Genomic DNA, 143768 nt, shown 5'->3' with positions numbered 1-143768 from the left:
GCTGGCCTTGATCACCCCGGCGTGGATAGCAGATTTACAGATACTGGAGTTCTGAGGGAGAGGGGAGAGTCAAGAGGGTCAGCTATGATCATGTAGCAGAGTTTATTAAAGTCCGTTTGTAGCTTATTACGTACAGTACATCACACGCTATCATCAGCAGTGCTCGAGGAATTGGGTACGGTGCCAAGAACATCAGTCCCACCACACCAAGAGGGGCCACTATGTGAGGTTCTACCCCGGTCCGAGCCACTCAGCCTGGCTCTGGAGTGTGTACGAGTCTGGGACCTTATCGCCAGCCTGGAAGGCTCATTCATCTCTCTGGTCTGGCTCGACACAGGACACTCACCCCCCCCCCCCCCCCAGCTCAGCCTCACGAACAGCGCCAGGACTGAGGTTGACCAGGCCAAAGATATCTGCCTGCTGGTCCCCACCCAACTCCCGCAGTCCAGAAACGGCTAATTGCAAATTTAGAGGTCTGGTCTGGACTCCTGTCACATCCTGGTATCCCTGCACCCCTAAATGCTGCGCGAGTGTGTAGGAGCTAGGAATTACGCCCTGACCCAGAACAAATGAAAATCATTAGGATTTTGTTCGAGATCTCTGGGAGAGCGCGGTTAGAGGCCAGCTGGACGACATTAGCCTCAGCTGAGTCAACGAGTTCATCCGAGACAAGGAACTCTTAAAACTTCCACTTCAAGCAGCCGGGTCAGTTCCCAGCGACTGTGAACAGGCCCACGCGGGGGGACCACCCCCCATCGCGTCTCTGATCCGTTTAAGTCTCGCGGCGGCGCTGAAATCGGCTGATCGGTGATCTGACAGCGAATCAGGCGGCCCGGCTGTCGCTCAGACGCCAGAGGGCAGGTGACGTTCCTCCGAGGCACGCCCATCTTGCTAGCCCTCTCGGAGGCTGCCTCCTCCAGCGCCAGGCCTCAGGCATGTCCTCCCTGGGCCAGGTCCCGACCCGGCCAAGGCCGAGCAGATGTGTGCGGTCAGCCCAAGGCACCGAGAGACACGTTAACCAGGGGCCTGGGCTTGCTTGCCGAGGCTCCCGTTCCCAGCGTGTTCGCGCCGCTGTTCTGGGGCCGATCTGCGGTTGTCTCTCAGCACACAGACGGCCCGGTCTCTTAAGGTCTCCATGGGGCTAGACCACACTCATCTGTTTCCCTACATAAATCAGGCCACTGCTCCAGAGAAGACTCTCCAGGAAGCACGCTGACACACTGAGGCCTGTCTGTCTGTCTGTCTGTCTGCCCGCCCGCCCGCCTGCCTGCCTGTCTGTCTGTCTGTCTGTCTGTCTGTCTGCCTGTCTGTCTGTCTGTCTGTCTGTCTGTCTGTCTGTCTGTCTGTCTGTCTGCCTGTCTGTCCGCCCGCCCGCCCGCCCGCCCGCCCGCCCGCCTGCCTGCTTGCCTGCCTGCCTGTCTGTCTGTCTGCCTGTCTCTGTCTGCCTGTCTGTCTGCCTGCCTGTCTGTCTGTCTCTGAGCTCAGCAGGCCCAGAGGGGATGGACCGGTTGACCTCTACCAGGACGATGACCCCTTAGCTCTGGGCGTTAGTGAGCCAGGAGCGCTCCCTTAACGCCCTGTCAGGGACCGCACATTTCTCCCTCCGTTAGCTTTTTTCACTGAGTCTGTTGATCTACAGATAATATTTTACTCGCTACTCACCGAAGTGAAGACGGTTTTTGAACATTGAAAGCCTTTTCTCCACGATGGCTTGATTCCCCCCCGCCCCCTTCCCCACATTTCGTATAAAAAGCACTTTTTTTAAAACTTAAATAACACATCCACAAGCCTGGCTTTGCAATCCTGATCACATGATCTTTCTCCACGATATAGAGAAACAGAATGATGGGGGGTGGAACGTCAAGCCACTTCGGAGAGAAGGCTTTCATCGCTCGAAAACCGTCTTCACTTCAGTGAGTAACGAAAATATATTATCTGCAGATACTGAAGGGCAGACTGAGTGAAAAAACCTAATGGAGAAATTTCCCTGTCAGGGCGTTAAGGGAGAGCTCCCGCCTCACTAACCCCGCGGACCAGAGCTAGATGACCCCTCAGACCATCAGCACGGTCCCTGAACACGGCCATGTTGAGGTCATTGTGACTTACATCTGTGTAGATGTTGTTGCCAATCACAGGCGCCCAGTAGGAAGGTTCATTCTTACAGGTGGCAGGGCAGAAGACTCTGAGGAACATAAAATGAGAACATTAGTTATGGAGAAATCAACTCTGCAAACGCAATGCTGCAATAGCTCATGTTGCAATTAAGGGAGTGCAAGAATATTACATCACCAGTGTCTTCTTATGCGGTAATTGCTGTCACTCCGAATACTCAATAGCTCATGTTGCAATTAAGGGAAGTGTCAGAATATTACAGTATGTCACCAGTGTCCTCTTATGGGACAATTGCTGTCACTTCCAATATGCCATGAACATTTTCAATAAGTGAATGATGTGTATGAAACGTACTCAGGCAGGTTTTCTTCTCAATGAGGAGAATCCTGTGGTTTGGTAATAGATGTTATAAAACAATTGGCTGAGAGCAAGAATCTGACTGTGATTTTAACGAGCTTGTGCTTACAAAGCAAAATCCTAGAATGAAGCAGTAATGTCTGCCTGCTGTGAGTGTGACCATAGTGGGAGGGAGGGAGGGAGATGGGCACCTGGGGCAGTTTGTCTGGGGCTTCTTGAATGGGCAGATCTCAGCCACGGTGGCGTAGCAGTCCACAGACTGTGCTGAGGGCAAAGACAGGAGAGAAAGACCTCATCACCATCTGCACCAGTCATCAGGTATAGGGTTATGAAAGTGTTCATGCTCCATTTATTCTAGGCAAACACGGTTCAACTTACTTTCCACTTTGGCCACCACAAACGCGTTGCCAGATTTATATTTGCTGTCAGGAACGAGATCGAAATCAGACGTTAAGAAATCGTATCTCAGGAAAAGTACGCGTTGCACCAATGTTGCATCACAGTGTGCAATATTTCACCATCAGTAGCAGAGCTGGGGCGTGGGAGTGAAGATGTCTACCTGAAGGATTCAATGCCGTTCTTTGTTGCTTTGATGAAGAATGGAAGCTTGTCTTTCCTGGTGGTGTCGACTAGACCCCCGTTGTTATCGATGATGCCATAGTGCATAGCGGCGCGACAGATGCTGGATTGCTGAAACATACAGTACAGGTACACGCATACATACTTAGAAACACACTGTCCATAGTATGTGTATGTGCAAGATGTGTAGAGAGATATCCTAGCTTGTGAGTTAGACAGACTCACCACATCATAGAAGAGTGTCCCCCACACTTTCCCCTTCTTGTTCAGACAATTAGCAGGACAGTTATATCTGCAGAGAGATGCGGGAGGATTATCGGTCTGTCTCCTGGCACAGAACCAAATATGGTACTGGAATCACGGAGAGCAAACCAAAGACTGACCTGTTGCAGGTTGCTCCTCTGCACTTGTCGCGCATTCTAGTCTCACACTTGATGTTCTGAACTGCAACACACACACATACACACACACACAAAAACCCCAAATCAAATCACCTGTCAAGATCAGGCAGAGATTTGAGTGAGCAGTGTCTTCATGCAGGCACGTCGTTTATCTTACCCAGGAAGGTGCTACCGGCGGGCTTAGGGGTGGAGGGTTTGGGGGAGGAGGGTTTGGGGGAGGAGGGCTTGACGGCAGGCTTGGCAGGAGCAGCAGGCCTGGACCTGGGCTTGAGCTTGGGCTTGGCAGTGGTGGTCCGGGGTGGTATGGGAACCTGGGCCTTCTCCACCTCGTTCATGTCCTCCGTCTCTGAACGCTGAGAGTCTGAGAGGAAAGGGAGGGAAGTCAGTCAAGTACTATCACTTTACTCATCTCTTCAACCGAAAGAAAAAACAAATCACTCAGCTTCTTCCCCAACTGCAATATCCTCACGTTAAACCTAATAGGCTCTTTGCACAAGCTCCACTACTTCCTGAAATTCTACAGGCATCTTTATTTCCTGTCCTATACCATTGGATGGAAGTGATTAATCAAGTGTGCGGCACACCTGATCACACCTGATTAATCACTTCCATCCAATAGTATAGGACAGGAAATAAAGATGCCTGTAGAATTTCAGGAAGTAGTGGAGCTTGTGCAAAGAGCCTATTGTTATGTGCTCTCACCCTTGTAGCAGAGGTTGTTCCTGCAGCCACCGCCGTAACTGGGGGGACACTGGGAGCACGGGCGGCCATGTTGGTAGGGGGCCTCTCCGATCCAGTTGCCCCTGGAGACGAGCACAGTGGTCAGGACTGATTGGATGGAAACTAATCAGCATTCAAGCATCGCTGTGCACAAAGCCTCAAGTATCACCAGGCAGTTAACTGAGAGCCCTTTACACGGCATCACACACACACGCGCACAACACACATACACACACACACATACAAAGTCCAGCTAGCTAATGAAAATACTCCCCACTGTCCCTATGGCAATTAAATCATTAGGGCTGTCTGGAACACAAGAGCCTGCTCAAGTCCTGTTTTTCTTTCCCTGCCTTCATTATTTTCTATTCTACTTGGGGTGGAATTTTTCATGGCCTCAATGTGTCACACATACCTCTAACACAAACACTTTAACAGTAACATTAGACAGACAAATTCATATTCTCCCTGGTGAGGTGACCAGGGTTCGGTGTTAGGTACACATACGCAGGCTGCAGCATGTGGCGGACGGGAAGGGGAGCGTAAACAGGCCGCCAGAGACCAGAGAGGCGGAGGCAGGGAGGGATATTAGAAGGGAGTGTTGCTGGCCTTACTTGGGGGAGTAGTTGCAGACCAGGTAGACGGAGTTCTCCCACACCTCGCCCCAGACGTTCATCCGTCGACACGTGTGCACGGCACAGCCCACGCGGGTAGTGGTGGCCCAGACCAGCTGTTCAGACGGAGAGAGGAAGAACACCGGCGTTAGGTTGGCACAGATCACAAACACAAAGATGGCCTCATTCGGAGCAGCCCCTTCCCCTTATGCCGGCTCACACTACAGGATTTTTGGATTTATTCCTGATTCACCCGTCCCGACAGTCGGAGGAGAAATGTGGTCTGGAAAGTTGGGCAGTACTGATGTTCGATCCAGATTATCTTGTAATGTGAGGGGTTTACAGAACCAATCTTATACCTCCCGATCAGCTCGCAGATCCATCAGGACGGCCCCGATAATATCAAACATGTTTGATATTTAGATTATTACGTCACTTCTTTACAAGCGGGACGGCAAGATCAATGGTTTGTTGCTCTTTCGGGCACGATAATATCTTGTAATGTGTGATGAGACGTTTTCAAATTTTGTAGTGTATGCTTGTTTGAGATTCACGAGAACATCTGTTAAGATTCTCCTTATGTATGTGATGCAACCTGATTTCGAAATCGGTTAGGATTTTTTAAATCCTGTAGTGTGAGCCCGGCATTAGTCAGTAAAACACACCCGTCTCCCCTGAGTGACTTCCGAAGAACCCCACACACATGCAGAGAAGATATCGTCACCTTAAAATAATGACGTAATTTTTTGAGGAAAATTATTATTTTTTGCCTAAGTCATCTCTTCATGATGCTAGCCACCTCTGGTAAAATTGCCTTTAAAAAACTTAAACTTAAAAAATATGACTTAAGCCATTATTTTAGCTCTGCTCAGCTTGGTGAGTTAGTGTTAATGCAGCTCTGAGAGGGCCTCACTGACTGACCTGACCACTATATTACAGCAGACCTGAGAACTCCCACTGTTCTGTCTCTCTTTCCCCTCCTCTCTTTCTCTCCATCCATCCATCTCTCCCTTCATAGATCTGTCAGTCTGACAACAGGAAGGGGCTCCCATGCTGAGGTGCCTAGGGCAGATTGATGGGGCTTCGGGGGCCCCGGAGAAGAGGCTGTTCTTTCATTCAGGGCCAGTCGAAGGAAGGAGAAGACCTGGAGTGTGACCGCAGTTTGTTTCCTGTGACACTCCGGCAATCGTTCCCCCCTGATCCCCTTCAGCAGGATAAAGAAATGTTCCTTGGCGATCGTTTGGCCGGGCGGTAGGGCAGCCTTGTGGTTAGAGCGTCCGACCGGTGACTGAAACTTGGCTGGTTTGAGTCCGGGCCTGGCAACTTGACAAGTGATTTCCCATCAGTCATTGGCTACTGTTGAGCAAGGCACTTAACCCCAACACTAGCTCATAATTGTATGTCTCTTTGGATAAAAGCATCTGCTAAATGTAAGAAATTGGGATTGAACAAAGGATACTGTCAATAGTAAGGCTAGTAAAATATAAAGCTATAGCACCTATGGAGGACTTGTCTGGTAGTCGTCCTACACATGGATACACACTGCTTACTTCCTTTTGCAATACAGTATGTTCAGAGAAACCGTCCCTCCTCTGTAGCTCTCCCTTCTTCCCTCTCTGTCAGGAATGTCTCTTTCCTGGGCCAGGGCCAGAAGCAGCGCTGACTTGGAGACAGTGACTCAGCTACGACCAAAGATGGGCCGAGAGAGAGAGGAGAGCTGGGAGCTAGTGTTTGTGCTCAGCGCCCACCGTGGACACTGACTGAATGACTGTGGTACAGTAGCATACAGAGGAGCTAGCCTAGCGTCGCCTAGCACACAGAGGAGCTAGCCTAGCCTAGCATACAGAGGAGCCAGCCTAGCCTAGCATACATAGGAGATAGCGTAGACTCGCCTAGCATACAGAGGAGCCAGCCTAGCCTAGCATACATAGGAGATAGCCTAGACTCGCCTAGCATACAGAGGAGTTAGCCTAGCCTCTCCTAGCCTCTTGACTAGCAGAGGTACTGTAAGGACCAGCAACCCACCACCACTAGCCTCTAGCATTCCTAGGAAATGAAAGACAGAAACAAGGAGAGGGCGCAGGGCCTTGGCATTGCCCCCTCTACATTCCTGCATCTTCAAAGGAATCCAGGTCAAACGGGGAGGCGCCTGCTGGCGAGCCTGGGAACAGCCTCCAGACACCACTGACCTGCTTTGAGTGTGAACGTAGCGGGAGGGGGTGAGTCTGTTTTCACAAACCCATCCCAGCTACTGAAAAGTAAAGTCTATGGGGAGAGGAGGCCAGACACCCCCCCCCCACACACTCTTTCTCTCTCTCTGGTTACTTCTCTCTTCCTGTTTATACCTCCTTCTCTCTCACACTCACACACACTCTCCCTGTTCCCCCCTAACTGTACCTCTTCTCTCCTTAATTTCCTCTGTTCTTCAACAGTTTAATTCTGCCAAGGTCCTCTCTTTGTCCTCTCTCCCTGTCTCGCTCCTCGTCTCTTCTCGCCCTGTCTCCCAGCCAGACCTCTCTTTCCAGGTCCTCCCAGTGAGATGGCGGCTCACCAGGTGTTATGTCAAACAGTCCCTGGATAGCCGACAGGCCTCACCTGTGGCGGTCACATCTGCTCCGTATCACGTGCCACTGGAGGAAACATGTGGACGGACACTTCGCAGACTTCACACGTCTCCGGATCAACTATAGCGGCTCAAAGGAAACTCGTAAAAGTTTTAAGCTAAAACGGGATCCTTAGAAGCCACGAGGGATAAAATGTTTTGCTTGAGTTCAGGGGACAACTCAGCACGTGAACAAAGGCTTATAAGTCATCTCAAGTATGAGGAGGTTCTTTGATGCAGTGTTTTGGCATCAACCCTTGTCCTACTCCTCCTCCTCCTCCTCCTCCTCCTCCTCCTCCCTTCCCTCCTCCCTCCACCCTGCTGAGTCTCAATACCTGAGTGTAGTGGGTACACATGGGTCCAGAGCAGCGTTCGGGGCACCAGGGGTTGCACTCCTGGGGGTAGGGGTAGGTGTAGTCCTTGACCTCGTCGTACCAGGCCTGGACGTGGTAGGCTGGGGAGCGGTACCTGCAGGGCAGCAGTGCACAAACAATCTCAGCACAGAGAGTTCATACAGCTGGGGGGCTTCCAGGCCCTTTGGCCGGGCTTGAGACGCACTACACCAGCCCCCCTCCACCCATGGCCTTGGCTGATTAGTCCGGCTCTGACGACCTGGTGCACAGACCTGCTGCCTGTTCCCCCTCCAACACTGGAGAACCGGAGCCACGCTGGAGTAAAAATTACACAAAACTAAACACAGCTCCACACAGCCTGACGAATCAATTTATTGTAAACATCTCTTTTTACGGTAGTGAAAAGTGCTGAGCGTGGGCTACAACTGGCCAGCAGAGAGGGAGAGAGGGGAAAAAATGGCCCATGGCCGGGGTTGGCATCAGAAGAGAGAGAGCCTGGGGAGGGGGGGAGTGGGGGGGGGTGTTGGGGAGAGGGGGTGTGAGCAGGGGGCTGTGAGAACGAGCGGATTCCTGGAATGGCACCTGCTGAGGCAGCCGTCGATGACAAAGAGCCCTACTGTCAGGCTGCAGGGCAGTGAGCACGCAAACACACACACACAGACACACACACACAACACAACACAACACACACGACATGAGAATGTACACTCCTGTATAAAGGTTGCCATAGAGACTCACATGCACTCTCACAGCAGGGGTCTCAGCGCACACACTTTCAAACAACTCATCTTCACACTCTCACCGTTAGCGTCAGATTTACAGTGCATACGTGTGCGCGTGGTGCAGGCGTGTGTGTGTGTGTGTGTGTGTGTGTGTGACATCGCCTCACCTGCCCCAGTGAACAGCCAGGTTCTGTCCGATGGACATGAGCAGATCCTCAGGTCCATGTTCCCACTGGCACTGTTCTGCCCAGTGAGTGGAAGAGCGCTCCAACTCCTCATCCCACACCTGGATGCATGCACACATGCAAGCACACACACACACACACACACACACACACACACACACACACGTGCACACACACACAATACATGTTCCTTTTAATACCAGATTTACCACAACGCAGATATCAATGCAGCTTTCAACAAAGCAGTGAAATCTTCCTCAGTGTTAAAACAATTGTCCTGTCTTTTGCTTGCTAGCTACTGTAGTCTTCGTGGGCCTCTGCCCCCCCCCCCCCCCCTCCCTCCTCCGTTTCCCTCCCAAAAAGCTGAAACTGAGATGAATACAAGTAAAACATTAACTTTAGCCCGGGACATATGAGTGGAGCAGCCTGGCCCCGGTCCACTAAAAATCCCCAGCAATCAAAGCAGAATTAGCCACATTTCCTGAGCGGGTTTCTCTCCACCTGTGGGGAGCAGGGATGGGATGGGATGGGGGGGAGGGGGGGGGTGACACCTCCTCTATGCTCCTACTCCTCACCAGGGGACAGGGGGGAGGGAAAGGGAGAGAAGGGGTCTATAGCTACAGTGTGGCTCCTCTCAGTGCAACTGCTCAGTAAATTTCCAGGCCCTTGGTGGTCACCACCACATACACATACTGTACACACAAACAAACACACAAACACACACATACACACACACACACAGAGCCCACCAGCCCATAGGGTGTAACCCTAGTCTGGTCGTCCGGAGACAGCCTGTTCTCTGAGGCCTGGCATGGAACACAGCAGGAAGAGACCTTAGGCCTCTTCCTCCCCTCTCCTACAGTAACCACACAGTCACAGTCAGTGCTACATCTGTACTACATTAACCACAATCCCCCACGTATGTCCATATACAAACTACATTGGAATCAGTGCACCCACTTACCCAATCAGCGCATTCCATAAACACTGTCTCCCTCAATAACATCCAGAGCTCTATGTATGCAATGGCTTTCCATAGCTTACCCTCTCTCTCTCTCTCTCTCTCTCTCTCTCTCTCTTTCTCTCATCCGTCACCCCTTTCCCACTCTGTCCATCTCTCTCTCCATGAAGTAATCCATTTCTCTCCCTCGGTCCCTTTGCCCTCTCATGACCCAGCATGCCGTCATCTCCCTCACTCTGTCTCTTTGTCTCTTTATCTCTCTCTCTCTCTCTCTCTCTCTCTCTCTCAGCAGGTAGTGTGGAGTCAGTGCAATCATCCTCCCTGCAGTATATTCTGTAAGTTGGCCGGCAGCAACTCTCCTCCATGAGTTCATCTTTTCCAGGAGAGAGAGAGAGAGAGGGAGAGAGTGGGGGAGGTAGGGAGACCATTTTAGTGGTCAAACCAACACCCTGTCATTATGGTGAGGCATCAACCAGGGGCCCATTAACACTCCTCCGCACCTCGATGTTGGGCAGCAATTTGCTGACGCATTCAAGCAAACAATAGACCCAAATATACAGCAAAGACTGAAGTCTGTCTCTCCTTCCCTTAGACGAATCAGACGTCAAACTTTGGGGATTCAGGCAAAACGCTGATTGCTAACGCGCCGGACAAAGTTTGAAGCTTGTGAAACTGTCTGCTACCCTTCATGAAGAGACAAGTGATGTACAGTAACTGTGTCCAGGATGTGTGTGGAGCTGTGAGTTGTGTGTGGATCAAATCACAATCACAAATCACAACTACATATCGAAGGCACACATCCTCTGTATGATGTGTACCTTCGATACGTGATTGTGATTTGATGTGTACAGAATTATGTGATGCTTACTGCATAATTATATTATGTGATGCATATATTGCTTCTGTGTTTTTAGGTAACATCTTATTGGGGACAACAGATGGAAATTAGCCTCTGGTTACACTCTGGCTTGTTTACGTTCCTTTGTTTTAGGTTGTTAACCTGCACTGTCCCTCCCAAATAATCCTGAAATGAAATGATAGTTGAGTCAGCCTGCTGGTGCTGATGGCGAAACACGGCTACGCCCGTAGATTGCGCCAGTCGGGCGGGTGTGTGTCTCACCATGTACTCCATGTTGGAGGCGGTGGGGTGGACTTCGCCCCTCAGCTTGTTGTGCAGCTGGAGGATCTCCTCGCGGTCCGACCACTGGATGGCCCGCCGGGTCCTAGTGCCCCCTCCTGCGGCGGCGGTGCCGTTTCGGTCCCCCTCATCCTGGTACCGGCTCAGCAGCTTCCTCAGGTCCTCGGAGTCGGGCAGGACGAGGGCAGCGGCGTCCCGGGCGGAGAGCAGCAGGAGCGCCAGGGAGAGGCAGAGGGACAGGAGGGCGCGCAGCCAGGCAGCCATAGCAGCGGTGGTCATCTCTGGTCTCTGGCTCTCTGGACTGTCTGTCTACAGGGCTCTGGGTCTGGGTAGACTACAGTGGGCGGCCTTGTGTGAGCTCCACTCCTTAGTGCCTGCAGACTCCGGCCTGTGGGGGGGGGGGGGGAAACACACTCTGTTACCCCACCTCCTCCTGCGTCAGGCTGGCTGCCTCTCTGACAGCTCATGAGGTGGGGCGAGGAGATGAGCACATAGCCTGGTGGAGAAGCGAGCCAACACAGCAGCTACAAACACACACACACACACACACGCACGCAGAGAGCCCTGGCACCAAACACTGGATAGAAAACCTCTCCGTCAATTGCTGCTGTCTCGCTCTCTCAATTGTGATTCTAAGAGGAGCGAATGGAGGGCACAGTGAACTCAGAACTCACGCATGCTGTGAGAGATGACGACACCACTTCCCCTCACCCTTTGACAGGAGAAGTCCCCTAAATTGGTGTTAGCATTCACAGGCATGGTCATCCAACCAGATAGTATTACTCCATACCACTGGATTCTGTCCCAGACGATTTCAACCATCACGCTGTAGCTCATCAGTTTAATCACAACATTGTTAGCAGATCATCACCCAGCCTGTAGCCAAATCCTCTCCAAGCCCCATTCATCTCTACTTTAATACAGCAATTACACTCCTATCCATTATGATCCATGCGGTGCCTAATCATAGTCTTTAGTACTGTAGGTCGCTGAGCTCATTGGTTAATGCATCAGAATTGACTCACATAAGGAAATCCCCCCGTGTTCATTTGGTTTCTTTTATCTTGGACATCTGACAAAGAAGTCATAAATCAAACCACAAGTAAGTAAAGGTGCACACTGCCCCAATCAAAGGCAACCAACACCGACGTTGGATTGGTGTGCCATGTTTGTTGGTGACTGTTGGTGTCAGTTGGATGGATTTTGCAACTTCCAACATTCTAACAACTGCCAACTTTACAATGCTGGGTGTTGGGAGTTGGTTGGCGTTGGTTGGGGCCGTGTGCAGACACCTTAAGGTGGGGCAGGCAAGAAGAACGCCACTGTAGCATTCACTGTCTGGCATGGCCATTCAACCTGACAATATCACTCCCTCCTCTGTCGGATAACTTCTGTCCTGGAGGATTTATTTAGTCTGGACTTTTGACCCCGATCTGTAAACACAGATACAATATTTCATCAAAGACATTCGTTTTCCCTGACGGCACAGGATACTAGAGTGAGTTTTAATTTGACTGGAAAGGGAGCAATCAGTCTTAGGGTCACGCCCCTCCTGGGCCCAAAGCCCAGAATTTACTGGGGCAGAGAGGCTCATCCGTATTCGAACCTCCTCGCCCATCTTCATCGCCCCCGCCTCTCTCTAAATAGAAAACAATCACCATCCTAAAACCCCAGAGTCCGAGAGGGGAGGACGGTCGAATCACACGAGGAAGAGAATCTGAGGCAGTCTGTCGATCCTCCTGTGCCACAAGCTAGGCTCCCGGCCACAGCCAGCCACAGGCTAAGACAGCACAAATGGCAGCTACTAAATCAGCCTGCTGGAGAGAGAGAGAGAGAGAGAGAGAGGGGGGAGCAAAGGGAGAGAGAGAGAGAGAAAGAAAGAGAGAGTGAGGGGGTTAGGAGGGGGGGGCAAAGGGAGAGAGAGAGAGAAAGAAAGAGAGAAAGTGAGGGCGTTAGGAGGTGGGAGAAAAGGGAGCGAGAGAGAAAGAAAGAAAGAGAGAGAGAGTGAGGGGGTTAGGAGGGGGCAGCAAAGGGAGAGAGAAAGAAAGAGAGAGAGAGTGAGGGGGTTAGGAGGGGGGAGCAAAGGGAGAGAGAGAGAGAGAGAAAGAAAGAAAGAAAGAGAGAGATTGAGGGGGTTAGGAGGGGGAGAAAAGGGAGAGAGAGAGAGAAAGAGAGAGAGAGTGAGGGGGTTAGGAGGGGGGAGCAAAGGGAGAGAGAGAGAGAGAGAGAGAGAGAGAGAGAGAGAGAGAGAATGGTCCTACAGTCCACCCTGCCTGCATACTTCAACCCCTCTGCCTCTCCCTCTGGAAAGGCGGCCTGAGGTCTGACACCCCGGTCTGTGTCAACACAGTGTCCCAGCCAGCGCCAGCCCCGTGCCCCGGCTCTCAGAGCCAGCCGGCAGCCTGGCCGCCATGCCCCTCTCTCTCCCCCCACCGCCCTTCTCACGCCAAGCCTCCATCGGCCCTTTATTTCTGGGAGCTTCTCATCGCTCTCATGAATTTTATACCTGTGTGGCAGAGGAGCAGGCACACACGCGCGCACACACTGGTTGCCCCAGCCCACAGAAACAAGAGTCTTCCGCACTGGCACTGCTACAGTAGCCTACTGATGGAACCTCACCTGGTGTCTCTGAAAGAACTGTTCTCCACTGTCCCCCAGGCCAAGCGAGGGAGCATCATTCACAAACACAACAGTACTACATACAACACCTCCTCACAGACGAAACAGAGCTACTTCATTCAGACAGCCTAATTTGTTGATAAACTCACTGCACTATGTACACGTCTAGTGTACAGTGCATTTCCCCATTGACCTGAGACATGCCAGACTGGGGCATGCCAGCAGTGCCAGCAGATGTTAGAAGTGGGATGGTGTGAATGAATGCCAGCGGCACTAAGCTGTTATACTGTTGCATTACATGAGTGAACACATGGGGATTTACTGGTCTGTGAATAGGTCTCGCTACCATTCAGTTTCTGCAAATGATCCCCTTTTCTCTCTCTCCCCCTGCTCCCCTTGGCACTCGCGAGGCACCAGTGCCACCCAAAGAAACCCTACCCCAATACAGCCCAGTCCAACCATCCTCTCTGACCCACGGATGACACTGAACCCATGCATTCCGATTAAACACAGATTCAAGTGAGGGAACTCATTCAGAAAAAAACTGTTCAAATTTGTTTTGACGTTTTAATGTACTTACCACTGAAATGTTGATAACCATGAAACAATGCTTTTTTTATAAATAAAAAACAATGACTTTAGAATTTAACAAAAAAAAAATTGCAATGGGTTTTTACCTTGAATCGTTGGTTTATCCGACAACTATCCAAATGAGTTCTGTGATAATAAATTGAATTTCAAGCGATTTCTTCTGTGCGCAAATTGGATATTTTTTCCTTGCGAGAGGCTGCTCCGACCGACGGCTGTGCTCGTTGGCAGTGATCCTGCAGGAGAGAGGAACTTGGTGACTTCTGACTGACTTCACAGCGGCTCCTCGTGCCTTTTATAGCGAAGGAGACCCCGCGGTCAAGGAGTGAAGAGGAAAAAAAAAAATCTTAACTCATCCTTCTCACTCCCCCACCAGCCAACCCCCTCAAGAAGGCTATGTTCTTGGCAGGCATCAAGAGCTCTGACGATGTTGAAAAGGAAAACGCAAGGTATGGAAATCACTGACCCGAGGGTTAAATCAGTAGTTTTATCTATCTAGGTCTACGACTATGTAGATTAACTATTTTAATAGTTTAATAGACATTTTAATAACCCACAACTTTCTTAATGATGCAATATGGTAAATAAGTATTCTTGATAATGATGTAACGTCTATAACTGTACAATATCATCATGGTATTAATGAGACCTTCACAGTGTGCACTGTTTTGTACTGTCATGTCTTTGCACTTTCCTGTCCTGCACCGTCCTATGTTGTCTGCAGCAGCGCGCGCTTAACCGTAGTCAAATTCCTAGTATGTGTGATACATGGCTACACGCCCTTGAATCTACAAGGATAATAGATGTTTCATAGATTTTCTGATGCCACAAAATTGTTCATTTGTGATGCCACAAACGGGGTCTCTCTCTCAGGCAGGGTGGAGGGGCAGTACGTTCTGACCAGTTTTAAGGAACCACAGAGCACTTGTAAAACAAACACGGAGAAAGAATGGAGCGCTTTTCACGGCTCTTTTTTTCTCCTGGCCGTTCCTAGGCTGTCCATGCTGCATGTGCAAACAGTTCAGCTATCTGCAGAAGAGGCAATTTGTCACTCTTTCTTTCATTCTTTCTCGCTCTCAATCCCTAGCTCTCTTTCTACAGTATCTCTGCTCAAAGTCCGGCACAGCTCGACGTTGGCTCTGAAGATCACACAACCTGTGGTGAACTCATATCCCTGTTTACACCCCCAGGTATGGAGACTCGCATCAAACTGGAATCCAATGAGATACTGAACTGATACTGACACACACACACACACACACACACACACACACACACAGAAATGCACATAAATCAATCAACAGACCAATCAATCAATCAATCAACAAACAAACAAATGAAAGTGTCTTATAGGGCACACGGCAGTGTAGTCGCCAGTCAAATGTGTCCTCTGCACTTGATCCATCCCAGTCAGGAGCAGTGGGCAGCCTCCCAATGGCGCACGGGGAGCGATTTGGGATTCAGTGTCTTGCTCAGGGACACTACAAATCGGTCCTTCCAGTTTCCAGCTGGCTGCTCTACCTCCTGAGCTACTGCCGCTACAGCCTTCCAACATTCATACATTACAGCAGCACCTCTGGCACAGGCCTGCCAACCACTCTCAGCACTGACACCCTGCCAGACACTGACCGCACTGCTGCTCTGAGTGACTGATCTACAGGGGGGGGTACAGTAGCTACATGCATACTACATGCTAATAAAGCTTCCACATATTACCAGTACTTGACTTGGGCAGTGGACGGCTGGAACCTCAAATCGCCTACTGCTTGAGATTCCCACACCTTTGTAAATGTAAACAGCGCCGACACCTACTGTGTTTCAGACCCCCCCCACTCCCCCCCCCCCACTCCCCCCTCTCTCAACACTGACCAGTAATGTCACTGCGTTGTTATGTTTGGCCTTATCAGAGCTCTGCGCCACATTTTTGGTGATTGAGAAGTAATGTAAATATGTTTGCTGGGTTCTTAGCGAGAGGGTGGTAGAGGATGTGATATGACCAGTCCACACACCACCCCAGGTCCCACCCCCCACGACCAGACTCTGGAGGCTGTGTGTGTGTGCGGAGGCCTCCCTTCGAGGGGAAGGGCAGCGAGCCCGGCGCTCACACTAAGGAGGAATAGGAGTTCCCGGGGGCGGCAAGGATCCGACGTCTTTGAGAGGTCATCAGGAGGCCGTATCAAGCTGTGGATGAACTAGGCTGCTACACAGCTCACACCCAGCAGCAGTGTCCCGTGCACGCGCAACGGTATACGCACGGGCCGTCCGCGGTGTTCACACAGACCTCAGGATGAGGTCAAAGACACGGTGCCTGGTCACCGGCAGACGGGCGTAAACACTCCAGGCCACGAGGGACCACCGGGCCGCGGGTTTGTTTGTGAAAGACGGAGACGATGACGACGAGCCCCGGGTCGGCTGGGCTTCATTTGGGCCCCACTGCATCACATGAAAGGGTTGAGCGCGTTTAAAACACGCTCAAGCCGTGAGGAATTATGATAGTTGGCGCAGGGAGGACGAGAGAGGTCCGGCGTGCCAGGCGCGGATTTGAGTTGGAGCGGTAACAAAGCCAAACGGAGTTTCGTGTGTCGAAAAGGCGGTTCATCATGCTGTCACATTCATGTCCTCTCTTTTTATTTAGAGTAGAACCCACAGTGCTGCACAGTGTACATTTCTACCCATCATTCCCTTATACAATGTTTCTCAGGGAACACTGCTGAGAATGTAGCCTTATTACAAACAGGGTTGTTGGAACTATTCACCCGCCTGTACGGTATCTATTCTTGCACAGCCAGACCTATCTCCACACTTTGTTTATGCAGTGTCAGCGCTGGAGACTGGACTCATTACCATTCGTGCGTAGGGAGGAAAACACTGTATTTTTTTTTTTAAACCAATCACAATCGTCTTCAGCGGGGCGGTTGCTAGGTTGTCGTTGCTTCACGTAGTCAGGATTGGCCGACTGCATGAATGGCCTCCACTGATTGGGCAGTAATAAACGGATGACAATGTTTATCCACCAAACTTACATCCATTGAGTCAGACTATACAGTACCTAACGAAGGCTAGAACTAGGCCAGCCCCTCGCCCACAACAGTCACCTCAGATCACAATCGGAGACCACACAGAAAAGGAACCGATTTTAACAGGCCAATTACCGTCTGCAAATAGTCTTAGTTATTGATATGGGTTTAAAAGGCTTACTACAGAAACCCAATGCTGTTTTATTGCGGGCAGGTACCAGTAGGTACACTCGGGACGGTGAGACATCACAAGGCCCTTGCAGTTGCTTTTAAGTGCATCAGGGCTTGTCTATCTTTACACAGACATGAACAGGGGCGTCTTAGTACCAGTATCATTAACATGTCTCCTCCCCCAATCGTTACCCTGAAATGTGCAGTAGTTCTGGGACGCCGGCCTAGAATAAGTCTCATGGAGTTCAGGTGTTGCTGAGGAGCCTGATGTGTACAGAGTAATGTACTGCCTGGAGACAGACCTGCTTTCAGTCCTCCTGAAGACTTCTCAAAGAAGTCGGATCACTGCTGACCCTGGGGAACTTCTAGGCCTCCCTAGTGTGAGGGACCATCACCCTCCGCTTGGAGGGGGGCCCACACACACACAGCCTCTCCAGTCTGGTCGGGGCCCGGGGGGGTGTGGGGTGCTACTAAACGGGACATATCACATCCTCTACCACCCTCTCGCTAAGAACCCAGCAAACATATTTACATTACTTCTCAATTACCAAAAATGTGGTGCAGAGCTCTGATAACGTCAAACATAACAACATTATGTTAACCACAGTGACATTACTGGTCAATGTTGAGAGAGAGAGGGGGAGGGAGGGAGGGGGCTTCCATTCAGTGATTTAGCTTCTCCTCCACCGTAAAACCCCTCTGTTGCCCTTTCAAGCCGGGTATGGCAGTTTAAAAAGGCCACGGTGTATGTAGCTGGCTAAAGGCCGACACTTTTTTCTTCCAATCACCCGAGAAACCCAGAATGAAACTCAGCAGTTTAAACACTCCAGCCCTGTGCCCAGGTACCCAAGTAATGCAGCTCGTATGTCAACAAGACGAAGGATGAGAAAATCTTTCTCCTTTTTCCTCAACCTCTCTCCGTAAGGCATCGGTCCAGCTTTTCGGTAATGTACTACAATGCAATGGAGTATACTGTTGATTTTTGTTTCCACTGCCATGATGGAGAGATCGCCGATCCTTGCAGTGTCGTTTTTGATGACTGTCATGTGTCCACAAGGGGGCGCTGTTACCTGCAGCTAGGGCACAGAATTTAAGTAATGAGATACTTTTTCAGAATTTATGTAATTTGGTCACAATTCTACTGTGTCCACTGGAGGGTTTTATACAATCACAAGGGGGTTTGTAGAAGACGAGGATCATTTTATTTATTATTCTGTTTTTAATGCAAGGCTGAGGGTATATTGGAAGTAACAAATAAAGGAATCTTGAAGGTTATATAATACAAACATCCTCTTTTTTAGGCATAATGGTTGCAACGTGTCATTATGTAATCTTCCATTGCATGGGAGGGTCCTCAGGTAGAGCAAACACGAACCATGACCTTGACTGAGTTGGGCCCAAGTCCAGATGCCAAGCTCCACTTAAGGGGGGGGGATCATACTCACATCAACAGTATTTCGGAACACCCTCCCCTTTTCCGAGGTAGCTCCCGCCCTGCGACCCTGGGCTGGGGTTTATTTGAAGAGGGGCTGGGGAGACCCTCCAAGCCCCGGCCGGTCACCACGGTGTGTTTGTTACCCTTAACGACTGAGGGGCACTGTGGAGGAACCCCATTTAACAGGAAGTAGAGCGAGGCTGGCGGGGCTGGGGGCCAGTGGAGGAGGGTATGGAGAGACAGGGGGAGAGAAAGAGGGTAGAGACCGTATGAGGACGAACAGCGCGCGGACAGTGAACCAAAAGGGAGTGTAGGGGGTGGCGGCCCTGAAAGGGTAAAGGGTTCAGAGTGAAAGCATTACAAAGCTCAGATGCTGCCTTATAAGGGGAAAGAATACAAGCATAAAACCAGACACTGAAGAGAAGAGATGGGAGGATAGGTGGTTGAAGGCACAGTGGGGGAGGGGGGTGGCACAGGGACCATCGTCACTAGTTGACGGGAATGAGGAGTGATCGTGTGCATGCCTGGAAACCAGGCTCAAGGCCGGCCATTTGTTTGACTGGCTGGGACGGAGCCAACAGCAGAGGGAGCTGGAGGCACCTTAAAGGCCAATTCACTCTGCCCCAGCAATGGCCAACAAACACCAACAGTTGTAGGGTGCCGTTGGGTTGGTGTGCTATGCTCATTGATGTTTGTTGGAATCTGACCCCCCCCCCCCCCCGATTCAACTTGCTCAATTAGCGTTTGTTGGGGTTGTTGTTATGTTTGACCAGTGTGTGCTATGATTTCCCAAAAAACTATGGTGTAACATCCCTTGTTTCCATAACTAATTGGAAAAGGGTGTTATTTTCCCAAACATTCTAAATCCAACAGAGAACAAGAGAATGTTTGGAATGTTGCCGTTTGTTGGTCATTGTTGGGCCAGTGTGTAACGGCCTAAACAGCTCTCTGCTATTCAAACTACAAATTTGAACATCCAAATTACTGAATTGTGTAGTCTAAACCACAGCAATGTTATTGTAAGGGAGCTTTTCTGAAAGTATGTACATTCCCCCTCTGTTTGAATGACCTTGCTGCCTACTACAGACAGGAAACGGTCTCACGTTGCAGTTTTCTGGAGCCAAGAACAATGCTTGTAAAAACAAGAAAACAGGTGGTTAGGGGACAAATCTGGACCGGCTGGTGTTGAGAAGGCAGTCTGTGTAAAACCCATACATTTGCCTGAACATAGAATATCAGGTTTCCCTACTCCGCAACATCCATCTCTCCATCTGTCTGGTGAACAGAGGTGAGACAGATCCCAGTCAGACGAGGAGGGCGCTGGACGTCATGTTCTCTGGACTCTCTGGGTGATTCAGCCCATCCTGATCATCAGAGCTCTGAGATTATCTTCACAAATGGGCAGCAGGCAGCTGAGCCTTGGAAGACTTAAGTAAACATCACAAGTGTAAAACAGAAATGTGGAGTGGCAATGTGTGACTGACGCATTAAAAATGCCTTGTTCACCCCCCACCACAGCATAGCTAGTGACTGGAGAGCATCCATGCCAGGGTCCACACTACAACATGGTCATTAGACATTACTGGCTTGTTTTGAAATATATTCTGGCTATAAACATCCACTCAAGCCTTAAGAAGGGAGAAGGGAAAACAAGCAGGCTAACTAGAGTATCTATGGCTCCCCCAGAGCGGCTGAAAGAGACACTTCTGAGTACAGGTGGTCCATCAGGAGCTGGCCACAGCTGTAATTTTCCCTCTACGCCACAGGCCTATAAAGAGGTGATCTTTAGCTACGCTGTGACATTAACAAGGAAAATACCACGCTTAATTACACGTTAAAAGTCTGAGAGCGTACACCGCACCCAGCATCTAAGCACAAGGCCAAATTATAGCTCAAAAGAAACCGCGGGGCGAGGAAAAGCCTTCCCTGGCACATTCTAGAACGATGGGCCGGCCTGGGTAAACTCATGTGGAGTCGGGGCAGGGAGACGGCCAGCGCGACCACAGCCAGCCAGATGCATGCTAGGGATGCTAGACATACTGGAAGTGCTGTAACACTGTAGGACAAGTAAAGGGCTGTAAGGCGAGACATTACAGGGTTGTTCCTAGAAAGGGAACAATTCGCACATGCATAGACTGGAAGGTCACAACGCATGGACACACAGGAAGGATGGGTTTTCTGCTGCTTGGCAGGTTTTTGTTTTGGTTTATTGTGCATTGTTCTGTAGGGCTGTCCAAGGTGTTGAGACTGCAGATGTTGGAGCATCATAAGAAAGCTAAGCAGTGTTCTGACTACACTTCATTAGCAAACTGTTTTGTTTTTTTCCACAATCTTTTATTTGAACAATAAACAAAAGTAGTAGAATGCTGGAGGCTTAAGAAGCATATAGTTTGTTTTCAGGTCAATATCCCAACACAAGCTCTCCGCATACAATGCTGTTAGGGAGCACAAACTGAACAGAACGACATCATTGAAGCAATTCGCCAGCACATTTCCTGACCGCAGTCATTAAAAAAAAGACTAAGAATAAATCTTGGACAACAGAAAGCTTATCTGTCAATTTCAAATTTCCATCTTCGAAACATTCAGAGGGGAAGAAAAACAATAAATCAAAACAACATTGTCACAATGAGCAGACATGACCACATCCCCATCAGCACAACTGAACTAACACTTAGATAATGAGGAGTATCATAATATCTGACCAGATGGGCTTGATGGCCTGTCTGGAATGAGTCATGCCAACTTGTCATGAGAAACCAAGGACTCAAGGTGGTGAAACCAGTTAGGAGACTTTGAGCAATTCTGGAAGGCAACAGGGGTCAATATGACTGTATCCTTTGGTTTCCGCAGGGGAAAGTTTTTCACTTTATATACCCATAGTAAACGCAAATGTCTGTGGAGGGAACCAAATCTGCACAATTAAGACTGTAAAAGGCAGTCACTCAATAAACACAATATACATTATAAGTCAAAATATTACACAATGCCAATTTCATGGAAGGGAATCGTTGAGTCGTTTCACTGTGACACCTCAAATTTAGCGTAGTATGTAGTGCAGAAAGAGCATGTGCAAGGTGCAGATGAGCTGATTACGGAGATTTACCCGATTCTCTTCAAAATAAAAAGGTGGCAAGTCTCTCCTACCATTGTTGAGCAAACCACAAAGTGAGGAGGGCCGGGCTAAAACAAGCTCTTCCCGTTGTTTCTAAACTGCATGCTCTGCTATTCCAATGTGGGAAAAAATGATTTCACACTGCACCAACGGTTCCAGGGGTCAGAAACAGGGCTGTGAGAGGCGCCTTGAAAAGAACCTGTTCCCAGCTTTGAACCTCAGTTTATTCTTTTTTTGATTTTTGATTTCAATTTTATTTGGAAGGGACCATGTGCAATTAAAACAAATGTAAGAACATTTGATGCATCGCACCAGACTTAGCCTTAGGCTAATTTGCATCTGCAGTCCCTGTACTCGTTGCCCAAGTACAGTATGCGTGCAAGTATGTTTGTGAGAGACTGTGTGTGTGTGGGTGTGTGCACATGCATTACGTTTTATGCACGTATGAAACAGATGATCTGTTTTGGGGACATACAGAGCAAGAGTGAACCACAATGCACCCAACCTTCAGCACAGTAATGAACTGCTAAGGTCCTCTAAGTAAAGGGTTCAATATCGACACGTTCGGATACTGACTGAGTTCGATCACCTGGAGAATGGATCCAACTTAGCACAGGAAAAATGAAGAAAATGAAGAGAAATATGATCAAACAAATAACTTGTACAATTTTATTCATTGTTGTGCTTAACCTTGGGTAATTTCTCTCAAATACCAATTCAGAATGCAAGTTTAATTCTGGGGAAAGGGGTATGGTAATATTCAACAAATGAAAGGTAACAAAAAAAACAAAAAAACATGACATCTTTTTTTCCAACTGAAACTCAATTGAACACAATCAATGAATAATAAATGATGCAAAAGCAAGATCTTGAAAACAAAAGCAAACATGATTCCTTTTGTGTGTTTACTGTGGGGTGATTTTATAACTAGATCCAAGAACAGGTGTGATCCCACTTCCCCTCACCACGGCCAGTGTCTCTCTCTCATCTCTGGAGAGGAACTGCTTGCTACCATAAAACAGGAAAAGCACGCAGGGTCAGGTACATTCCCTTAACACCTGACAGACTTCTAACAGCTGTCCCCGACTGGGTTTGGACTCGTACACTGAGTGGAGCTTTGGATTAGAAGCCCTCACATACCGAACCTAAGGCAGCCCCCTCTTTCTGGTGAGTTGAGGGGGGTGGGGGGGTCAGGGGTGATGTGGCTGCCATACCACTCTAGACAGGCTGCCTAGAAACACAGGTAGAACCTTTAAGTTCAGTACAGGGAAAAGGACAAATGAAGGATGGAGGTGGGGGGACAGGAAAGGTACAAAGTAAACACGGGGCAGGTGATTGCGATGGAATCTGTCTTCATTAGCCATGTCTCCAGCGCCTGTACTCAGGGAAGCCTTTTAGAACGAGCACAAACCCTCAGGGAGCCAAACCAGGTGACCCTCATTCGGATTTTTTTTTTAATACATTTCAAATCCTTAAATATCTGCAAAAATGTGCATTTGCACGCCCACGTCTTGTATTGATCAGTTATATTTTACGTGCACAGAAGCATATTTTTTATTTATTTATTTTCATTTAAATCCTAAAGCGAAATTAAAATTGTTTTAGATAGTCATTCTAATTCTACACCCAGAAACCACGCAAGGTTCTCTCAAACAAGGAAGCCGTTCGGTTCCAGCACACTGTAGCACCTCTTCTCACTGTTTTTTTTTTTTTTTTCTATTTTTTGATGGCTCAAGTGTTACCTAGATTTAAAAGCATTAGGAAAAGTGAGGAAGGTGGTGGAGGAGGAGGAGGAGGAAGAGGAGGTGGTGGCCGTGAAGAGCATCTCGCCTCGGGAGTGCGTAGATTCATACGTAAACGGTGTGTCGTCTGCTGGTGCTGGGCCTTTTTCAAATGCACTGGACAAATTTCAACAGGCTTTTAAACTGCTGCAAATTCATTCAGCCAACAACTCACCTTACTAAAAGGCAAAACACTGATTTTTCTATGCCATTTTCTTAAAAAAAGAAAAGAAAAAAGTAGTAGTAGATAAACAAAACAAAATAATAACTTCTCTCCAGCAGTCCTACAGCCCCCTGCAGCCTGGCATGGGTAGATAGATATTCAAAGTTCTTCCAGTGGGTGAAGCCGTGCCCCCCATCTGAACCAGGCTGGAGGGCTCAGAGGTGAGTCTCAGGTCCCAACCCTGCACCCCGCCCGTCCCCCCCCCCCCCCACCCCAAAGTCCATTCAACAGTCTCTCCTCTTAGCATTAAAAAACAAAACAAAAACAAAACAAAAAACAGCAATGCCGCACAACGAAGAGGAAGCTGTCACAGAGAAGAGGAAGCTGTCACAGGGAACTCTTTTTTTTTTTTTTTAGAACGTGTCCTTTTCTGTTCTTCCGAGAAAGATAAAAGGAAAAAAGGCGTTGTTGGAAAAGCTGGGGACCGGGAGGAGGAAGAGGAGAATCTTGCAAGAGAAGAAGTTGGGCAGTGTTCCTGTTCATTAGTTTGTGTATGTATGTGTGCGCATGTGTGTGTACGATAGAAAGAGAGAGAGAGAGACAGAGAGAGGGAGAAAAAGAAGAAAGTGTATGTGTGCTAATCCGTATGTATTATATGCCAGTGTATGAGTGTGTGTGTTAAATGAGTGCATTTTAGTGTGTGTGTGTGTGTGTGTGTGTGTGTGTGTGTTTGTGTGTGCGCCTGCACATGTGCGTGGCGTCTACATCAGGTCGACGCGGCGGTAGTACAGCAGATAAGCAGTGCGCTCCGCAGCCTGCTTCACCACCTGGTACTGGTTGATGACCTTCACCGCCTGGTCGTCGATACGCAGCCAGCCGTTCAGACCGATGTGGAAGACATCCGTGGTGTAATGGCCGCCGGTGGCGCTGTTCCCGTGGTGATAGACAACTGTGGGAGACGACAACAACAGACAGTTAGATTCTCAGAAATAATTGTCAGTTTTCATGCAGGGCTAGAGTGAGCGTATACAGCGCGCGCGCACGCACGCACACACACGCGCACACAACTTTTTCTGAAACATGTTTAGGCTTAATGGTCGGCCTGACAGCTGGCTCACGTCACTAACCTTGTTGATATGGACATTGAATACCATTGTGGTCAGTTAATATTTATTTTTCTTTACCATTTTCTAGATAACTGATGATGTGTCAAGACAGATTCCTTTCAATGCATTACATAACGATAGAATGGAAAATCACGAGTGAAAGCTTTAAGGGAATATTGCCTGGGTAATTATCAACACTCGCCAAGAGCACATGTGTTCTAGATTGTCATAATCAGGGTATCTGCAGATTTCAGCAAAGTACAAATTAAGACTTTTTAAGACCTTTTTAATGCCACTTGGCATCCAATTTAAGAAAACAAATATGGTATGTGAAACGTCCCACAGCTGCTAATAGTTTTTTAAGCGTAGAATCTGCAGATTACGGTACTTTATTATTTTAAACCGATTAAATTATTACATATTCCATTGAACAAAATTATATAATCTCAAAAACAGTTTTGACCGACCAAAAGAGTCTGCGCATTTCTATCTATGTAATAATAATATTCATGCCACATCTAGCAACTCATGCAGAGGACAGCAAATAAAGTCCTTTTCCCCCCCAGATACGACAGGTTCTGCAGTAGGGCTGGGTATCAATTCGAATTTCAAGAATCGATTCGATTCCGATTCACAAGGTTCAGAATCGATTATCACGATTCGATTCGATTCAATATCGATTCGGTTAGTGTTATTAAAACCTGTTTGTTTTTTTTAGCTGTAACCTTAATTACATGACTGCCAAGTTATGCAACACATCAATACTAGGGCTGGGTATCGATATTGATTTCCAAAAATGAATGAATGAATGAACTATTCATTCCTTAATTTATTCATTCATTCATTAAATAAAAGATCAATTCTGGGATTCATGAATCGACTCAATCATTTGATTCAGAATCGATTAATCAATTTTTTAAACCCAGACCTATTCTGCAGTATGCTAGTACATTAAAACAATTTATTAATTCATTCATTAAATAAAAGATCGATTCTGGGATTCATGAATCAATTCTGAATCATTTGATTCAGAATCGATTAATCGTTTTTTTAAACCCAGCCCTTTTCTGCAGTATGCTAGTACATTAAAATAATGGATAAAAGATGGCACTAGAGCAGATAATAGAAATTGGTGCATATTTTGTTCCACCTTTAATGTAAAAAAAACTTTTAGCTAGGTAGTCTACTCTACTGCACCTGCCATTTCCATATGAATATTAGTTCTGTTACGGGTTATGTTGTGTGGTGTTGCGATCCAGGTGCAGCAGATTTCTTGATTGACCAACTGCGAGCATGTGTGTTGCACCCGTCTGAAGTGGTGGGGCTGGGCTATAGAGGTGGCAGTGTCTCACCTTGTTGAGTCGACCATATTCTTTTTGTCTACGTTGTCTTGTTACCTTTTTTGTTAAGTACTTTGTTAATACACTGTTTGCATCCAGCTCTGTGTCGTGTCCCTCATTGGGCGGCAGTGTGGCTCAGCCCCAGTGACTCACCATGGTTTTTGAGTTGACCACATATTCCTTTTGTCTGCTGTCCGGTCACCCTTTTTGTTGCACTATGTTTAATATATGATTTTATCTGCATCTCTACTCTGTGCCGTGTCCCTCAGTGTGTTGCGGCCTTTGAGCCACGTGGGCTCGTCCAAAGCTCGGTTTTGTGTAGTTGTGTAAGTTTTCCGCTCCCTAGACTTTGGCTTTTCTGTGTTTGGTGGTGTTTATTTTTTGGTTCTGAGGTTTCAGTTGGTGTGCCACAAGGTAGTTTTTTGTTGAGCGAGCCTGGTCGTTAGCCTGCCAGGGTTGGAGGGACCAAAACCCACTTTGTGATATTTTTGAGCGGTAACCTGCCGTGGCCCCTGGCGAATGCCAACGAAGTCTAGGTGAGGAATAGTTAGCTTCTCAGCGTTGAGGGTGCTGCGAGGTATGTTTTTTAAGTTCCAGTTAGGTTATTTAGTTCTGTTGACTTTTTTATTTATTTCGGTGTTAGCATGTGGTGGCACTCGCTGGCCTCTGCTGTTGGTGCAGGGTTTTGTGTAGACTTTTGTTTTCCTGCGCTCCACGTTGTGTGGGGTTATGGGGTGGTGTGATGGCCTGTTCTGTGTGACCGCACTCAGCGTTCTGTGTGGCTACCTTTCTCTCAGTGGGGAGGTCAAGTAGTGGTTGGTCCTTGTGTGTTGCACCTTTGTTTTGTAAGAGAATGCCAGAGCTATTCTCCACTGTGTGGCCTGAGATAGCTGTTGATATGGACATTGAATATCAGTGGTCAGTTAATATTTATTTTTCTTTACTATTTTCTAGATAACTGATGTGTCAAGACAGATTCCTTTCAATGCATTACATAACGATAGAATGGAAAGTCACGAGTGAAAGCTTTAAGGGAATATTGCCTGTGTAATTATCAACACTCGCCAAGGGCACATGTGTTCTAGATTGTCATAATCAGGGTATCTGCAGATTTCAGCAAAGTACAAATTAAGACTTTTAAGACCTTTTTAATGCCACTTAGAATCCAATTTAAGAAAACAAATACGGTACATGAAACCTAACGTCCCACAGCTGCTAATAGTTTTTTAATTGTAGAATCTGCAGATTACGATACTTTATTTTAAACTGATTTAATTACATATTTCATTGAACAAAATGATATAATCTCAAAAACAGTTTTGAACGACCAATAGAGCATTTCTATCTATATAATAATAATCATGTCACATCTAGCAACTCATGCAGAGGACAGCAAATAAAGTCCTTTTTCGCCCAGATACGACAGGTTCTGCAGTATGCTAGTACATTAAAATAATGGATAAAAGATGGCACTAGAGCAGATAATATAAATTGGTGCATATTTTATTCCACCTTTAATGTAAAAGCAATCTTTTTTGCAACTTTTAGCTAGGTAGTCTACTCTACTGCACCTGCCATTTCCTCACAATCATGTGGTGTTAGCTTGCTGGTAGCTTGTTACCTGCGCTTTGCTTGTGACCTTGTATAGGGCTGGAGTAGGCTTCCCACTTCAGGGGTATTTCATAAAGCTGGCTAACTTGAGTAAGCCTGACTTAATTTGCAATGAGTAAAACCTGGAAACTTCAAATCTGGAACATGGACAGAAGTTTAAAAAAAGAAGCTTTCTGGGTTTTATTTTGTGCACAAGTCAGGCTTACTCAGTTAGCCAGCTTTGTGGAATACGCCCCAGGTGTCATGACTTCCTAATGATGCAGTAGTGTTGTGTGCTGGAACCAGGGTAGTGATAGTGTTACCATCACGAGATGCTACTGATTCAGTTGTGACTGAATGCAAAAGATGATGTCACTGCCGTGTGCTGTGGCCCAACCACATAATGTAATTATGTTATGTATATGCTATAGCTATAATAAATCATCCTGGGGGGGGAGGGGTATAATATTGCGTTGTAGTGGTACTATACATTAGATAGTCATTCAGGAGCCGGATGGCTTGCGGAAAGAAGCTCTTCCTGAGCTTTGTGTGTTTGTGGGTGTGTCTCATGTCAAGCCACTGTGGGTGTGCTACTTTGTTTTCACCACCTTCGTTTTCACCTGCACCTTGACCTTATCCCAGCGTCCCGGAGAATGTGTTTTTAGGGTGACACGATTAATGCGAAGTTTTCAAAGAAGCTAATTTCATATTAACATGACTGTCCAGTTATGTTCTCATATCCCAGGTTGTGTAGCACGGAGACCTGCCTTTTTCCTTGCTCCTTCCTGAGCCCAAAGGGGCCAAGGAGGGGCTACGTCTGCAGGCTACCTCCTAGCAGGACCTGACAGTAAAAATACACCGCAGCACTGCTATAGCAACGGTGGCCTGGGGTTGCCGTCCTAACAACATTTTGACAAGCAAGGAGCGGCTTTTTCCCTCTGAAAGGAAAATAAACAGCTGAAGATAATTTACCCCCCCCCCCCTCGCTTGTCCAGAGGAGTTCGTGTCTGTTGAGGTCAGTGATGCGTGAAGAGGAGAGGGGGCGGGGTTGGGGGCGTGGCTACACGCTGAATGAGGTAGTGGGGGCGCGGCTACAAGCTGAATGAGGAGGTGGGGGCATGGCTACAAGCTGAATGAGGTGGTGGGGGCGTGGCTACAAGCAGAATGAGGTGGTGGGGGGGTTACTACACGCAGAATGAGGTGGTGGGGGGGTTACTACACGCAGAATGAGGTGGTGGGGGGGTTACTACACGCTTAATGAGGTGGTGGGGGGGGGTTACTACACGCAGAATGAGGTGGTGGGGGGGTTACTACACGCTTAATGAGGTGGTGGGGGGGTTACTACATGCAGAATAAGGTTCTGGCTTTCAAGGGAGCTTTCAGACCTAGGACCACGCCATTGAGAACACCCCCAGTACCTATGGTCTCCAAGACCCCGTTTAGATTTGGTTTTAAAATGCCTTTTGAACAATCAAATCACTAGTGGACAGCTAGACACATCGTTTACACCTGTGTCTATCATGCGTCTCCAAATGTGTCCAGCTGACCACTTGTGTTCGTATGTAGTAACCATAGTAACTCACTCACTCCTGCCTGCATGTCGCACAGCTGTTCCATGTAAACAAATCAATAATCAGTCGGTTAGACTTCGAGCAGATTGAAAAGTGTGTGAAAGCAACCGAAGATGTTTGAAGAACTAATGAACGCAACTTTAAAAAGAGCGCAGGATAGGGCGAAAAAGGAGAAAAATTATCCTACATTAATGACGTGTTTTCCTGTTACGTCTATGTCGGGGACGCATCAGGACGCATTAGTTTTTAGACTAGCTACTAAAGATATGTGGTCAAATGCGTCCCAGACCACCTCGGCAAGTGGTTTGAGGAAACGTTTCACAAAATGTTTTAGTGGCCATTTACACTTGTATTTAGCACTGTACACTTTTAATCTGATCGTTCAAAACTCATTCTAAAACCAAGTCTAAACAGGGTCTAACAAAGACATTAAACTACCCACCTACTACACTACCTGCTCTGAGAAGGAACGACTGGTAGACGAACTCTGATGGGCTCTATGAACCAGCTCTGAAGTGTTTTTGCCTTTTCAAAGTAGCTCAATCCGTACTAACTTGTGTCCCCTAGATACCCCCTTCTCACTCTCACAGCTCTGCAACGAGCCAGACTCCTTTCAGTCCAATAGATATTTTGAAGGCCGTCCACAACTAGTCCTTGGCAGCTTCATTATTTGGGTGGGTGTAATCACAAGAACAGAGTTTCAATCGTATCTGCCTCCGAGATACGGCGTGTTGTAAACAAGGAAGGCGTGTTGTGGCAGAGGAGACAGAAGACTGTATCGTTACGACGACGGCCTCAAGTTTTGTCCAACTGTGAATGTCAATATACAATGAAAATACCTGCAAAGAGCCTGTAGGTTCTTTGGCCTTTGAAGATTTTGCTTCTTACCCCAGCGGACAGGAGATCTGGAAAAAAAAATAAAAAAAAGTTACTGACTGAAAATAAATGAGGTGTAAAATCGCACTAGAGCTCCATCGGTTACTATGACTTGGCCAGCGTGCCGACAAATGTCAGCCCATCTCAATAGGAGGGGGCTGTAAAAAAAATACATCATGGTGGCTTTTGTTAAATCCTACCCAGATTAAAAGTCCAAGGACGCTCCGGTCCTGGCTGGGTGCATCTGCTGCACAACCAGACTACTTAAGGCTTCTCTCCGTAGTTCAGATAACCCTACTTATTTCACTAAACACAGTTCACCAGGAGGCCATTGAGAATCTCCTTCCATAGGGATCAGGAGCTGGCGTACAGCCCCAGCTATAGGATCCCCACATGGGTGTGTGTGTGGAGGGGGTGGGTTATAGAGGCTACCTCTGATATTACAGGCATGACCCACTTGGCAGAGGAAATCAAAATGCCATGTTTTTATGGAGAGAAGTGGGAGTGAGGGATGACAAGCCCTCTATAAATACATTGGGCCCTGCGAGTGCTGCTGGATGTGGGCTTGTATGGTATGCTGGGCGGAGGGGCAAACAGAGGGGCTGGCTGGGGCCGGGGACTGATGAGGTGCGAGGCCACCTCCCCGGGGCCGGACGGGACCAGAGGGGCCTTCAGCCAGCAGCCGGAGCGCGGCCTCAGAGACGACAGGGGGGCACAAATCACCCCTCCCTGCTGCCGAGCACCCGGTCTGTCCAACAACACCCTCTTTTAGAAACACGAGGGCTAGACAAGTGAGCTACAGCGTGTGTGTGTGTGTGTGGAATGATCTCTTTCTAAAGTGTAGAAAGAGACGCCCGCGCAGAGAAGATGCTGCTCTTCCACTGTATATTAACCATGCAGGTCACAACGTTTGGACCTTGGTAGGTCTTCTTCAGGTGCGGACATCTTTTTCTACTCAGCCCTTTTTTTTTTTTTGCTCCAGCACCAGCGCCGACATGGACAACACGGCCTCTGTCTAAATTGTGACGCGGGACCTCGAGGACGACTCCGTGTCTAAACTACGCCAAGCAAGGTGTATAGGTGGCCGCCCGGGGTGGAGACACACATACCTTTGCTGATTTCCAGGTCCACAGGGTAATCAATGTTCTTGATCAGTTTCTGGCAGCCTCCGGTCTTCTCAAACACAAACCTCTTGAGATGGAGCACCAGCACTGGGGGAAGCTCCTCCAGGGTGACCCGCCGGCTGATCTCAATCTGTTAACACAAGAGACAACATTTAGACAAAGATATAAAAACAACAGCTCAATAACACACTGAAACGGGTAACTTAGAACAGAACAGAATCTCCCAGTGGGGACAGGCAAGAACAGCACATTCTGTCACAGAGGGGTATTGGGATTGGGCCTAAGAGCCTGTGGCAAGCTTTGATCTAATGGCTTGTGAATCATCGGGATTAAATAACTTGTCTGTCGACAAGACAAACAAGAAAGCACCAGCAAGCAATTAGCTGCTGCTTCTAAAACTATATGAGGTAACCACTCTGACAAGACATGGATGCGTCGCAGAAAGGGGCCTGTAGCCCATCTGTCTAACAGATGTCCCTTCTCCACCACGCCTCAACCCAAACAGTGGAACCAAGCTGTCCTCCAACACGGACATTGGGGGACGGAGAAGATAAAACGAGGCCTACAGTGTGTTCCCTCTACAAGCAGCAGGGCGACTGGCTGAGGTGATCTACTGCAGCTGGCGGAGAGAAGGGGAGAGAGGCTGCCTGTCACCGAGCGAGGTAACGAGACGCAGAATGACGTCACCCACGAGGTAACCGCGTGACAGTAGACAACAATGGCTCGGAACAAAGATGGACGTTGGCTAGCTTTGTTTGCCAAACCAGTAGGTGACAACGCACTACGCTGTATTTTGTGCATACAAAAGAGGTCGCAAACATGCTGTGTGTGGGGAATACTGTGACTGATTTAATGAGACAAATGACACAGAAATCGTAATAAAACATTATTACTTAAGTTTCACTTAGTTACACAGGTGGCTGTCATCTTGTTCACAACTTGCAGAGCTATCAGGGAGTAGGAAAAGGGGTTCGAGTTCACGAGCCGAGAAAACAAGTCGTGAGGGGCGTTCCAGTTAAAACCGCGAGTAGTATCTCGTGAATCACGACTTCACAAGCCAAAAAGGAACACAGCATCCCAAACGCTCCGGGGCGGATACGAGACGTCACGATAACAGTAAAACATTTTGTTATTTGTTATAACAGTAAAACATTTTGTTCGCCTAAATGCACCCTAAATCCCCAAACCCCTCATTCTTTTCAGTTAAGTGAAGATAACAAAAAAACGTTTGGGGATTTTTCCCAAAAACATGCGCCCAACTGACTGTGAAATCAACAATGTAGAATAATGGCATTTGGGGGGAGAAAAGCAAACTTGGCTGAGCGCGGAATCACAGAGCCTGATGAAGAACAGCCCACAAGACAATCCCTGGTGTACGAACAGTTGTGCAACCATCCTGTGTATAAGATACAGTACGGTCTGTCCCCAATCCACTCACAAGCTCTTATCCTTGCACACTTCAGATTTCATTTCAAACCTTTATTTTAACTCGTACAGCACTGAGGTTTCCCTCACTTGCAGTGACGTTGACGAGTCATTGGAGTGATTTGGACAGGTCTAAGGTGCTCACGGGTGTTGGAGGTGTCATCACCACATTGTGTACAGTATACCCCCTTCCATCTCCACAAGAGCTTAGGTGCTTGCTGTGGGACAGGGGGCATTCGTGTTGCGTTGTGTGTGTGTGTGTGTGTGTGTGTGTGAGTGCCGCCTACCTCCTGCTTGGTTTTAGTGGTGTAGCCCTGGACCGACTCCCTGGCCACCAGGGTCTCCAAGGCGTCCTGGACCGTGCGGATCTTCTCAGACTGGATGTCCAGCTGCAGGGTGAAGAAGGGCTGTAGGGTGGCCGACTCCTTTGAGTTCTGTTGGTACACCACTGACCTGGAGGACGCACGCAGACACACGGAGGCATGAGGCTGGAGAACATTCTGTGGCTTAGCTTAAGAGATCACTAAGAACCTATTGTGTTTATATTTTGCCATTCTTGCACTTTTCTTAGTCACTTGTTTTAGAAAGGAGGTGCACTTGTGAGTTCTAGCGAGTAGTAGCATACTGAATCACCTACATTAAATGCAATTATTGGAAGTCACTTTGGATAAGAGTGGCTGCTAAAATGACTTATGTAATGTAATCACAACCAAATGGAGTGGGCTGTGCAGAACATTATAGTGCATGCATGGTATCATATGTCCCGTCTTCTGCTCCTGCGTCATGTGGAAATAGACACACGACTCTGGCTGAGTCAGAACACGCAGAGGCTGTACCACGCCTAGGAAGGGAGGCTGTCACTGACAACACAGCTCCCATGGAAACGTGGACATCCATAACACCACCCCCCCCCCCTAACACACACTTCATTTCATGTCAAACCTTTCTACACACAGTAGACAAACACAAAAACAATATAATATAGAATCACAAGATCTTAACCAACAATAACCAAGCTGAACGCACAAAGTCAAATCTCAAAGTAGCTCATTAAAAGGTGCTAAATGTACGCCTCTATGACTCGATAGCGTTGAGGTTCCGCCTCCCCAGCTTGTTCTCTTCGTGGCAGATAAGGATCCAAAACGTCTGAACAGCAAAAACAGCTCCCAACACTCACAGAAGCCCGGCCAGCCAGCCCTGAGAGTGAAAAGGTCGCCCTAATCTCCTTCAATTGGGAGAAATCACTTCAAAATTGCACCAATGTTTCCCCCTTGGCCAAAATCAATTACTCTCGACTCCAGCGGCTGAAGATGTGGGCAGAATGTAGCTGAGCTCAGTGTGTGTGTGTGTGTGATATCTAGCTACAACCACTTCTCTGGCGTTGGATGTGAAATGGAAACACACAGGCCCGTCTTTCGGCAAGTGCAGAACGGACTGACCGGTCGAAGGTTTCCAGAGAAAATAATGCAGATTTCTGAGAAAATAAATCGTGCTGGGAGTCGGGTCGGTGTGCAAGCAAACCCAGCCAGCCGGAAGCGTACACGACCAGAACCTCAAACAGCAGTCATTAAGCCCCACCACACCCTCCACCTCCCTCGCTGGTTCTTCCCTTACTAACATGTTTTGTGCCTCCTTGTGTACATGTGTAAGAGCGCGCGTCACCGGCGCGTACGCCCCAACGTCTGGACGTGGGGACGGGAGACCGCAGGCCTGCCCGCGATGGCCGTTACGCTGAAGAGCAGCGCTCCCCGCCGAGACGGACACAGAGGAAGGTCAGAGACAGCTGGTGGCTGGAGGGCCTGTTTGTGATGGCGCCCTGCGCTGAGGTCAGAGCCGGCGGCCAGCGTAGCCGCTTGCCAGGGCAGCCGGCCCGGGGTGGGGGCACCCCCCAAATAAAGATGGCACTATGCTCATACCAGGCACAGGGGAGCCGCCGCCAATGAAAAGAAAGACGAGGACGCCACTGGTGCCAAGAGTTCTGCTGCACAGCGTGAAGGAAAATAAAGCTCTGTGCAAAAGGAGGGGGAAAAAAATTTAAGAAACACTCGGACGGCCGCCTGGCCGACCGTCACTCCGGTTTCACCAGAGCAGTAGAGTCAGGTGTCTCCGTGCCCCCAGGTTCTCCTCACAGTAACGCCCTCGGGGGTGGGACGCGCGCACGCGGTTCACACCAGCAACGCCCTCGCGCATCTTTACGGCGCCGGCGTTCTGTCTCCCGTCTGCCCACCTGATGTGCCCTCCGAAGATGTCAGTGATGGGCGTGCGGACGAAGTCAGCCTGGCGGGTGATGGAGGTCTTGTTCCGGGGCCCCACTTGCTCCCACTCGTCCTCGCTGCCCTCTTCGCCATCCTCCTTGTCGTTGGTGGCGTCCTCCGTGCCCGCCTGGGACTCTGGGCCGTTGGGCGTGGGGGCTTCTGTTTGGAGACCACACGGGAGGAGAATGGTATCAAAGGGTATGAACAAAGCAGTCCCCCCCCCACACACACACACCCTCCCACTGTTCAACTTCTGCTAGGTAGGAGTGGTGCTTCTGCTAGGTAGGAGTGGTGCTTCTGCTAGGTAGGAGTGTGCTTATGCTAGGTAAGAGTGGTGCTTCTGCTAGGTAAGAGTGGTGCTTCTGCTAGGTAGGAGTGTGCTTCTGCTAGGTAGGAGTGTGCTTCTGCTAGGTAGGAGTGTGCTTCTGCTAGGTAGGAGTGTGCTTCTGCTAGGTAGGAGTGGTGCTTCTGCTAGGTAGGAGTGTGCTTCTGCTAGGTAGGAGTGCGCTCACTCTCTTCCTGTGGCGAGATGAGCTTTTTCAAAGCCAGCATCTCCTCGTGAAGTCCGTTGAGGGTGAAGCCCAGGTACTCCTCCGCATCCTCCTGTCGGCCCTGGGGGAAAAACAGTCATCAGTGCTAATTAGACAATGCTGCCTACACACACGCACACACTAACACAAACGAGAAACAGGACATCCGAGTGTGCAAATACGCAAGAGTTACACAGCCCAGGTGAGATAAGGGAGGTTGAGAATCACGTATGGAATGCCAGCACTTTTTTTTAATGAACTGTTATGAAATCATCCGGTTATGAATCACCGGATGAGGGCGTGTACACAATGCAGGTACAGACTGAATGTCAGGTATGTCATTTGATAAAAAGGTGTGTGTGTGTGTGTGTGTGTGGGGGGGGGGGGGGGACTTGCTGTTCATTACTCCATGTTCTAGGACACCTGAGGGAATGCGCGGTGCACGCTCAGTGTTCTGCCGAAAGACCCGTTTCCTAATCTAGAAATCTGCACGCCTCATGTCTTCATGACTCAGTTGGTTAGAGCTACCCTGGACCATACCTTCTCTGAGAGACTGGACTTGATGAGGGTGAGGAGTCTGTAGATGTAGGTGGGTTCGAAAGGAACTCCCGGTCGAATGTCTTTCATGATCTTGTCTCCAGCAGCTGTGGAGACGGCAACAGAGGTCAGGACATGGAAATCTACAGTATTTAGTCAGGAGTCTGGGGAGGATGAATAGAGACAACCTTACCTTGCTGTTTGGCTTTAGATGGCACAGGCATGTTGCTGAATTCATTCACAAGCCTTACACTGCAGGGGACAGACAGACAGACAGGGTGATGCCATTAACAAATACACTAACCCTAACCACAACCTAACCCAAACCATAACCTAATCCAACACAGTGATCGCCAAGCACACATCTACCTTAAATACATTAATGTTCAACAGCCTTGGTGAGCCTTGGAAAGAATGAGCCAGCGTTTATCCACACACCACAGACCATGACTTTGTTTTGACTGAAAGCATCCAGTGATGACTTACAAGTTGTCCATCATGGGTGTGGAGGTGCAGGATCTCTGGGTCTCGTTGAACAGAGGAATGGACTTCATCAGGTGATACATGGGGGGACACGCAATAAGGGCCTGCAGGGTCTGGCGGCTCCGGGTCAAGGGTCAAACGGACTTCAATAGAGAAATTAGGACACACGAGACATGCTGGAGCTAGCTACACCTCTATGAGTTGGGGAAGACGAGTATGGACACAAGTTAACGTTGGAAGGCGATGGAAATCTGTGAGAAGGATACGGCGTTGATATAGCACCAGTTTCCCTTGTTGATCAGTCCTCTCGGTTGCAAAGACACTGGTTTGTGTATCAACTTCACATTCTCAATTAGTTCTGGGGATTCAAATAAGTACACAGTGTTTTGAACACTTGTCATTCTTTGGATACAGTGCTGGGTATTGGCAACCTCACTGTGGACCTCACTTCAAGATACATGGGTCATGATAGGATGGTATCACAATATACATTGACATACGATACATATACTCATAGCCTAAATAATTTATTGCAAATGTAAAAATAGAGCTGAAAATAACACTCCATCCTGAGTTGATCCTGGGGGCAGCGGGAATGTAAGGACATTTTAAATCTGTACTGTACTAATACTTATATCTATCTCTTTAATCTGTCCTGTTCTGTATCATTTCCTTGTGCAAAATGTATAGCCGTTATTTTATATCACAGCCCTAGTGGATTCCTGATAAATGCAATGGCTTCAATAGAACTAACAAGAGAACCAGCAAGAACTGTAGAACACATCTGAATTCGACACTAACTGCATGGAGTGGGCTGTGCAGAACGTTCTAGTGCATGCATGGTATCATATGTCCCGTCTTCTGCTCCTGCGTCATGTGAAAAGAGACACACGACTCTGGCTGAGTCAGAACACGCAGAGGCTGTACCACGCCTAGGAAGGGAGGCTGTCACTGACAACACAGCTCCCATGGAAACGTGGACATCCATAACACCCCCCCCCCCACACACACACACACGCACGTACACACGCACAAACGCACACACATACGCACACACATACGCACACACACAGCAGAAAACCAACACAATAACAATATAATATATAATCACAGCAATCCCACAGAATCACATTAAGGCAAAATAATAGGTTCAGCGCTCCTAGGCCATTTTTGACAGTTCCGCCCACTTAGCTATGTGAATACCCCCAAATTACAACCACGTGACTAGCGTCTACATTACATGTTTTCTAAAAGAGTCGCCCACTCAATCCTAGAAGATGTTCTATCAGGGTAGAGGAAGATGGTAAACGTGTATGTATCAGCCAAGATAAGATTGTATCCGGGGTGGTATCCAACATGCTATGTGAGGAGCAGACACACCAGTCAGGGCCATATGATAAAATAGCTTCATGTCCCTCCCCAGGGCGTCTTCTCTGACAGGGGTGCCCAGTCAGCAGGAGGCACTAACATGGGTACAAACCGAAGCCGTTGTAACCGACTGTAAAGCCGTCATCACGCGGAAGGTGTCCTCGCTGAAATATTAACAACAGTAGCAGCACGCAGTAAAACCATCAGGTTTATCTGGTCCGATGCTGGAAACCCTTTGTCTCTCATCAATACTGCACAGGGAGCTGGAGAGAATGATCATAAATGCTAAAAAAAAAAAAAAAGGTTCCTAAATCCAACAGGCTCTGGTGAAGTGACAGGAAACTCCTGTCTTGTTACTCCCTCTACCCTTACACACAGCTGCTTATCTCGGTGGCCGTCCAAGGTCGGGGTGTTGACAGAGGAGCATGTCGGTGCAACACCAATCAAAATGAAATTCACCCTCTTTCGGGACTTTGCACATCCTCCCTCCCTGTCACATTCTGGCTACGAGCAGGTTCGCTCAAAAAACACCTGCGAGGTTTTCCAAGTAAAACACTTTGGAGGCCTGGTAGGTTAGTAGGACAAATCAAGGTTTGACATTTCTAAACATTCATAACCATTCCTCTTAATTAAGCAGCTTACTACCAGATCCAACTTACTGTGAAATATTAAGTGTCTCTTTGGCTACCCTGCGAAGAAGGACCGGGGGTGAAGATTAGATACACTGCTTTAGCCTTTCTGCCACACCTGAAAATCCACATGGCGGTTGCCACAGTAACAGCCTTAATTAGCGCTTGTGTGTCATTGGTGGCCCCCTTTCAAGTAGCCGCCTCCCCATAATCTCCTGATTGGTCACTGTGGATGAGCCTGGTCTCCAAGCCCTAATAGTATTAGTGCTCTGTACAATGGCCGCCTTTGACGGCAGTGCGAGCACATGGGAACATCCCAGTACTCACAAGGCTGGTCCCCACTCAGGCATTCCCCTGATCCATTACTCGTGGCAGTAATAGGCCGGTGAAGTGAAGCATGTCATAGAGATGTCATAAAACTGGGTTTTACACAGCGCAGTGTGTTTGTTTGCTAGCGCCACCTGGTGTTAATCTTAGGCCCTATATCCTCTTTGAATCAACACACTCCACTGTAAAAATCAAGCAGGGTAAATTTGCATGGGTTCACAGTCTAAAATCTGGGTAAATAAGAAATACATAACCATCATCAATTGCCTAACAGGTCATTCCGTTAAAGATGCATCAGTTCCCAGAAGCTGTACTTCCCCAATCTTATACAGGTAGCACAGGGAGAGAGAGAAGACGCTTGCATGCCTCAATGTTGCCACCAAGTGGATGAAAGGCGTAACTTAAACCTGACTTCGATTAATAAACCTTCCCCCGAGTATCGCTGTACATGAAATTCACCTGATAGGACCATCAAAAATATCACATCAGATATTGTGGGCGGTCTCTAAACACAGAGGTAACAGTGGGGCTCTCCTGGGACACATGGCGGGCGTCTGTTGGTACACTACCTGCGAGTTTCGGGGCCATGGGATCCTCTGAAACGTGCACGGGGCTCTCCTTGACCTCCCCAGCCTTCTCAGGCTGCTCCGGGGCGGTCGGGGAGGGAGCCGCCACCTCCACCACGTTCTTCACCTCCACAAAGCCCTGGGGTCCTCCGGGCAGGGGCTTGGAGTTGTGGAAGAGGCTGGCCCAGGACTTGGGAGGGTTGGCGGCGGCGGCTGGCGTGGCGGGGGCGGCCGCGGGGGGGGCCGGCGACTGAGCCTGCTCCGCCCCCGCCGACTGGGCCTCAGAGTCTGGGGAGGAGGTGGAGGAGCAGGGGGAGGAGGAGGGAGGCTCGGCCGAGGCAGAGGGGGCCTGCCGCTGGGCGCCCTCTTCTGCCTTAGAGTCCTCCTTGTGTCCGTCTGCACTGGCGGCAGCCTGGGGCTCCGTCAGCCCGTTAGCCACCGCACTGTCCTCGGCGGCGGCCTCCCCCTCTTCCTCCTCCTCCTCTTCCTCCTCATGTTCAGTAGTAGCAGTAGCAGTGGTGGCGGGGGGGCTGGCCACAGCAGCCGAGGGGGGAGGAGTAGGAGGAGGGGGGGAGGCGGGGCAGGGGCTGTGCGCTCCGCTGCCCGGCAGCTGGGGGCTCTCCGGAGCAAGGCGGTCCGGCTGCTGCTCTGCAGTCCTGCCGCCCTCCGCCACCCCACTGCCCCGGGAGGAGGAGGAGGAGGAGGAGGAGGACGAGGAGGAGGAGGCCGCGTTGTTATTACCGTCTGACAGGGAGGCGGCTCCGCTTGTGAAGTCCAAAGAGGATTCGTCAGGGCTATCACAAGTCCTCTGATCGACGGCGCCCTCGGCCGCCGCGCCAGCCGCCAATGCAGTTGCTGCGGCGCCGGGGCCGGGAAGTTCAGCCCCCGGCGGCGACGACGACAGCGCCGCCGCCTTACGGACCGTGTCCTCGGAGCCGTGGGGCGGGGCACCAAGTGCGTGTCCGTTCACAAGACCCGCCGCCGGCGTGCCGTCCGGAGGCCCGCCGCCAACGTTCTGGCCAGCAGCACCCTCCAGGTAGTTGTAGTATCCCGGCGGGCGCTTTTTCTTTTTCTTCCTCTCGCGCTGCCCCAAGCTGCCCGGCAGTCCGTCCAGGTCCTGGCAGGCCTGGTTGCTGTCCAGGGCAGAGGCCTCCGAGTCGGCACCGTCCAGGGAGTTGAAGTGGGCTCCGTCGAGGACGTCGGCGTCCGGGGGGGCCGTCGTCTGCTGCAGGGACTTCTGGGACGTCTGGCAGCCCAGGATGAACTCCGGAGCCTGGGGGTTGAGGGTGCTGGAGACCTTGAAGAGGGGGTCTTTGGCTCCGCCCACCGCGGGCTCCGCATCCATCACCTCATCCACGCCAAACTCAATGTGCTGGTAGTCTTCGCCTGGGGAGGACAACAGCTCGGTCAGACACCCTCACCGCAGAAGCATAAAACCGTCCACATCATGACGTCAGTCTGTTTTCATCACATTCTCATTAGGCTTAAACAAGACATATTGCAGTGTTGAGCTACAAGTTCCAAACCAGTATATACTCTGACCACTAAAATTACTTTTGATTTCAATAATTATACAACATATTTCTTCAGCCACTTACTATCATGAAGTCGAGTGAATAGACCTATAAATCAAAGGCGGAAGATTTACACTTACCAAATTAGCTCATGACAAGCCATAAACAGCACATGCCTCAATTATCTTTGTTATAAATGTCACTCATTAATATCAGAATTGATTAGATAACACGTTGCCAACAAAGTTGTTTAAACTGGCAGCTTTTAGGCAGTGAGAAACAGCTGAAGGTGAACATGAGGAAATCGTTAGTAAAGAACAGATCAGATCATCCAAACACTCCTGAACATGAGACAACTGCAGCTGGGCTATCAAGATAGGACTGGTCACCCCGAAACCCCGAACCTTTGGCCGGCGAGCCAGCCAGCCAGCCAACCCTAGGACCTCTGAGAGGGATGCAAGTTGTGGTTAGATGGACACAGCTGTGCTGTGATCTGATTCTCTCCTCTCAAACAGATTACCGTGTCCTCGGTTAGTGTTTTATCAAAGAAATTCATTCAAGACAGAGAGTAAAAAAATGCATCCAGACAGATCAAACCCAACCAAAACAAGAGGGAGACTTAGAATGTGTGTACAGTAAGTGTTAGCTGTCTTAGAAAACAATCACTATGCCCTGGTCAGTAAAGACGGGTTCCTCAGCCCACCCAGTTAACTTGAGGGAGGGTTTGATGGTATATAAAAACTAAAATCACAGTAAACTCAGAAGCACTGCTGCGGTGCAAAATGCGCTTTATGCAGAAGAGAGATACTTAACGGTATCTAAGCATGCAAAGCCTTACAGATCGTACGGACAGGCGGGAATGAGAGAACAGGGGCAAGGTTTAGAAAGCCACCAGTTTTTAAGACCTGGGTTTGAATTCGTCAGCAAAAAAACAAAAGTAGTAAGGCAAGGAGTGCCGGACCCCAAACTCACCGCAAACCTGCCGTCTCATAGACTCCGTTATGTACGGCACAGCAGGAGTGCTGTAACTTCCTGAATAATCAATACAAATCAGGGTAAAAATCCTGAATAATCAATACAAATCAGGGTTAAAAAAAAAATCAAGTGTTAGGTTTCCCAAGGCCCCATCTCAGTGAAAGGCGGCTTTACGCTGTTTGGTGGCTCCAAAACAGCCCAGCTCTTCTGAAGGTGAAAGTCATGTCAGGCTAAAATTTACAAATCAAACCAATCAATTTCTATTCAGCCTTTCAAAAGCTAAATTAATGTGGGCAGAATCTCTCTCTCTCTCTCTCTCTCTGCCAGGCAGGTCAGGTGGCCTGGCATTGTCCCAGTTGTAGAGCGTAGCGGTGGTGGTGGTGGTGGGGTGGGGGATCTGTTCACAGCACAGATATCACACTTACCTGAAGACTGACTGACACAGGAGACTTTGTCATTGAATGGGGGAAGCTGGGAAGAGAAGACCACACGCATGACATCAGACATCAAACAGAACTTACGAGGAAAAGTCAACATTCACATATTGTTTACACCATGACCGTTATCAGTCTGTCTCTGCCTGCTTATCTACGAAGCCCATCTTGTGCAATGTGTACTTTGGAGCAGAGGGGCAGATTGGGATACTGCTCATTGTAGTGTGTTACGCCCGCCTGTGCTGTGGTCAGTCAGTGAGCACAACGGTTCATCAAGCCATGGTGCCCTGTGCTTCATGACAGAGTAGGTGAGAGCATTGTTCTAAATCCATTACCTCGGCACTTTGTACCCTAATGAGTTTAAGATTAAGATTAGGAGTCGCTACCACACCAACACTACGGTGTATGAGCTGTCCATCCAGTTGAACTACATTAAGTCATCCACACATTTGTTCAACAGTCAAACATTCCTATTCATATTTGAAATGACAGACCCAACAGGATACTCATCACAATAACAGTCAAACATTCCTATTTTAATTTGAAATGACAGACCCAAAAGGTTACCCAATAGCCAAGTCATTTCTGAGAAAGCAATGTTAACCAAGCAATGTTAACCGTTAAGTTTCCAGGTGACGTTATGTCATGTAGCTGAAGTGAATGTGTTCAGACGTTTGTGGAGCGAGTCAAGCTCTGCGGTGGTCTACCTCAACATAACAGCGCGGCGTGACGAAGAACTGGTTGATCTCATCAGGGCTGAACTCCCCGAAGATGTACTGTAGAGAGAAACCATACAGAACACCATTAGACACACATGGAATAACTGGATCACAGAAACAAAAGCCACAAAAGTAAGTACATCAGTCCAGCATAATACAATTGTTTGTCACATTTACAAATTGGCACAGCCAATGAGGCGGTGTTTTAATGAGAAGAACGGCGAGCACCTCTAAACCCTCTGAAAAACCTGCTTTGAAAAGACGGCCACTGGAGTCGCCATGATTGGTTAGGTAGGCCGCAAAGAGAATTTTATAGACAAGGCATAAAAGCTCTTCCATCTCTTATTGATGAACTGACACAGTTGAAGGGCAACACCACGAGAGAAGAGAAACTAGGGCTCCTGGGACAGCGTGCAGGCCCTGATTGTAAAGGACAAAACTGGAAAAGTGATGAGTCATGTAGCATTAGCATTAGTATAGCAAAATGGCTCCCAGTGGCCCACCTACTGTAGAGGACTGGGCTGAATTGAGGGACCTGACTGACTGGCTCTGGTTAGTTAGTATAACGCATTCTGTGTTGCAAAGGAGAGAGAGAACAACAAACAAGTGAGGTTAGTCGGGCCACATTAGTCATATAGCCAGAGCCATCTCCACACTTCGTTTACGCTGTGCCAGCGCTTGAGAAAGGTCTGGCTGGACTCATTACCATTCAGGGACAGGAGGGAAAACTGTAACTTTAAACCAATCACAATCGTCGCGTAGCGGTTGCTTGTTTGTCATCGTTTCATGTAGTCTGGATTGGCCGACCACATGAATCGGCGCCACTGATTGGGGCAGTAATAAACAAATGACAGGGCTTATCCCCAAAACCTACATCCGTTGAGGGCAATTACACAAATCCGTAAAGTGTGGCTTCCACACAACAAGTGGCCTGAGTTGGTGTGAGTGAGTTCACGGGCATCTCGCAGCTGTATTATGCAAAACCCAATACCCTCCCCAGCCAGTCATTTAACCAGCACAACGATCAATGGCCCAGGAATCCAACCTTGCTTTGACAAAGTCTGCATCAGTGTATCACTCAAGCTCAGCATATTTCACATGCTGTTCTAGGGCAGGAGGACTGCAGCTGCGATGATTGAGCCTTGTATGAACTGAAGACCGTGGAACAGCAGTCTCTGGGACTTGTGATGCTCAAATCCCACGGGTTCAAACAGGGATTACCAGATGCACAAGGCTCTTCTCAGGTGCACAAGGATCTGGGCTGCTTGTGCTGCAGGAGTTCTGCTCGACAAACACTAACAAGCCAACAGGAGACACTGAATTGAGCTAACCACCACTTGTCACTGATGCACCACACAAAGCTAAATATTTCCCCACAGTAAAATTTCAACCTGAGTTGGAGAGGATATAGAGAATATATTCACAAACCTCCCATGGGAATTAACAGGAATTAACTGAAAAACAGAAATTAATTAATTCCCATTGGAAATTTTGGAAGTTTGTGAATATTCCCATGATTTTGCAACCCTAGTGGTGATACCGCTGCCGTTTTGAGGATTGGCACTGCGATGTGATTTGATCATTTGGTGACTTATTGGTTGCGCACATCACAAGTCTACAACGTTCTAAAATCTCTGAAACTCCAGGATACGCCACATCACACCAACACAAACCATTGTGCCACTATCAATCATTCTGTCAGCACTACAGACCCTGACTAGTATGTGTTCATATAAATCAGAAGGTGTGAAATGACAACACACAAACCTAGACCAGAGCAAGGTATACTATTCAGAGACCATGATGGAATGGCTACACACAACCACACACACCCCCACCCCCCCACCCCCCCCCCCCCACACACACACACACACACACACACACACACACACACACACACACACACACCCCCTGCCTTGTAAAGATAACCTGCTTTCCCCATGCTGGCTATAATTAACTTAATCCCAGTCAGTCTGTATAATTGAAGGACTCTTACACTTGCAGCACAATGACAGCCCAACACAGTGGGGCCAATTGGGAGCTTCAATGCGATTGTGACATCACTAGGTTCGGCTCATTATCGAACAGAGCGGATCACTACAAAAATAATGATACTCCAATCTCTTGCCTAATTAAAAGAATCCGATAACACCGTCTAGTTTGCAAATACTGAAGTTTACCATTTACATGAACTAACAAATACAAAGACTGAAAAAGCATGTGCTGAGGTGTGCCTACAGCTATGGAGTAGTGAAGAAAAGGTGCAACAAGCTTGCTAACCAGGCAGATAATCCACCCAGCGCATTAAACAGTGGGACATGAAAAGGGAGCCACAAAGAAAAGAAAGTGCAGCTCAAGCATATGTAACTCTTTGCAAACGAGGGCCCAACATTGCTGAAATGGCACTACAAGCGACAAACAGCCAGCTATAATCCAACGGCCTCAGGATGGCTAATACAATCACAACAGAAAGAATGTCCCTGTGCCTCTTTCTACAGGCGTGCCACGCGTACCACACTAAGCTTCCCTCGTTGTTCGTTTGGACTGAGGATTACCACAAATTAGCCATCTGTATTATTTCAACATGCTCCAATGACACCCCCCACCAACACACACTGAATGAAATTATAAATCAGGGAGCAGGGGTGGGGCTTATAAGATAAGGTAAGTCGTACAAAAAAAAAAAAAAAAAGTTCACTATGAAATTGTTACTGCTACGGAGCTAAATCTGAAAAAGAAACGTAACATGATTGCAAATTCAGTTAATTCATTCCATTAACAAAATCAACGGCATTTTAATAAAATGGAGGTGGATGGCTAAGACTAGAAGTGTGGGGGCATAATATGACAATATCTACAATAATACAACTTTTTTTTGAAAGGGCTCCAAGCTCTACCTGCTCTCTGGCCCCAAACCCTGCCAGCCCGGAGTGCTCCAACTGACTGGAATGCAAAGAATCACTATTGGCGAAACTTAGCAGAGTATGAAAATGCACCGCTCTAAATAAGGACAACCGTGTTTTTAATAACGCTACAAATAAGGACAACCGTGTTTTGTATAAACCTCAGGAGTATGTCTGTGGCTGCCTTACTGTTACATTCTCTGTGATGACAAACGCGGTATGACGAGCTAACACAGTGACGGCCCGCACCTTAAATAAAACTTAGCTAGGCTAATCTAAACACTGACCAGGACTAGGCTGGGGATGGCGGGCGGGTGGGGGGGGGGGTGGCCAACAGCCTGTCATGTATTCAGCCAGAACACATACTGTAACACAGGGTCGATTGCCATTCCTCTCCTTTCCAACATAACCAACAGCTGAGGGCTTTTCCCAGAGGTCACCCTGCTGCAGCACCCTTCAAGGGTACAACGGACAGGAGAACACCAAACACTGCTCCACCCTGCTGTTCTGGAAAATACCTAGCCAAACCCTTGTGCCATCATGCGCCATTTCCAGACTGCAGAATTAGGAGCTTGCAATTTAGAAACAGCCACCGCCATTACCCCCACCAGGCTGGATCATATCATTCTTGGAAACTAACCATCAGCCTCACCCTGGTCCATTTTTGGAAAATATAGGTGGTGGTGGGGGGGGTTGAGGCTGGGGGAGGTAGAAATCAAACTTCATCTGGCTCAGTTTCACTGCCTGTGTAAGGAGGTTGCCACCTTCCTTTTTTCCGTTAGACTGGTCTTATTCAAGATTAGTTTCCCCATAAACTCCTTGAACCAGCCCCACCTCCCTCTATCTCACTTCACATTGAAACACAACCCAGCATTGCCACATCCATGCTGTGGTTCACCAACTGTCAAACCGACTCAGTCTAACACAAGTCCCCACAATTCACCTGGTCTGAAAAATATGACAGGATAAATCTACTCAGCTGGAGATCCTTAGCATGTACTAACCACTAACCAGTACCTGTTAAAACTGCTTGGGGTTCAACGCTTTAGTCTGTTTCAGTTATCCAGTGTCAAACATGAAATCGCGCACCTTTCCAAGGAAGTTTGCCATCATGTGGGCACTGGACAGACCTTCCATAATGATTTGTTTACGGGTATGTCTTCTAACACGCAGGGCTGGCCACAAAGATAGACGCAGAAGACAATTGCTCTGCTTTGTGACTGGGGACAGAACGGGAAATGCATAGTTATTGGCAGTAGCCAAACCTATGTGGCATTATGCATGACGGTCAGATGCCAACGTTAAAAACCTATACGTTCATTATTCCGGCTTCCATTTCAAGTTCCCAAGCAGAGAAGTGTCAGTAGCTACATCAGAGCCTGTTCTCCCTGCCATCGCACTACTGATCTCTTTTCTACCTGAAGGCACAACTGAAATCTTCTGCAACATGTGTCTTCAAGTTGCAAAAACCTTCCAAGCCACTTCTCATCAAATTTATGGTATTTATGTATGGGCTGTGACACAGTTGAAAGAGAGAGATGACTAGAAACTAACACACAAGAGGTTTACCAGGACAGAAATGTACAGACACAGTGGAAATCAAACTGGCTATTCAATTCGCACATTCATTTTCCAAAATCAATTTCTATGTCATTCATGCCACAATGGCAGGCCGGGGAACACATGACCAAAGGGTACTAAAAGGGCCCGCTCTGAATGACTCAGAAAAACTAGCCAGCTAACTACCTCACCAAGATCATTGTGTGGTTTAATGTTTAGCCTCTTAGAAAGATAATAGGTTTCACACAGGGACCCTACTAACGTCGGCAAGCCCTGCGAGAGGAAACCGAGTGTGGCCATGAGGTCTGTCACTCGCTCAATTTAGGACAATTAGCTAACTATCCTGAGGCATTGTTACATTAGGGTTTTTACAAATAGCTAGCAGTGAACTAACGTTAGCTAGCTTTATAACTCGCATAGCAAGCTCCAACTTTGCTAGCTAACCTTCTTATAGTTCAGGGCTAAACATTAAAATGTATTCGCTCGAGTCACGGGTACACTATTACAAGTTTGACATCAAACGGCATGATTCCCTATGCCTCCAATTCGTCGATCTCTAATGTTTTGAACGATCTAAGGCAAAGCAGCTTCCAAGACATCAGGCCGTATCAAGACATAAGCTAGTAAGCTAGCTGACGTTAGCTGTAAACCGAGCTCTACGGAGGGTCTTCTGCTTAGCGTGTGTGAAAGCCAGCCACGGTTATACAAGCAACTGCCTAGAGAAGGGTCACCCTTAGGGTGTTTAAAAGTGCACGGGGTACACCGGTCTCAAAACCCGTACTGATTTGGGTCCCCACCGAGCCCGGACCGCCCATGCTCGGCCACAGCCAAAGGCCTGTCATTAACACCACCTGCGTCCACCAGAACAGTTAGTAGTAGGCTAGCTAGCGCTATGCTAAACAGCAAGTAGCCCCATCTATGCGCCTCCACTACAAACTGCAATGACAGCAAGCCAAATAATGTAGCTGTCAAAGCTAGTGAGTTAGCTAGCAAAAGCTAGCATGAATGAATTAAAGTTCATACCGCTGTTTTAACATATGAAATAAATTTGACGTTTTACATTTGACGTATGCAAACAACTCGTCTGCACTCCACGACAGCCCCAATTCCCGTTTCCCAAGCCAACTAAACCCGTTATGAAAATCTGCACTTGGATAAGCAGGCCTGTCGCAGCACAGAGCAGAGCAGGTGGGCCGAGCACATACACGCAGCAGTTTTCAACAACACCCCAAAACGTCAAAGTAAAGCAATTGACACCTGTTGGGATCTCGTGAATGTGTTTTAGTCTGTACTTAGCAACGCCCGCGCATATTATTTTGTTTACTGTACCATTTACAACTGAGCTGTAACGGGTAACTGTTGTTGGCTACTTTGAATGGAGGCTCTTTGGGCCTGTACCATGCTGGTGTTTCAATGGGGAAATAACGTTAGGCGTTTAGTGCTTATGGAAGCATTAGCAAGCAAATTCAGCACACTTTTCAATGACACTAAAGCATTTTACATATCAAGCATGATCATCAAGGCTTACAAATACGTACAGTTTAAGATGACTTTCCGACCAATGTATCATCAAATTGTATAACAGTAAAAGGACAGCCACACGTATCAGCAACGTGAAGAGTTCTCTCTAGCTAGCTAACCAGCTAGCTAACAAGCTAACGTTACCTGATTGCCGTGCGAAGCCATGCTCCCGGTGAGATCTTCTTTTCCCAATTAGAAAATGTGCTCCCCGGGGGAGGTGTTATCGTTTTTTGTAATAACAATTACAAAAGACGTCCTACTTTGACATCATTTTCATTATCTCGACGGTAGACTGACAAGTGGTATTTTTAGATTCTTGTGCTGCTCCAGCGGCTCATGCTGCTTCCTCTGCCGTCGCCATTTCTGTCCTCCTGGTTCAGCTCGCGCGCGGGTGGATAGTGTGGTGCTCGTGCTGCTGCGAGTGAGCGCGTGCGTCTACGTCCGGGGTTGGGAGCGACAGGCGCACACATACAGTAGCCTACGCACACACACACACACGCACACACGCGCAATTTTGATTTCACTATTAGCCTTTCTGTGCGAGTTTCTTAGCCAGGGATGCTTCATTGCAAACAAAGCAGGGTACGCTGAAACAGTAAAATATATATTGAGTCATGAGAAAATCTTGTCAGTTTTCTGAGCCTGTTTTTCGTATTATATTTTAATATTAATTAGTAGCCTACAGTAGGCTCGATGCTTTTTATTTTTCATTAGCATAGGCTCACGCAACGAATCCCTACACTTCTTCAAAATACACTTGTCATTGGGTCATCTGCCTTTTCATTATAGTTTGAACATAAACCAACAAAGAAAGTCTTTAGTTTATTCATTTATGACCGACCGAGTGGAGGTTATAATTAGGCGGAAGTGGGTCGTCTTCTAGGGGTGGAGTTAGCAGGTGCACAGGTGAAGCGGGGAAATAAATATGCGGAAGTAGAAAATCTGTGTCAAAATAAACGAAGAAAATAAGTACTAGGCTTCTGAATTGAACACTGTCCAGTATCAAGAGAGTAGGTATTGTAGACCTGTTGTAATTACTAAACATATTCGATGTCATCAGTAATCAGTAATTAATTTGTAAACGGTTCAGTTTTGACGTTGATGAGTGCATTCGCTATGAGTCAGGTGCAGACTGTAGGCTAATTTAATTATTTTTTTCTGTCAAATGAAAGCCCGCCCAAAGTGTCTTTGTGTTCAGTGTGTGTAGTCAGTTCAGTTCCACTATTGTGTCTGACAAGGATGCCTGCTCTAGAGCTCGACCCCCAAGATCATCTGTCTATCGTCACATTATTGACTCCACTGTCAGTTTTACCACCTGTTGAAATCTTCACTTACCTTCACTTTCCTGTATCTAGCAATTTTGTCACAGGTGGTGTTATATATTCTCAATGACGAAGTGTGTGTGTGTGTGCGTGCGTGCGTGCGGTGGTGGTGTGTGTGTGTGTGTGTGGTGGTGGTGTGTGTGTGTGTGTGTGTGTGTGTGTGGGGGGTAATAGCTTGTAATTAGCATCTCTCAATATTGGCATAGTTTCTAACTTTTTTCGCCATTTATATAAAACGGTTGTCTAAAGTCGTCATAGGTAATGTAGCCTATTCGTGTTATTCTTAATTGTAAATAAGTATGTATCATTTAACTTTCAAGGGTTTTGCTGAGAACCAGACAACGCCTGAAAGGAGCCAAAACATGAAGAGAGATGAACCCAAGAGGCACAACCGAGAGAGGGAGACCTCACACGACAGAGGTCGCTCCTCGTATGAGGACAGAGGCTGGGACATGGAGAGAGACGGAGATAAGCGTAACAGAGACTGGGAGGAGGAGAGGGGCTCTGGTAATGATAGGAGGGGCCGGGAGGAGGACTACACCGGCAGACAGAGGGACATGACACCCCACTCTCACAAGGACCCACCTGATCACAGACGCAGTCAACTGCAAGGGCACTCGCCTAGACAGTAAGGGCCAGTCCCAAATAAACAATACAACTGAAATGTTTGACATTGACAACCCTTAAACCTTTGTAAATGTTGGACCCCCCCCCCTGCAGGTTCAGAGATGCCTCCAACTCCCCCTCTGAGGAGGAGCGTTATGAGCCAGAACGCAGACAAGCCATCTACAACCTCAGATACATCTTAACATCCAGAGGCCAGTCCTGCACACAACACATCGCACATATGTGTATATGAATGAGAGCATGAATGAGTGAGAAGGGGGGAGGACATTCGCCTGCTCTTCTCCTGGAATGTGGTCAGACAGGTTACTTTTGACCTACTCATGAACAGGCCTCATATCTCAAATCAACGCTCACTTTTATAGGCACAGTTCGATTTGCACCATCCTCCCTTTACTATATAGCTTAAGCACAATTTTAATTGCTGTGTGGGAGTGTAATTCTGTGTGCCTCTCTTTCTGTCCCTCCAGGTCTCTGCCAGATAATGGAGGTGTTTGTCAACCTCCTGATAGTCATCTGCGCTGGGGTTCCCTACAGCAACTCAGGGGGCTACCGTGACCTGGCCAGCCTCGGGGGGATCTACCACTACTACTTTGGGGGGGCCAACGCCTTCACTGGGGCCGATGCAGACAGGGTGAAGGAGCTGGACCAGCTCTTCCACCGGCTCAAGCTGCCTCCATACATCTTCAGCATGGCATGTGGCGGCTCCCTGATGGGCTACGCCTGCGTCATGCTGGCCCTGGGCGTCCTGCGGGTCCCCTACCGCTGGCCCCCGGTGCTTCTGGGGGAGGCCCTGCTCAACCTCCTCATCGGCCTAGGCTACATCCCTGCCCTGGCCTTCCTCTTCATCAAGCTCCAGGAGACATACGACAGCCCCATCTGTAAGGAGAGGGAACAGCTCTACAAGAGCAAAGGCCACCAGGGCTTCGAGTGCCAGATCCACGGGGCAGACATCGCTGTAGGCCTCTTTGGGGTGCTGGGAGTCCTGCTTTTCCCGTTTGGTGCAGTGCTGGCCATCCGTGCCTTCAGGGAAGTGCGTGAGATAAAGAAACGGAGAGCAGCGGAGGACAGTCACTTGTAGGAAGGGGGGGGGGGGCTACCCTCCACACTGTGATAAATAGAATTACTAAAGGTCAAGTCTAGGATTGTATTGAAGCTGCTCCCCTCAGCACTGAAAATGTAAGACTAAGTAGATTTAGTTTAGCAGTTGTACAGCATACATACCAGGCTTTGTATGAAATGTTTCTCTTTTCTTGTGACCCTACTTGTTTTATTGCACAACTTAAAACTATTTTTTATAGTCTTTTTTTTACATACTGTCATATTTTTACTAAACACCAGTATAGCCCAATTCTGTACATTTGTTTTTAATACTTTTGTATCCAACATAAAAATCTCTATATTAACTCTGGCCTTTATATGGTATTTTCTATATTGTTCAGAAGTTGGCAGTTCATTCATCTTTCCACATCTCATATCCACATTCACATATTACATCACTATGGAATCATATCAAAGTAGACATTCCGTTTCTATCATCTTGCATTACTTTCAGCAGAAAAATGCTTGTGTCCATATAGGTCTGCTCCCATTCTTATTCATGATCTGGGATTCCTAATATTTGATCATAGGGCTGTTGGGCAACTTACGTATCACAATCACCTTACCTCACCTAACCTGATTCTTCTCTTTGAACTGCTACTGAGAAAGTGAAATGTATTATAACTTTTGGACCTGAAAACCTGAGGGCTGAAATGTTGGTTTTTTGAACAACCAAACCTTGAGTAGGATCATGGAGGTTCATTTGAACAATTACGGTATCCCCCTTGAGCAGAATCATGGGGGGAATGGAAAAACAAAGGTGGACAAAAAACAAGTTTTTCACAGTATAAATTTTTATTGCTACTTGGCTGAAAGTTAATTAAAAATACAGCTTTTCTGCTCAAAACTAGTCATAGCAGCATCATCAAATGAAAAATGAACCATCTCCCACTTTCACAATTCAAAGGAGTACAATTCTGGCTGACAAACAGCAAAAGTGCCCATGGTTAGTCCTTTTCCTAAATGATAAAACAAGGAATTACATCAAATATCCAACAGAACTGAAATATTTTTAGCAGTTTTCTGCATGCTAAAATATAAACATAAAAATATTAGATATGCTCGAGATATTTAACAATGCCTTAAAAACATAGAATGTTAACAGTTTTTCTTCTTTTTTTTTTTACAAAGTAATCACATTTTATATGTGCTGTATATATTGTATATTTATTTATATAGGGCATGCTTCAGACATTAAATACAGTAATAATTAGTATCTTAAATAAAAGTATCATAAGGGATGACTGAGTACTACAGAATCCCTAGAACGTTAGATTCTGGAGTGGAGGACCTATAAATTTGCATGAAACAATGAAATACAAAAATAAACATTAGCTTCTTGGCATTGAGAGAAAATATTCAAGCATCTCTAGAATAATGTACAGAAAGGAAAGAAAGGTGAGATCAAACAATGTTTACTTTGGTCACATGTCAAACAACTGGAACGTCCTCCTAACCGTTTCTTTTCAGTGTTTTCCGCAATCACCAACACCAACATTTTCTTACACTCACAGACACACACACCTCATGATCAAAATAACAGAGGCAGCTTTTTCCCCTTTTGAAAGAAAAGGTTTACAGTGAGTGGATGAAAATCAAAATAAATCAATTTAAACTTGCCCTGACACCATAACCTATTATATACTGTATGTATAATCCTCATATCATACAAACACAAAACTCAAGTTATATTATATTTACATAGGATTACGGTGCACTCACACACCAGATCAAGCACAGTAGCTGACCTCTACCACCAGAGAATTAAAGGGAATCATTTGCCATCCTGTGTGATGGTCTCACTTGATCTGTACCCTGTGCTCCCTCTTCCAGTATCCATACATACATACATACTGTATGCATATGTACAGGCACATATACTGTATTCCTCTCTTAATATAATAACTAGGCTAGTATATATTATCTCGTAGTTGAAATGCATTATATATCTGGATTAATGTGAGTCAACTTTTTGTTTCTGTACAAAAAGGTGAACGATTGACTGTAAACACAAAAGCAAATCATACTTGGCTAAGGATTTGCAGGTGTAAAGTTATGATAAATTTTTGGCAGCTATAACACATAGCAATGGTACATTTGGGAAGTCCAGAGCTTAGCAGTGCTGTGCTGGTCCTAACTTGGCAAACTAGGGCCCAGCCATGGGGCGCCTCAATTAACCACGACGCCGCACACAGCGTTGCAGCGAATTGTCAAGAGACACACGACTACGGGACACACAGAGCACATCACAGCGTGCACACACATTTTCTCACATATAAGAATGCTCAGGTATAATGAGTTAAGAAAATGATCATCCTTTTCACAAGGTCATACAACCTTTTTTTATACATAGGGACAGGTGACACTTTGCATATTCATATACATTAAGGAAACGTGTCTCAATAATCATCCACACTCTAGTGTTTTTGAGGAGTAACCACTTGTGTACGAAGGAGCATCATGAAACCAAGATACCATAATCAGGTTCATTTCTGTTAAGTCACAACAAGAATTCCTTTGTCTACATATCGATGTGTTCCCTAATCAAATGCAGTGTGAAAGTGATGGGTGCAATTGAAGCTCTTTTGCCCAAAAACACAAGATCAAAATCAGCTGTCCCTGACTGCCTGCTCCAGAACAGTACATAAAGGATAATCCCAAAACCTGTGCTGCTAAACCAGGTACCTGTGTTCCTGTGCCTGAGGCACTGCAGGTGGCTTACGTTAGCAAACAGTATATAATAATCAAACAGCCTGCTTGCTGCTTCTTATCATGACTGGAGAGAGCCAGCGCCTTCCACCTCGTCACCAGCTGCTCCCCCTCTCACGGAAGTATGACTCCACACAAACGAGAGCACTGCCATGCTGACTAAGGGAAAAATAAAGCCTAGTTTTGTGCTTAAAGACACACTTGTTGCACCGGGAAAACAACTGTAATTGTGTCCTAGCATTAGTTACTTCATATTAAAATAATTATTCGCATAATCATTTTTTATTGGCTACGTTCTCTTAGAGAAGACATGATGTTTGGCCGAGAGAAGCCGCAACAATCACAACTCAAGTCCTATGAGTTAATGTGCATTTTGATACATATCTCCTACATAATACTCAAATATAACACTCTTCAAATATACTCATTTTGCTATGTACAAAGTGCGTTAAACAGTGTTTGATCCTTTCAAGAGCAGATCTTGTCAAAAGGTATAGGACAAGGATAAGTTACTTAGACTTAACAGTATGTTATAGTTCTCCAATATTACAGACAAACCGGCTTTAGGACTGGCAAATTCACCTCTCATCCCAGTCTAGGATGTGAAGAACCATCTGGGAGTCAATGCCCATACTAATAAACCTGTAGATAATCCTTCTAAAACTGGTTAAAAATGTACATTACCTTCCTGTCTCTCTCTGCAAATAGTATATTGTGCCACTGTGAGGAAGAATAGTAGGAGTTCTAACAAGAACAGAGGAAAGAACGACCTCTGCTTCCCCTCCCAATCAAATCAAGACACAAATCTAGAGAGATGCTGGAATGAAAACAGAGAGCTCCCCATCAATGACAGCACTTCCTGTAGCAGCGCAGCTTTAAGGCTAGGAAAGAGAGTTCAGAGACAAGGCTGTAGCTATGCACCAATGCTGTGCTACAGCACAGCCACGCCACCAGCACTTCACAGAGGGCATCACTGTGCTTATCCTATATTAATATCAGTGATCCTCCAGTCAGGGCACCCTCTCTGTCTAAAGACTATTGGCCTCTCCGTAACCAGGCTGTATCTCCTCCTTTGGCACAAGGTGGGAGGGGAGCAGATTTGGGTCTGCGACTTTACAGGCCTAGTGTCGCTAGCGGTCCAATGAGCGCTTACTTTTACCATCTACAGAAGATGAACTCAATTTCATTAATGAGGAAGAGTCTCTAAATTCTGCACACACGTACAGTATGGGTAACATGTTATATCATCTCTTCCAGATATGAATGTGTTTGCTATGGCACAAAAGGAGGGACATTGTTACTCATCATATCGGTGGTAAAAATAAAATAATAAAAAAAATAAAAGAACTAAGAACTGAGGATACAGTCTATAGACAACTAAATATCTCAGCAGCACTGTACACCTGCAGCAACGATTTAGCAATGTGAGCTTCCATCCGAGGATCCACACAGACCCACAAAGATTCTTTATGCTCTGGGTATGAAAAAAAGGATCACCCCCTGCATATGTACTGTCTGAATGAGATACCTTTCTCAGAGCGTAATCTTATATCCTAGATGTCATTGTTCACTCACAATATCACAGCCACCAAATAGTTGTTTTGTTTTGTTGCACATCATGTTACTTTCTAAACACCACACCTCGTATTCAGACAACCTTATTGTTAACAATACAACAGTTACATAAGGAACATGTCCTGGATCTCGTGGGTTCTTGTAAGGTTGTACACAAAAGATTTGACTGGGAACACCCAGAGAAAGAAAACAACATAGGCAGTGGTAATTCACAGCTATCACCACCAGAGGTCCCACAAAGTACAGGTGAAATGCAGTACCTCATTTCAATTAATGGCAGATCAGTATGACGAGTATTATAAGTTGTCTTTCCATGGTCACTGTGACTGAAAACGAGGAGTGTCAAACAGCTAATGCTGGCCTCAAAGGAAATATGCAAACTGCATGGATAGATACACTTTATCATCATCATCATGGTAGCATACAGCACACATATTTCACGACGTACACACAAACGTTTGCCAGAAAATATACCTAGTTACATCCTCATTGTGTGCACAGCACTACTTGTGTTTTGTTCAGATGATGGGATGAGATTCCCAAGCTAGAGAGTAAAACGGTCTACACACAGACGGAAATGCCGCCCCATCTTATCTGGCTCCTGTGCTCCATCAGGTCCTTGAGTATGGCGCTCTCAGGACAGGAAGCTCTCTACCGCCGAGTCTGTTACGCACCACTAGAATGTGTTCACGGACCCACAGAGGAATTTAGTGTCGTCGGGCGTTTCACATGTGGAGTTCTCAACCATTTTCTGTGCGCTGTGATGTCTTCGAGATATAAACGCAATTAAGGATTGCTTTGCTTTCATCCCATTTAAACATACTGAATGTAAGAATACACCCTTGTCCCGTTACAATTCGCGAACTGACCATGCACTGTTGCAGAGACAGAGTTACAGTTATGTTTCGAAGCACTACAGTACATTGGGTTGAGCGAAGCACTCTGTGGTTTAGTTTTCTGTGAGATCTTAATGCCATGTTCTAAGACTGAGAACACATGAGCAAATGGAGCAGGTGTCCTTACGGTGGGATGAAGCAGGTCCTGGGATGACGCAGGTCCTGGGACACCCGTTATGGTTCTGACCTCTACTGTTCAGTGTGGGTGGTTGGAGAGATGTGTCCCATATAGACAGCAGCACTGTAGATAGCAAGGGCTATTCAACAATCCCAATTTAATGAAGAGCTATTCTAGAAAATGCTATGTTTTGTTTTGGAGAAGCTCATGGGCTCCGTCTTGACAGTTTGAAAACTAGCATCTCCGCTGTCTGGTTCCATCAGGCCTCTCAGAGCCACATCAGAGTGTAATGATGCCAGCCAAGCCGACTGGCTAGCCCACACTGCACGGAGAGGTGGGGGAAGAGAGAGAGAGAAGTGGGGAGAAGGTGGCTATACTGGTGGTGGCCACTTGGGGGTGCTGTCATACAGGGATGCCTAGACCACGCGTAAATACTAGACACATACACACACACACACACTCCCTGTCACCTCACGCATACTCACACACACACAGCCGAGCTGGCAGGGAGCTCTAAGTCTGAGTCATCTGCAGTAGGCACTTTTTCCACTCCTTTTCAGGGACCAGGATGTCTCTCTGGGACCCGGGAGCCTGTGGCGCCCCCTACAGAGAAGGAGGCTTCAGAGAAGATGACGAGTGAACACACAGGAGTCTTCAGCCTTATACACACATACACACACACACACACACACACACACACACACACACACACACACACACACACACACACACACACACACACACACACACACACACACGTTGACCTTCCAAGTAAAGGGCAATGTTGCTAAAGAGTTCTGCAGTGTTAAACACATGAGGTATTTCAGTTCAGGCCTGGGGAACGTTCGCCTTTGATGGCCCCATTCTTCTCCTCCTTCTCGTCCTTCTTCTTCTCCTGCTTCTCCTCCTCACAACCTCCTTGTCAGTTTGATATCGGCGCACCGCTCAGGTCAGATGCTCAGACAGTAAGACCAGACTCACCAGACAGACAGCTCAGCACCTCTCGTGATGACCGGACACCATCTTGTGTGAGAGCAGTCAAGCGCCCCCACATGTCCATTTCATGTCTTCACCAAGAAGCTGAATGGAAACTTTGAACTGAAATATCCCACAGGCAGGCGCCAGAAAGACCGCCAACCCCCCCCCCCTCCCCACCACCACCTCTCTGCCCCCCCTGGTATGGCACGGTCACAGGACTGACAGCAGCGTTGCACTGCACCCCAGCCTCCACTAGAGGGCAGTATCGTAGACCTCCTGCTGCAGGGCGGGGGCGGCTGCGGGAATGGGGGCCAGGTCCCGCTGGGGTGGCAGGGGCAGGGGGGTGTGGATGGGAGGAGGCTGCGGGTGGTCCCACACGGGGTCCCTGTAGGCGGGGGGGGTGGAAGGGGGCGCCGGGGGTGGGGGCGGGGGCCCCGGCACCACGGGGCACCCCTGGCCCCGTAGCTGCTCCCTGACGTCCTGCTCCAGGCTGGGGGGCACCACCAGCTGGTCCTCGGGGTCCTGCTGGGCAGGGGCGGTGAAGTAGCCCGACTTCTTCTTGGGGGCCTCCAGGGCCACCTCGATGAGGTTGTGGCTGTCCTCGGGGGCCACCACCGAGCCGTTGGACAGCTTCTTGCCGAACAGGCTGGAGGTGGACGGCGACTTCTTCAGGTCGACGATCTCCCGGCCGCAGACGGCCAGCAGGCAGCCGTTGGTGGCCGACACCACTACGCTGGCCTGCCGACGGGTCCTCCCGTTGGGGTAGCAGTAGTCGCCGGGGCCCCGCTTGTCAGCTGCCGCCTCCGCGCTGCCGTCCCTGGCGCTCTTGTCGGGCGGCCTGGCGCCAGAGGAGGAGGAGCGGAGCTGGAAGGCGCAGCAGTGGATGTCCACCTCCACCTCCAGCCTACTGCCGTTGGAGATGACCCCCTCCAGGGGGGCCTCGTCGTCGCTGTCCAGCCCGTTGTCTGACTGGTTGCTGGAGAAGGCGGCGCAGGAGGGCTGGCGCTGGAACAGGACTGCCGGGTGGGGGTGGGGCCCCGGCCCAGGCCCCGCCCCCGGCGCCACGGGCCCCCCGCACGGCGCAGCGGAGATGGCGGCGACGGCGGCGGCGGGGTGCAGACTGCAGCGCCTCTCGGGCCGGGATGCGGGGTGTTCGTCAGAGGCGGTGGAGCCCGCCTCGCTGCCCACCTCCGACACCGACGTCTCGCCGCCGAACTCGGAGGCGCCGCCGCCGCCTCCGCTGGAGGAGGAGGAGGGCGTGGCGGCCAGGTTGCCGGGGGCGACCAAGGCGGTGGTGGCGGCGAGAGGGGTCGGAGCGGCGGCGGGCGGCGGCGCCGGCTGGGTGGCGAGCGGCGGTTCGCAGGTGCAGCCATCCTCGCCGATGTGCAGTGACACGACCACGGCGCCCACGTTGTCCCGGCAGCCGTAGCTCTGGGCCAGGGTGCAGAGCTTCTTGGCGGCGGCGCGAGGGCTGCCCACGGCCTGCACGGTGCGCACTGCCTCCCGATGGGACACCCGCTCGAACAGGGCCCTGTTCCCCAGGATCAGGAACTCGTCCTGGGGGCAGAGGGGCTCGGTGCGCACCCACGGCTTGGGCAGCACCCAGGGGGACAGGTAGGAGCAGCCCAGCAGGCGCGAGCAGCACGTCACTCCGCTCACTTTGTTGTCCTGCGGACACAGAAAGCGCAGAACAGAGGGAGGGGGGGGGGGCTCAGCTACGGAGGTGCCCAAACGTCACTCACGTGGCGTGTAGGTTACTCCGCTGAGGTTGTGCGTGAAGCACCATGCTAACGTTTAAACTCAAAAGTTGATTTCCAAAGATTAGAGCGCTCGCACACACGCACGCACACATACACACACACACACGTACACACACACATCCCAACAATCCAGCCAGCCCAGTACCTCAGCGATGATGGCTTCGCTGAGCTTGACCCTCTGCACACGCACACGGACACGGTCGCACACACACACACACACACACACACACACACACACACACACACACACACACACACACATCTCCACAGTCCAGCACAGTACCTCAGTGATGATGGCTTTGCTGAGCTTGACCCTCTGCATTTCCTCAGAGCTCTGCTCCAGACTGAAGACCTTGGAGAGGGCCTGGGGCTGCCCGTCCCGGCACAGTACTGCCTGGCAGCTGCCCACGTTGGCCACCGTCAGGCTGAAGTAGCCGCCCGGCTCCGAGGGCTCGTGGTGGACGTAGCAGAGCAGGGCGGACGCGCCCAGCTTCTGGCCAGCCATGCCCAGCTTCCTAATGCACAGAGAACACACCACAGGGACAGTTTACCCAACTGTTTGTGCTTGATTGTGTGGTGTGTTTACATGAATTCCCTATCGCTAATAAGTAGGTGTATGAAGATTACTTGCCATTCCAATGCTTCACAAGCGCATTGTGACTGTCAATTTAAGCAGGTTTTTTTTTTCACGTGAGTGTAAACACCTATTTATTCTTAAGCTTCTGGTTTATTTCACAAGCGCATTGTAGTTATACCATGACGAAGATACTGTAACTATAGGCTGCTATTCCCCCAGCAGTCCACCATACTGTAGCACTCCAGTGCTTGTAGCCTATTTATTATTAAACTTCTGGTTTATTTCTCAAGAACATTGTGGCAGAGTGACTGTTCATTTAAGCAGAGTGGGGCTCCACTCACCATGGCAACAGGCGATTTCTTTGCGAGTAACAGCTATAGAGGACACGCCCTCGTGAGGCAGTGCCCTAAGGAGGATTGCGCCCTAACGCTCTGTAACGGTTTACACGTATCCTATTCTTACTGTCCAATTTAATCTGTTATCTCAGCACATCCCATTCCATTCATGTATATATTTAGTCTTTTGTATTACATATTGTACAATATTGTAAATTATTTAACATTAAAACATTTCACTGCTCGTTGTACTGGTATCATTGTTTTTCATTTCATTTCATTGGTTTCATTGGACAAATAAAACTTTGAACTTGAACTTGAGCAGTATATGTATGTGTTAATTACCAGATTATTACTGTGATAATAGGTCAATCAAATGTAAATGTACAAGGAGTAGTAAAACGGTGGGCTTGTCAGTTTAGCTCAAAGCCTTTAGAAACAATTATAAAACACTCTAATTTGCAAAGGTAATGATGATTTAATGAGTTGGATTCTCATTAAATCTGCCTAAACAAGTCTGTGTGGCTGTGAGTGTGTGTGTGTGTGTGTGTGTGTGTGTATGTGTGTGTGTGTGTGTGTGCTTGTGTGTGTGTGTGCTTGTGTGTGTGTGTGTGTGTGTGTGTGTGTATGTGTGTGTGTGTGTGTATGGGGATAATCACACCACACACCTGTGCGAGGTGAGGAAAGTGTTGCTCATGTACACAGTATCCACGCTAGAATGCTGTAGTTCCTCCGACAGCACATCTCCCATGGTGCACTGCAGCAGCCGAGGAACTTCCTCGTTGCGGTCTCCGTCGAAGATTCCATAGGCCGCCTCCACGCTGTCCCCGAACCGGTCCACTGCCAATACTGACACACACAGCCTGTCCCAGAGAACAGAGACAGACAGACAAACAATGGCTTTTACACACAAGAGGCCTGACCTAAGGAGGTGGTCATCCATAGTTGAACCCATGAAGCCAGACCCCCAGCAGGCAGCCATGCCTGTGGAGTCAGCAGGGGGTGGGAGAGACACCAGACACTCCTCTCTTGTGTGCTGCCAGCGTGGAGGCCGTGACCCCATCAAAGCAGAGAGACACACCGGGACCTCATCAATGATGCAGCCGAATGCAGCCTTTGAGCCATAACATCCACAGGAAGTGTTCGGCTTCACTGCTCCCCCCAGCATTAAGCAAGATCCACAGCCCAGGGACCCGGCTGGCCCATTGCACTCCCACACAGCTGAGGCTCAGGGCTCTGCGGCCGGATCGCTGGTCTAGATACATCTACCATAGAAGGACATGCAGCCCTGAGGCTGGCTGGGGTTGGCATCTGAGCCAAGCAGGAAGAGACAGGCGCTGATAATGTGGACAGAAAAGCCTGTCAGAGGATTAAATGCACTACAACTCCCAGGGGTCCCTGGAGATAAAGGAGGAAGGAGATTGGGGATATTTCTTAGCACTGGTGATTCACACGCTCCCACAAAGAGAATCTGACCCCCCCCCCCCCTCCGCCACAACTCCTAGCTTGCTCACTTGTTCCTCTGCCCACTCATCTCGGAGTAGCCGTGGCCCCAGGGCGGGGAGGGGCCCGCGGAGTCTCCGGCCGCCGTGGCCGGCTTCTGGTCCAGCTTCAGGGTCGTGATGTGGCTGAGGGCACACAAACAGAGAGGAGAGAGTTGGTGGTTGGGGGGGCGTCAGCTCACTACAAACACAGCATAGACCTCCCTCCGGCTCCTGCTACCCTGTCTGCTACGTTTAACGGGCCCCGATCCAGCCGTTTAAGCTGCTGTTTCTAGCTGTGGGTTCAGGCGCCACAGCGCTTATCTCGCAACGAGTATGGGTGAGGACGTGAGAAGAGGTGAGGAGCTGTGACGGTATCCCCCCCCCCTTTCCGGATGTCTGGTATCTCAAGAGGTACAGTAGCCCCTCCCCGCGTCTCACCTGAAGAGGTTGAGTGTTTTGTGCTCCAGCATCAGGCTGCTGTTGCCCGTCAGGTCCAGCTCATGCAGGGTGGGCGGCAGAGAGTCGGGCAGCAGGATCTCTGTCAGCTCGTTACAGCTCAGGTCCACCAGCTGGCGCGTGCACACACACACACACACACACACACACACACACACACACAATCCCAAGGACGGAGAGATGAGGGATGTATATATATATCATAACATGACATGAATGCGTCCAAGAGTTCAACAGACGTACGGTAAAGTAATACACACACCGGTCACGCTGAGCGTACGACCGACCTTGATCTCTGGGAGGTTGAGGATCTCGGGAAAGACGCTGATGTGGTTGGAGTGTGCTACGAGGGTGTGGAGCCTCCTACAGCTGGACACCGTGGACGGGATGCTCTTCAGCTTGTTACCGCTCAGGTTCAGCTCCTCCAGCAGCTCCAGTTTACTCAGCTTACTGCAGACGCAGCAACAACAATAACAACAACAACAATAAGTGCTCGGTCAATCAAATCAAGACGCGTAGGTGGGATACTGAAGTTGATCTTTATGCTTCATAAGCATATTTTATACTCTATAAGACGGATCACGGCTCATGTCTCACAAAGTATAAATTAAGCCTTAAGGGTGCCTGCATACTTCCCCAACCAACACCAACCAACTTCCAACACCCAACATTCTGAAGTTGGCAGTTGTTGTTAGAATGTCGGAAGTTTAAAATTCAACTGAAAATCCATCCAACCGACGCCAACAGTCGCCAACAAACATGGCACCACCAATCCAACGTTGGTGTGGGTTGGTGTTGGTTGGCGTTGGCTGGGGCAGTGTGCAGGCACCTAGTTCTGCATTGAGGTGTGGGGACTGTGGCAGCCTACCTGGCAGGGAAGGAGAGCAGCTGGTTGTAGGCCATGTGCAGGACTCTGAGGCTCTGGTGACCCACCAGGAGGGCGGCGCAATTCTCATTCAGGTTGTTCCCGGTCAGGTACAGCTCCTGGAGCGTGCTCAGGCTCTCTTCCGATTGGCTGCTGGGGGGAATAGTCTCAAGGGCATTGGCTGACACATTCAGGTGCTTCAAGCTGGAGGGAGGATGACAGGACAACAGTCATGTACCCAGGGCACGTTAACAGTTGAACTTATGTGAAAAGCTATCATGAGAAAAGCTATCATGAGGAGAGTGACTAGCACTTTAACCATGGAGTATCACTCAACAAAAAATCAATATGGTGAACACTAACGGGCCAATCAAGCAGATTAAAGCAGATCCTCTTGCTTACGTCTCAGCACCAGAGGCTTTGCAGAGAGCATTAGTACAGCACTGTAAATCTAATGGACACTCAGAGATTTACTGTAGCATACAGGAAGTAGGAGACAGTCAGGATGATAGGGCTCAAGTTACAGTCTTGACCGGTCCACGGACAGAGACACACCCTGGGCCGGGCTTACACATACACAACCCATGACCCCACCTTGAACTGAACTCTGTGTGCGTGTGTGCATGTGTATGTGTGTGACCTACTGTACACTCATGCAGAGGAAGATAACGTTGGCTAAACATAGCTGCAGTTCTCCATTATTAGTCAGCCATCACATAAAAGATTGTGACTGTATTCACACAGTATGGAGCATGCGAGATATCTCCTATCCTGTTGGATCTCTGGTGCGTTGTTATAGAGACGGGGTGTGGGAGCTGTGCTGCTACAGGGTTAAAGCAACAGCATCGCACGCCCCGAGGGAGGACTCAGCTGCAGACCGAAGAGCAACTGTCAGGGGAGGAGACAGAGAGAGAGAGACAGAGAGAGAGAGAGAGAGAGGTGGGGAGAGAGACTGTGAGAGATGGAGGCTGGGGGAGTGACCCACTTTAAGGCCTTGTAGAAGAGGCTGTCGGGGAGCTCGCCTAGCTTGTTGTGCTGGAGGTCGAGTGCTTCCAGGGGGACGTGGTCCAGTAGGTCGGGGAGTCTCTGCAAACGATTGTTCCCAGCCAAGAGCTTCCTCAGACTCAGGCTGCTGAGTAGTCTACGGGAAAGACAGAGAGACAGAGAGAGAGAGAGAGAGAGAAAACGATGGAAAGAGAGAGAGGCGAGAGGGAAAGAGAGATAGGAAAAGCGGGGAAGTGAAAGAGGAGAGAGGGACAGAGAGACAGGCTGAGAAACGGACGCCATCATTATCATCATCTCCAGCTGTGCATTCGATCGCTTGTGAAACTGGAGGGAATCTTGAGGCATGGCAGCTCTGCAGCCAGCACATCCATCAATGTCCTTCTCAACTTGGCTTCCTAAATATACTGACGCAGCACTAAGTCCTCCAGAAATAACAATAGCCAGAAGTCCCATCTGCAGCATCAAGCGCAGCATGATTCAGTTTCCAGAGGTTTTGTTCTATTCACATGCAGATTAGTGTTTTGTAAGCGAAACAGCAAATGATGGCTGCTCCAAACCAGAGTCTCCAGCGTGGACACGCTGCGACAGGCAGGTCTTCAGACACATGACACGTTTCTGGCTTCAAGAACAAAAAAAAAACGCTCGCACACTGCTGGGCTCCAGTATCAAAAAATAATTTATTGCACCGAGTGATGTTTCGAGCTACGTGCTCTTCATCAGACATAAAACAAATTATTTTTTGATACTGGAGCCCACCAGTGTACGAGCGTTTTTTTTCTTGGTCATAGTTTGGTTCACTTTTGGCTCAGCAGCTGCCCTATTTGGCAAGGGGATGTGCGTGTTTATCTTTCTGTTTACCTGTTCTGGCTTCAGACACACACACACACACACACACACACACACACACACACAAACACACACACACACACACAGCCTCTCATCCATCTACCCATCAACGCATCTGCTTAACATTTTTCTGGCCACCCTCCCCAAAGCTAGTCAGCCCTGCAACAACACCAGATAGAAAGTACCAGACACCAGGCCACAGTACAGGACTGCGTCCAGCTCGCCGGACCACCACAGTGAGTCTGGGATTGAGGGAGGGGAGGTACTGTAGGACACCTTTAAAGGAAGACGCCCCAGGGACACACTAACCTGGCGGGCAGCTCTGATAGGAGGTTGTGTGCGACGTCCAGGACCTCGATTTTCCTGCTGTCACAGACCCAGTCTGGCAGGTACTCCAGCAGGTTCCTGTCGCAGAGCACACGGCCATCAGAGACAACGCGGGAGGCTTCACAGACGCAAAGCCCTGCCTTAAACAGTAGCGCAACATGGTAAAATCCCGGGGGACATTCTGGTGGCTTTAGAGCGGTCTGGGGCTAAGAACGCTCGCCATGTCGGCCCCAGCGCTCACCGTGATAGGTCCATGTGCGTCAGCTGGTTAGGGACTGGGTAGATGTTGACGGTGGTGAGGCCTGTGGGTGGAGAGAGAGCAGGGATTAGCGACCAGGCCTGCCATGCTCTACGCTGTTACACAACAGTAGGAGAGAGAGAGTCTGGAGACACAGGGGAGGGGAGAGAGAAGGAGAGTGAGAGAGACAGAGAGAGCCCGGAGACACAGGGGAGGGGAGAGAGAAGGAGAGAGAGAGAGACAGAGAGAGCCTGGAGACACAGGGGAGGGGACAGAGAAGGAGAGAGAGAGAGAGAGAGAGAGAGAGAGAGAGAGAGACAGACAGACAGAGAAAACCTGGAGACACAGGGGAGGGGAGAGAGAAGGAGAGAGACAGACAGAGAGAGAGAGACATACAGAGAGACTGACTGACAGACAGACAGACAGACAGACAGACAGACAGACAGACAGACAGACAGACAGACAGACAGACAGAGAGAGAGAGACAATGACAGAGACCAGAGAGACCTGAAGACATGGGGGCAGAGAAAAAGAAAGAGAAAGAGAGAAAGCGAGAGAGACAGACAGAGAGATAGAGACAGAGAGTGAGAGACAGAAACACAGACAGACAGACAGAGCTGCCCGGCTCCGCTCACGGTTACTGCTGGCGTGGAGCGTGCGCAGGGTGAAGCCGCTGAGCGTGAGCGCCCCCAGCTGGTTGCGTTGGCAGTGCAGCGTCTCCAGGCTGCAGGCGGCGCTCAGGTCCAGGCAGGTCAGGCAGTTGTCCCTCAGGTCCAGCTGGGTCACCTGCTTCACCGCCTCCAGGGTTTCGCTCCTCACACAGCGCAGGCCGTTCAGCCTGCCAACACAGAACCGTCAGCACACGCAGAACGCACTGCACTATCGCAAACATAGGCTTCATCAGCATCATCGCATCACCATTATCACAGCATTATCACATGGGCGGTATCACCATTATCACAGCATTATCACATGGGCAGCATCACCATTATCACAGCATTATCACATGGGCGGTATCACCATTATCACAGCATTATCACAGCATTATCACATGGGCGGTATCACCATTATTACTGCATTATCGCGGCATTATTACAGCATTATCACATGGGTTTTATCAGGATTATCACAGCATTATCACAGCGTTATCACATGGGCTTTATCAGCATTATCACAGAGGTGTGCGATACAGAGGTGTGACTGAAAATGAAAGAATTTGTAAACAATGTGAGTTGAATGAAAAGGGAACATTTAACCTATACTGTCCTTTATATCACGACGATTTACGACAAATGTTGCTTAAAAAAGTTACTGTTCTTGATAATGTTTCTGCACAACTGGGACAGGAGAAGAAAAAAACCATATGATAGCCACATTTTCTCTTGTGCCGTGTTTGTATTTTCGTTGTTTGTTTTTTCTAATATATTGTGGGATATCTCCTCGAGCGTTATGTGTGGGAGGTCTATGTTTATGTTTAAATGATGTCTAAGTATTGTGCTGTAGGCTGAGGGCTAACATGCTGGACTCTTGTTTGTTAGTTAAGGTGTGTGAATAATCCCATGAGGGATGGGTCATGTGTATGACCAGACACGTCAATAACATATTCATTCATTTAAAATATTCATTCATCCATCCATCCATCCATCCATCCATCCATCCATCCATCCATCCATTCATTCATTCATTCATTCATTCATTCATTCATTCATTCATTCATTCATTCACAGCATTACCACATAAGCTTTATAGTGCATTATCCACGATGCAGAGGTGGAGCCCCTCTCCCAATAGGAGGTGAGGTCAGGTCAGAAGATGGAGGACTATACTATGATGAGATCCAGACTGATCTATTCCTGACTTCTCATTCTCCTTTCATGGGGCTGGCCGGCCCCCTGATCCAACGCAGGTGCACCCTCCCGGCCCCCCATAAATCCAGCCCCAGCCCGAAACCCGACAGACAATAACTTCGTCTCAAGGCGAGGCAGGGAGGGGGTGGTGGAGAGACAAGATGAGGAACGGCTCAACTTTTAAAAACCCACTGACTTTAAAGGGAGGAGGAATACTGCATCGCACTGTCACCCAACGCTGAACTGAGAGATGGAAACAGAGGGATTATAAAACAATGGAGACCCCCTCCCCCCGCCCCCCCTCCGCCTGTCCACCCATCGTTCAACATGCTGTAGGATTCACTGACAAGGGGGCTTATTCCATTACCATCACATATTGATCCCATATTATGCATGCGCTGACTGACGGGTGTACTGTACTAACAGAGAGATAGACACAGAGAGATGAACAGAGAGAGAGAGGGAGAGAGGGACAGGGGATAGATGAACAGAGAGAGAGAGGGATGAGGGAGAGATGAACAGAGAGAGAGAGAGAGAGAGGGGGATGGGGGATAGATGAACAGAGAGAGAGTGAGAGAGAGGGACAGGGGATAGATGAACAGAGAGAGAGAGAGAGGGGGATGGGGGATAGATGAACAGAGAGAGAGGGGGATGAGGGAGAGATGAACAGAGAGAGAGAGAGAGAGAGAGAGAGAGAGAGAGAGGGGGATGGGGGATAGATGAACAGAGAGAGAGTGAGAGAGAGGGACAGGGGATAGATGAACAGAGAGAGAGGGATGAGGGAGAGATGAACAGAGAGAGAGAAAGAGAGAGAGAGAGAGAGAGAGGGGGGTGAGGGAGAGATGACCAGAGAGAGGGTCTGTGAGGGGGGCTGAGGCTGGCGTCTGGCGGGGGGGGGGCTCCTCACCGCAGGTCGATGTTCCTCAGGTGGCTCATCCTGGCCAGGGTCTCCAGCTCCAGGCTCTCCACCCTGTTCCCGGCCATGGCCAGCTTGTCCATGGCGCTCAGCCTCTCCAGCACCCCTGGGACGCGGGGGAAGTCGTTGAAGGAAAGTCCCAGGCTGCTGAGCTGAGACAGGCCGCCCAGCCCTTCAGGCAGGGAGCTCAAGTGATTCCCATCCAGGGAGAGGGTCTGTAAGCTGGGATGGAGAGAGAGAGGGAGGGAGAGAGAGAAAGAGAGAGAGAAAGAGAGAGAGAGAGAGAGAGAGAGAGAGAGGGAGGGAGAGAGAGAAAGAGAGAGAGAGAGAGAGAAAGAGAGAGAGAAAGAGAGAGAGAGACGGACGTAGCATAGAGAGTGAGGGAGGGAGGGAGAGAGGGAGTGAGTGAGAGTGGGGGGGAGAGAGAGAGAGAGAGAGAGAGAGAGAGAGAGAGAGTGAGTGAGTGTTTGGTGGTATCAATCACTTTCTCTCTTTGGCAGATAGTCCGCAATCACAAACACATTCCATTAGGGGTGGAAAGGCCTGCCCGTGGACGTCTGAGGCCTTGTTCATCCATTCTATATTAAGCGACACGGGCGAGAGCATGAAAAATGGCCTGATTTCAAAGCTTGATTTAATCTGGTTGCATAACCAAAACAGCTGAACTTGATGCATTTCACTGATTCAATTAACACACACACACGCACACACACACACGCACGCACAGAACGCTCGCCAAATGATTCATTGCGGCCACAGAGCAGCAGGTCAGGTGTGTGACAGAACAGAACAGCTCATAATTTCCAGTGTGTTTGTGTGTGTGTGTGTGTGTGTGTGTGTGTGTGTGTGTGTGCGCGCGTGATTTTTTTTAACAGAGTATTTTTCAAGATATTTGATAAATGTATGAATTTTGTAATTTGGTTAAAGTGGATTTTGACAGTAATTTGCATGATAATTGATTAATTATTGAATTGTCAAGTTCGTAATATTTCTATTATTCTGTATGGTGAGTCTGGTTGGGATAGGTGGAAACTAGGACACACCTAGCCAACATTTTACCAGATTTCCAGAAACATTTTACCAGAAATCGGAACACATAGAGATGTGTACTGTGTTAAAAAGTTCCTTTTTAGTTGACCGGGAAGATCGCCACAATAGTTTTCTGGACATTGCCCATTCAATCAGTGCGTGACCTGAGGGAACGACATGTTCGGGGAAGGCCAGGACAGATTTACAGTATAATGGGTTGGGAACCAGCTGTACTGTAGGACTGCGTAACCTGGGAACATGCAGACTCTCATTGACAGGACAAAGTGAAAGAGTGAAAATTAATTAAATGAACTAATTGACTAGAAGGAGTCTGATTGGGATAGGTGGAAACTAGGACACACCCTATCAATGGTTTTACCAAGATTTAGAAAAATCTGGACACTTGCAAACCTGTATTGTGTTAAAAAGTGCACGCCCGGGAAGATCACCTCAATAGTTTCTTAGACATTGCCCATTCAATCAGTGCGTGACTCGAGGGAACGACGTGAAAATTAATTAAGTTAACAAATTGATTAGAAGGAGTTATTATAATTAAAATTAAATGTTTGATCAGAAGAAAGTTAATACATCTAAAATTAACTAAGTGGTCAGAAGTTAGTAGGACCAAGGAAGGAAGGAAAATACAAAAATAAAAAAGGCAATTTAGTTGTGTTGTACTGTACATACGCGGGGTTGTACGGGATTGTTGTATTGTGTCTATAGCTTTATTGTACTCAAATGTTTACTGTTGCTGTGTTGGAGAATTGTATTTGAAATAAGTAACAAGTTGCAAAATTGTATTTTTTAATCAACATGGAAAATTCTGACACTATTACCGGTAACCTAGGAAGGACAATCTGTCTACCAAATATGTTATTTATGCAGAAGAATTATGGTGAGGAGTCTACCACAATTAAATAATTGGATAGATTAGGATTCCCAAGTGATGGGAGTCTTAGCATAAGGCACTTAGAATAACAAAGAAAATCGCAAGAAGGGAAAGACAAACACAGGCAGGGAAAGCTAGGACTCAACCCTGGTCTCAGTGTGTTCAGGTGGATTTCGACCTCAACGGTGCCCCTCCACCACCAACATGTGCCATCACGAAATGACCAGGGTGACGAGGACAGAGCTGTGGGCGGCCAGGAAGATGCCTACAGGGCCGCAACCGAGGGGCTCTGTGAACGCATGAGAACGGCCTTTCCACTCGGACTAGACATGGCAAAGGTCAGCGACAGCAGACAAACCCTCTTGTACAAAAATAATGACCATCTCCATCGTTTGACCCAGGTCCGCAATGACTGTGAGGGTCTGGATCAACCTGACACTCTGTCAGAGGGAGTGGTCATCTAAGAAGCAGCTTCCTCAACGTTCTCTCGCCTGAGATCGCAGATCAGACCAAAAAGAGTTGTGTTGGGTGGGAAACTGCCAAATTGAACTTGGTTGAGGCACATGCTGTCGAAGAAAAAGAAGGGGAACGGAGTTCTGACCTTCACAAAGCGAAATTGACTCTGTACCAGGGAAAATTAAACCCATGGACTGCATCCCCTGCTGACTGAGATGAAGAGGGGGCACCGGAGGGGGACGGGCCGACACCTGACAACCTGAGGACAGCCAAATGGGTGATCGCACCACACTCACAACACAGACACTTGAGATGATGACACAATAGGGAGATTAGAATCTGAGCAGCGATTCAGAGTGGGCACATATACTGTTTTAACTATGTCTAATTATGGCCTCTGTGTCCCTTCGCTGTCTCATCTGTAGTCTATTGCTAGAATCAACACAAACTCACACTTGTTGATGATCCAGAAACTGATTACATGACTGAGGGAGAGCTGTATAGCCTTTCACAGTCCACGTTCATTGAGGGAGAGATGAGGCTTTTGAAAAAATTGATTCAGAAAAATTGAGAATTGAGGCATTGAAATGAGCATAGATGTGCCGTGTCAGTTTCATTTCCTCCCTCACCACAACTCTCTCTGTCATGCAGATGTTTAGTTTACATTTGATGTCCCCAATTCGGTTCCACATGTGTCACTAGTGCAACATTGCTCTGATGCATGCAAAATTTGGGCCCATGGGATAAAACTAAGTGAACAGGGGCGGGGTGGTCATCGGGAGCACCAGGAGTTGTCCCGGTGGACTGGCGTGCTAACTGGCCTGGCCTGCAGGCTTCAAAACAATAAAAATTAACTGTCAGTTAATCTTCACTGTCAGTGAAGATTCAGGTTTGTGGGAAGCCACTATTGAACCGTCGAATTTAACCCATCGTTGAAAGTAAGAACTCTTGTTGTGAAGCTTTGTTTCTGTTGAACCAGTACCAGTTCAAAGGGAGAGGGATGGCTCTGAGAGAGGCCCTTATCACCAGACAATGTAGTGCTGTGTTACTGTGCAACACTGTCCACTGCTTTATCTCAGATTCATAGACAGGTTAAGAGGCACTGACAACTCCTGCTGATCGCAATCTCCACAAATTTGCGGTTGGGTCGTCATCAAGGACTTCCAATGACGCAGCTGGAGCCAGAGAGGGTGGTTTGGACTGATACCAGGTGTTGCTGACCACTCACACACGGTGAAGGTGGCAGGGCGAGTGACCTTGGTGCATGTAAACCACTGCAAAGCGGCACCAGAACCTTCTGAGACACAATGACCAGATCAACACCAGCAATAGGAGAGGGCCAAAGTGCCACCTGTTGACTGCTACGGCGATTTCACATTGCACATACACGCATCCTGAGACTTACACCTAGATAAACAAAGGCTCCACGATGGACCAGCAAAGACATCTGTAACGAACTGTAGAAGTATGATGATATTCATGATTCATGATTCACATTCATTAATTTATATTCATTTTGTTTATCCACAGGTTTTGTGTCCTGACAAGAACAAAAAACTGCTTTATTTTGCTTAAACTTTCTTATTTTTGTGTTATGAATAAATGATAAAAAGGGAGGAAATGTAATGGAAATTCTTTGTTATTAGATATTATTTGAATTCATTTGACGTACTAGACCCGAGTTGGAACTCTTTAAGTGTCTACTGTTTAGGCCACAGGACTGGCCTCTCATACCTTGGCTAGAGAGAGAATGCAGTGTGACTCACCTCTGGAGGTTGCCTATCTGTTCAGGGATGGTGTGGAGGCCGTTGCAGGAGAGGTTGAGCTCGGCCAGGGTGAGGATCTCGCAGACCGACTCGGGGAACACGCCCAGGCGGTTATGGGACAGGTTGAGGCTCTTCAGCTGGGAGAACCTGCAGAGAGACGCGTGAATATGCCCTGTTTGCATCGTACCTGACAGGCCGCTCCTACCAGGTGACATGGAGAGGGTCGATGTCGGAACCGCGTAGTCTGACTACGGGGGTTCCACAAGGGTCTGTCCTGGGTCCTCTCCTTTTTTCCCTCTACACTACATCTCTGGGCTCTGTCATTCGCTCACATGGCTTCTACTATCACTGCTATGCCGATGACACCCAACTGGTCCTGTCATTTCCCCCTTCTGATACACAAGTGGAGACACGCATAGCTGGGTGCTTGACTGACATCTCGGAGTGGATGACAACACATCACCTCAAACTCAATCTGGACAAGACTGAGCTGCTGTTCCTCCCGGGGAAGGGCTGCCCGCACCGGGACCTGGCCATCACCATTGAAGATACAGTGGTGACACCAACTCGGACTGCAAGGAATCTCGGTGTGACCCTTGATGACCAACTGTCATTCTACGCACATATCACATCCGTCACACGCTCCTGCAGATTCATTCTCTACAACATCAGGAGGATCCTCCCTTTCCTCACTGATGAAACGGCGCAGGTGCTCATCCAGGCCCTGGTCATCTCCCGCCTGGGAGCCATTAAACCCCTGGAACTCATCAGCCATTAAACCCCTGGAACTCGTCCAGAAAGCTGCTGCTCGCCTGGTGTTCAACCACCCAAGGTTCTCCCACACAACTTCCCTTCTCCCTTCCCTACACTGGCTCCTGGTAGCGGCTCGCATTCAGTTTAAAACTCTGGTACTAGCCTAAAGGGCAATGAAAGGAACAGCCCCCTCCTACCTCCAGCCCATGGTGAAACCCTATACCCCCTCCTGACCGCTACACTCTGCAACCTCGGGGTGACTGGTTGCCCCGTCACTCCATGGAAAGGCTTTTTCTACGTTAAATGCAATTATTGTTAGTCGCTTTGGACAAAAGCATCTGCTAAATGACTGTAATGTAATGTAATATCATATCCTTATCTGACCCAAGCCCATCACAGTACACACACCCATTCAAGCCAGGGCCAGGGGCCAGGGCCACACACACACACACACACACACAGACACACCCAAACCCAGACTTCACACAAAAAGGGGAAATCTGAGTTCAGAGAAAAGGCGTCAATCAAAACTGACCACCACTTCACTACGATTCAGTGAAGGGAACTACATTCCCCTCCCATACAGTACATGCTTTTGGTAGCGTAACCTCCACTGAATGAAAGTCTCCCGTTCACTCAAGATCACAAAGGAGTCCAGGCTCGTCCAACTCCACTATCGCCCCCTGCCCCCTCCCCCGACTGATGGCCCCAGAGGTGGCGGCCATGAGTCACAGCGTACTGTATGTTAGCAACAGTAAAGACAGAATCCGAGAAGCACCGCCCCCTCCCTCCTCCTCCTATCCGCACTGATACTAAATATACAGACAAGATGGAGAGAGAGAGAGAGAGAAAATTATGCAGTAATGTGTAAATGTCCTTCCTCTCCAGCTTCACAGAGCGCTCTCTCTCCCCCCCTCTCTCTCTCCCTCTTTCTCTCCCTCCCTCTCTCCATAGCCCTCTCCTTCTCTCCCAATCTCCCTCCCTCTCTCTCTCTCCATCTCCCTCCCTCCCTTTCTCTCTCTCTCCATGTCTCTCTCTCCATCTCCCTCCCTCCCCCTCCCTCTCTCCTCCCCTCCCTGTCTCTCTCCCTCTTCCTCCCTCTCTCTCTAATACACACACTCACACACCACTTGCTACTCAGTCAGCCTGTAATGCACGACACAAGGAAGGGAATACTACAGGCAATGGTAGATGATTAACATTTAATAGCATTATCTCTTCTCAGAATGCCAGCTTGTTCAAATACGCTCCACTTGTACTGGAGGAGCTAAGTGCCTTTCCACCACAGAAGACAACAGTGCCTGTCCACCGCAGAAGACAACAGTGCCTGTCCACCGCAGAAGACAACAGTGCCTGTCCACCGCAGAAGACAACAGTGCCTGTCCACCGCAGAAGACAACAGTGCCTGTCCACCACAGAACACAACAGTGCCTGTCCACCACAGAAGACAACAGTGCCTGTCCACCACAGAAGACAACAGTGCCTGTCCACCACAGAAGACAACAGTGCCTGTCCACCACAGAAGACAACACACACTGGCTCAACCACGTGATCGATGCCCGTGTGTCGGCTCCCACAGCGCCAGTTTTCTGGCTGGCAGCTCCTGGTGTCCCTGGCAGTGGCCTGCCAGCCTCATTCACCTGGCTGCTATTTTCTCACTCACCCTTGATGACCCACCATACAGATGCTAGTTTAGTGAGACAATCCCCCAAAAATGTAGTGGGCGAGTTTTCCCTCAACCACTCTCTACCTGGATAGGGTGAGCAGAGCAGGTTGTGGATGTGTTCAGGGTTGGGGTTAGGTACTGTAGCTCTTTACCTCGGCAGGTTGAGAAGGCCTCCAGGCCCCTGCAGGCTCATGAAGTTGTGCCTCAGGTTGAGGTGTGTGATGTCTTGGCTGTAGAACAGATACTCGGGTACCGCCTCCAGACTGTAGCACGACAGGTCCACTAGGCTGACGGTCTGAGACACCACCTACACACGCGCACGCACACAGGCAGGCACACACACACATACACACATAACATCGGTCATATATTTCAGGCGATACTGTAAGTGTGTGTGTGCGGGAGTACAGTACATACTGAATCTGGTTCCAAGATCTAGGCTTTTTTGCATGGTTCAGCACTTTCTGTGCTACCCTGGCTTGTCATTAGCTATTAATCATCATTAATTATCAAGGCTCACTAGCCCTGAGCTTATTCTGAGTACCCAGAATCTCTCACTGTGGCAAGAACCTCTGGGAACAAACTTTGATACACGTGGACACAGAGAATACGATCAGATTTTGAATTGGATGCTGATTGGCCCGCGCAGATAGTGGGCTGTGCTGATAGGTTGATTTGGCCTCTGATTTCTACTTTTCAAGTATCGCTAACGAGTCTCTAGTGAGCTGGCGGTAGCATATCTGGCACACAAGGTGCAATTTATGTGGACTTTGTTCCAGGTTAACTCATTTCACTGACGCTTTTATTACACAAACGGCAAAGTGTATTACCTACTGTAAATCAGTTTTTCATTTAGTCATGACTATACGCTCCAGATGAAATAAATGTTCAAATGCAGCTGGATTTGTAAGGTTTTGTTTTGTGGAACTTGACTCCAGACTACCTTAACCCTAACATGTAGACTCCCCCAGTCACAGCTCACTAACCCTAACCCCCCGTAGACTCCTCCAGTCTCAGCTCACTAACCCTAACCCCCCGTAGACTCCTCCAGGTCTGACTGGTCTAGCAGGGTAGGCCTCTGGTCTCGCCTTACCACAGCTCTGACTGGTCTACAGGCCTCTGGTCTCGCCTTAACACAGCTGACTGGTCCACAGGCCTCTGGTCTCGCCTTAACACAGCTCTGACTGGTCTACAGGCCTCTGGTCTCGCCTTAACACAGCTGACTGGTCCACAGGCCTCTGGTCTCGCCTTAACACAGCTCTGACTGGTCTACAGGCCTCTGGTCTCGCCTTAACACAGCTGACTGGTCCACAGGCCTCTGGTCTCGCCTTAACACAGCTCTGACTGGTCTACAGGCCTCTGGTCTCGCCTTAACACAGCTCTGACTGGTCTACAGGCCTCTGGTCTCGCCTTAACACAGCTGACTGGTCCACAGGCCTCTGGTCTCGCCTTAACACAGCTCTGACTGGTCTACAGGCCTCTGGCCTTAACACCGCTCTCAAGCCTGGTGATTTTCTCCCTTCCAGACACCAGCCAATGACGCACTGTGAAACACCCTTGAAAATGGGATAGCTGCTCAGCAGAGCGTGTCTTCACATCACTGCTTTTAGAGACGAACAAAGACTAAAAAACCTCAGCGCACTCGTCAGCCCCCTCAGCCAACTAAGGCTAGCGAGAGAGAGAAAGAGAGAGCGAGAGAGGCTCTCTATCTCTCTCTAACCCCCCCACTCACACGCGCACACACACAGTAAGTGAGACAAGCACAATGGTCCTGATAGTGTCCATCACGGCAGAGGAACTATCTCAAATTAATCATGGGATCCACCCCTTCATCCCCCTTTCATCTACACCCCTCTGTCTTCCTCTCCAGCTCATAATTTCTCAGGAGCCTGTGATGTCAACATCTCCTGAACACTGGGAGCTAACAAGCTACTTCCCGCCCACTGATCCGCTCCAACATCAGAGACAATTGGATTGGATTTTTGTTGCACCCCCCCCCCACCGCCCCAACCCCCCCGGTCCCCTGGCTCGTTGGGTGCCTGCTCTGCCTTGGTGGAGGGAATTCACTGAGCTCGTTAGGGACCAGGGACTTGGAAGGGGCGGGGACACAATACCCATTAATTAGGAAATTAGACCCAAGATGAGCAGGAGAGAGCAGGAACTCCAAGGGAAGGCAAAACAAGTGATCTGAGATCTGAGAGGACAAGTAAAAAACAGACTCAAACACATGAAACAGTACCCAGTACTATATACTACACACACGCTCGCAGGCACACACGCACACGCTTAAACACACACACACTGTGATTCATGCACCCTCTAAGCCCCAGCTGTTCAATCACAAACCAGGTCTCTGTGGAGCCAATCAGAACCAATCAGAGAGTAGGCCTGGGGTCAACAGGGCTCCCATAGGCTACCGGGCCAGGCAGGCCAACCAGTCAGTAACTGCTCTCTCAGCAGCCAATCTGCCTGCCTACCCAGAGGGACCAACTAGGATGAAACACTGGAAACAAAACACTCTGTACTCCCCACTGAACACCTAGCAGGAGGGGAAAAACACACACACACACATAATGCTTTGGCACGCACACACACACACACACACACACACACACACACACACACACACACACACTAAATGACTGGTAAACACAAGACTGATAACGTGTGACTGGTAAAAACATACTAGTATGGATAAAATATAGAATATATACATACATATATACATATTTATACAGACTGTATGTATATATTCTATATTTCATACATACTGTATAATATATTTATTGTACACTATTATGTATAATCTCTACTATGTATATTCTTTATTCTAACCTGTATTATTAAAGTTAATCTTATCTTATACTACTAAACACGTACTACTAGTACACACTTACTTTTGAAGCCTGCCGATGCCAGCGCTGGTAGTCTGCCAGTGTATCAAAGTTAACAAAGTAGGTCTGTGCCTGGGGCCCGGCCGAGCTGAACATCAGACAGTGCTGCCTCCTCCTCACCTCCTCCACCTGGACACACCGAGAGAGACACGCCTCAGCAGGGAGAGACGCGCAGGGAGAGACACACCGAGAGAGACACGCCTCAGCAGGGAGAGACACAGGGAGAGACACACCGAGAGAGACACGCCTCAGCAGGGAGAGACACACAGGGAGAGACACACCGAGAGAGACACGCCTCAGCAGGGAGAGACACAGGGAGATACACACCGAGAGAGACACGCCTCAGCAGGGAGAGACACACAGGGAGAGACACTCCTCAGCAGGAAGAGACATGCAGGGAGAGACACACATGGAGAGACACACCGAGAGAGACACACAGGGGTTGGCAGGGAGACTAGGGCAGTTTCCGTCCTAAATATATGTGACAGCCGCTGGTGTTTTGGTCCCCGAGTAGGGCAATGCAATTTGAAAATATTTGAAGAAGATATGCTTCCGAGAAAAAGGGCTTTAAAGATGCAGAGTTGTTCACATTTCTCACAGGACATGGACTTTGATTACAAAATATAACTATTTAGTGATCCTAAAACTGTTTGTTATGGGGTTAGGGTTAGTTGGTTCTTCACAACTTCAACTTTCGTAAAATGAAAACAAAAAAAAAGCCTAAAACCCTAACCCTAAAACAAAACAAAAAAAACTTTTTGCTCATAGAGCAATTCGAGGTCTGTCTTGATGGGGACCAAGATAACAGCGGCTGCCACGTATTTCTACCTATTACTAACCCACATTTCAGCTCACAGAGACATGTCTGAAGCACTGTTCTTGAGCCTAGAGAGTGTGGTTGTGAATATGTGTGTGTGTGTGTGTGTGTGTGTGTGTGTGTGTGTGTGTGTGTGTGTGTGTGTGTGTGTGTGTGTGTGTGTGAGAGTGTGTGTGTGTGTGAGAGTGTGTGTGCGCGCATGCGTGTGTGCATCTGTACACGGTGTTCTACTCGTACTCACTGGACTGTCCACTATGTCCAGTCGCCAGTCAGTCCCAGCTGTGTTGTTGCATTTTTGTACTTGGCTGGGAGTCAGTGACCCCCCCCTGGGGAGTGTGGGGGCTTGGATAACAACCCCCTCGCCCCTTCCCCCAAACCCCTCCGCCCCAAGCAACACTTCACCCCCTCCCCTCCGACCCCTCACCTTTCCCCCCACCAGCGGCAGGATGTGCATCTTTCCCGTCAGGCTGTCTTTGACGGAGGCCACGATCAAACAGGTGCCGCAAAGGATGACCTGACGCTCCGCCCACTTGTGCAGCTGGGTCTTCCCCTTCCGGACGCTGAACACTCCCTTCAGCAGGGTCCTCTCCTGCTGGTCCGCGTTCACCGGACGCTCTGGAGGACAGGGAGGGGGGGGGGCAGTCAGACACATCAGAGATCAGTGGTCACGTACAAGGTCACGTGCACACACACACACACACCCACACACTGTAAGCAAACTGACACACACTTTGCACACAAACACACACTATGAAAACATGCGCGCGCACACACACACATACACACACACTGTAAGCAAACTGACACATACTTTGCACACAAACACACATACACGCACTATGAAAATACACGCACACACACACACTGTACGCGCAAACACACAACCCACCCAGCACATGATAGATTACCTCATGCAATTGCATACACATAAACAATATATGACACTAATTAGTAACATATGTTCTGAACAAGGTCATGCTATTGAAAGACAGAGAGAAGGAGAGGGAGAGAACCTGCCAGAAAACCAGTCATTTTGATATGAAGTCACGGATATGAAGTCATTCTGAAATGAAGTCACTTTGATATGAAGTCACTGATAACGGCAGGTCACTATGATGTCAACTTCGCTTTTGTCCGGTTAAAAGGCAGCATTTCCTAGAACTGGCCTCACATCAGCAGATAATGGAAACACCCTGTCCTTGTCTCATGGACTTGCCTGTGGGTCTCAGAGACCATCTAACAACCGACATGAGACGCAAGCGTGTCATTAAACACCCGTTTATTCAATGCAACAGTGGAATCTGAAGATTGTTGAAGTCTTTGTCATCTTTTGTGTTATGCTTCCATTCATCAGTAGAGATGACAGGTGTGGAAGAGCCAGTCCTCGGAGGTGCTCAGAGATCAGTAAGCTGAGAAGTTGCTCACCCATCTGAACAGCAGGAGAGACAGGGAGGACAAACTCACTGGCCCAAGACTCAAGCTGCCCTCCAGCGTTTGATCGGTCTACTGTAGTCTACAGTACGTCTGTTCAGTCAAAGAATAAAACAAAACAAGTGTGCTCTCACACACAAACATACACGCGCGCACACACACACGCCTCACTCAGTCTCCAATAGCACTGAGATTTTTGTTCCCTGTTCAGAGCCTTTCTAACCCAGTTGCATCAGTCAGGTTGATGAATGAGTCAGGCTTTTGTCACATTAAACTCCCCCCGTTCAATCTAATTATGTATCCAGCAGGCTGGTGCTGCCGGCAGGCCGAGCCGGGCCCTGCTGAAGGACACAGCAGACAGATAGCGGGCCGCCTCGCTTCACCGGGCCTCAAGTACACTCAGGTTAATAGCTGGTCAAACAAGCACGGAGGACCCACCGGACTCTTTTTTTTCCAGTTTCACTGGAAATAATAAGGTCTATGTTTACCCTAATTGTGTCAAACTATCAAGCCTTGTGAAGCATAACGGCTCCGCCGTTATCTCTCTGTTTAGAGACGAGAGCTGTGTTCCAAGCGCTTTCTAGCGCTATAGCGCCATGAGCTCCAGTGTAACACTACAGTAGGTGTAAAACATCGGTAGCCTAGCCAGCTCTAAACTCTAGCTAGCTCTAGTGCGCTCTAGGCAGCTACATACAGCTCGCCGATGGACACACATCCTTATTTCTGAGGCGTGGCAGCGGCGGTTGCCGGAGGATTGAAACTTAAATGTCAGGCTACTTGACTTTGCCCCGGCTGCCAAACCGATAATGAGTATGCCGAGCGCCTCAGAGAGTGAACAAGGCTGATCGATAGCGGCGTCTGGTCCCCGCCCCCCTCGCCGAGAGGAGCAACGGAGAGATCTGATCGAGCTAGAGAGGGAGAGGGATAACAAAAGAAGGCAAAGCCGATATGCCATATCACTGCTCAGTCCTATCCCGTGCGTGTGTGTGTGTGTGTGTGTGTGTGTGTGTGTGTGTTAGGGTAAGTGAGTCGGCTGACCTGTCAGAGACAGAGACCTGAAGCCCTCCAGGGGGTTCATAGCCAGGAATAGACGCAGTCAGACAGACAGACAGACAGACAGACAGACAGGCGGGCAGGCAGGACAGAGGCTCTCACTGTACATAGTAAAAGAACTGTACATTCCAAACTTATCCATCCTCATCAATTCAATTCAATAAGCTTTATTGGCAGGAAATACTGAGTAGCCTATGTAAATAGTACTAATTAAAAAACAAACAAACAAACAAAAAGAGAAGATAACATATATATGAATAAGAAATGCTGTAATAAATGGTAAAAATAATAATCACAATGTGTATATGTATGATTCTGTGCGCACAAGCGTGTGTGTGTGTGTGTGTGTGTGTACGTATTGGGCAGCCATAAATGCCCTGTCTCCTAGGAGTATTTTTCGTTTTGAGAGGTCATTTAGTTGTTTGAAGTCTCGAATTACAGAGTTAAACTTGTTAAAGTAGATGTTCCTTATTTCGCTGAATGCTTTACAGTATAGGAGGAAGTGCATCTGTGTTTCAACCAGTGATCACATACTGTATTCTGATCACATACTGTATTCTGATCACATACTGTATTTTGATCACATACTGTATTCTGTTTTCTTTTAGCTGCCATGATTTTTTGTCGTCCTTTTTTGATTGCCAATTTGTGGTCACTGAGTCTGTACTTGGTTAGGATCTGTCTCTGCTTTCTATCTCTGACAGAAGAGCGATATTCTCCCAATGTATAATCTATTTTTAGGGCCAGACAACATTCTAATCTACTTTGGCTTTTAGTTACATCTTTCCAGTGTTCCAAAAAGGTTTCTTTGCAATGTGTTATAATGTGGTTTACTCTGATTGGTGTTTGGAAAGCAGTGTTGGTGTGAGACTGGTCAGAGTGTGTGTAACAGTCAAGAAATGTGGTATGTCCCTTTACGATTTTGTGTTTGTGTTGTGTACGTGTGCGTGAGAAGCAACGTCACTGCCCCGTGCTTGGCCTAAAAGTTAGTTGGTTGAGAGATGCCTACAAGAAGGACTGAAATAATCTTCCACTTTTTTGCTTTTCTTTTATTACTCGAACAGTGATGCTTTGGTGTGGACACTATTTCATTTAATGTATGAGTAAAATAGAAGCCGTGAGACCAGGCTCATATGGTCGAGGTGAAGAGTTAGTCTATAATAAATTTGTGAAAACCCAGTATTGGCTCTCCCACTCTGCTTGAGCTCCGCCATTACGGTAGCACACAGAAAGAAGTGTTACATGTGTCTGAGAGGGGGCTGTTAGTCTCAGCACCAGCTGACATAATGGACTCTTTTCTGGGCTCAGCTCTTTGGTTTGAATGGCTTTGGAATGGAGAGTGTCTAGAGGGCTGGATTTAAGGTGGTTAAAAAATGTGAGTGCTTTCTTTTTAATGTTAAGTATTAGTGGGTATCTGCCTAATTCTAGTCTACATACATTTGTTGGTGTTTTTCTATATATCTTTATCTTTTATCTTTATATCTGCAGAATTCTGCATGTAAAAACTTGCGCTCAAATCATTTAAGCCAGATTTGAATTGGAATTTGGTAATTATAGACTTTTCTCTTAATTGCATTTAAAGCTCTTGGAGCTTTTTCTTTTAGTGCATTCACTGCCATGTTGAAGCTCCCAGATGCTGTCATGGTTATGACAAGATAGGTATAACTCATACTCTGTTCAATGATATTATTATTTATGGTAAACTGCTATTTGTTTTCTTGACATCTGGGGCATTTTTGGAAAATCATGAACAGCAGCCTCATCACTCTCTGACCCCGACACACCGCAACGCTTCACTGTACTGACTCAAGCTCACACAAATCTCTTCTTCCCATAACTCCTGAGAATACCTGGCCAAAAAAAAACAACCCAATAATCACCTCACTGCCCTGAGTGACAGGGTCCAGTGGTACTGTAGCACACAGTTGCAGAAGGCACTCTTCATCATTAGAGCTTTGCATCATGGGAGAGGGTCTGGTGGGTATTGTGTAGACATTGTGATGACCCAAAGCTGGAACACACAATGACTCCACAAAGGAAAGGCACAGAACCACGGTGACAATACCACGTCTAGCGGTCAATCTTCAACGAATGTCCGCGAGTCGGAAACAGTCACAAATATTTTGATGTTTGGCAATTTTATCTGAAAGGCAGCAGTAGAATGTAGCTCAATACAGTAATCATATTTATACACAGTCAGGCCCCAAAAAGCCCTTTCAAATCAAATTTACACTGAGGTCCATTTGATGTCCTTCACGTAGGATGTCAACAAGCGTTCTAAAGTGGACATCCCTCCTGAACGTACCACTCCTGATCTGTGGAGGCCCTGTGTATGCTGGGTAAATGGTCCTAGCAGAGACACAGCAGGGTACTGCCTTGTCTGACCCTGGCCAGGCTCGGGCCAGGCTGAATTCCTACAGCGACATCACTGACAAATCACCAGCAGCAGCAATAATATCCAGTATCAGTACATTACATTAAAGTCATTTAGCAGACACTTTTATACAAAGCAACACAATAATTGCATTTAACATATAAAGTCAGTGTACTACTTACTCGCCAGAACTCACAAGTGCATATCCTTTCTAAACTAGTGACTAAGTGCATAATCTAGTGCTAAAGCCAAAGTGCAAGAGTAGAAAAATATCTCAGAGTGGGCTTGCTAGTCTAAGGGACTTTAGTAATATCCAGCATTGTTTGACACCTTGGCTGGTGGATCATTCATAAACGGATGTGTCCTGATTAATTAAATATCCTTATCCACTGATATGAATGCATACTGTAGTTCTACATCAATATCAGAAAATAATAAACTAGGCCAATGCTGGTTGGATGTTTCACTGCAAGCTGATGTTGAGCAGGCCTAAGAGACACACAAAAAACATATGGACATGATTTCTTTCCATAATGAAAGACATGCTCTCTTTCGTGAATGCACACATATCCACTCATGCCCAGACACACACAGGCGCGCACACACACACACAGACGCAGACACACACACTAGGGGTGCAGAAGTGCTCAATCAGTGAGAACATCGAAAGCTTCCCCTTCCTCTTGTCAAGCACAACAAACACTTTCTGACAATCACTGGCTCGTTCGGTGACTAAGAAAACATGTCTCTGTCTCTGTCCTTCACCCAAAACAAACACAGGCTTTCCCACAAGGTCAGAGATTGGTTGCCCGGGCAACATCTGACCTACCCTGCCTGCCACCTCTGCACCATCTCCGCCTCCCATTGGCTCCTGAGCAGAGAAGAGAGCCAATCAGACACCATTGATGATTTATGATGTGGACCAATCTCACTAGCCATAAAGCGAGTAGAGGCACGGCAGCAGATGTTGTGTAACTGTTTTCTCTCTGAGGTTTCCCTTTCTCTCTCGTTCCCTCATGCTCTCTCTCCAGCAGCTATTGGAGTCCTGACGCTTGAGAGGAGAGGGGAGGAGAAGCAGAGGGAGTGCAGTAAGTAGAATAATCATCGGCCCAAGTCCTCCTACGTCTTCCTCTGAGAGGCTTCCAAACCACATGGTGACAAGTGACAGATCCGAGTCTCCTCACTCGTCCCCGCCCACCCCTCCACAGTCCCTTCAATTCAGCGTCCGTGTTGATGACAGCCTTAGTGACAGTCATATTTAACCACACTTGCCAGCTGGGCAGGGGGCGCTGAGCTTCCCTGTTTCCTGTGGCATGAGAGGGTGTGGATGGCATGGGAGGGTGGGGGTGGCATGAGAGAGTGGGCGGCAATCAGCCACAAAGCCTCCATAAAGATAATGATGAAGTCGATACTTATACGCCCCACCTGTGTGGTACTGTACATGTCAAACACTTGGGCAGGCCCTTAGACCAGGTGGGTTTACGCTGTCCAATCTGACCCCCCCTCCACGGAGCGGACGTACCCTGCCGTGGTCAGACTCCAGCGGAGGGGGCCGGAACACAGTGCTGCTAGTATCCCAGCGCTTGTTTGGGCTGTTTAAGATGGCATAGATTAGGCTGGCCTGCAGTGTGTGTGCAGTGTGTGTGTGTGTGTGTGTGTGTGTGTGTGTGTGTGGGCTGGGGGTTCAGTGGAGGCGGAAACACAGGCTTACAGCCATCCGGGCTCCGAGCTCTGAACACAGCAGGCCGTTTCTGGCAAAAACATCAAATCACTGCAGAGAGGGAGGGAGGGAGAGAGAGAGAGAGAGAGAGAGAGAGAGAGACAGAGAGAGGGAGAGATAGAGAGAGAGAGAGGCCCCCTCAGTGACCTATTCTTACTGTGAGGAATTCTATTCAGAAAGCCCTCCCCTAATCTTGCCTCAATGCAACTACAGACCAAATAAAAAATTCAGTGGAGACCGACTCCTGGCTCCTGGCGATGGCGGCCGGACGCAGACACAGACAGGCAGGCCTGCAGGTGGGGAACATTTCTGCACACCGAGGGTACGCCTCTGCGCCTGCACCTGTATGTTCCCCTGGGTGGGTGTGGGGGAGCGGAGAACGTCCCGGCAGTTATCGGAATAGCCTTATGTTAAAAACGTATAATCGCCCCCCCGCCCCCCCCGTTCCTCATTGAACCAACCTCATTTCAGGCCTCCGATGCAGCGACGGCGCAATCCAGGCGCGAGGCCACGGTCTGACGCTGGAGAAACTCTGGAAGGGGATTACTGAGTCCCGTCAGGGGATCCGCCTATCGTATCGTGTCAAGATGAGCAGGCGGGGAGAGGGGGTAGGGGCTGCTCTGTGGGGGGGCGGTCTCTCAGGGGGGAGCTGCTCGGTAGGGGGTCCTGTCGCTCAGGGGGGGGCTGCCTCTCTCCAGGTTTCCTCATCTCACTCTTATCCCCCCTCCTACGCTCCTCTTCTGTTCTCCCCAGGTAGCTATTCCTGTCTTCTTTCACTCCCCCCCCCCGGCAGACTCAAGTGTGGGCTTGGCAAGGCTGGTCCGGTGCTTCTGGTCATGTCAGCGAGTGCAGCTTAGAGCCCCCACCCTGTTTATTTAGTTTTCATTTTCTGTTCCGATAAGTTGGCTCCCAGCAGATCAATAACTCATTAGGTGACTAAAGCCTGCTCTCAGATGATTTATTTCCCCTGGCGCTCAGAGGCCCTGATGCTCTGCGACTGTGGCGGAGACCGCAGCTTCAGCACGGCGCACACGGCTTCAGAGGCTTGGTCTGAGGGTGAGGCCGGAGGCTGTGGCCAAGGCCGCCTCAGTGTCAGAGGCCTGGACTACAGGTTTGAGACTCTGTGTTTGAGGCTGGGACTATAGGTTTGAGACTGTGTTTAAGGCTGGGACTATAGGTTTGAGACTCTGTGTTTAAGGCTGGGACTACAGGTTTGAGACTATCTGAGTCTGAGGCCGGGACAACAGGGTTGAGACTCTGTGTTTGAGGCTGGGACTATAGGTTTGAGACTCTGTGTTTAAGGCTGGGACTATAGGTTTGAGACTGTGTTTAAGGCTGGGACTATAGGTTTGAGACTCTGTGTTTGAGGCTGGGACTATAGGTTTGAGACTGTGTTTAAGGCTGGGACTACAGGTTTGAGACTGTGTTTGAGGCTGGGACTACAGGTTTGAGACTCTGTGTTTGAGGCTGGGACTACAGGTTTGAAGCTCTGTTTTTAAGGCTGGGACTATAGGAGCCTATATAGAGACTCTGTTTCTGAATGAAGAGTGAAAGTTTAATGGGCAGACAGATGCGTTTCGGCCTTAATCCATCATCAGCATTGTCCGTTTGCCCATTAAACTTTAAAGACTATACTGTCTATCTAGTGAGTGCCGGTTCTTTTCTTTATTCACTGTATCACCCTACTGGGCACCAGTGACTGTTCATTGAAACCAGGAGTTGTGCGCACTCTCACGCTTCACTCAGACACAGAGTCTCAAACCTGTAGTACCAGCCTCAGACAGAGTCTCAAACCTGTAGTTGCAGCCTCAGACTCAAGACACTCAAACTTGTGTAGTCCTAGCCTATACTGTCCATCTTATAAGTGCCGGTTCTTTCTCTTTATTCACTCTGTGTCTGAGGCTGGGACTACAGGTTTGAGACTATCGTGTCTGAGGCTGGGACTACAGGTTTGAGACTATCGTGTCTGAGGCTGGGACTATACATAAATGCATTTTTTCAGATTTTTCCCATTTTCTTTCAATTTGGTAGCCAATTACACCCAGAATATTGTTCAATTGACCCATACTTACTGTTGAAGATTCACCAGTCGGTGATACGAAGGATCAAGACAACTACTAGACTCTCTCTCTCGTGCTTGTGACCCTGAATCTGACGTCAGACGAGGTGTCGCTGTAGCGCGCCGAATCTTCCGAGCCAAGATCAATTAACCACCCTCAGGGCACGGCTGCCCAACATGCTGTTCCTTCTGGGATCCGTCCGTACTCGGGACCGGGCTGTATCCAGGTCCATGAGTGAGTGTGTGAGCCACACAGAGCATCAAACCCCACCCGGGGCCCAAGGTAGAGCCAGTACCAGAACTCCCAGGGCCCCCCCCCCCCCTAGGAGCTGCAGCTGCCCGGGCTGATCCCACCCACACCCCACAAGCCCCCTGCTGTTGTGTTTGTAGAGTGTATTTTATTAAATCAGCATATTAATGTTTACTCACACAGGCAGTGCGTATTCACAGTCCACTTCGGTAGGAGCACTAACAGGCCCCCGGTAACGGCTGCCCCGTTCACAGCTGGGATTTCGATCCCCTCATCAGCTACGTCATGTCAGCCCTGACAACTGTCGCCAGGCACCTGAAAGATGGGGAGTCCCTAGGAATTTTACTGCCCCGTGAAATTGATTCCAGGGGTCCGCGGTGGCGTAGCGGTCTAAGCATCGTGTTTCGGCGCAGCTGCCCACCGAGTGCCAGGGTCACGCCCCCTGGTCTCGTCACATCCTAGTATGTCCGGATCCCCCAGAGGGAGGGGCATGTTGGGCCGCCACTCCATCTCTCCATCTCCACTCCCCGCCACTCCATCTCGGCTCGAGGGTCTGGTGTCGGAGTCACTCTGTCTCTTTCGGATCGCCCGACTGCGCAGTTGCGCGACAAATCCTCCACAGTAACAATTGCACATTTAGACAATAGGTGGTGTGGGATTGGCTACCAAATTGAGTGAAAATGGGACAAAATCAGCAAAAATCTGGAAAAAAAATAAAGAAAAGAAAAAGATGGGGGCCCTTTACAATATATAGTGGTGGCTGGTTTTCAGGGCCCCATCGAAGCTGGGCTTCCCTGAATAGTTCCCCCGTTTCCCCCCTTAACGACACCCCTGGTAGTCGGTTCTATGGGCGAACACCGCCGAAGACGATTAGTTTAAAGAAATAGCATGGAAACTACCTTTTTTTCCCCTATCCCTGAATGGTAACAAGTCCAGCCAAACCTTTCTCCAGCGCTGGCACAGCATAAACAAAGTGTGGAGATAAGTCTGGCTACGCGAGACTACTGGCACACTGAACAGTGTGAACACATGTGGGCGGAGAAGCCTCTAGTAGCTCATTATCCAGCCAGAGCTCCACTGAAGGAGAGTCGTTAGTTGTTCCTCCACAGCTGGGCCACAGTAGCACACGCGGGGGTAGATTATTCCCCCCTCACACATCGACACGAAGAAAGGCTCTTGTAGCCCGGGTTAGCGTGACAAGTGAACAAGCGGCGGAGTTAACTGACAGGGACGCGTCTAAACTTAGCAGTAAGAGTGAGCCCAATCCGGCTGGCGGAGCTGCTTTGGCTGGCCACCTGAGGATGCCGAACCTGCCAGTATTCCAGTGGGTCCTTGGCCCATGTGTTTTCCCACGACTTCTTAAAAAAGAGGAGGGAAAAGTCTCCCAGGGCTTGGAGAGGGGCCGGGCCTCCGGGCGCGGTCCTGCCTGCCTGGCCACGGACAGAAGCCCAGCCCACCCCAGACCAGGCCGGGGAAGGCCAGCCCTCGCTGGGCAGGGAACACTGCTGCTTCCACTAGACGCACTGGGACTGAGAATGAGGGCGTCTACGAGCTGGGGGGGGGGGGGGGGGGGCGGGGCTGACAGATAAACAAACAGAGCCCTGTGAGCTCCAGCAGTGAGAATACCAGCCACACACACACACACACACACACACACAATGAGGAGCATGCTTTAACCTTTACGGAGAAACACACAGCCGATGTGTTTATGAAGCATCACAGGTTATGGTGTCATTTTTATTCCTGTAGTGTGACGTGATCACATGACCTACACATCCTGACGGGGGGGGGGGGGGGGGGGGGGGGGGGGGCTATAGCTAGGCTGTGTGCTGAGCATGTGAAGTGAGTGAGAGGCAGGGAGGATAACCAATATTAGATGAGCGAGGTTAACCATGCCTGAGGTTAACTACATGTCTTTCCTCTCTCTCTTCCGCTCAGTCTCTCACTACACCCTATGGGCGTGACCGCAGCACCAGTCCCAGTCCCAGTCCCAGCCTCTGTCTCTGTCCCAGTCCCTGCCTCTGTCCCAGTCCCAGTCCCAGTCCCAGTCCCTGCCTCTGCCTCTGCCTCTGCCTCTGCCTCTGCCTCTGCCTCTGCCTCAGTCCCAGTCCCAGTCCCAGTCCCAGTCCCAGTCCCAGTCCCAGTCCCAGCCCCAGCCCCAGCCCCAGCCCCAGCCTCACCCCCAATCCCAGTCCCAGTCCCAGCCTCAGCCCAAGTCCCAGTCCCAGCCTCACCCCCAGCCTCACCCCCAGTCCCAGTCCCAATCCCAGCCTCACCCTCAGTCCCAGTCCCAGTCCCAGCCCCAACCCCAGCTCTAGCCCCAGCGTCAGTCAGCTCCAGACACTGAGAGTGACACTGACTCAGCAGAGCAGAGCTGCTTTCTGCTCCGGGCTGGCTGGATGGTTATTAATAGGAGATGCAGAACAGAACATCAGGTCTCCTTCCACCCGCTCGGCAAGCCTATCAAGCCTTCTAAGAGGATCATTAGACCTGCTTCCACACAGGATCAGGAAGACAGATAGATGCCGGATAGGCGTGACTGTGTGTGTGTGTTTGTGTGCGTGAGAGTGTGTGTTCAGAAACATTACCCCATTGTAAATACATCTCTCCTTGCCCACGGGGGGAGTCAGTGTGTAAAAATGAACCACGAGGCCCACGTCCATCCTATATCTGGTGCAATACATCACCATGATGCAGGGACAGTTAGTCAATTGTGGGTGCGTGACAGCACCGTGACAACATCGTGACAGCACTATGACAGCAGCGGGCGGATCCCAGCCTGCCTGGGGGGAGGGAGGGGTGAGGAGTGTCACAGAGAGATGAGGAATGTCCAGTCAACTGCTGAGCGGGCCCTGATGTATGGGCGTCTGTGCTGCATCCTGGGTAATGAAGGTTACCCCGCCTGGAGCCAGCGTCCGACAGCCATTACTCACAGCCCCGAATCAGCAGCTGTCACCATGCCAATCACGGGCCCACATGCTTTTTTACCCCCTCCCCTTGCAATCTTAGACTCAAGAGACACAACAGACGTCAACACTGTCAAACTAGAGACGTTGAGGTTCTCCACAACTTCACCTGGCTCTGCTCAACCAGTTCACTGGCACAGAGTAGCTCATTGATGGTTTAGGGTCAAAGCCGCGTTACCGCACAACCCTGTTATTCCTGCGACTGTCTGTTCCCACGCTATGCTATTGACATATGAATGATTTTACAGAAAACTGAAATGAGGCTTGTTTGCTATGTTTTAAATCAATGAATCAAACAATTTACAAAATTAAAAGGCCAGTTATTAAAATATTGAAACTTTTTATTAGAACAAAATAGCTTGTGTCGTGGTGGCCGCACAGTCAAATGATTTTCTAATTAAATTTTTCCCTGTAAATACGTAATGTATAACAACAGATGTCTATGTCCATGCATTAGGCTATTTCCAGTGTCTGCTGTGGTGGAAAATATCAGCATATAGCCGAGTGACTCGCAGCAATAGCCTACCATAAAATGCAGAAAATCTGGGGCTTTCACGGATATACAAATATCTAATTTTATCTAATAATAGGCCATTTTAACAAATGAACAATTGGCAAGCATACATGTTTGCATCACACTATAAACAATTAATAATAGTTAATATAAGTAAAATGGAATAATAATTTGTGATTGATTATTTTTGCTTCTGGCAAAGAAAGTCTGTTTCCAGCATCTGTTTATGAGAACAAAATAGTCTGGTTTGACTCAGAACCCCCAAAACTGTTCTAAAGTAGAAAGATAATTATTTTTTTTAAAGATGGGACAGGGAAATAGGCCTAAAGGAAAGAATTGTGATTACGGTTTCGTGAGCGCAAACTTATTGCGACTCAGCAGCAAACTGTCAAAATGTTGGACAGACAAAAATAGTGTAATAGTTGTGGGTGTGAATTGTATTTAAAAAGTATTTAGCTTGGTCCGAGGCACCACCAGAAGCCCCTGGTCGGACGACCTCAGGAACCAGATGGATGAGTATAGGTGGATGAGGTTGCAGATATAGGCGGGGGCTTGACCATGGAGGGCTCTGTAGGTGAACACCAGGACCTCGAACTGGATCCTGAGGTGCGCTGGGAGCCAATGTACAGGTAGGGAGGCAAGGATGGGGATGATATGGCATGACTTCTCTGACCTGGTGAGCAGCCTGGCAGCAGCATTTTGGACCAGTTGCAATGAAAATGAGATGGATCATCTCAAGGGGCCTATCCTTCTAATAAATCTACATTTGTAAAGACAGGTGAACAGTGAGTTACAGTAGTCAGGCCTGGAGGATATAAATGCATGGACAGACAGTTAATAAGCAATTTACAGAACTATCCAATGTTCATTTGATATGAACTCAACGTTGGAATGGCCGGATTAATGCATCCTTATAAACGATTAAAGGTATTAACGCTCCCTATAAACTATTAAAGGCATTCGGCTATTTCATGGCATTAACACATAAATTAGCTCCCTATAAACTATGAAAGGCATTCAGCTATCTCAATGGCATGAACACATATTTAAAGTAGTATTTATAGGACAATATGACCGATTATAAACTATCTCATTTATCCAACGTGCCAAGTAATCTAATTGAATTGCGACCATAGCCTGGCACAGCTCGGGAATGGTGTAGCTTTGGGGGGAGACCAGGGGGAGACCTTCAGGGAGAGAGAGGAAGCTGCACACTGACTACTTCAGTGATAAAACTCAACTCTTCATCTGGTTGACCGAGTCAGACCAGCTGTGTTTTTGTAGACCTCAGTGCCCTGTATTATGTATTACTGTATACAGAGACTCAGGCAAGGAAAGCATAATCTTTAATGTGTGTGTGTGTTGTGTGTGTGGGGGGGGTCATAATAGAACTGGGATCCTTAGCAAAGAGACAATGTATTCAGAAGCTCAGGGATTCAGTATAAAGAGATACGCACAGCCTACTACCTATCATATCACCAGATCAATCGTTTGGATCAACTGAATGGAAACCTGAACATTCATATTAATAAGAAGGATAACTCCAAAGCTATGGAGCTTTTGAAGCTACTGGACAGCTTTGAACTTACCCAACATGAAACCACTCATCAGCATGGTAACACTCTGGACCTAGTAATAACAACAGGGCTTAACATTGATAATATATCAGTGCTCGAAATACCTATTTCTGACCATCACTGTGTGTTTTTTGTTACCAACCTAATCTTAACAAAGACCAAAAGAGAGACCTGGATTCAAAAGAGATTCCTAGACTGTAAGGCTGAAGCACAGTTTACCAATACTATGAGATCATTTGAGTCAAGCAGCTATGAATGCTCTTTAGTGTGATGGTCCAAAACTGCCACAGTACCTTGTCAACTGCATTAGATACCATTGATCCACTAAAGATAAAAAAGAGGTCAGCTGACAGAATCTCCCCATGGTTGAATAATAGCAGCGTTAATGAAATTAAGAGGCAATGTCTGGCAGCTGAAAGAAAATTGAGGAAAACTAGGCTTACAGTTCACTGTAATATATACAAAGAAACCATGATTTCCATCATTAGGATTACTTTTCCAAGATTATTACAGAGAATTCTGGAAACTCTAGACTATTATTCTCCACTATAGACCAGTTAATCAACACTGCCCCCCCTCCTCTGCAGTTATCAGCACCAAAATGTGAAGAACTTGTACTGTTCTAGATAACAAAATAACATCAATTAGAGCCAGTAATAACCCTGACATAAACTAAACTCTGAACTTAGACGACCTCAGCAAACCCTGTAAGAAAGATGTAACCGTGGGGAAATTCACATGTATCAAATTACCAGAGCTTTGTAAGATTGTCACTGAGTGTAACTCCTCTAGCTCATGTCTTGACCATGTATCAACAGAATTCTTTAAGCGTGTATTCGACAGTGTTTCAAGTCATGTCCTGAAGATCATTAACATGTCTCTTCAAACAGGCATTTTCCCAGATGCCTTCAAAACAGCTGTTGTAAAACCGCTACTAAAGAAACCCCACCTTGATGTTAATGCACTGAACTACAGGCCGATATCCAAACTCCCATTCATTAGTAAGATACTGTACTTGAACTAGGTTAAACTAGGTTCACTTCAACCAACCATTAACCATGACATCCTACAGTAATCAAATCGCCTTGAAAGGCTGGTTGGTCTCTCTGACTGTGTGTTAAACTGGTTCAGAACATACATCAAAGAGAGAAAGTTCTACGTCAGGCTTGGAGATCATGTGTCTGAGAAACATGACACCTGCTTTGGGGTTGCACAAGGGAGCTGCCTTGGTCCATTACTATTCTCACTATACTGTACATGCTGCCACTCGGGGATATCATTAGAGAGCACAATGTACAGTATGTTTTCATAGTTATGCGGATGACACACAACTGTACATCTCTGCTGTACCAAATGATGCTGCAACTATAAACTCCATTACTACCTGTCTTCTAGCAATAAATAAATGGATGAGCATTAACTTCTTAAGCTAAATGATAACAAAATTGAAATCCCATTGATTAGCCCTAAAACAAAAAGAGAAATGCTGTTTAAAAATCTGGGGGAACTGACATCCTGAATTAAACCTGAGGTTACAAGTCTTGGTGTTATCCTAGATTCAGATCTAAGAAGATCCACCTTAGAAACATAGCGAAAGTACGGCCATTTATAAATCAAAGGTATCTCTTCACTTAAGCTTAACTAGCTCCCTTTGCACTTGCGGGCTACTGCACTTTAAATTAACTAATTGATTAGAAAGAGTTCTAATTTTAAGCGATTGATCAGAAGAAATTAGTACATTTAAAATTAACTTATTGATCAGTTAGTACATTCAAGGAAAAGAAATGCCAATTTAATTGTGTTGTATATTGTATTTTATTAGATTTCTTATCTTTATCTTTTATTGTGTTTTAGCTTATCTTATTTTTGTTTATTTTATGTCTATTTTTATGTGAAGCACTCCGTGCATGCACTCTCTGTTGTAAAGCACTTTGAGCTGCATTTATTTGTATGAAAGGTGCTACATGTATACAAATACAGTTTATTATATTATTATTAGCAAAGGCACCATGGAAGAGCGCCGTCATGCCCTGACATTTGAAAGAGTGTGCACCACACAAAACCAAAACCAAAAAAAAATCATGAGCCTCAAACCTGCTTAAACCACAGAAGTATAAACAGCCCTCCACCAATGAATGCAGAGACGACACACACACACGGGCACACACACGCACACACACACACACATACACACACACACACTTGACACTCACACAAGCCTAATAGAGCACAGGAACTAGAACGCCATCCCAGAACCCGGAGTGCCCATATTAACAACGTGACGAAAACCTCCTTTTTCCACCTTAGAAACATAGCTAAAGTACGGCCATTTATAAATCAACACACACACACACACACACACACACACACACTTGACACTCACACAAGCCTAATAGAGCACAGGTACTAGAACGCCATCCCAGAACCCGGCGTGCTTGACAGCCAGGCCCAGTTGACAGGGCTTCAGGGCCCCCGGCCCAGCTCCAGCAGAACTGGCCTGAGCAGTGCCAGAACCCTGTGAGGGAGAGCGCATCACGGCATGCAGATGGCTGCGAACGACGGGCCCCCTCTAGGGTCGTAAACTCACCACTGTAGAAGCGGATCATGCAGCTGAGGTCGGAGTTGGCCGCCTCCCTCTGCACGCGGAGAGGGTCCTCGTAGCCCATGGCGGTCAGATAGTCGTACACGATCTGAAGAGGCCGCTCAGTGGGGTCCAGCCTCCTGCCCAGCACAAAAAAACAGACACTGGCATATAATACCACATTCATCCAAACACACACAGAGGACACACGTGCACACATCAACACACATGCTAACTGTACACGCACGCACACACACAAACATACAAAGGTGTGAGAGGGAATTCCTAAAGTATCTACCATTCTCTGTGTACTGATGGGGCAGATCTAGAGGACAAATCTCAGGAGAGTGGGACTGCTATGGTGGGTGGGTGTTTCACTGTCAGACCAGGAGGTTAGCGATGCATGTTTTATCCCAATTAGAATCAGTAGTTTGCAGAAAGTTTGCAACATACTGTAATACTAGGGAGTCAAGCCAAGCAGAGAGGGTAATGCTACTGTATCTCCACACAGATACCAAGTCCAAAGCTCAAAGTCAAAAATGGAGCAATATAATTATTCATAAATCAAGCGCCGCGCCTATCTGTCTCATTCTCTCTCGTAATCCTTCCTTCCTCTGTGTGAGATCTCTCTACTTTTCAGCCTGATGTGACCATAGACTCATTCCTCCGGTCATTCCGTTAGGGCCTCCTCATGTCATCGTCACACAGGACATCTGTGGATCCCGGCGGTAGGCCACAAGCACGCCACACACCACCATCGAGGCCGTCTTTGATCCACAGGCACGCCGCCCTGGAGACGTTCACTCACAGCTAGTCAGACTGACAGGAACGCTGTATGGCAGCAAACTCCATTCGTACCCTGAGTGAAGTCTGCTAGGCCCTGCGGCAAGGGTGCTTTCGCAATAATCTACTGTGTAATGATTTTAGAACTTTTATAAGCTTCACCCTTAACAGCTCTCTGCTAGGGTAGTATTGCCCATCCAGAGGACGTCATCAGTGGCTCCCGTCTCCTCCAACAAGCTCCAAAAACCTGGAAAGATCCCCACCTTGTTCTGGTCAAACCACCAGGCCAGCTCCAGAGTGAGAGAGTGCATGAGTGTGAGTGTGTGTGTGAGTGTGTGTGTGTGTGTGTGTGTGTCAGGGCCATGATGCCATCAGGGACTGGCTCCCACCTCTGGGCATAGAGGATCAGTGATGACACAGTGTCTGGGAGCTGGTTGGCTGCTCTGCCCTTCTCCAGTCTGCCAGTACACACACACACACACACACACACACACACACCCCTGTACCAGACCCGGGTCCAAACCAAGTATTGTTGGCTTGAGTCTGCCAGCAGTGTCAGGTGGGTGGGATTAGACTGCACATTGGTTACACCGTGCCAGGCAATCAATCAATCACAGACAAGTAATTGACATTATTTTAAATTGCATTTTGAGTTAGGTCTGTTTTGCCAATGGTTGCAGTGGCTTTGCCCGCCTGGCATAATTGGCAGGATTATGTCAGCTGGTTGCACACAGCCGTGCCCTCGGCACCTCGACACCGGATTTAGGCAGCTCCCTGCCAGGCGGAGGGAGGAGGATGACTGTCTGTGCCCGTGGATCCGTTCACTCTGCTGCGTAAAGAGCGAGACGGGGCCCTATTTATTCACAAATCCTCTCCCCTCGTGGCCACGGGAGCCGCTAAATCTATACTCGCTTAATCTCTGTCAGGGGACACCGAAAAGCCCCTTCTGTTCTCCAGGACTCCGGCTGGATACCTCCGGCAGCACATGAGGGAGACTGCCTCTCGGGTGTCTCTTCATAAACATGGCCCCCGCGATAAACAATAAGAAACACAGCGCTGATTTTAAAAAAGAGTCAACGGGCCCAGGAAATGACTCGACGTTGACAGCTTCTCTGGCACAGACAGACAGGGCGCCGCTCCGGGAGCAGAATGGATGGCACTACTGAATGGCGGAGTGGTTTTGACATCTTATCACCGGCGTGAGGAGCGAGGGACTTTGATCAGAGCTATTTTAAAAGCAGAGTTTTCAGATCGAGACATACTGTAACAGGGTTTCTGGAACTTATCACAGAGACTGAGCCAGAGGAGGATTTCAGGATCAAAACAGAGAGAGAGAGGGAGATGAGGAGCCTGTTCACCGTTCAGAAAGAGACAGCACCTCTTGTGCACACCACAACAAACCCCTTTGTGAAAAATGCATTGGAGTATTAAGCTGTAATTCACCATGGTGGGAGATACCAGTTAGATAGATCAATACCACTGGGTAGCTAATATAAAGAGCATCCTGGAACAAGCAAACTGATTTCCTATAAATCTGAATCCTGTTACAGTAGATGTTGGTAATCTTGTTTTCTCCCGGCTTGGTGGGACTTGACCCATTTAGTGCCTCGTACTGTGCAGAACGTTTAAACTCGAAATAGCCTTGGAGGGAGTAAAAAGCACTCCCCAGCCTGATCAAACAGAGCCAAGTGCAGTGAGGGAGGGGTGTAGTTAGATTAGAGCATGCTGTGTCACAGGCATCACCGTGAGTAGTTATTCTGGAAAAGCGCTGTCACACACACAGACTGTGTGTGTCAGGACGCCGCGGACAAGCGGACTGGACCGCCGCCCGTGGCCTGCTCACTGCCGGCCCCGAGAGTGAGCAGGAGCTCTCAAGAAAAACGCTGTGTGCCACAGACCTGACGCTGAGGCGCGAAGACCGGAAGGTGATCAGCAGGTAGCTCTGAGGCAAGGCGCTGCGTCACGAATGGAATAGTTTGGAGCATGGCGCGCCGGTCTGCCACACGTTGGTAACGGACAGAACAGGTAACGGATAGAACAGGTAACGGACAGAACAGGTAACGGACAGAACAGGTAACAGACAGAACAGGTAACGGACAGAACAGGTAACGGACAGAACGGGTAACAGCGTGCGGTCGTCTTCGCCGCCTGCCTATCTAACCCAATCTGTTTCGGCATGCCCAAGGTGGGATCAGAACCCCAGTCTCCCACTTGGGAGGCGGACGCGCTGACAGTCACGCCAATAGGAAAGTCCCTTTTGAAGGGACTGTCAGCGCTGCTTTGAGGAGTGAGTTTCACCCAGCTACTCCACATTTCACGCGGTTTCGCCTACACGACACAACAAGCGGCGGGGTGGCGTTTACCTGAGCAGGTCTCCATGCAGCTGCAGGTGGAGTCCCTCGCCGTCCCCCTGGGCACACAGCTCTTCCACGGTGGTGCTGGTGGAGCACAGAACCAGCCGCAGGTCGGCCTGCGGGGCTGCGGCGGCCTGGGGGCCGGCGGCGGGGGGCTGGGGCTCCGCCGCGCCGCCGTACAGACACACGCAGCCCCGCCGTGCATCCCCCTTCAGCCAGTCCCGCTCCCGCGACCCGAACCGGGTCTTCCTGGCGACGCCGCCGTTCTTCTTCACGTTCCTCTGCGAACAGACAGAAACAGGGAGAGACGCGCTGGCATGAAAGGGGGCTGGAGACGCGGGGGTGGTGCCTCGCGGTGGACGACATGTTCCACACACGACCCTCTAGTCTCTCCCTCCCTCTGAACATGTAATCCCTCACAGTGATCCACAGGTTGGCATCTTACCATCCAATTCTGAGCTGTTTAATTATATTATATTACTGGCGGTTTTGAGGTCTATAGGCTCTTTGCACAAGCTCCACTACTTCCTGAAATTATACAGGCATCTTTATTTCCTGTCCTATACTGTTGGATGGAAGTGATTAATCAGGTGTGATCAGGTGTACCGCACACCTGATTAATCACTTCCATCCAATAGTATAGCACAGGAAATAAAGATGCCTGTAGAATTTCAGGAAGTAGTGGAGCTTGTGCAAATAGCCTATATACTATGCCTTAAAATGGGCCCATGCTAAATGTGGGAGCCACACCCAGAACAACAGGCTGTGTCAGAATCAGTGGGCTTGTTCTCCCAACGCAGGGAGGCTAGACCAAGTATTCACGCGGACTACAGTGGTGTGCGCGCCAACTGGACCCTGTTCCAGAGACAGTCGGCCCGGCGTCAGGTCGTTAGTCCGGCTGATGAAATCATCCGGTCAACGGTGCCGTGCTTCCCTTCGACCGGTGCAGGCAGGCAGCAGCTGCAGGCGTCCCCGCTGCACGCACACAAGGACAGCAGCACGGACAGCAGGCAGTCTCGGTTTGCTTTCTGCACATCTCTCTCTCGCACGTGCCGCACGCACGCACACACACACACACACACTCACACACTCAGCAAAAGCACACAGACAAATCTCTCAGATTTTCTCTCTCAGACAAATATTTTTCACTGACACTGACACACACGCGCATACAACGGTGTGTCGTGGTTCACCTGAGCAGCGGCAGGCCGGTAACCCTAGCAGTCATTGGCCCGTTTCCCCTCCCTGACCCTTGCTGCTAGTACTACACCCGGGAGGGGAGGGGCCGAGGGGGATACAACCGCCACATGTAACGAAGCTCCCAACGCAGCGCTACTCATCAGAATCATAACGCCCTAAACCCTATAGATATATACCCATGAGTGAGCCTATACTATAGTTGCCTAATGCATGTCAGTTATGATTTCAGTGGCAAGTTTAGTCCATTTATTTCTGTCCATCCGGATATGCCTGCACCACAGTAGGCTAAAATCTCCTCAAGCTACAGAGAAGGATATTCTGGGGGGACACTTTTGGAGAAAGGCTGAATTTAGCATTTGAACTGATTAACTCTATGTATGGATTATTGCCCTAACTTATTATTTTTCTATTACCGTATGTTAATTCATGAGCTAATTTGTGAGATAACTGCAGAGGTAGGGGTATGGGTGAGGACGCTTAATCATCATGGTAAAGATCTATCAAATACGCACAGGTAATTAGTCACAATAGACGAGACCACTGGTAGGCCCAATACCAATCAATATTATACACATTAAGTCTAAACAGGTCTAGGTCGAAAATTAGGGCCAATAAAAAAAACAACCTTCAATGTATATTATGATCATATTATACGCATCTCAATGATCATACTGGAAAGGGTGTAGCCCGTAAGAATTATGACAAATAACAAATTATTAAGATACAAAATGACTGCAATCAATAGCCTACATCTGTAAATGTGTCATTCATCACCAAGTGAGTTACGATCAGCCCGATTGAGAAACGAGGAAACATTACAGTAGCATGCTCCATTAAGCCTTCACAAGACAGACACTAGAGGTTCGCAACATCAACATCTCGAACATCAGCCCATGTTAGAATGTAGAAAGAGCTTCAATGTCAGCAAAATCAGCTGTTTTCTCTGCTGGCGTTGAGGTCTGAAACATTGTAGGCTAAGACAGCCTAAGTACACCAATGATCTGGATGCGTGATACATGGTATATAAGGATGGTGCAAATTGATTTAGAAACGCACTTCGGCCTTGTTTGAAACGGAGGATAGTAAGATGGCAGTGTTTTGATAAATCTTCAAATATAACCTGCCTTCAGAACGCGTATCCCGGTTCCGACGCGATTTCCTGGACCGTTGCGGTCGCCACGACCTGCTGCTCGATTAGACCCCGCTTGGTGGACCACCGTACAAGCTCTGTCATCTTCGACACCACCTCCTTTTTTAGGGTCCATGTCGGTGCTATTGACCGTGACCGCTATTGTATTGTCCTCTTCCTTCATTTTGCATGCATATATTCTACTACAATCACCCCGAAAGAACGTCGTGGTCAACGACTGGTAAATTCCAACACATGCAGCAGCTAAAAAATCCCATTCTGCTTCGGTGCGACGCCATAGCAAGTCTGGATCTCACGGCTGTCAGATAGAGCCAATCAATAAACATTAGAGGCAGGGTTACTTATTATTCATAGGGCACTGCCCATTTCATAGAGAGGGGCGTGCTGAATTATTCAGCAGAATTCTCCTGTAGGCTGCCATGTGCTTTGCTCACATATGTATACTCTTACCATAGATATCCGTGGGGTGAATTATCCCATGTCATAAAAATCCTCACGTACGCAGGCATGTTGAAGAAGGATTGCGTTGAAACTGAAGAATGAAATGAGATTCAAAGATTGCGATCTGTAAGGTTTTTTTGGGGGGCGAGGGGGGCGGATACTTTTGCATCACTGTTGAATGTTGATTGTCTTCTTAGAGTTGGCTTCTTCCACGGATGTGGTTTAATATTTTACTGACTGAGTGGAAATCAATGCTCAACTACCACTTACAGGGACAAGCCCTACTGGTGTACCTCATAGGAAAATGATGATCTGCAGAGGTTATATGGCAGGCTGCCATAATGAATATGTTAACTTGACATTGTGACAGACAGACTTTGGACAGAATTATGCCCTTTTTGCATCCTCGTGAGAAGAGTATAGAGCTTGTGTGGAATTCAGAAGCTTACACTGTACCATGTCAACCTACCCAACTATACTACAAGGTAATTACAAACAAAATCAAATACTGATCATATTAAAACAATTGGAGCATAATGAAGCTATATGACATACTACTACAAACGAAGCATTTTATTTGACTTTTTATTATTCTCTTAATCATTTTCTCCAACCCAAAAACAATAATACACAGCATAAGTCTAAAATATCCCATGTAATAGTTTACAGCCTCTCATCTTTAATCATCGTCATCATCATCATTATTCATATTTTCAGTCCGACATTCACCCACCTTGAAGACATGGGACTCTGATTCAGTTCAACATGTCAAACTTGTCTGGAAAAAGTGTACTTCATAAAACATTTTTTTGCTCCCTCACATCAGATAGCATGTTGTTGTTGTAGTATATTCAGGAAATATTTGGGGGTTACATACAGATTCTTTTTCAAAAGAACAATGAATTCCTTTTTGATTTAAGGGGTAAGGGAAAATGTTGGTGAAAGTCAGATGCTCCTCTAAGCCCTTTGCAGACAGGGAATTCACCTGACCACATATAGAAGTAAAAAACCTTTACATCCAAACGAGTGATGTGCACTTAACCCCGTCCCCCATCCAAAAACAAACAAAACAAAAACACAATTTTCGTGCCCTAAATTAACAATTTCCAACTGTACACTGAAGCTCCAGCCAATCAAGGTGGTGTGGTGGATTTGTTGAATAATCTGAATTTTTCCTGCATTTCAAAAAGAGGATTACATAAAGAGTAGAAATGACACTATTTACAACATGGTTCTTACATGCAGCTCCAGAAGCTGAGAGTTGAAATCATCACAGCCAACATCATGTCCTACCAGGTGAGTGGAGTAAGACATGCCCACACACAGTCCATCACACTCAAAACAACATACACACACAGATAATGTGTCTCACACACACACAAACACACACACACGCACACGCACACACACAGAGGCTGATTAATCAAACAAAACAAAAGCTTCAGAAGCAGTTCATATCTGTGGGGAATAAATCTGTCTATTTCTTACTTTTTTTTTTTCTTCTTTCTTCTTTTTTTTTTTTAAGTTGCAGTGACCAAAACCACTCCTGTTAGGTAACCACCTTCATATGCATTAACATTTAAAACTGTATGGGGCACTGTATCCTTAAAAGCATAACTGATCGAAATATGATTGACAGGGGTACATACTAGAAGAGAACAGATAAAACGATAAACATTCAAGACAAGGGAGGCTACTGATACCAGACATCTTTCCATCGCCAGGCTTCCGTTTTGAACAGCGCCCCCATGTGGAGATTAGCTTGAAGCACAAGTAACATGCAGCTTCAGTTCAGTGTGATGTTTTCATCATACAACACAAGGACATGTAAAGCAGCACTGCATTACTCAGATCATCGTACGTCTTCAAAAACAGACATACAAACTATGGTCAACACACAGCATAGACAGATAAGCTTCACACTTGCATCTTGATTTTTGAATTGTCTGCCACACGGCTTTCTTTAAAAAGAAATAAACAATGTGATCTTACAGAGATGGCCACTTCTGCGGTGGTCTGGTAAAGGTACACCAAATGCCCTTTCTGGCCTCTCTGTGGTCGTTACAACTGAATCCAGTCACACAGACTAGTTCCATCTTCCACAGGGAAGCCTGTCTTAACTCAGCAGGCCTGCAGGTAGGTTCCTGACGCGGACGTGAGCTAGTGCAATGAACAGCATCCGCAACGGAGGTGAGTGTCTAATGAAAGGCACTGAAGAGCGCCTTGTACCCGTCAACCCCAGGAGAGGACGTCCTCTGCCATCTTCATTAATCATATCGAAGTACCACGCAAGCAGACCGACCACACGCCGCTCGTTGTCTCAAACGATGCGGCGGATGTTCCATCCTCGTCTAGGATGCCTGCTGCTCTCCGATGTGACAGAATCACAAGGGTGAAATCTCTCTCACAAAACCTGACAGGGGAACTCTGCCCATGCTCCCGTTTCTGACAGCAAATACAATTAAGTGGGGAAGATGAATGAATAGGGAAAGACGATCTGCAAGACTTGAGGAAAAACACCCTGGTGAATGACCCGCAGACACGAGACGCAAAGAGGGTCCAATGAAAACCCCCGGCACCAAGGAGGACCATTCGCAGAGTAGTTAGGTCATCGATCCGTTCATTAGGCTAGTCTGTAATGTCTGACAGCTTTAATTATATCCAATTACCTTTGCTGGAGAGAGCAAAACGATAAAGCGCATTAAGGGCCCGGAGGTTGGCCCTGCTCCCCTCTCTTCCACGAGACCAGGCCCCGGCCGAGGACTGGGGGGACAGCCGGGCACCGCCTCGGCCGCTGCACAGCACCGCGCTGCGGTCAGGCTTCTCAGTAGTACACAACGTCAGTCAGACAACACCAGCTCAGACCAACCAACACCACCCCCCCCCCCCCCCCCTAGTCAAGCCTAGCAGAACCGTAGCAGCCAACCGACTCCACCACTAAATCAGCAACAGAGGAAAAACTAAAGATAAACCAATCTTGAAGGATGAGAATGGTAAATAAAATGCAACACGTTTGCATCTTTTCACGATTTTTTTTTTTTTTACATATATGTATACAATTATAGTCCCTAGCTAATATGTATAAGTCTTCAAATGTTTTTTTCATTTCATTTGATCATGTTTTGTCTGTTTTGTTTTACAATTATATACAATGTACAGGCAGCAGATAATACATCTTTTGTAATGAATGAAGACACAGGAAGTCATGTCATTCCGATTACGACTACCATCTAATCAGACAACATACAATGTAAGTAATTGGAAGTCTTAGAAAATGGTTGGTATCTAAAAAAAAGGATGAAAGATGGGAAGATTGACAAATCTTAAAAGCCCTCAAAATTTACAGAAAAAGCCAATATTTAGTTAAGTCCAAAAGAGAAAAAGGTAACTAATAGAATTAAATCATTTTCTCCACATACATATACCATTGCTCAAAAAATATTTCCAAAGCTAAATAGCATCTCTGATTTGGTCACAAACGTTAGATAGATAGTGTAGCATAAGTACAGTCTGATAGAGCATTGTGGCTGCTAAGCTTGTTAATAATGAGATGGGAGTGACCATGTGTCCTTCTCTCAAATGCCCCCTTGATTGCAGATCATATTAATCACAGCTGTCAATCTGCTGTGCGGTTGAGGGTAAACGGGAAGAGAAAACATTGCGAGGTACTCAGGTTAATGTTTCTGACAGCTCTGACTCGAAGTATGACAGCCAAGGAGTCACACCATCGGTCACCACACAACAATCTACACTCACAGCGCTACTGAATAAACTCCACTGTAAATGATCAAAACTCAGAGGGTTAAATGTCAAGAAAAAGGTCACGTTCTTACATTTTCCACTTCCTGACCGTCCATCTCACCAGCCTTTTCCTTCTCCAGATACGAACTGACCAATGACAATATAGTCTGACACAAACCAATCCAGCTCACACAGATGAAAAGCTTTAGGGGCTTCCTATCTAGTTATGTCAAAAAGGCACATCGCTTTGATATCAGGCATTACCGCTTTAAGTCAAATCACTGCAGGAAAAAACACACAAAAAACATACTAACACGAAAATAGTGCCAACAAGATGGCTGCCTCTTTCAAAGAAGAGATGAGCCAGAAAAAGAAGACTGAAAAATACAAAAACAAAGGATTCAGTGCATATAACTACATTCAAAATAGACTTCATTTATATGTACGTGCATGGTGCCTAGGCTGGCCAGCCTGGTTAAATATATTTAACTACAGGAGGGGAAGATATTGACAAAGCTGTGAATCTTAAATAAATCTGTGGCTGCGGTGTGCTGCATGTATAGATAACTTATGTTAGCTCAAACGCGTAAGACTTTGAATCACTAAGACTCCATTAAAGGCCTACCTCTAAAACAAATATGCATGTCAAACCTTCGCTGATATATAACTCAACGTGTCAATACCCTCAGTCCTTTCTAAGACATTAACCGTTAAATCTGTAGAGTCAATATAACAAGAGGGACGTTGCGTAAAGGGTCTTGTATAGGGGGTGAAGTTTAGTGCAGTCAAAGCACACGTGCCAAGCAGAGCATATTCCGCTGACCTTTGCTAGTAAAGGCCAGACTAGCTCTAGGTACAGAGCAGGCACCCAAGCTGTGGTGGAGAGCACACCAAACTAACAGAGATGCATTTGTTTGCTAGCCAGGCCAAGCAAAACATCCACTCTCCCTGGGAAAGATAAATACACGAGAACCTTTACCCCTGCCAAGACGCCCAAGGACCAGGTACTGTATGTATATTTCTAGCTTAAGTCGCAGATGTGTATCACTTCAACTCCAAAACAGACCTGAGCTGAGAAATATTGCGCATCTGGCTACAAGGGTGAGGGTCACAACGGGTACTTCTCAAAGGTTCATGAGGGCTCTGGATGTCAGAAAACCTTCCTGCTGCCAAGATAGGATGGATGTTGAGTGTATTACAACTGAGACTGTACAATAACTGAAAAAATTAGATCCTAAAGCCTTAATTACAGAGCGCCAATCAATCAAGGTATTCTCTCTCGAGGTGTGAATGTACAAGTTTGTCTCCTAAGGTTTAGGTGCATGTCATTCACATGGGGGGGGGGGGGGGGGGGGAACAGATGAAACAAGCGCTTTTACTGACAGCTCTGTTTGAGGGTGCTTAGAGAGGGGTGGGGCGTACCACAGCGAGTGCATGGTGAGTCTACGTGCATCGAGGGCGAGGTGCGCGTGGGGGGGTGGGGCGGGGGGGGCTTGGATAATGCCAACTGCGAAGCAGACAAGTCGAAGTGAAACCGATCAACAAAAAGAGAGGATTAGTACATGGATATGTTTAGATTTTTTTTCTTTTTCTGGTGACGTCAATATAGTCACTGCTGTCAATGTCACCGACATCGTGGTCTTCATACCATCTTGTTTTTTTTCTCTGTGTGTGTTAAGAGGTTCTGCTGCTTCCTGTGCGACCCTGGTGGGCGGGCGGCGTGATGTCACAGGGAGGTCAGTCGGGGAGGAGGGTCAGGGGGAGAATCTTTCCCATAGTTCCCTTGGCTGGGGGTCTTTAAGAGCAAGAGGGGCAGCTGATCACTGCCAGGACTGTGGGGGGAAGTTGTTGACCTCGGCCAGGTCTTGGACAGGAGAGCCTTTGTGGGTGTACGTCAGCTTGACCCTCATGCGCAGTTGTTGCTGAAAGATCACCAGGGACAGGGTGTTAATAAAAAGAAAAAAAACAAAAACAAAACCTGAATGACACTGAACCAATATTCTAATGGGCTGAGTTCTGTGACAACTCGCCCCACCCAAGAGACGGTCAGACACAGCGACCGTGTATCACAAACGAGGCGCTGGGCGACAGATGGACACGTTCTTACCTTCTGTGGGTTTAGAACTCTGATGACCTGCGTGACACTTCCCTGGTTGAGTGCGGGGACGACGTTACTGCTAGGAGACAGGAGCTGCAGCTGGAATGTCTGACATGGGGAGGCGGGGGGGGGTCTCATTAGTAACTAGAACAGACTTAAAAGATCGGCTTTTGCAATCGGCCAATTTGGCGACCACCAATCGAGTCATTTGGAGTGAAAATCGGCCGATTTAAATCGGTGTCTGATCGATCGGAGCATCCCTACTTGTTATGTAGCCTACCTATCACAGTCTCTCCACCACCGCTAAGCTAAGCAGCTTTGATTCACAAACATCTCATCACAACATTTCATCCAACCACTATTCCACTTGTTTGTTTTTTGTTCGTGGTCAGTCGCGGTTGTTCGAAAGCAGCGCCCCTTCGTCAGAAATCCTCACCTTTGGTACTGCGGCCTGGAAAACAAATTCTGTCATGTCCGCCTCAGTGGTGTTGGAGGCGTGGATGGTGATGACTGCTATGTTGGGGTTGGGGTTGGACCGCTCGAAGGTGAACTCTATCTTCAGACCATTCTTGTTGTATGCCGTCATGGGGGGGATACCTACACACAGACACACACACACACAATCAGTGCAATTCAGTGCAAATCAGTGCAATTCAGAGGTGGTGACCATTAACCAACATGCACAGTGATACTAAATGAGTGCTCTAACCCAGACTGACAACACCCCAGTCTACAGCGGTGTGAGTGAGTGGGTTTGGGCCACAGCTGCAGCTGTGGGACTGACAGCTGTAGACAACAAAGGACAGAGGACCGTCAAGGAGGTTGGGGCGGGGCGGAGGGGCAACGACTCACCTGCCGCCATGTCGTTAAACAGGGGCTGTGAGGACAGGCCGTCCAGGAGGAAGGGGGACTGGGAGACGGGCACAGAGGGGACAGGAGCAGGGGCTGGACCACCTGGGGAGGGGAGAGCATTACGGAGTGGGGCGGGGGGTCCAGAAGGGTACAGGGAAAGACAGACAGACAGACGGACATCAATACAGACTGACAATGACAGCTGTGGTGTCTAGCTGACTCAAGCAGGACAGAGAATGACCAGTGCAGTTTAGACAGGATGCTGAAAAAGACAGGCCAATGAGGGAAAACAGGTGGCGTTTTTTTTTTTGCTGAAAGACAAAAGAGGCAGTAAAATTGGTGGAGAGAGAGAGAGAGGGGGGGGGGGGAGAGAGAGAGAGAGAGAGAGAGAGAGAGAGAGAGGGGGAGAGAGTGGGGGGGGGGGAGTCATTGAGGACGCAAGCGACAAGAGAGAGGGCAGAGAGAGAAAGGAAAGGAGGTCAAACACGAGTGATGTCAGAGACGGAGAGCGCGGTCCCTACCGGTGAGTGAGAGGTCTCCCAGCAGGTCGAGCAGCTCTCCCCCGGCCGAGGCCGTCTTGGTGGGCAGGGTGGTCTGGATCACAGGCACCACGTCGTTACCTCCCAGCAGGTCTAGCAGGTCATTAGCCTGGGAGACAAGACGGATGGGGAGACACAGGAGCGCAATCACTCAGACCTGTCATCTGGTTAGGATTTCCACCAAACCACGGCAGTGAATAATGGAATTTGAGCAGCAACACAGCTGCAGGGTTTCTTCACTCAATATCTGACGTCTACATTTTACTTTTTGATTTTAAATCTTTCCAAACCCTCACAAATCTCATCATAGAACCGGCCAAGTCAAAATTCCTTCAGGGGGAAGAATGCAGAGCAGTTTTCTATCAAGTCTGTGAAATGGAAGCCTAGTACACCTTATCATTTTTCTACCAGCAGGGGTCCTTGTTTGATCAGTGTGTGTGAACACATTAGCTGTCTCTATTAGTTGGCTCTCACCACGGGAATAGAATTCAAACCATATAGGGCAAAGACTGTGAAGGATTTAACTTAATATTTATTTATTTTATTTAATCTTTAATTTACCAGGTGAGCCCATTGAGACCAAGGTCTCGTTTTCGATGGTGCCCTGGTTACAATTAAACATACAGTATAATACAGCTTACACGGTACAATATAAATGCAGAAACATCGGAAAGTTCCACATTAAAACTGATAAAACTTAACTGATAAACAGAATTTAAAAACATTCGCAGACTTCAACCTCAGTATCATTTATCATATTTTTAAAACTGCCCATGAATTGCGAACCAACTGCCGTGATTTTGTTTCCTACACGATCAAACAACTTGGGATACTTCCTGCAGTGTTCAGCGTGACGAGACCCTCACCTGATTGGCCGGCTGGGTGACGGGAGGCAGGTGTTTCGTGTCATGAACCGAGGGCTCCGACTCCCCATTGGTCTGCACGATCTCTGTAGGCCCATTGGAGGCCGCCTTCTCCATGATGGGCATTCTCTCCAGCAAGGCAGACCTGCAGGGGGCAGGGGGGGCAGGAGATGGTGGGGAGGGACAGGAGAAGGGGGCGGGGGGGCATTAACAAAGCAAGCACAGCTACTCATCTATCCATTACGAGTGAATGCAATTGCAGAGGGGCATGTTGTCATTTAGAGCTCGCCTCATGTGATCGTATTTCTTGAAGAGCGCATTGTACTCCACGGCCCTCTGCTGCAGCTCCACGTCCATGCTGCTGCCGTACACCGACACCACCTTCTTGATTCGGCTGCAGGTTCGAGGACGACGACAACAACAAAAACAACAAACAATCAGTCATACCATCCGTTCCCAAGGCTGGAAAGACAACCGCATATTGCGCACTTCCTGTATGTATCCTAACGATTGATCATATCAGTGATCAGTGGCGTGGTCTTTACTTGACACTACTGAAACGGGTGGAGAGCTTCATGATGGCGGTAAGGGAGTAGCCGCGGGTCACCGGGGTGGAGAGGTTGGACACCAGGAGGCCTTCCAGGACGTCCAGAACCTCGTCTTCGGTCACCTACAGTACAGGGCGGCAAGAGGAGACGTCCAGAGACTGAACATTCTAGTCTGCGTCTAGGTGTGTTTTACATGAATGAAGGAACTAGATGAACGCCGATATCAAAACCGATATAAGAACACCGATACCGCTAACAGATATTAACATTGCCGTCATGGCCGATAACCGATATTTACCCATGTCGATATGATCTGTATAAAAACAAGCTTCTATGATAATCCAATTTTGTACATACAGAAAAACACATGTACACACTGTCACTATTTCCAAAACATTTGGAAAAGCCAATAAATCATAGATTTACCGCATAGTTTCCTCTCAACAACAACAGCAGCAGACAGAAATAATCAAATAGAAATAATTATCGGTTGCTCACATCGGCCCTGTTTTGCACATGGTACCAACGCCGATATATATTTAAAAATGTCCGATATCATCTGATACCAATATGATTGGCAATATTGTGAATGAAATTCAGGTCTCACCAAAGTGTTTTGTTTTCCTACTTGACTGTTGTTCTAATTTTGTAATTCGTTCTCATAGATCAGTCTGTTAAAACTACAAATTCTTCCTGTGTGACTTCCCTGTCCTCTTCATCCTGAAACTATGTCACTTCCTTTTTCACGTTATAACCCATCGACCTCGTCCCCAAGTGACTCATTCTTGCCTGGATTCACTTCCTGTGCTCGAGTCCGAATTTGCAAATCATAACATAGAATAAAGTATTGTCTTTGTTTGAAACCAGCTTGACCGACCACTCAGCGTGTTCTTTGAAATCTAAACTAAACCAAGTAAGATTTTTCCTTTACAATATATCATGCATCCCTAGAGGGAACTTATTTACCTGGATAGGTTCCTCCTCCTCACACTGTCCAGAGACCAGCAGGTCTCCGTACTCTCCTATACACCAGGACGACACCTGGACCAGAGGTTGCTGTTGGGAGACAGAGAGAGACAAGACGCGTCACGTCAACCGGGCTGGGCCCTGCTGGAGAACAGTCCAGGCTCGCCAAGGACAATCCTCAGAGACGCCCCGCTCGCTCTGACCTGTGATATGTCGTCCAGGAGGGCTTTGTAGAGTCTTTGCACGGTGTAGGCGTGCATCTCCACGCTGTTGGTGATGAGCTGGATCAGGTTGGGAACAGAGTCGTCTCTCACGTAGCTCCCTGCCTGCAGGAGGGAAACGCCAACACAGGCCACCAATAAACGATTAGAACTGAGTCCATGATCGTGTGGGATAAATAGATGATGGTGATACTGATAGACTGCGGATAGAATAGTAAAATGCCAGTTTGGGAACCTTTAAATATCTCAGTATCTAGGACTGGAATGAGGAACTGATTAGCACTGATAAGATACTTAAAGGACAAGCGATTGCAAGAATTCCAATGTACCTGTACTCGTTACACCTGATGAATAAACTTTCTATTCCATTCTTTAACAGACACATTGCAAGACCGCGTTAAAGTCCAAGTTAGTTGTGCAGAGGCTGTTGTCAGTGTTAATGAGATCATCATCTTTAGAATACAGTCGATGGATCACTCAAGGACTCATCCTTCCAACAGCTGAGCATCGAATAATTCCTGAGATTCTGCATTGAAATTAGCAAGAAACCGTCAGGACCATACACACCACGCCCTCTAGGGGGACTAACAGAGGTGAACATACCGTTGTCAGAACTCTCATGATGGTGTCTATATGCCATCTTTTCGAAGGTGCATATCTGTGAGACAGAGCAGGAAATCAGTCAGCTGTAAAACCCATAGAAACTATATATATATACACACACACACAAACCGTAAAACCACAGGGAAGCAGAGAAACCAGGTTTCAGAGTTCAGTTCATGCTGTAAGCAAATTTGTGGTATGAGGAGAAAAAAATCTAACTCAGATGAAGGTCAGTCATTGTATCATTACTCAGCGCGTTAATAAGTCAACCACAGGAACGCACAGTGTCCCTAAGGTGGTGGGATAAAAAGGTTCAACATGGGAGGTGTTTTGAGTTTACTGATGTCGTAGTTAACTGCAACCTTTTCTCTAAGACCAAGGTACAGCCAAGTTTCCCTCTTGCCCAAGGTTATTTGTACATGTGATGTGGGTAGAGAGAGGACTGCTTCTAGCCTCTGGTGAACCACTCCCCACCCCCCCGGTGCCTTACTTTTCCGCAGCCAGGAAGACTCCGGACGCGCAGTCCGCTTTGAAATCTGGGTCACACGAGTCCAGAAAGTAGAGCAGCTCCTTCATCATGCCTCGGATGTTGTTCCCGTTCACCAGGGCGAAGCTCAGCTCCATGGCACGCCTGCGGGAGAGAGACCGGTGAGAGACTAACCACCACAGCCACTCACTCTGCCTTCTTATCTGGGTTTTAATTAAGGGCCTGTGCAGACTACACAAATTCAGGCCAATTTTGGGCCGATTTTTGGTCGCAGACAAAGTGTTCATCATCGGGCCCGATTTTGAACGTCGGGAACGACGAAAAGCCGTGTAGTGTGACATGATCCAAGATCAGCAATTTGGCGTCTGGGACGCCTTACGACACTCCGACGAAAAGTCTAGCATGTCAGAATTTGGGGTATTTTCCTGTCTAGTCTGACATCTCTTGCGACCATGCCTATGACATGCCTTGACATTGACCAATAGGATGACAGTGTTCTTTACATGTTAACACATCCGTTACCTCAAGTTCTCCTTGAAGGATAGAAAGCCCATACTGTCCTCTTCATGACACCCAGGAACGGGTCCACAATCGTTTTTTCTTTATTTAATTTTCTTCTTTGACTGAGCACAGCTTGCGCCGAATTCTGACTCCCTGTCAGAATCCCACTCCCCTTTGTTTAGTTCAATATGCACTCTTCTGACAAAACAAGTGTTTATAGTTTCTACCACTGGGCAAAGACCAGGACATCACAAGAGGAGCATCTTGTCACAAAAAGGCTATTTTAGGTTTTAAGATGACCACATCGCAATGCAAACCTATGGCTAGCTACTGCTATAACATCCACGATAATAAACTACGAGAGCACTAGGCTACATAATAGTTTACAACAGGCCTATTCATATAAAGTCATAGCCTATTATTCATCCCTCCTCAAATGTATTGTGGTTAGCCTGCATCTTTAGGTCACTGGATGATAGGCTACTGAGTCGGTAGATAAAAAGGGATGAATCCCAGACGAAACGTAGGCTAATACTTCAACTGTATCAACTGTAGTTTTAATGAGGCAGATATAGCCTAGTTGTGGTAGCATACATAGGCTATCATGGTTTCGACAGTCAAAAGATAATTCAAAGATGGTGAAGGGGAGTCGGAATTATTTGGCACAACACCCGCCACCATCATTTTGAGTATAAATAAAGCTTGATTACAGTGCTTCTTCCATGACTGACAATTTCTTGACCAGACTACCTGAACTCGCGCAATGACGCGCATGGTTGCAATTTATGCAACTGTGATCGCCTAATCTGACATGGTGACCATCGTGAAAGACCCAAAAATTGTGTAGTCTGCACAGGCCCCAAGACACCGTCGTCTAGATCGGTACTAGAAACTTGTGCGCCCGTGTCTGGCATTATATCTACTTGTAACGCTATGGTAACTTAAGTACTTATGTTTGTCCTGAATGTGAGACTTGCCTTTTGATGGACACATCCAGGTCTTTTAAACAGTCCACAATGGTGCTCCGATGCCTCTGCACGGCATTGTGGTCCGTCTGTACCGTCTTCAGTAGGGATGTCAGCGCCACATATCTGGAGGGACAAAATGACACGCGCTTAGGCCGTGTCTGAATACACATACTAATAGTATATACTGCATACTAAACGTACTACATACTGTTTCGTTCACACTATTCCATGAAAACGCATTTAGTATGTGAGGTAATGCTAGAATAATATCCGACATGGTCCAGCGAAAGTGATGGGAATACGCAATGGAGGGGTTGTCAGCCAACTTAGGCTAATGCTAGTCAGCTGTCTAGATGGTGATTCCCCAAACTGAATAAATATCACAGACACACAAACACAAAACTGCCTACAGCTAGTTCAATATTGATGTAACCAAGATATCTGGGGAAAAAAATAAATAATCCACCGACAGATTTAGCTACAATGTCTGCAAACCTTTAAAATAGGTTGCCAAATTGCTGTTTTGTTGAATGTATTGACCGGAAACTGCACAGCGACGTATTGCAACATTTCACTCAATCGCCATCTTGTTTCCAGAATAGTGTCCTCTCGATGCACACTGGATTTTGATGGGGAAAGTGGTATTGTTCCGGGGTTTTACAGTACACTTGATTTATCCATACTACGACCGTTTTGATGTAGTATACTAGAAATGTGTCAAATATACTACGAACTTAGTATGGGTATTCGGACACAGCTTTTAATCTTCCGTCTTCCTGACATTTTAGGCTGTGACGATGGCTCCTGGATATTGTCCCCTTGCTTGTGAATGACCTACCTAATGTTTTTGTCGTTGTTCAGAAGGAAGCGTCCCAGAATGTTGATGGCCAACACCTGCAAAGAAAAGCCACCGTCACTGATGGACAAACACGCACATATATCTACATTGTGAGATATGTTTGATCTGAAGGGCCACGATACCATAAACGAAAGACGACACCAATTCACTCACCCTCAGTCCACTCTCTGATTTGATGTCCATGATGGTCAGTACTGTCTCATAAAGGATTGCATTGCCTACATTTTTACTCGTCTCTGTGTTGGTTGCAACCTGAAACAATGAGAGAAAGCCATTAGGCCTTTGATCAGGCAACAGACAGGGAAGTTAGGGGGCGATCACACCTGGGAAAGACGCTAGAAACGAGACGCTAGTAAAACCATGGATTTCCTATGATACGGCGCGTCTGACTGGCATTCCGGCGTCTTTTTTGACGGCCGTCTTTCAAGCGTCTTTTTTGACGCGCGTTCTTGCAGGCGCGTCAGTTTTTCTAGCGTCTTTTCCAGGTGTGATCAGCCCCTTAAGCCGCAAGGACTTCAATATCCAACTCTCACCTGTGCAAGAATATCATTCATTGCCTCACTCGAGTCATCATCACTCCTGCCCAAGATTCTCAGTAGTCTCAATATCCGCACCTGAAATGAAAGTCAACATCGACAGTGTCATACCTGGGAGTTACACGGCTAGTAAATGTTTAAGTTCAAAGGTGAAAGGTTGCGGGCCTCACCTGCAGGAAGGGGTCACTAATGCCGGACACGTCGTGTTCAGGCGAGTACCCCGACATGATCAGGTTCTTCAAGATTCTCACCAACTGTGGAACCAGCTACAACAGACCAACAACAGGAGACAAAGGGGGGCATCAACAATGCCATAGAAATGCTCTACGGGCGAGGAATCTGTAGCATCTGTAGCATAGTCATTTATGTCTTGACACGTAACTTAAAGCCAACTTTTATAATTGGAAATTAATGGTTTTGTGTTCTCTAAATAAACAATATGCATTACGTCTTTGTGTTATGTAATCAAGACAGTACATTGATTATATGAAAACATTGGGTTTAGATGTTTTGTTTGGTTTGTTGTTCGTTTCGACCCCCACAATCATCTTAGCAATATTAGTCTTAGGTAGGAGTCTTTATCTACAATATGTTTCCATAAGCATGACTATTAAACTAATGCAATAAATTGCAATTAAATTAAATTCAATAACTAGTCTTGGTGATATTCATTTAGACATAAATCCCACTCTGACAGTGCCTAGTGACACCATCCGAGTTGATGATCGTTTGAAAACAGACCCACTACGCTGTTTTCAACAAACAGTGATCAAATGAGTTACATATTAGTATTACGACACCTGTACAACTGGTGAGAAATGTGTCTAAGGAGCAAATTAAAAAAAGGTCCAAAGAACACTGACATTATGACCACTGTGAAACGAAACAGAACAGAAAAGGAAGGTAATGATACTGAGCATATACAGCAGATTAGATCTACGGTGACCATGTGAGGTGATTACTAGTTACAGCATGCACCAGCTATGAAACCAGAATGTCCTCTTACCTTCTCATTCTAACACAATGCAGGAATTGTAACAAAAGACAAATGACAGAAAAAATATGAGGTAGATGTTAGGGGGAAGAAACCGGAAAAAGATTCACTTTCAGAGAAGATCAAAAATAAATGTTTCGATCATGAAGGTGAGAGGTGGGAAGGCTAGCACACAGTTGTTATGGCTAGGGGGGAGGGAGAGGTACAGTACCAGCTGAGATACAACGAAGGAACCAAGTAGAGGATATCGGACACATACTTTGAATGTAGAGCAAATCTTACGGGAAAAAATGCAATCCAAGGTTTCAAAAGTAAAACATGTTTGAAGTCTACCCTAATAGCCATACTGAAAGGAAAATGCATACAGAAAGAGAATGAAATGTGGAGTGGGCTACAGAGGAATGCTAATTAACTCCCTAGAGACTGGCTGACTGATAACCTACAGAGACAAGTTGATAATTGTGATTTTGTGATTTCAGAGTAATGGCCGTCCATACCTTTCTGAAGTGAGAGAGCATGTCGGGACTTCTTTCACACATTTCGGTGAGGAGGACAACAGATGTGTGGAGAACACCTGGAGGGCAGAAACCATTCTCAGTTGAAAGATGAATATTCAAATGGTTCCTACTGTAGCACCTTCAACAAACAAACCAATAAACTTTCTGGTGGATGACAAGGAATGGCCAAACTGGTACTGCTCTCTCTCTCTCCATGACACAGCGCTGTTTCAAAAGACAGTCTATGGAGTCTCTCTCTCTCTCTCCCTCTCTATTACTCTTCTTTGACAGGACTGTTGGTTTTTTACACGGTCGAAAACTTCCCCTCTGTGTCTCGAACACCTCCACCGGTTGCAATGGACACAGCAGTCCCATGTTGACACACTCATTAATTTTCCTCTCTCCCCGTGAAGGACGCAGAGGAGGACAGAGGCCTAACCAACTCTGGTTTGGCCACTTTCAGTTCCTCAGCAGGACACAGCGAGTTGCCCCTCCCCCCCGGGGTGGGCCCCAGCGCCTCACCGTGGTTCTTCTCGCTCAGCAGGTTTTTCGTGGCTGGGAGGAACATCTCCATCAGTTCCGGGACCTTCCTGATGACATGGACTGCACACAGCGCCGCCTGGGAGATGACATAATCACATATTAATTGTCCAAATGCTCCACGGACACATTCGCATAAAGCCACTTAGAAATATCCAGTATAACCGCTTTTGCTGTGTGTCCACTGGCCAGTTGTAAGTAGCTGAACAAGCTTACAGCTGCCGAGAGCAAACTGAGAAAGATAGTTGACTGGCTAGGATACCGACAGCTCACTTTGGCACCGCGTGTAGCGTTTTTACAGACTGCAGATTAACTAGCCAAGATGGCGAGCTAATATTATCTAGTGCTAACTTTCGCTGTCTCTGCAGTCTTCCCAAAAAATGACCGTCGTCAGAACAGCCTTTTACAGACTGCGCTTTAGCCCAAAAAGCTCAACTTTTTTCAATTGGGGTAAAAAAAAGCCTAAAGCTCATTACCCATTGTAAACAACGAGAAAACAGCGCCAACTCTAAAACACAGCTCACTGGTGGACACGCACCCTAATGGATGAATTTCTGTCAAGTTTGGTCTGGCCCAACGTACCTTTTTCCTCAGGTAGGAGTTGGATGTTTTGAGTAGCTTCTCCACCTCTCCAGCCAGGTCGCGGCACATCTCAGAGGAACCCATGCAGCCCAGGGTGCACAAGGCCAGGCCCTGGACGTACTGTGTGCTGTGGTTCAGGTCACTGCAGAGGAGACGGGGCACCACAATGAATACATACAAATATATACGGTATAAATATATATATATATTTACATATATCTATATATAGAGATATATTTACAGGTATAATATATATATATATATATATTAGGGCTGCCAACGTTAACTTGTTAACGCTTGCGATTAATCTGGAAACTTTAACACGTAAAAAATACTTAATACAAATTAATCATATTACCAAATTTGATCCCACCTTCCTCCCGTAATTCCAAATGCGAGTGTTTACCTGGCTGAACTGCTACAAGGCATGTGAAACGCTGATAAGTTATCTGTGTTGCACATGCAGTAATTCAGCCCTGCAAACACTCGCGGAAACACTCACTGAGATAACGCGACTTTCCGAGGTAACGTTGGTTTGATAGTGGACATTCAACAGATGTTCACATTTGGCATGGTGAATTTCGTTTCAAAAAGCTTCCAGATGGAAGTTTATAGAAAAAGAATTGTGTACACATATTACAGTGATGACATGTCTTTCCACTGAAGCAAGTTTAGTAAAATAAAACAAAAAAAACTATTGATTCCTCCACTTAGCCTGGCTCCAGCCCCTGAATCTGAATGTCAGGCTACTACCACTTTGTCATGAATTTCTTTATTCTAACACCATGTAGGCTATTTGTTTCATCTCCCACCAAAATAAAAGTAAAAACTTTTTTTGAACTCGTGATTAATCATAATTATGTTAACTGATTATGATTATTAACTGATTATGATGAAGTATTGTTGTAATCAACTCGATACATTTTTGAATCAATTGACAGCCCTAACATACATGCATACATTTTTGAATCAATTGACAGCCCTAATATACATATATACATGCATGCATGTATGTATGTATGTATGTATGTGGGTCATGCATGTATGTATGTATGTGGGTCATGCATGTATGTATGTATGTATGTATGTATGTATGTGGGTCATGTATGTATGTATGTATGTGGGTCATGCATGTATGTATGTATGTATGTATACACGTATATGGGTCGTGCATGTATGTATGTATGTATGTATATGGGTCGTTCTAAAGCGCTCACTGAATTCCAGCGTGGTACGGAAGTGACAGACCACGTAAAGTTACAGAGCGGGGTCGTCGAGTGCTGAGGCATACAGTGCGTAAAAATCGGCAATGCCCTGCTGACTCAATAACTGTAGATTTCCAAACCCCCTCTGGTATTAATATCAGCCCAAAAACTGTGCGCCGGGAGCTTCATGACATGGGTTTCCATGGTCGAGTAGCTGCATGCAAGCCTTACATCACCAAGCGCAATGCCAAGCATCGGATGGAGTGCTGTAAAGCACGCCGCCACTGGACTCTGGAGCAGTGGAAACATGTTCTGTGGAGAGCCAAATCACACTTCTCTATCTGGCAGTCTGATGAGTCTGGGTTTGACAAATGCCAGGAGAACGTTACCTGCCTGACTGCATTGTGCCAACTGTTTGGTGGAGGAGGGATAATGGTCTGGGGTTGTTTTTCTGGGGTTAGGCCCTTAGTTCCAATGAAGGGAAATGTTAGTGCTTCAGCTGAGCAAAACATTTTGGACAATTCTATGCTTCCAACTTTGTGGGAACAGTTTGGGGAAGGCCATTTTCTGTTCCAGCATGACTGTGCACTAGTCTACAAAGCAAGGTCCATAAAGGCATGGTTGGGTGAGTTTGGTGTGGGAGAACTTGACTGGCCCGCACAGAGCCCTGACCTCAACCCCATCGAACACCTTTGGGATGAACTAGAATGGAGATTGTGAGCTAGACCCTCTTGTCCAACATCAGTGTCTGACCTCACAAATGCTCTTCTGAATGAATGGGTAAAAATTCCCACAGACACTCCCAAATCTTGTAGAAAGCCTTCATAAAAGCTCCTGTAGACGTAATGTGTAGGTGGCCCAATACTTTTGTCCATATAGTATATGGTGACATGGAGGATGAAGAGATAGACAGACAGCTGGTGGAAGGATGTGGACTTTGGAGCAGGAAGAGGAAGGAAAAAGAACAGAGACGGAAGATGGCTGAGCATCAGGACCGCGAAGAAGAGGTTCCACAACAGCTTCTTTTCTGCCGAGGTCCACAAGCTCAACAGCTGCAGTAGACTGACACTGAAGACACCTCCTGGTCAGACTCCCCCCCCCATTATCCCCACCCCCCACCCCTCTGCCTGGGCAGTTAACCCCCTGCGACTGGTCTGTTCTGACGGACCAGTCTCTCAATCCCACTCCCCTGCCCTTGCTGACACCTCACCCCACACTCCCCTGGTGGCCTACCACCCCAGACTACTAGACTATGGATAGTGTAGTAAATTGCCAGTTTAGGAACCTTTCAATGTCTAGCTGAGAACCTAGGACTGGAATGAGGAACTGATTAGCACTGATAAGATACCGTAAGGACAAGCGACTGCAATCTCTTTCCTATATAGACACCAACTGGTTAGACTCCCCCACACCACTTCCCTAGGTTGTCAGGCCAAACATGTAGGCTACTGTAGACTAGTGGTTTTATGTCAATGAATGGAGAAGAAGCTTATGCGCTCCCATAGAGGACACATGGTCTGTGTTCGATAACTTGAGCACAAGCTCAGAGCTAGATGCGTTCGTAAGGTCGAGAGCTTTGTCCCAGTCCAAACCCTGTGTTTCTGCGACCTTCCTAAGTAGAGATATGGCTTTTTAGGCGTTTAAGTAATGAGAGGAAAACTTTTGCTTTGGACAACACCACGCGTGAATGTGTTACTAGCAAATACAGAGAAAGGGACATCCGAATGGAAAAAAATATTATGTGCACTCGCACAAATGCTCCCAATTATATTTCAAGGTTGCACACAGATTCAATTTCGGGAGCATTTTGCGACACAAAGCGGTCGCAGTTTTGAGCCCTGAGCGTGCAGGGAGGAAGTCGGACGATAACGAGAGCAGAAATGTGGAGATAAAGATGCAACAGCTGGTCTGGCGGGTTCTGGGAGTGTGCCTGTATCTCACAGCATCAGCACCGGCTGGGAAGCCGAGGCGCCACTCATGAGTAGCATCTCTAGCAAGAACAGAGCACGTTGCCGCCCACCCCCACCACGCGCCTCATCTTCACTCCCACATTACAACCAGGCAGCTGTTCCAGACAGCAGAGCATGTTGCAGTAAAATTGTCACCCTTTTGAGTGTGCACTTATCCCAAATCTCAAGGGCTTGAAAAATAAAAATTAGTACTGGCATAAGACTATGCTTTTACATCGACCGCATGCTTTTAAAATCCATGCAGGGGAGTTGGAAAGCGCACATTTTTGGAACGGGAAGCAGGAAAAGTTGCAGTCGAGCGCTCCTTACTTCTTGATGCAGTTCGTCATGAGTAGGTGGACGTCCTGCCTCTCGTCCAACAGCAACATGGCGCCCAAGTACCCTATCCGCTTGTCGGTGAACTTCTGGGACGCGATCAACTTGAGGCACTCCAACTGGAAAACAACCAGACTCACAGGGGTCACATAGCCGTCCACTCCTCCAACCCGCCCCCCCCCCTCGGTTACGGAGAGGAAGACGCAGAAACCCCCGTCTTTCCCACCCCGGAGGAGCGTACCTGGCCGAAGTGCGCCGGGTAGCCCAGCATGTGCATGTAGAGCAGCTTGGCCACGTTCCGGCAGCGGTAGGTGTTGTCCTCCTCCCTGAAGGACGATCGGATGGCGGCGCACTCCTTCTGGATCATCTCCCGCTCCTCTGCCTGGGTCCGGGCCGTCCGGATGGTCCGGATCAGCTCCCGCAGTCTGATCGGAGCTGGCATCCTCTGGAAAACACAGAGAGGGGGACATGTTGGCACCGGTTACCTTGGGGGGGGGGGGGGGGGGGGATTGAGGAGGGGTGGACACTAGCACTGGGCCAGCAGCTGCACTGTTTAAAAAAAAAAAGAAAAAAAAAGAAGAAAAGGCCCTCGCACACACCGCAGTCATAATCAACATGGCAAAAGGGGTTTGTTGCATAATTTCCTGTCAAGTATGAGAAGGGTGACAACAGCACTAGTCACCCACTTCATTTGACCGTAAATGTTTGTAGCTTAAGGTGCGAGTACAAAAGGACAGCTTCACAAATACAAGCCGAATTCATTAACATAAATGAGGCAGAGCACAGCCTGCCTGGGGACAGTCCACAGTCTGTTAACCAGCGTCTAAACTGAACAAAGCGTTATGAGTGAATTACGTACGATTGCTGTACTGGTAGGAGCTAAGAGACAAAACTTCTCACAACTTCTATCCTGCACATTATGAATTTTATTAGAAGAAGATTCCCCGTTTACACAGATAAGCTCTCCTAAAGCTGCTGTCGGCTTTTTCCTACAATGGACTAGTCAGTCAGTGTCCAGTGAAATTTATTTGAACAGCAAATTAGAGCAGACATATTTTGGAGGATAATGTGATGGTTGAAAGGAGAATGACAGGTGAAATTCCATTCCCTCGCTTGGGAGCTTGAGGAGAGCGCTAAGGTTTCAAACCAGTGGAGCGTAATTAAATATTGAAAAGGTGCATGCATGGAGGAGAGATTAGATTCTCTAGTACTATGTACATGCAAGAAGCTAGTGGATAGGGCAGTGCTCTGTTCCTCAAACATAAACACAAGACACAGTTCCCACCACCCACCCCGACCACTATAGGGGCTGCTTGTGGAGATGTTAGATCACAGAGTGGGTTCAAGTGAAAGCTACACAGTGGCAATTCAAGCCAGTCAGCCAGAGGGCAAGTTGCCACGTTGCTTGAGCCTGTAAAAGTCCTTCAGATCCCAGCATGTGTATAGCAGCCAGCTAGGATGCACCGATATATATATTGGCCGTACATCAGTTTTGGCCCATATCCACCTTGTTGACCGTCATCGGCCTACCGCCAAATAAGATGACATTCACCGACGGCAGTGGCCTATGTTTAGAAGAAGGTTAAATTAAAGGTTATTTCATAGATTTGTATGATTGAATTTGAGCTCAATGAAAGATTGTCTAAGTGTGATGAAGGGCTAAAGAGGCTAGTGAAGATTTCTGTTTCCCTGGCCCAACAGGAGAAATAACAACAAAAACTTAATAAACATCGCCAAAATTGTTCTCTTAAACATCTGTAGCAGCACAGAATTTCAAAATCGGTGCATCCTCCCTAATTAGTAGTTAATAAGTGATGGATCAATAAGAGCTCTAAATTGAAAGATTCAGCAAAAAGCCAAAAACAACTTAACTCGTCCCAACGGGAGCCCTGGGTAGCCGCAGTCTCCACAGATGCCAAGTGATAGGAAATGCGTCACTCTAGCAGAGGCCAAGAGGACATAGAATTCCACAAAGGCCGCTAATGATCACATGGGTGTGTTCAACCAACAGTGCTTCCTGCTTTCAGAAACACCAATCGCACAGGTTTAGCTCTGTACATCACGCTACACACACCTGGCTGAGATTGAGTAGAACCGCCCACTGTCCTGTGAGTATAACAGGAAGTTTTGCCTTTGCTGGCCTACAACTGAAGCCACAGCAATGACAGAGGCTGAATACTCAAGTCTTTCCAATGGTAAAAGTCAGCACAGGTGAGGAAAGTCAAAGTCAGACCTCCTCGTCAGTGCGTTTTGTGAATGTGGAGGTGAGAGAAGAAGACTAAAAGAGAAAGAAAAAAGAAGACTTAACAGATTTGACCGAAAGGGGGAGAGACAGCCCTGGGAGAAACAGGCCTGGGAGCCCTGGGAGAGAGACAGCCCTGGGAGAGAGACAGCCCAGGGAGAGAGACAGCCCTGGGAGAGAGACAGCCCTGGGAGAGAGACAGCCCTGGGAGAGAGACAGGCCTGTGCGGCCTGGACTGCACAGTGGAGCGGAGCGGGCAGAGGAATGTGAAGGCGCTGGCCCCAGCAGTGTGGGTCTGGTGGCGGGGGTGAAGCAGTGGAGGGCCTGGTGAAAGACCTGTGTTAATGCCCCTCGGCCACAACAGTGGATCCATCACGCTCACAACGCCAAGAACAAACAGGGAAAGTTATTACTGCTGGCCCCTCGGAGCGTGGAGGAAAGGTGCTTTATGGCTCCCCACCTCAAAGAAAGAAAAGCAGCACAGCTTCTTTTCTTTTTTTTATCTGTAAGCATGCAGCACATTATTAAGCTGCTACAGCGAGAGGGACTACGGTAATTACTTGAGCTAAGGGATGGTGTAACAGAGAAAAATAATGTACTTTCTAAATGGACTTGAGACCAGACCTTTGGAGGGAAATGTACGTGTTTGCTCATGAAAGGGCCCAACACAGAAAAACAATCTTGGTTATAATTGCTCCCATACCAAGGCAATTCTAAAAGAAAACTTCCATATTATATTAGATTACTTCACCATTCTGTTGCAGCCTATCATGATTAGTATGTCATTTAAAAAAAAAAAAAAACTGAACTAAGCCTCTGTATACACAACAGACTTAATGAAAAAATAACAAACACTTCTTTCCCTGAGTGGGCTACTTTGGCAGATGAATTACTGCTCTCATGCAGTGTCTCGCTGACAACTAAACCATAACATGAGGCCTAATCAATGTATAAAGCTCATTCAGGACCAGGAAGAAGGGAACACACTGACTAACCACAGCACAATGTAACCTTCAAGGCCATCTTTGCTGAAGCTATTATTTATCAAGCCAATCAGCATTAACCCTGTCCCAAGCTCTTTCAAAAACACTATCTGGACCTTCACACAAGAGACACATCTTATTTTTCAATCCAAGACACTGTAGCCTAGCTGAAAAAAATAGCCTCTTAGTCATTAAGTAGGCCTACAGCTGAGTACAGTAGTGGAAGATGTAGAGAGACGTCAGGTTGAGTTAGTCGCACTGTGGAAGGGGGAAAAACGGATTGTGAGGAGAGCAGAGATCAGACGAGCATAGCTGTTGATAATGTATGAATTACCAGTGATCTAAGTGTAATGGGAGGTCAGGCAGGGCAGTTCACATTCCATAGGACCGGCTGGGACTACTACTTTCCCATTCAAATGACCTGTGCAGAACAGAACTCTTAAAGGGGTAATGTGCGTTTTTGGACATTTAGCCCTATTTGTGGTCTGTCTACCATGAACCTGAAACATAGAGACCATAATTTCACTGATCGTTCCAGTATTGAGCTAGCTGCAGTTTTTCTCTAGGCTACAATGGAAGTCAACAGGGCACTTGTAAATGCGTTACAAAACTATGATAAATGTGTGTAATCTTACCAGTCTCAGTATGCTCTCCTGTAAAATGTATGGCTTGGACATAAGCATTCCCCTGGCGCTTGTTTTCACTGCTCCCACGGAGGACTATGTGCAAGTCATGCCAAACACCTACAAATATTAGATTGCGATACATTTCACAGGAGAGCATACTGAGACTGGTAAGATTACATCCTGTGCTTCCCGTCTTGTAAAAGCACATTTTCGTAGATTGTCCAACTCATAGAGCATCCCATTGACTTCCATTGTAGCCCAGTGAGAGCCTGCAGAAAAACTGCAGCTAGCTCAATACTGGAACGACCAGTGAAATTGTGGTCTCTATGTTTCAGGCTCATGGTAGACAGACCACAAAAGGGGCTCAATGTCCAAAATAGCCCACTACTGCTTTTAAAAACCACACATAAGGGTCAACCTCAACCTCAGTCTCTCTCTCTCAACAGGAAACGGTAAGAATGAAGTAGGTTAAAATGCCATTCAGTATGCACACCCTATTCTCTCAGTCAATATAAATGTATGACTTATATACAAAGCACCCACCCTGCCAAGTCACCAAACAAATGTGCAGCTAATTAGTCGAGCACAACCCAGGCTTGAATTTTCCCATTACATGTGACTGACATTTGACAGGTAGTCCAAGTCCCCACCATATTTTTGCTGTAAGTGTGCGCACATAACAGATATGGCAAATTGAATTGAAAGATATGGCAAACTGAGCCACCCCTGAGAGCCTAACAAAGACTTTGATTAAATTGCTGTTCTACATCTACAATGTTGCAATAGCTTTCATAAGCACACACTCTTCTGTTACAACATGAAAGGAGCTTTTTCCATTTTCCTATATTAACCCCTGAACACTGCACTAACCATGCTTGGACTAGGGTAAAAGACAGCTTGATTAGAAGGTGAATGATCTGTATAGGTGGATTAGGAAGACAGTAGCTGGGTTGAAGTTTGAGCTGACCGAATGCTTAAGCAGCAACAGCCAAGGGAGAACTCACCAAGGTCGGCTTTCCTCGGTCTTACTTATCGGCTACCCTAGACAAAAAGACCACTGTTCAGCCGTGCCGCCACATTGAGGGACTCAGGCCCCCCATATTTCTCAGGAACTTGGGACAGGGCAAGACTAGGTCATTTGGTCAAGCAGGGTGATGCAAACAGTGCCGTCTTACATCGTACACAATTCCTCTATCACTGCAAGAGAGACACACATGCAACATTATCCTAGTAAGATATCATCTTCTGCCTCCGTGTTAGCCTACATAGTCTTCTAGACCCAGGCCTATTTATTTCCTAGTAGGATTACTAAACTATTAGCCTATCCATATTCACTCATGATTGTGTAATTTTCTAATAAGAGTCAACAACAATAATGACATATCCTGCTTAACCGTCCTCAACCTCATCCCTGGGAGTAGGCAAGTCCATACCTCAGCCGATAGCGATGTAGAACTGTGACACAGAGATGGTCACGAAACGACTGGGGTGGACTGTAACAACATCGACACCTAAGTAACCACTGTAGGATGGTTGATGTACAACGCCAGCTGTGGGCGACTTCCAAAGTGGGTGCTGGGCCTCCCTAGTACTGTACCCGCCCCTGACACTCAGGAACACACACGCCTGCTGAGCCTAGCAACCAGAGGCAGAGGAAAACACAAGCTCGCAGTCCACCTGGGGAGCCATCACAGCGGCAGTGTCCAGAGACAAAGTACACAGATATGTTTTACAAGATGCACAGGATCACAGGGTTTAAAAACCATAAGCCTAGATATTAAGGACTTCCAAACAGAGAAGCCCAACTGTAAGTGTCACAAACTGGTCCTTTCATTGTGAGGAAACATGCAATGTAAAAAGCTACACATATGGAAAGAGAAAATATTGGCTAGAGAAAATTCAGGGGGGAGGGATCTCTCCTCTTATACAATTTGCCTTTGCCTCTCATTTTGCTGTTAATGCTCAGCCAAGCACTCAGCTAGAGGGATTTTAATTGGAAAAGTGTTACAGCAGGCTTCTACTTCCAGTCTCAATATAAACAAAAGTGCATGAGCTCAATTGATTGTTTACACAAATAGTCTAGTAAGCCACAGTAGCCCATCAATCTTACAGGAGACAAGTGATTACACGTCATTAAAGTGGTTGTGAATTGTAAAGGCAGAAAAAGGATAATATGAAATGCCTGTCGGTATCCTAAATGCAAATACAGGCAGAGTAGCATGTAAACACAACAAACAATTACACACAGAACTGTGTGTAATGACACAAACAGCTGTTTACGGTTCTGTCCTAAATGGGTAATAAATGGGAACTGGAGGTCAAGCACAGAAGGGGAAACTATTCAAATAGGCCATCACATAAATACATCTAGCCTACTTCGCCTTGTCACATAAGAATGAATGCACTGTTACTAGAATTCTTGTGGTTATAATATAGGAATACATTGAAAAGTTTCCAAAGTTGTGCATTGTGTTACTGACCGTACAGACAAAAAAAATCAGTAGCGGTCACCACTCCATGCAGTACAGTTTGGATTCCTAGCCGCTACGTAGAAGACTATTTTATGACAAATTTCCTGAATGCAGCCGATTCAACTTCCCCACCCACCCATGATGCGAGGATATTTGCCCACACTTGGTATGTGGCAAGATCAAGGTGGTAACCTTGACTTATTCTGTGCATAAGATAAAGCAAGCTGGTTCTGTAGGATACCGATTTTTAAAGAGGCAATTTCAGGCCGGGAACTGAACAATTACATGCTCCTTATTTCTTAAAAACTGAGCTTGCACTGTGGTGTTAGCAAGTGGCTGCTGCTCATGCTAACGTTAGCTTGCTAACTAGCTACGCACTCGTGAACAGAGGCCTTTTCTTTTAGCAAGATTAGCTAGCAAACTATGGCTGCCAGTTTCTGGATATCACGCTAGCTAACACTAATAAAATGACCAAATGTAGTAATGACATCCAGTGGATAGCTGGGCCTTGCATCAAACCAAACGCACTTCAATCGTTCAAGAATAGATAGCTAGTTAGCCATCTAACACAGGTATAGATAAGAAGCAAACAGATGCTTAGCTCGGAGCTAACACCTTAGCTCGCTAGCATTAGCTTGATGCTACCCCCCGGTGCCCTGACAGACTAGCCCGGGCGAGGTAGCCTGCCAGCCCCACTTCCTATGCAGCGTCAACAGGCATACCTGTCAACGCGATTGCGGACAAAGTAAGGATGGATCTTTACGTATCAGCGAAATTGACTGCTCTGTTTAACTGGCATATTTGTAGAAAGTTGTACTCACTAGCCGTAGTGATACCAGAAAATGACTGGAATCTTCTCTATTTGCGACGGAGGGAGGAACAGACTAGACATTCAAAATGGTGGCTACTCTAGCCTCAGCACTTCTACTGCAGGCGGAGGGTTACACAGAAATAACCAAAACTTCGTGGTTTGTGTGCAGAAGGTCTATTCGTTTTGTCTCCCGGGAGACGTCCCATCTCAGAGCAGGACGGGACCAACCCTGTAAAGGCGGAGTGGTTGCTCAAATAGAAGAATAATATTTGTCTTGATTCGCCATTCCCAATAAATAAAGAAGCACAAAGGGTATTTGGGATTTCACCTCGAAACGGAACACTTGGCGCTCAATCGAGTAGAGTAATCGAACGTAACTAGTAGTGGTCCGGTGCACCGGCGGGTAGTAAGTTAATCAAAACGAATTATTTACTGACGATGCTCCGAGCAGTGCTTGCAAATTATTTTCAACCATTTCTCGGGAACTCTCCAACACTCCACCTTCACCGTCTCCGAACAGACCTGCAACTGCTATGCGATATTTCAGTGGACAGCATGGGTAAATGTGAGATTGGATCGTTTATTTTGCAATAACGAGACTACGCATCGTTTACACTGCAATATTAGCCTAGTACTAGCTAGCATCGGAAGCTATCTTGCTAGCAGCATTGACATGTCATGCCCATGCTATGGCCGTTGTAAAGTGCGCCCCACAGGCCGCAGTGTAACGTTAAATCTAGCTAGCTAACGTTAGCTAGTGGGCTATCTAATAATGATTAGATTTTCTTCATAGGTATTTTGTGATATATATACAGTGCATCGTGTGTGTGTGATGTTTTTGCCATATCTACAGTAGTGGTTGGTTTATGCTGTTGCCACTGATAGATGATGGATGGATAGATCGTTGGCTGAAACAATTTTATCTCTTGCCAGCACTGCGGATGAATAATAATTTGCCTATCAACGTCGTGCTGCGGTCCGCACACCTCACCTCGTGGCAGTTAGTGATGACGTCAGCAAGTAATGTTATGACATTGTTGTGTTTTTTTGGCTCCATCTAGTGTATCTCCTCGATATCGTTGCTTTAAGTGTAGACTACAGTAAAAACTATTTCGAGATTCAAGATGTACTTGCATTCATTAATAATATAATCAACACATTATAGTCCCTTCTATGATAAACATTTTACTTTTAATTTTATATTACCTGCAATGATATACATTTTATTTGTAAAATTCAGACTGCAAAGTGACAGTCACTGGTAATAAACTCGACCATTTGAAGAGCTTGTACAAGGCCATTTGCTAACAATATTGCGTGTAATGCATTGTGTTGATATCGTGCGCCAATGCTACCCTTTGGAACGGGTGTGCAGAACATGGGTACTTGGATGTAGTGTAGGAAAAGGGTTCCAAAACCGTTCATATGCCTGTATTCTCATTTCCGGAAGAACCTCGTTGATTCAGGAGGTTTAGAGTTGCTGTTTAGTGTTGACTGTAGCGTGTTATCACTAGTGATCCTCCGACGTTTTCTTGTACATCCCACAATGCGTTGCGGTGTGCCTTTTGTGAGCACAGAGATCAGCTGAGCCCAGCATCGCTGCAGTGCTCTGGCAAAGCGACAGCAAAGCAGGATCGGAGCTGCTCGGGGCCGCTCGGCGAAGAACATCTCAGCCCGGGCTTTATACAGTGGCAGCCTATCGTTGTCTTATAATTTTTATTTATTTTATAGATCATCCGAAGAGTGTTGCTTCTACTATGTGGTCCAGAATGTGACCACTATTTTAGCCACTTCGCATAGACTTTTATTGTAATTGGTTTTTTTACTCATTTAAATGTCCCCGACTCTCATCAGTCTGGTTTCATCTCTGCTTTGGATAGATCATTTTGATCAACGGAGATTTTTTTAAATTCATCTTCCATTCTTTGACTAATACTGCTGTAGGCTACTCCATACGAGGAGTCTCTTTATGGAATACGGCTGGATTGGTCAGGGAAAGCTTCAAATCTGTCGGGGATAGGAGGAGATTCGAGTTTTTCCAACCGGGAGTGGGGGATAATATGTCAAGACGAAAACAGACCAACCCTTTCAAAGTTAATTGTAGGTATCTGAGGTATTGTAGATGTTATTTTTACAAGTTAAAATGATATGCTGAAAGGACGCGGCAAAGTGTTGAAGACCTGTGTGATGATGTTTTGCTCACAGAATTGCATCTGTCGTGGACCGTAAAACAAATGTTTCAATTTCCATCGCAACCTTCATGAGAGCGATCGCATCGCTAGTACAATGTGCCAGTCCTTTGGTGCTCTTAAACGGGAAGATTGTAGAGTGCTCCTCTATTTTGTGGATATATCCACATTGAGACGTATGCTAAGAGAACTAAATAATTTATGTTACAGATGAAACTGCCTTAAAGGTGTTACATACTAAACAGAATGTGAAATGCATGCTCTGTATCACGTTGAGTCTCTCTGCATGACTTCTATAGGGAAGCCATCCAGGCAGCGTATCCTGGGTGTTTACTAGCTCGCCGAGGCTCTTGTTTGTGGTTTTAAGATGAATCTTTGTTTGAAGCTGTATGAAAACTTGCTGTGGCATGTTGGCCCCCTTTTTAAACTCTTGTTTAAAGAGGCTGATATTGCTACTGTACTAGACAGAAAAGAAATGGTTTATACATGCTCCTATGAGGATAGGATAGGCTTCTTTCTCTTTGCCTCTGGTGTATCACTTAGAATCCGATGCTGTTGAAACTAATACTATTCTCCATCAAACTGTCCACTACAATCTGTCTGATAAGTTACATGAGGCAATATTCTTTAACGGGGACGGTAGGTACGGTAGGTAGGTAGAACATCTGATCAGTGAATGACAATCATGGCCACTTGACCATCATTGCCTACCATTGTGCCCTTGAGCAAGGTACTTAACCCCGACAACGCTAGCTCAAAAACACAAGTCGCTTTGGATAAAAGCGTCTGCTCAGTGACCAAAGTGTAAATCGTAGTCTGCATTAGTTTTAAGGTCCTGTATTTTCCTGCTCAGCCATTCCTTACTATATTTCCTGACATATCGTAGCCACACTCAAAACCAATAAGGCCACTGGAGAGCACCAATATGGGTCATCCTTACCACCACACTGGCAATGCCCTGGGCAGTAACAGTGTCAGAAGGACTAAGGAGGGGAGTATGCTACAATAGGAGGAAGAGGAGTTTGCACTTGTGTGTATCTGTATTCGGAGCTTAGGCTAAAACAATGCCATAATGGAAATGCTGTGATCTCAAGTTGTGTTCCATGACGAGAGCTGAAATATTTTTTTGGGGCGTGGGCCCCGTTTCTTAACCCAGCACGCAGCTGAGCTACATCTGTGATTGTCAGGAGCGTTCTCTTTGTGACTCTCATTTTTAAGCAAAGCCCGCATCCCAGACACTAGCGAGTCATTGACTGCTTCAGAGACGACATGTTTTTTTTTTTTTAGGCCCATGCATATGAAGCCTAACAAACGTCCCTGCTGCTGATGTCAGTCTTATTTTCCTGCCCGGAGCCTCAGAGTTCTCGTTCTCCCTCTGCCTCTCCACATGCTGCTGCTCTCTGAGTACGAGTCCACCCAAGGGGATCGCACCCAATAATCTACCGCTGTTACTAGGCTATAAAGCATTCCTTAGGCCTCTTATCTAAACATAGTTTGTTGAAAGGTGGCGTTGGAATACATCTTGGGCCCTGAGTAATCCCATACGGGTTAAGAAGATCAGCCGGTGGTGTTTTGTAACCACTGGAAGGACCCTCACCAGTCGGGGCCAACACAGTCAAGTGTAGCGCATTATCTAGCCTCATTTGTCTCGGGCAATTTATTGATCAAACACAGACATATGCGCCTGCGCACACACACACATACACACACATATACGCGCAGAGTATTAGGTGTTTACTATTCTACACATATTTCTTAGAAGTGGGAACTGTTCTATTTTACCAGAATGAAGCCAGAGTCTTTTGCTAGGGAAGATGGCTGTGTTTTCCTCCATGAAGCCCAGGGCTGCAGACAGGCAGGCAAGACGGCAGGCAGACAGACTCAGGCAGACAGGCACGCAGGCAGATGACAGACAGGCAGGCAATCAGACTGTAGCCAGACAGACAGGCAGCCAGACAACAGACTGACAGGCGGGCCAACTCAGACAAGGATGGAATACATTATGAAGTCCCTCTTTCTTTTTTTTCTCCTTACTGATTTTAACAGATTTTGTTTTTAACAGGATTGGATTTTAGGCCTAGTCCTCCAGTCTGTTGCTTGGACCACAAAGACCAACCTATCTGTCCTGCACAGGAAAACTAATCAGATAGTTAAGCTAATTAGGGTTGAGGGTTGTGTGTGTGTGTGTGTGTGTGTGTGTGGGGGGGGGGGGGGGGGGGGGGGGTCGGCGGCGGTGGTTGACTTGAAAAAAGATAGCAGCCTTGAGAGATTTTGAGATGATAAACAGACCATCATTTTTATATTATTCTGCAGGTTGTTTGGGAATGGCCTAGTCTTTGATCTGGATCAATTTTAGAATGCTGGAGCCACAAGTTGAATCTGAACTTGTACTCTGGTCTTAAATAAGAGAGACAGTTCAACAGTTCGTCTGTTTACTGTTGACTTGTCTGGGAGCAGGGTTGAGTTAATTTCAGACATTTCACTGGAGAAGAGGGCTCATCAGGGAGGGGGTGGTGGTGTGGTGTGTGTGTGTGTGTGTGTGTGTGGGGGGGGGGGTGGTTCTCTCCCATCTTGCTTGAAATACTGGGCTGTCAATTAGGCGAAGTGAGAAATGATCTGGGAGTCTGGGATTATCTGATGTCTGTGTATCTCACCGTTCCCAAGCTTCAATCTGGACACGGCAGCGCCTCTGCACGCAAAGATGGAAGGCAGGGGCCCCCAGTACTTCCTGGAGATTCAGACAGAGTTGTGTGTGTGTGTAAGTATGGCTGTGGCCGTGTGTCTGTCTGTCTGTGAGCATGCGCGTCCGTGTGTGTGCGTGCGTGTGTGTGTTTTGGAGCGTAGGGTGGGTGAGAACAGAGGGGGAGCTTGAATTCATCCAGACCCCCATTGCTCAGTGTTTGAGTAGAGTTTTGGCATTCCCTCTTTTGTCTGTTTTGTTTTGCCCCCCCCTCCCCTCCCCCTCTCCTTCTCCTCTCTCTCCCCCTCTTCTGTGTCTGTTGGCTGATGAGTTTGTCTCTTTGTCTGGCTTCAGTCAGACACTGCGTCACCTCCTGCCTACAGACACACAGACTCAGAGATAACATCAGAGTGGCAGAGACTGGATGGGGGGGGGAGGGAAGGAGTGAGGAGAGAGACAGATGTACAGACAGAGCCTGGCGGTGGGGGAGGGGTTAGCTCTCACACATCAATCATTGGCTGCGTGCCGCGGAGCCAGCCTGTTGTGGCGGTTCATAGTTCAACACTTGGAACCGCTCTACCAATACTAATGAGCGCATGGGATTACAATGGGACCAGCGGGCCCAAACTGTGTTCACACACACACGCACACACCAACTCCACACAGCAAGTTAACGGTGAATCGACACTTTGCTAGGGCAGTACTCGGGGAGGATCTTGTACGCTCTGCGATAGACCGCCCCCCCCCCCGCCCTGACACGCAGACCTAGCACCTCCGTGTTTGCGCTCTGCAGTGCCCCGGGATCCCGCCTCTTGCAGGCTGTAATTATGCGCGCCAGCCTCAGGTAGACGCCGTCAGGGCTTCGCCCCGCTGTGACGAGGGGAGAGACAAGCGCTGACAGAGGGGGACAATTAATCGTGATCTTTTGCGGTGGGTGGTAGAGAGAGAGAGAGAGAGAGAGAGGGGGGGGGGGCGCGGTCAGCGCACACTGACCTCCTGTCAGCGTCGTGGCTGTTTTGCTGGGACCGAAGGCGCGAATGTGACCCCGCCCCACCAGCTCACCTGGTCCCCTAGTCTGAACGCCGGCTCGAGAGGCGGAACGGGACGGCAGAGGAGAGGATGGCAGAGTGCAGGCGATTAGTACACGCAGAGCGGCAGGCGGCGAGCGAGGGGTTAACAGGAGAGACACACACACATATGGGCCGTCGTGGTACGAGGCAGGAGCCGCCCCCTCCGAGCTGCTGGTGTACATATAGAAGCTGCTAGCGAGCTGCGCACCAGCGAGGAGGACAGAGGGTGAGCCAGGCTGTGCTGTGTGTGTGTGGGTGGTACTGGGAAGGAGAGGGAGGGAGAGAGAGAGAGAGAGGGAGACTGACGAGTGGAAGAGAGTACAGGCTGCTCTCCCCTGGGACTGCAGCATGCACAGGAGTGTGTGTGGTAGTGAGAGAGAGAAGTGTGTGTGTGAAGTGAAGGTGTGTGCATGTATCAGTGTGTGCTCCTGCTCTGCTCCATTGCGCTTGCAGCGCTACATTGGTGCGCTGGTGAATTTGCAAGCGACCCCCGTCAGCATTCGAAGGCTGGGAATATAGCGTTGGGCAAACACGTGTTTAAGAATTCATGTCTTTTTTTTTTTTCTGGTCTCGCTGTGGCTGTTTGATGCAGGGAGGCTGCATGCTCTTTTCTATTCACACAGCAGTTTCTCCGTAGGTGTGTGAAAAACTGTGTGTGTTTATGGATTCCACCACTTAACTGTACTACAAATCTGGATGAGTTGTGGAATGAATGAATAGATAGATAGGTACTTTATTGATTGCTGAAAGTGTCCATACAAAACACTTTCTGTGCCCATGCAGAAATATTACCCTGGCAACACCCGATTCTGCCCTGTGCTTGTGATCAACTGACTAGACTATACTAGGGGTGTAACAGTATATCGTGCCACAATATATAGCGATACAGAAACGTCACAATACCTATCGTCAAGGTGAAAATAATATCGTGATATGTTTAATGTATATCAGTGAACGCTGGCTAAACAACGCTGGTAACAAACATGTCTTTTGTCTCTAGGCCTATCCATGATATTACAACAGTTAAGATCTACATTCACTAAGTGTAGTGGAGTAGAAATGTGGAGAAATGCACTATTGGTGTGAACAGCAGCGCTACTGCAACGCTTCACACCTTCCCTTAGTGTATCGTATCGTATTGTTATCGTCAACCCGATATTGTGTATCGTATCGTATCGTGAGATTAGTGTATCGTTACACCCCTACTCTATACTCAATGGAGAAGGAGATTCAAACAGAATTTGACTACTCCTGAACTAACTCAGGCGCTGTACTCTATGGAGATGGGGATTTGAACACAGTTTGACCCCCTGTGCTGGTCTGACTGCCCGTGTGTGTCGTGTCCCCCACCCAGGGCCGTTCCATACAGCAGGCATCACAGGCCCTCTGCACACGATTAACATGGAGGGCAGGGACGACTTCACCGAGGACAGCGAATGCCACAGCAACAACTCCCAAGAGCAGGACAGCATTTCAGGTACTCTGCCCGGACGAGAGCATGTAGAGAGTGTGTCCAGATCCGACCCAGTGTCACTGGTGTGGGGGGGGGGGGGTGTGGCTTAGTGAGAGTATGGCTAAATCTTTCAAGTCTTTGCTTGATACCTTGTGTCCTCCCTCCTGAAGGGGCAGATGGAGGAGATCCTCGTCTGTCCGTTGAGAGGAGAGAGGATGCGAGGTCATCGAGGAGGGGCTTGTAAGATTTCTAGCTAAGACCCGCTCTTGTGTTCTGTCGTCTCGTCTGTATTGATAGGGCTGTGTTTGCCTCCATAGAAGACAGCGACAGCGACCTCGACAACCCCGGGGACGACTCTTCCTCCAACACCTCCGCCGACGACCACATGACCTCCAAGCGGACGCCGTGCCGCCTGCAAGGCGCGGGGGTCAAAGAGGTGAGAGAGAGAGAGAGACGGACCAGGCCCCTCTGGGGCTCCTGGGAAGTGGGTTTCTGAGGAAGCCAATCAGATCTCTCTGCATTTAGGGTTGCAAAATCCCATGAATATTCACAAACTTCTCAAAATTCCCAACGGGAATTAATGGGTATTAACAGTAATAAACTGGGAATTTGGGGGAATTAACGGGAATAAATTCTGTTTTCCATTTTATTCCTGTTAATTCCAATAAATTCCAATTATTTCCCATGGGAAGTTAGTGAATATTCCTGGATTTTGCAGCCCCATTCTGCACACATGGCTTCTATTGCACTTAGGTAGGTAGAACGCCTCTCTGTACTACGAAGCTGCTCTTCTGTTCAGACCTTCTGTGACTGGGAATAAAACTAATCTCAGTTTGCATGGTGTGAATCGCGCCTACGACAGCGCTGAGGCATTGTGTCGCACAGCAACAGCCGGTGATTCAGCTGGGCCTCAGGGGAACGCTCTCTCAGAACCTCACCCCCCCCCCCGCCCCTCCCCGCGACACGTGCGCTCACACACGTGCACAACACACACACGTCACACACTAACGTATGTCCCCTGAACCTGCACCATGACTACTGCTGCCACCAGGACCAGCCAGATAGCAAGTAGGAGGCAGACAGCTTGATTATAGTGCATGTCATGACCAGGGGTGGGGCCAATTAACCGATTAATCGTTCATGGCGATCAAAGTCGATTTTTGGTCACTAATCGATTTGGGCAAATTGTGGTCATCATTTTTTTTTCATTCAAATAAACACGTCCTTTATTTATTTATTTTAATTGAACTGAACTAATGTCGTGCATCATCCGTTCTGTAGGGCTATATTGACTGGAATGGGGGCTAAATTACAGCATCAAAATCTATGGAATTGTGGTGCTTTCCTTTTTTTCATTCATATTAAGACTTATTTTAAAACGTTGGAATTAAAGTCGATTGATTGTTCATTGATTCATTAATCGACTATAAAAAATGTGAGTTGTGCACATCCCTAGTCACGACAGTCATTAGCCTAGTATGAAGTGTGTCCAGTATGGTTGTTCCCCTGGCCACCGGCGTCCCTGATGTCCTCGTGTCCCACAGGAGAGCGAGGAGGGGGCTGACCTAAGCAGCAACTTCGTGTGTCCCCTCTGCACCCTGGACTTCAGCAGCCCCGAGCAGCTCATCGCCCACGTCTACCAGGTGAGCAGCACGGCGCGGCCTGCACAGCCTAGACCAGCACAGCACCACGCTTAGACCAGCACAGCACCACGCTTAGACCAGCCTAGACCAGCACAGCACCACGCTTAGACCAGCACAGCACCACGCTTAGACCAGCCTAGACCAGCACAGCACCACGCTTAGACCAGCACAGCACCACGCATAGACCAACCTAGACCAGCACAGCACCACGCATAGACCAGCCTAGACCAGCACAGCACCACGCTTAGACCAACCTAGACCAGCACAGCACCACGCTTAGACCAGCACAGCACCACGCATAGACCAACCTAGACCAGCACAGCACCACGCTTAGACCAGCACAGCACCACGCTTAGACCAGCCTAGACCAGCACAGCACCACGCTTAGACCAGCACAGCACCACGCTTGGACCAGCCTAGACCAGCACAGCACCACACATAGACCAGCCTAGACCAGCACAGCACCACGCATAGACCAACCTAGACCAGCACAGCACCACGCATAGACCAGCCTAGACCAGCACCACGCATAGACCAGCCTAGACCATCACAGCACCACGCTTAGACCAGCCTAGACCAGCACAGCACCACGCATACAGTAGACCAGCCTAGACCAGCACAGCACCACGCATACAGTAGACCAGCCTAGACCAGCACAGCACCACGCTTAGACCAGCCTAGACCAGCACAGCACCACGCTTAGACCAGCCTAGACCAGCACAGCACCACGCTTAGACCAGCCTAGACCAGCACAGCACCACGCATAGACCAGCCTAGACCAGCACCACGCTTAGACCAGCACAGCACCACGCTTAGACCAGCCTAGACCAGCACAGCACCACGCTTAGACCAGCCTAGACCAGCACAGCACCACGCTTAGACCAGCCTAGACCAGCACAGCACCACACATACAGTAGACCAGCCTAGACCAGCACAGCACCACGCATAGACTAGCCTAGACCAGCACAGCACCACTGAGCCGGGCACGAATCCCCTTGATTAAGGTCAGGGAGTGAAATAAGCTACGTAGGTAATCAGCTCTAAACCCCCCAGGAGTGAACTTCACCACGGGTGCTGGACCACAAGGAGGGAGAGAGGCTATAAGAGGCTAATATGATCCACTAATGGACTTACCCTGGCAAGGCTAACGTCTGACCCAGCTTTGTGAGCTGCCGTCATGGCAGAGTTTCTAACTAAGGTATAATTAATAATCTGACTGATAAACCTCAGAGAAAATGAACGTATAACGTGCAGAAGTGCCGAGCGGGAATTATTATTGCACTGATCCGTGTTTAAGGCCGATTTAAAAGAACACCCAAACCAGCTGACTGAGGGCATCATATCTGCTCTTAGTCAAGTATTAAACACATATACTGACACCTGCAAAATGTAGATATAACTACGTTATAATAACTGTTGATATGAATAGAATTATATTTCTGCCTCTCTCCCTTCGCTCCCTTCCTCCCTCCCTCTCTCTCTTTCTCTCCATCTCCCTCTCCCCAGCACACCTCCATGTTGGGTGGCAGTAATAAGAGCTATGTGTGCCCGGTGTGTGGGCGTGCTCTGAGCTCGCCGGGTTCCCTGGGGCGACACCTCCTCATCCACTCCGAAGACCGCCACTCCAACTGCGCCGTGTGCGGAACCCGCTTCACGGACACCAACAACTTCAACAGGTCTGCGGCTTCACCACCCTCACCGAGCTGCAGCCCCCCGCAGGGGCACCAACGCATGCAAAGCTCCTAACAGGCGCTTTCCCAAAATCAGTCTTTTTTATATGCCAAGGATTCAGGCGTAATCTGTGAGCTTTGAGAAGAATATATAATCCCAGGGGATTTGTTTTGATAGTATTTTACCAACTTCTCCTCTCTGCCCCTCCCCCCCTCTCAGGCAGAAGCTGCGAGAGATCCTGAACACCGGCAGCATGGAGTGCAGCAGTGGAGACGAGGCCTGCTCCATGTCCCAGTCCCTCACCAGTAGCCCCATGGGAAACCCCGGCCATTCTGGCCATCCAGGATCAGGCCACCACGGTCACGCTGGACCAGGCCACCCCAACCATCCCGGCCACCCCAACAACCAAGGACCAGGCCACTCCGGCCACCCCAACAACCCAGGACAGGGTCACCCTGGCCACCCCAACAACCCGGGACCTGGCCACCCTGGCCACCCCAACAACCCGGGACAGGGTCACCCCGGCCACCCCAACAACCCAGGACAGGGTCACCCCGGCCACCCCAACAACCCGGGACAAGGCCACCCCAGCCACCCCAACAACCCGGGACAGGGTCACCCCAGCCACCCCAACAACCCGGGACAGGGTCACCATGGCCACCCCGGCTCAGCCCACCCCTGCCAGGGACCGGGCCCCGGGCCGGGCCAAGGCGCGGGCCACGCTCTGCCCTCCCTACCGGACGGACTGCTCCCCTCGCTGCCCCCTCTCCCCGACGCCCTATGCCCCGCCGCCGCCGGCCTGCCCCCGCTGGCGGACATCCTCAACCCCATGCCCGTCTACCCGGCCGGCGTGCTGCTGGTCTGCAACAGCTGCGTGGCCTACCAGCAGCTGGTGGAGGCCCAGTCGCCCTCCATGCGGAAGTGGGCGATGCGGCGCAAGAATGAGCCACTGGACGCGCGCATCCATCGCCTGGAGCGCGAGCGCACGGCCAAGAAGAGCAAGCGGGCGTGCGAGTCGGCGGAGGAGCGCGAGCTGCGGCGCCTGCGGGACCGCGAGGCCAAGCGCATGCAGCGGCTGCAGGAGACGGAGGAGCAGCGAACGCGGCGGCTGCAGCGCGACCGCGACGCCATGCGCCTGAAGAGGGCCAACGAGACGCCGGAGAAGCGGCAGTCGCGGCTGATCCGCGAGCGCGAGGCCAAGCGGCTGAAACGGCGCCTGGAGAAGATCGACCCGTCACTGAGGACGCAGATCGAGCACGACCCCACCGCCATGGCGGCGCTGACGGCCGACATGAGCCTGTTCCAGTTCCCCTGCCCCATGCCGGTCCCCTCGCTGGACAACGGCCTGTTCATGAAGCTGCCATAGCAGGTCTCGGCCGCCGGTCCGCCGTCACCGCGACCCCGCCACTCCACGCCTTTGTGTTGCCATGGTCACAGGGTGAACCATTCCCTGCTGGTTTTACCCGCCAGCTTCTTACTGCGTCATGACAACTTGATACCCAAACTCCTTTGTCAGCTACAATAAATAAAAAAAAACACTATTAATTTATTACAAAGGACATCAAGAACAGGGTTTGAGAATGTTTCGTAATAGTGATCTTGAGTATAAAGCATGTTGTAAAGAGATTTTATCTGTTCTTTTTCTGAGGGGGTGGCCAGCAGACATTTCTACAGCCCATTCCAATAGGAACGGTTACACACTTCCGTAGAGGATATCTTTTGCACATATAGACCGTCAGTGAAGGGAGTGGGGGGGGGGCCTGTAGCCACGCCCCCCCCCCCTCCCCCCCACCTCTCCTCTGGTCCTCTCTGCCAGCCCAACGCCCGGGGTCAGCCTGTAGCTCCAGCCCCCCTCGCGCTGCCAACGTGGGTCCCTGGCTAGCTAGCTCACATCCACCCAACCAACTACCTCACTCAGGGCAGCGGCCGTGCCCTCTCTTGTCCTGTGGCCTACCGTTCCCCTTCCCCAAGCTTCCAAAGCTCCTCATGGACTGTTCCGGACACTTCTTAGACGCAGGTCGGTACCCTGGTTTGTGGGCGTATGCCCCACAGCATTCACAGCTAAAGCCAATAGCCGGCATCCAATAGGACGTAGCATTCGGAGATGACGTGCAAGATGAGCAGCGGAGAAACTATCGGTTTGGATTGATCATGTATTTTCTGTGTGTTCGACGTTTGTCTGCTGGATGTTCTGTGTTCTGTCCTATTGGATGAGCCTGCCTTATGCTGAGCAACACTCCTCCATTCCTTCATGCTCTGTTGAACTCGATGTACAGTAACGTTACACTGCCTCTCTTTGCCAATATATGAATCTGTTGTTTTTTCTTTTTTTAAATCTCTACACTCCATAAGCTTTGCCAAGTAGTTGGTGACAATGTCCTCATACTTTATTATACAGTATAACTTCTGTTGCATTGGAATTTTGGTTCATGAGAACCCAATCTCTGCTGCTGTTACTGTACTGTAGCCTACTCTACATTAGTTACCTCTTGATGAGATGGTTTGTGGAACTGAGAATGCTTATTAAACTCAGTTGTTTGGTTGAGTTGGCATCACTGAACCATGAAGGGAGTGGTTTTTTTTTTTACTCAGCTGAATGGGTCATACATATTATGTTATGCATCTAATCAGATTTGCTCCCATACTCTTGATTATTTGAATATGTTTTCAAGATTTCCATTGTCAGGTAATATACTATGTTTTTAATGACTGAACTCTGCATTATTTCCATTGTGTTTCATCATTGTGGAGTGCTTTAGCAAACTACAAGGAAACATGCATGGCCCCAACCCTGCCAACCCTGCCCACAGGGAGAGATCTTCTGTCTTCTTCATTGACCTCATTCCAACATATATTTATGCAACATGATGTGAATATATTTTTTATTGTGAAAATAAGTTTGGTTAATATTTTGTTTGATGGTATAATAGATCAAATGACACATTTGCTATGTTCATAATTGGTTCTGTATGTATTTATAACATTTTTCTTTTCCTTTTGATAACTGGTTGATTTCTTGCCTCTAAGGTTACCTCCTAAATGCAATGTTTCATTACTGAGCTCTGCAGACTCAAATATTGACTCACATGACCTGTTTTTTTCTGGAATATTCCTCAAGACAGGAAATAAGACTGGTTCTCTGTTTGAGCCACTCCCAGACAGGAGCTATTGTCAGAAAATTGAATTGAACATGGAAAAGGCTGTCATGGTATACTCCAGCTGTCCTGAAAGGACTCAAATCTAGGAGTGGTTTAAACCTCTATGCAACAGGGGTATTTATTCCAAGAGAAATTAGACACTTTCTTTTGAAACTATGCAGAGTGTAAAAAAAAAAAAGACAAAAAAGGAAATGGACTCAAATATATAAGAGTTGTGCAACTCAGGCAATGCAACTCAGCGAGGCCTCTGGCCCTAGATTCAGCGCCCTGTCTCAGACCCCGTTCCTTTTATAGGGAAGTGGTTTGGCCGTCACAGATCCGCAGCTACATTCAACTTTACAACTAAGATGCTGTCATTTGGTTATAGCTCCTGAGACAAGGACAGTGAGTCTGAATCTAGCACACTAGCTAATATCAACAGGGTCATACCATTATCTTTACATTACACACAGAGGCAGGACCCTGCCCAAGACAAAGTTGTCATGGACCGGGTCATCATGACTACCTTACCACAATGAATACTAGGTATTCTCTGATTTTTAATTGGGTGCTTATCTGTGTCGGCATTCTCATACAGCAGGAAAATGCCGTTGAAAAATGTGAAATATGCTATTTTGACATTAAAATATATTTAAAACAAAAACATTTGACAATTCCAAGGTTCTGTTGGTGCTTTGCCGAGTATGGCAGTCTGAATTAGGTTAACACTGCATGTCGTGAAACTGCATTTGTCCTAGAATGGTTCAATATGAGCTTGTGTTCTACTGTTATGCCTGCCCGTTTGTTCAAACGAATCAAAAGATCTTTTAATATGTTGTATGAACTTTGGCCTTTTTACTGGTATATCAGGATATTCTCTCAATTTCCATGTTTACAAAATAAATTCTTTATAAAAAAAAAAAGAAAAGAAAAAAGGCCAAACTGAAAGAGTGTAACCAGAAGTGAATAGTGTTGTATTACGCTAGTTCTGTTGTCACAGGTGTGCTGAATGGCCTCCTTTGGGGAGCCCATCTCTGTTACTGGGTTAACAGGTGTACAGATCACAATGAAACCAGGAATAGAACGTAGAAATAAACATTGACTTTACTAGCGCCATTGTGTGAGTCTCTCTCTCTGCCCCTTTCCTTTCCGCCTCCAGTTCTCTGTTTGCTCTGTTCATCCACCCTGAGCACCCGTCAGCAAATAAAACACTCCACTC

General features: G+C 47.9%; 6 protein-coding genes across 6 annotated transcripts in view; 2 read left to right on the top strand and 4 right to left on the bottom strand.

The window, feature by feature from the left end:
• crispld2 (cysteine-rich secretory protein LCCL domain containing 2) overlaps positions 1 to 14173 on the bottom strand; it is a 16436-nt gene extending 2263 nt beyond the window's left edge. Inside the window, exons 1-14 of the mRNA XM_084436603.1 lie at positions 14041 to 14173; positions 10727 to 11132; positions 8628 to 8746; positions 7721 to 7853; positions 4784 to 4899; positions 4152 to 4252; positions 3607 to 3810; positions 3432 to 3492; positions 3274 to 3340; positions 3029 to 3159; positions 2848 to 2891; positions 2661 to 2733; positions 2107 to 2182; positions 1 to 51 (exon numbers count right to left, since the gene is read on the bottom strand). The exon at positions 1 to 51 is cut by the window's left edge and continues 80 nt beyond it. Coding sequence (XP_084292729.1) covers positions 1 to 51; positions 2107 to 2182; positions 2661 to 2733; positions 2848 to 2891; positions 3029 to 3159; positions 3274 to 3340; positions 3432 to 3492; positions 3607 to 3810; positions 4152 to 4252; positions 4784 to 4899; positions 7721 to 7853; positions 8628 to 8746; positions 10727 to 11023 — 1473 coding nt within the window. The 5' untranslated portion in view covers positions 11024 to 11132; positions 14041 to 14173. The remainder of the gene's footprint in view (positions 52 to 2106; positions 2183 to 2660; positions 2734 to 2847; positions 2892 to 3028; positions 3160 to 3273; positions 3341 to 3431; positions 3493 to 3606; positions 3811 to 4151; positions 4253 to 4783; positions 4900 to 7720; positions 7854 to 8627; positions 8747 to 10726; positions 11133 to 14040) is intronic.
• Positions 14174 to 23919: 9746 nt separating this feature from the next.
• On the bottom strand, positions 23920 to 49334 carry usp10 (ubiquitin specific peptidase 10). The gene is made up of 15 exons (XM_084436517.1): positions 49131 to 49334; positions 42991 to 43059; positions 42275 to 42320; positions 41847 to 41906; positions 39364 to 40746; positions 36737 to 36828; positions 36474 to 36583; positions 36181 to 36239; positions 35991 to 36094; positions 35433 to 35532; positions 34893 to 35079; positions 32953 to 33118; positions 31226 to 31370; positions 30080 to 30145; positions 23920 to 24582 (listed from the first exon to the last, which is right to left on the bottom strand). The coding sequence occupies exons 1-15, from the start codon at positions 49149 to 49151 to the stop codon at positions 24395 to 24397; spliced, it is 2796 nt and encodes a 931-aa protein (XP_084292643.1). The 5' UTR covers positions 49152 to 49334; the 3' UTR covers positions 23920 to 24394.
• A 557-nt stretch (positions 49335 to 49891) lies between these two features.
• marveld3 (MARVEL domain containing 3) lies at positions 49892 to 52091 on the top strand. The gene is made up of 4 exons (XM_084437178.1): positions 49892 to 49996; positions 50629 to 50936; positions 51029 to 51126; positions 51403 to 52091. The coding sequence occupies exons 2-4, from the start codon at positions 50671 to 50673 to the stop codon at positions 52011 to 52013; spliced, it is 975 nt and encodes a 324-aa protein (XP_084293304.1). The 5' UTR covers positions 49892 to 49996; positions 50629 to 50670; the 3' UTR covers positions 52014 to 52091.
• A 6470-nt stretch (positions 52092 to 58561) lies between these two features.
• phlpp2 (PH domain and leucine rich repeat protein phosphatase 2) lies at positions 58562 to 101410 on the bottom strand (the record flags this gene model as incomplete). The annotated part of the gene is made up of 19 exons (XM_084436917.1): positions 58562 to 59977; positions 60353 to 60584; positions 61650 to 61844; positions 62496 to 62609; positions 62904 to 63034; positions 63209 to 63371; positions 63790 to 63990; positions 64772 to 64927; positions 65947 to 66042; positions 66206 to 66266; positions 66838 to 67040; positions 68957 to 69187; positions 73106 to 73252; positions 75677 to 75831; positions 78422 to 78547; positions 79660 to 79850; positions 95767 to 95900; positions 98907 to 99178; positions 101222 to 101410. The coding sequence occupies 19 exons, from the start codon at positions 101408 to 101410 to the stop codon at positions 58562 to 58564; spliced, it is 4413 nt and encodes a 1470-aa protein (XP_084293043.1).
• Positions 101411 to 103138: 1728 nt separating this feature from the next.
• On the bottom strand, positions 103139 to 128756 carry ap1g1 (adaptor related protein complex 1 subunit gamma 1). Its single transcript, XM_084436932.1, has 23 exons — positions 128717 to 128756; positions 121815 to 122018; positions 121568 to 121692; positions 118084 to 118225; positions 117484 to 117580; positions 116962 to 117038; positions 115641 to 115736; positions 115468 to 115548; positions 115088 to 115186; positions 114914 to 114969; positions 114085 to 114198; positions 112610 to 112750; positions 112120 to 112174; positions 111499 to 111621; positions 111296 to 111385; positions 110327 to 110451; positions 110071 to 110175; positions 109785 to 109926; positions 108901 to 109027; positions 108380 to 108481; positions 107964 to 108124; positions 107537 to 107635; positions 103139 to 107351 (listed from the first exon to the last, which is right to left on the bottom strand). Exons 2-23 carry the CDS (start codon positions 122013 to 122015, stop codon positions 107250 to 107252), a joined length of 2460 nt encoding a protein of 819 aa, XP_084293058.1. The 5' UTR covers positions 122016 to 122018; positions 128717 to 128756; the 3' UTR covers positions 103139 to 107249.
• A 1998-nt stretch (positions 128757 to 130754) lies between these two features.
• Positions 130755 to 141073, top strand: znf821 (zinc finger protein 821). The gene is made up of 7 exons (XM_084436934.1): positions 130755 to 130806; positions 136000 to 136122; positions 136416 to 136534; positions 137643 to 137741; positions 139248 to 139417; positions 139632 to 139927; positions 140084 to 141073. Exons 1-7 carry the CDS (start codon positions 130767 to 130769, stop codon positions 140776 to 140778), a joined length of 1542 nt encoding a protein of 513 aa, XP_084293060.1. The 5' UTR covers positions 130755 to 130766; the 3' UTR covers positions 140779 to 141073.
• The last annotated feature ends 2695 nt before the right edge of the window (positions 141074 to 143768 follow it).

Source organism: Borostomias antarcticus (genome assembly GCF_949987555.1).
Source record: "Borostomias antarcticus genome assembly, chromosome: 4".
Classification (NCBI taxonomy): Eukaryota; Metazoa; Chordata; class Actinopteri; order Stomiiformes; family Stomiidae; genus Borostomias; species Borostomias antarcticus.
The sequence above is the reverse complement of the archived record's forward strand: the minus strand, read 5'-3'. Positions and strand labels throughout refer to the sequence as shown.

Coding starts and splice junctions, on each gene's coding strand:
- ap1g1 (XM_084436932.1), bottom strand. CDS start 122,015: ATGCCAGCTCCGATCAGACTGCGGGAGCTGATCCGGACCATCCGGACG. Junction 112,175..112,609: donor GTCTTCCTGGCTGCGGAAAA/GTAAGGCACCGG, acceptor TCTGTCTCACAG/ATATGCACCTTCGAAAAGAT. Junction 107,352..107,536: donor GAGTTCTAAACCCACAGAAG/GTAAGAACGTGT, acceptor GTGATCTTTCAG/CAACAACTGCGCATGAGGGT.
- znf821 (XM_084436934.1), top strand. CDS start 130,767: ATGTCAAGACGAAAACAGACCAACCCTTTCAAAGTTAATT. Junction 136,123..136,415: donor AGAGCAGGACAGCATTTCAG/GTACTCTGCCCG, acceptor TTGCCTCCATAG/AAGACAGCGACAGCGACCTC. Junction 137,742..139,247: donor TCATCGCCCACGTCTACCAG/GTGAGCAGCACG, acceptor CCCTCTCCCCAG/CACACCTCCATGTTGGGTGG.
- usp10 (XM_084436517.1), bottom strand. CDS start 49,151: ATGGCTTCGCACGGCAATCAG. Junction 35,080..35,432: donor CATCTCGCCACAGGAAGAGA/GTGAGCGCACTC, acceptor GTCTCCAAACAG/AAGCCCCCACGCCCAACGGC. Junction 24,583..30,079: donor AACCTACAGGCTCTTTGCAG/GTATTTTCATTG, acceptor CGTCTCCCACAG/TTGTCTATCACCACGGGAAC.
- marveld3 (XM_084437178.1), top strand. CDS start 50,671: ATGAAGAGAGATGAACCCAAGAGGCACAACCGAGAGAGGGAGACCTCA. Junction 50,937..51,028: donor CAAGGGCACTCGCCTAGACA/GTAAGGGCCAGT, acceptor CCCCCCCTGCAG/GTTCAGAGATGCCTCCAACT. Junction 51,127..51,402: donor ATACATCTTAACATCCAGAG/GCCAGTCCTGCA, acceptor CTGTCCCTCCAG/GTCTCTGCCAGATAATGGAG.